Genomic DNA, 135,984 nt, shown 5'->3' on the forward strand with positions numbered 1-135,984 from the left:
TAGGTTTCTAGAAAATCACAGGAACAACATGCCAATCCACAAATCTGGATTTGGTGCCTAGGTTCCCTATACAATGAATGGGGAGAGACAGGCGCCTAAGAATGTGATTCTCAAAGTCAGCACACCAGGTGGGGAGCTGCCTGAGCTAGCTCATGATAGATGTTAATCGAAGGGATATATGCTAAGCCCTGCCCCACTCTCAGAGACAGGTACCTAAGTCTGGGCTGCCTAAGCGCTACTCCCATTCCCCCACAACTCAACACCCCCTTACAGGGTGTACCTAACCCACAACACAGTGAATGGGGATGGAGCTTGAAGTACCCTTTCATTGCTTCTGGTGCTTCAATACTAAGGAGATAGGCATGTTGTAAATACCTTAACAGCTGCTCAGTCCCTCTCTGCAGTATATGGTTAAGCTAAAGACAAGGGAGGTTGATCTGCCACTACCCATATTATACCTGCTGTGGGGGTAGAGAGGACCTCAGTCCTTAGATCTGACAAACTAGTACTTTTTATGAGAGCTACATTCGCTTAATGAAATAAAAAATCAATGGATTGTGCATGGCTGTGTGTGGCTCCAGTGTGACCTTGCTCATTACTTCCAATATTAGTTATTTCTACTGAAACAGTTGATGCTTTTTATGGTCACTCTTTCACTGTCTTGAACTTCTTTGGTCTCAGATAATGATACACAAGCCAGGTGGTTGGTGTCGTGGATCATCTAGTCCATGTACAGTGTGATTTCCCCGCCCCCAACTATATTGCTTAAAACTTTTGTTTCCAAGCACCAACACTAATAGGTACCTTTTAACTGCAGCAGATGTAGTCAGATTCCTAGTTTGGTATAAATATCTGCAACAGGGCTTGGATTCAGCCAACATGCAGTGGAATGGTGTACGGGACTCTTTCATGCTGCTTTCTTGTTGCCCAGAATCTCAGCTTGCATTCTTTTAACAAAAAATAAGTCTTTAGCTGTTATGATTGCTGAGATACACTTGGGCCACATCTGTGAGGTTAACTGTATTTACAGAATCTGAAACAATAGTCCTGAGAAGTGAAAACTGTTCCATTCATCTCCATAGATGCTAACTCCGAGGCCAATGACTACATTTTAAATGTCAACATTAACTTCTTGCTCCACAAAGAATATAAGAGAGGCTGGATCATATTATGAAGATCTACACAGTTTAATGTGCATGACAACTCATGTTGGAATTTCCAGAGAGTGGGCTTGGGGGAGTACTTCCATCTTCCCCCCCGCCCCACCTTTCCCTAGTCAAGAAGGAGCTTTGCCTAAGATGCCTAGCAGAGCTCAGTGGGACAGCTGAGTCCCCTTTATGATGTGCCAAGCTTAAGGCTAGGTCCACACTTAAAACACATCCTAGCAACATAGACATACTGACAAATACCCCAGTGTAGATGCAGCTAGGCTGATGGAAGAGTGCTGCTGTCGGCATAGCTAATGTTGCTCAGGCAAATGGTGTTCCTACACCACCAGAAAAACTCCTACTGGTGTATGTTGTGCCTACACGAGAGGGCTACATGGGGCATATGAGCCTCACAGAGGGGATGCCAGTACCACTATCTTTCCCCGCCCCAGACCTCTGCCCCCAGTCTGTAGTACAAACATGCTCAAGACTTGGGGTACTCTCTTTTAAATAAACACTATCTTTGATCAGCCATATCCTAACCATTTCAACATTTGCCAACAATTATTTCAGATTAGACATTTTGGGTTAAATCCTTGCCCCACTGAGGTCAACGGCAAAACGCTCACTGATTTTGAGGGAACTAGGATTTCACCCATTTTCCAATAGGAAAATAAATGTTGTATTATGATTATCACAGAGCTCCTAAAATTCCAGCATAGCTTAACAATTTTGGAATACCTGAATATTACTTCAGCTGAACAGGAATTTAGTCACTGCTATGTGTTCTGGAGCATGGATCACTGAGAAAAGATCAGGAGTGGCCAACCTGTGGCTACTTCAGAAGCTAATATGCGGCTCCTAGTATAAGCATCGACTCCAGGGCTGGAGCTACAGGGGCCAACTTTCCAAAGGGCCAGGGGATGTTCACAGCTCAACCCCTGGCCAGGCTGTCCCTAGGTATTCTGGGGGCCTGCCTTGGGGGGCTGCTACTGGAGGCAGGAAGTGCAGCAAAATGAGTACAGTGAAGTGAGTACAGGCCCAGCCTTGCTGCAGTCCTAGTAGGAGTGGGGGCGGGGCTGGGTGGAGCAGGGTGGGGGCTTTGGGAAAGGGGTGGAGTGGGGGCAGGGGTCATGGGGAAGAGGCGGGGCAGGGGCTGGAGCAGCATGCAGCTGCGCAGGGTGACCCAAATTTCCTCGTGCCCTATGCAGCTGCGAACTTTGCATATGGGTAGGGATGGCCCTGCTCCTGGCTCGGCCACAGGCCCTGCCCCCCCTCTACCCCTTCCCACCCCTTCCTCTGAGCCTGCCATGCCCTCACTCTTCCCCCTCTCTCCAGAGCCTCCTGCATACCCCGAAACAGCTGATCAGGAGGTGTGGGGAGGGTGGGGGAGGTGCTGATCGGCGGGGCTTCTGTCGTATTACTGGTTTCAGAGTAACAGCCGTGTTAGTCTGTATTCGCAAAAAGAAAAGGAGTACTTGTGGCACCTTAGAGACTAACCAATTTATATGAGCATGAGCTTTCGTGAGCTACAGCTCACTTCATCAGATGCATACCGTGGAAACTGCAGCAGACTTTATATATACACAGAGAATATGAAACAATACCTTCTCTGTGTATATATAAAGTCTGCTGCAGTTTCCACGGTATGCATCTGATGAAGTGAGCTGTAGCTCACAAAAGCTCATGCTCAAATAAATTGGTTAGTCTCTAAGGTGCCACAAGTACTCCTTTTCTTTTGACGTATTACTGTGGCTCTTTGGCAATGTATATTGGTAAATTCTGACTCCTTCTCAGGCTCAGGTTGGCTACCCCTGCTCCAGATATTTAAAGTATATTGTTTCAGCATGTTCTCCAGGGTCCTGGGTCAATGACTGTAAGAGTGACATGGCATGTATAATGAAATTACTAGCAATCTTCTACCAGCTGGATGAAGAAACATCTAAATGTAGAACTCTGATCTGACTGTTCTCCTAGGGGTATCTTCCAGACAGTATACATATTGTGACTGGTCACAATACACATCTCTGTTACTCTTAATTTTGGGATGTGTCTATATTTAAAAGCTCTTTATAGTGGCTTTTATGCTGCTGGAGAATGGACTTATCTATATAGCCCCATAAATTTCAGCCAGTGCTTGATCTGTCACTTGGTATAATATTTATCTTTTCAGTATGAAAAAGCAAATGTAAACAGTTTTCTTTTTCAGTGAAAGGACTCATACGAGTGTTCAGATGAAGTAATTTGAAAAAGGGATAATAGAGTCACTGAAGGGTGGTTTGGTGAGATCCTGCCCTATTGTGGAGAGAGCTAGTAGCAATCTCTATACATAGTAAAAAGAAAAGGAGTACTTGTGGCACCTTAGAGACTAACAAATTTATTTGAGCTTAAGCTTTCGTGAGCTACAGCTCATTTCATCGGATGCACTATACATAGTGTTTCCATTGTAAGATCCTGGTTTCAGATGCTGATAATTTTGTCAAACTTGGATATGGTGGTGTTGGTGTTTGTACTTTTTGGCATGCCTCCAGTTTTAAGCTTCTGAATAAAACCAGCATGCATGTGCTAAATTTTCTGAAAATTCCATTTGTACTGGGCATGCTCCAGTGAAGGGCTCCAGGGGTTAAATGGAACTTTTTCTGCAATTTCTCCTCCTAGCAGCCAAACAGCCTGGGCTGTATGGTGCCAAGAACAGAAACTGAGAGCAGGGAAACTCTGTCCTGTGTTCCTACTGCTCCAACTGCAGTTAATTGGAAGAATGAGAAAGATAAATGACTGGAATGCAGAGGGGTGGTGGGGTGGGCAGAGGCAAGCTGTGGCAGTGGGAGGACATGCTGCAGAGACAGACTGTGTGGATACACAGGGCAAAGGGAGTAGAGTCAGGCTGGCAGGATACATGATAGGGGAAGAGAGGACCTGTGGAGGGATAGTGAAAGAAGTGTCTGACACCATTACCAAACGCTGGAATAGAACCCAGGATTCCTGAGTCTCAGTATTCCTCTCCTCACAAATAGCGGTGAAACAGTAACAAAGTGTCCCTTTCCCTCTTGTGGCTGGTCTACCCAGTGGATAATAGCCTGCTACTGCTAGCAATCACTCCATTAGTCTCAACGATAGTGGTTTGTGTCATTAATGGAAAGGTTCCAACCCTGTTGATGCCCCTGTCTTGAACATATAGTGTGGTAAAAATGCTAAGTACTCTGAAACTTGGACTTTAGGTACCTCAAATTGGATTCCTGAAATTGATACACAATGATAATTTTGGCTGTAATCTCTTTGTTCCTCAATTCCCCACCTGTAATATAGACATAAGGAAGCATCACTGTATAAGAGGTTTGTGTGAAGATAAATTCATTCATGTTTGCGAGGCACTCAGCTAGCACAGTGCCCAGTGCTACCAAAAAGCCCACAAGGGAATTAACTCTGTATTCAGCACTTGCAGAACGCCATGCAGTAAACATGGCAGTGGGGGCCACACATGGAACCAGGTGAATAAAATTAAACACTGCAGAGTCAGCAAGTACCTGCTAAGCTGGCTAGTGAAGGCGGCAGGAGCCATAGGTGCTGGAACTAGGGATGCTGCCGCACCCCCTGGCTTGAAGTGGTTTGCATTATATACAGGGGTTACAGTTTGGTTCAATGGCTCTCAGCACCCCCACTATATAAATTGTTCCAGTGCCCCTAGCAAGACCCCTGTGGGGAAAAGTCAACGGGATCATGTAAGTGAAGACTAGCATAATTTAGTAGCACCCAGAGGCTGAACTAGGGTGCCACACACAGGCCATCTGAGTGCCTGACTTCGCCCCCTCCCCGGGTTGGCCGGGAACGCAGCTCGCCGGGTGCAACAAGTATCCTGCCTGCAGCCGCGGGGCTGGGCGGCCTGCGTCTTTGCGGCCCTAGGCAGGCAGCTCGCAGTGAGGACGCCTGTTGCTTTCCGGGACTGGGAGAGGACGGGGTTGCTATCGCAGCCCCCACCCCCGGGCGGACCTTGCACCTGGAGCTGGCGCGGCGCCAAGCCCGCCCGGTGCCACCCCCCACGCCTCGGCACTGTCTTGCCCCCCCCTCGTGAATATTCGTTGCAATTAGCATAAGGAGGAGGACGGCCCCGCCCCCCGACGGCCATTTGTGTAGCCGCGCGAGGGCCGCTCCTACTCTCACTTGGCCCGTGGCCGCCGCGGTGAGCAGGCGGCTGGGTTGGGGCCAGCAGCGCGGATCTGCTCCGGCTCCGCGGAGCTCCGGGCGCCGCTACCACCCCACCCCACCCCGCGGAGCAGGAGCGCGGCCTGTGGCTTTCAGTCCGGCCGGAGGCAGCGGCGCAGGGAGGGACCCGGCGGCGCGGCGCGGCTCGGCTCGGCTCGGCTCGGCTCCCCGATGGCTGCGGGCTGCAGGGACGGGCCGGGGCAGGAGAAGTATCGGCTGGTGGTGGTGGGCGGCGGCGGCGTGGGCAAGTCGGCGCTCACCATCCAGTTCATCCAGGTGAGGCGCGCCGCGCGGAGCCTGCGGTCCCGGCTCCGGGCTGGAGCAGCCCCAGCGCCCGCCCGGCCGTCCCCGGCAGCCGGGGGGTGGAGGAGAGGCCGGGCTCTGCCTTGTCCCCCGGGGCGCCGGGGCCTGGACACTGTCCTGCCTGCGGTGCCGGGGGCGGGCCCGGCCCTGCCCAGCTCCCCCGGCACTGGGCGGTGGGGATCTGGCCTTGCCCTGCTCCCCGGGCACTGGCGGGGGCGCGGGGGGGGGTGTCTGGCCTTGCCCTGCTCCCCGGGCACTGGCGGGGGGGGGGGTGTCTGGCCTTGCCCTGCTCCCCGGGCACTGGCGGGGGCGCGGGGGAGGGGGGGGTGTCTGGCCTTGCCCTGCTCCCCGGGCACTGGCGGGGGCGCGGGGGAGGGGGGGGTGTCTGGCCTTGCCCTGCTCCCCGGGCACTGGCGGGGGAGGGGGGGGGTGTCTGGCCTTGCCCTGCTCCCCGGGCACTGGCGGGGGCGCGGGGGAGGGGGGGGTGTCTGGCCTTGCCCTGCTCCCCGGGCACTGGCGGGGGCGCGGGGGAGGGGGGGGTGTCTGGCCTTGCCCTGCTCCCCGGGCACTGGCGGGGGCGCGGGGGAGGGGGGGGGTGTCTGGCCTTGCCCTGCTCCCCGGGCACTGGCGGGGGCGCGGGGGAGGGGGGGGTGTCTGGCCTTGCCCTGCTCCCCGGGCACTGGCGGGGGCGCGGGGGAGGGGGGGGTGTCTGGCCTTGCCCTGCTCCCCGGGCACTGGCGGGAGGGGGGGGTGTCTGGCCTTGCCCTGCTCCCCGGGCACTGGCGGGGGGGGGGGGGTGTCTGGCCTTGCCCTGCTCCCCGGGCACTGGCGGGGGGGGGGGGGTGTCTGGCCTTGCCCTGCTCCCCGGGCACTGGCGGGGGGGGGGGGGTGTCTGGCCTTGCCCTGCTCCCCGGGCACTGGCGGGGGGGGGGGGGTGTCTGGCCTTGCCCTGCTCCCCGGGCACTGGCGGGGGGGGGGGGGTGTCTGGCCTTGCCCTGCTCCCCGGGCACTGGCGGGGGGGGGGGGGTGTCTGGCCTTGCCCTGCTCCCCGGGCACTGGCGGGGGGAGGGGGTGTCTGGCCTTGCCCTGCTCCCCGGGCACTGGCGGGGGGGGGGGGTGTCTGGCCTTGCCCTGCTCCCCGGGCACTGGCGGGGGGGGGGGTGTCTGGCCTTGCCCTGCTCCCCGGGCACTGGCGGGGGGGGGGGGGGTGTCTGGCCTTGCCCTGCTCCCCGGGCACTGGCGGGGGGGGGGGGGTGTCTGGCCTTGCCCTGCTCCCCGGGCACTGGCGGGGGGGGGGGGGTGTCTGGCCTTGCCCTGCTCCCCGGGCACTGGCGGGGGGGGGGGGTGTCTGGCCTTGCCCTGCTCCCCGGGCACTGGCGGGGGCGCGGGGGAGGGGGGGGTGTCTGGCCTTGCCCTGCTCCCCGGGCACTGGCGGGGGCGCGGGGGAGGGGGGGGTGTCTGGCCTTGCCCTGCTCCCCGGGCACTGGCGGGGGCGCGGGGGAGGGGGGGGGTGTCTGGCCTTGCCCTGCTCCCCGGGCACTGGCGGGGGCGCGGGGGAGGGGGGGGTGTCTGGCCTTGCCCTGCTCCCCGGGCACTGGCGGGGGCGCGGGGGAGGGGGGGGTGTCTGGCCTTGCCCTGCTCCCCGGGCACTGGCGGGGGCGCGGGGGGGGGGGTGTCTGGCCTTGCCCTGCTCCCCGGGCACTGGCGGGGGCGCGGGGGGGGGGGGTGTCTGGCCTTGCCCTGCTCCCCGGGCACTGGCGGGGGGCGCGGGGGGGGGGGTGTCTGGCCTTGCCCTGCTCCCCGGGCACTGGCGGGGGCGCGGGGGGGGGGGGTCTGGCCTTGCCCTGCTCCCCGGGCACTGGCGGGGGCGCGGGGGGGGGGGTCTGGTCTTGCCCTGCTCCCCGGGCACTGGCGGGGGCGCGAGGGGGGGGGGGGGGTCTGGTCTTGCCCTGCTCCCCGGGCACTGGCGGGGGCGCGAGGGGGGGGTTGTCTGGCCTTGCCCTGCTCCCCGGGCGGGGGCGGGGGGTCTGGCCTCGCCTCAGGGCGGGACCTACCCTATTTTGTGGACACTGGTGCAGGGTGGTGGCTTTGACCGGGATGGGGGCAACTGCCATGTTCCCATGCTCTGAGGTGGGAGGGGCTGGCAGAGCTCAAGGGTGGGGGTGCTGATGTGTGGAACTGGCTGAGGCTGCGAGAACTAGTGCATTGGGGTTTGCAGAAGAACCAGGTTATAGACCAGCGACTTTCAGTATGACCTTGAGCAAGTGCCTTGGCCTCTTGTTGCCTCAGTTGTCCTCATCTGTGCAACAGTGTGAAAGTTGCTTTTCTAAGATACTTTGTAGATGCGTTGTCAACTTTAGATCTAGGTGGAAAGCAAACACCAGGGAAGCTTCTGGAGTGAGTGTGTTGCCCCATGCCATTCCACCTAGTTGGATGTTTTCATAGAGCTCGGTTTGAAACTAGCGTTTCTTTTCCAAGCCCACTGGTTGGACATGCATCGTATTTTGTTATATCTGATGTCCCTTTTTTGGGGGGCAGAAGTGTTCCCATTGATGTTTGCATAGTACCTGAGGGTAGGCTCCCTTCCTACCAATTGCAATATTTTTAATGCTTTCCCATTAGAATTTGCTGCTTGCAGCATTGTCTGTTGTTTCACTGGCTATCTAATGGCTTTCCCCAACTAAAAAGGCTACAATAGCGAACGAATGCTCTCTATACAACTGGGGAGAAATATCAAAGGGTGTCACTTATATGTCAGAAGCTGTTACCTGCTGGACTGTAGTTACTAAAGATAACTGGTTGTGGAAAATGAAGAGACCTGTTAGAACTTGTTAACAGGAAGTTATATACTTGGAAATGAGCAATAAGATGACTGGATTTATGAGGGCAATGTAGATTTAAGGAGAGAGGGGTGTGTGTGTGGTGGCTGGGGGGGCACGCATAGCAAAATGAAGGAGAATGTTGGTATTCTTGCCTCTGTCCAGCTTAATCTTTTTATTAAGATTAGGGACTTATCTAATGATGATGACATAATAAATTGTTCAGCTGCAGTGTTGCCACATTCAGAATGGGGTGGGTTTATGCCTCTCAGTTGTTGCTTCTGTCTATAGATGCCCTAAGCATATCAGGATCAAATTTGGAAGGCTTTTTTTTGTGTGTAACAATATAGGTTAAAAAGAGAGCATTCTGCAAGAACTGATGGACTTGTTGGAGAAGTACTGACCTGCTGTACAGCTGTTGACTGGCTCAAGTCAACCCTGTTTGAGGCTATGTCTTAGCTAGAAATGCTGCAGCTGGGCTGCTATAACCCTTCACTGTCACACGCACTATAGGCATGGGAGAACTCCTCCCATCACTGAAGTCTATCTACCTCTCTGAGAGGCGGTAACTAAGAATGCTTCAGTCAGCCTAGTGCTGTCTACACCAGGGCATAGGTTGTCAGGACTACTCTGCTCAGGCATGCGTATTTTTCACACCCCTGAGGGATGTAACTGGGTTGAGCTAATTTTTTAGTGTAGACTTGGCCTGAAGCACATCTAAATTGGTTGGTTTTGCTTTGCTGTTGCACCTCAGAGAGATGTGCTGAAACTCCTGATCATTAGAGCCACTATTCTGTTACTTTCTTGCTTCAGGAAAAGCAACAGAACAGGTAATAGGGTTATGTATCTCAGTCCTATTAAAAATATCCCCTTTTCTGTTTTGCCTTTTTCTTGACCCATATCTCATTTCATTTTTCTCATTCCTCTTCTCTGTTTCATTGCTTTTGACATTTGTAGTACTGATTTGAAGGCATTTAAAAAAACAACTCTGTAGCTGTTCACATCATATCTGGGTCCTTTTAATTTTATTCTTTGTGCTGGTGTGGATGACAGCAGAACATCATCTTGTGGGAGGGGAAGGAGTATGGGATGGATTTTCAGTACACTTTTTTCCTCTCCTAGATAGGAGTATGACAGCAGTATAGAAAGTGCTACCTTGGAATCCTAATGTGCACATGTATCACCTTTGCACATGCTCATTTAGCCATATTAAATAACGCTCTAATGGGGTAGTAGAATCTGCAGCGTGAGCCAAATGGAGTTTTCTGTACAAGTATTTTCCAAAGCTGGGAAGATGCATTGGGTATATGATTGCCTAGAAAAGGTAGTGTTCTGCAAGGTGTTATAATTGGTCTTTTAAAAGCTACTTATAGTCTTAATAACGATTGATATCCTTGTTGGACAGTTGAATTGTACATTGAGGGCTATTTGGATGAAGCATTTTAAGCTGAATGGAGAAACTGGGAAATAGAAACTGAAAGCAGTCATTAAGTGAGCCGTAAGTATCTATTATATGATGTAGCTACCTTTATTTTATGGACATACCATTTTTGGCTAGCTGCCAAATTTAATTTTTGGCTATTAGTTTGGAGTGCTGCAAATTTTTGTGTGCAAGTGTTGCAGGAGACTAATCCACTCAGAGGTGGTAAGGTTAGAATAATTGTAAACCGTTGGCTAAATCCTTCCTTGCTTGTAGATGCAGATAATTAGTTTATCCCTGGATGAGTGAAGCTAATGTTAACAGATTACCAGTCAGATTCAAATTTGGTGCTGTTGCCTGAGATGGTATTGCGTGTGCAGCTTTGCCTGCGCGCGTGCACACACCATGAAGCGGGCAGCGTGTGTCAGCCATGGGTACAGCGGCACTAGTGCTAAACAAGGCTTAACTGCAAGTGTGGCTCTCAGGATATCAGTGTGTGACCCAATGGCCTGGTTTTTGTTCATGCTTTCTTGGACTTGATCCCTGTGCAGTGCCCTTAGTACTACAGGGTACTGCAGGTGCTGCTTGTGACCTGTAGAGGATGAGAGGGGGCTGTCATCTTTATAAGGTTCCTTACAGGAGAGTTTCTCTTAAGGTGTATCTACACTTGGAGCTGGGGGTGTGATTCCAAGCTCCAGGAGACATACTTCCACTAGCTTTCATTAAGCTAGTATGCTTAAAAAGGTAGCCTCTATGGGATGAGTTCGCTACCCCAAGTATGTGTCTGGGGTCTCTGATGGCCGGCAAGTACCTTGGGGCGGCTAGCCCAGTGTTTCTCAAATGCAGCCACCAGAGGCTTTTCTTGTGGCTCTTGTCTCCTGGGTGGTGAATGGGGGAGGGGGCAGTGGGATGCAAAGCAGCAGCCCTTTTTCCCCAGGGCAGCCAGCAGGGGTTGGGCCTTTCACCCTCTGGGGAGACACATATTGGAGGAGCAGGCAGCCAGTGAGTCGTGGAGTCAGGCTTCCACCCTGGGGTGGTGAGTGGCAAGCTCCAGCTGCGTGGCTTCAGGCTCTATCTCTGTCCCCTGGGTTTTGGGCTCTGTCCCGCAGCCATGCAGAGGTGGGCTCCAGCCCTGGGTTCCCTCCCCCACATTGCCCCAGGCCCTGCTGCCTCCCTACCACATCCCCATCTAGGGCTTAATTTGTCCCCCAGCTTGCTGGGGCAGGGTAAGTCTCTTGTGGAAAGTGATATTTGTATGTTAATACAGATTTTCACAGCAGACTTAGTAGCTAGTTGGGAGGCTGTGGAAAGTGATATTAACATATAAGCAAGCATTGCTTTTCACAGCTTACTAGCCAGCAACTTGTTTTATTTAAAAAAAAATAAAGAGAAGCAATAACAAAAGAAAAACCTTATTTGTGTTTCTCTTCCTTTTAGGTCCAGTAAAGAATAGAGACAACTGTACATTATTTTTATTATTCAGTCTGCAAAAAAAAAAAAAATCCCATCATAAATAAATTAGACTGATTTGGACATGCAGCAGAGAGTCCTGTGGCACCTTATAGACTAACAGACGTATTGGAGCATAAGCTCCTGTGGGTGAATACCCACTTCGTCGGATGCTTGGACATGTATATGTAGATATTTATTTGTTTTTTCCTAAAATTAATTTTAGGCAAAATTGACAGTGGCCACCAGTAAGAATTGGAGGCCACCAAAAAAATTGTTGAGAACCCCTAGCCCTTCCCCCTGCTTGCATTGCAGCAGCTACCTTCTACTTTTAGTATGCTAGCTGGATGAGAGCCAGCAAGAGTATATTTCCTTGAGCTGGAAATGACACCTACTGCTCCAAGTGTAGACATACCCATAGAATTTAAAGCATTTTTAAAGTTGATTCTTCAGTACTTGCTGTATGGTTCTAGAGACAGCAAAAGATGCTGTTTAATAGGTCCCTCCTGTCACATGACTAGAGATTAGAGGCTAGGAAGGCCTTATGTCTACAGTGTTACAAAGGCAGTTGTCTTGTAGCATAAGGATTCATTCTTTTGCTGCTTTTCTGTAACAAATCAAGTATTTTTTTTAAATGGTTGCTAAATAAATCTCTCCTTTAAGAACTGTATAAAAACTACAGTCATACTGTTTTTTGGGTTTTTTTAAAAACAACTTGCACAGTTCACTTCAGAACTTCATAGGATTGAGTAAACTCAGTTGAGCATTGCATTACCGAATACCAAATAAAAAGGTTCTGTCCCCACTACACGTGTTAACTGGGCTATAACCAGCATTATGTTGCTGGATCTAAACATGGCTTTTGTTTGCACTGCATGGGATTAAACTCTTAGTAACATGGGCAGTATTTCACCCCTGTCAGAGGGCTAATTTGGCACTGTTCCTTTAACCAGTTTTGCAGGCTGTTTTTGCAGTCCAGACAGGACCGCCTAACTATGTTTGTGTAACTGGTCAAGTTGGTGGAGTTTCCTGCCAGCAATATGTGGTAGAATGTCCAAAGTGTGTTGCCTCACATGATTCTCTGTGTGTATTGTTCGGACACTGTCCCTGCTGAGGCACTGCGGGCCAGCTGCCCAGACTTTCCCAGAATGCACTAATATATACTTAGGGTGGTAGGTACAAATGGACAAACACTGTTGTGATGACAGGCTACCATGTGGAGACAAACTGCTGTAAACAAGGTGGGATTTTTATCGGTTACGAAATTGTGGTTGAAAGTTGTAATATGGACAAAGCATTAATGTTATCACTTAACTGTGCCATAGCTTGTAAACCGACTGAAGACTTATTGTCCAGTAAAAAGGCTTTTGGAAGTTGTTGTATTCTAAAATGCATGCAAAGTACACCTTTTAGTTGAGTACTAAATCGATGTCCCTCCTTAAAGACCTGAGTATGCTGTTACCATTACCAAGTAAACTAATCCCAGTCTTTTTTCTCTTGGAGTAAGAATTATGGGGTGGGAGGTCAATGGTAGAGGAAGGAAGCTGAGCTATTGCTTTATCTCTAGCAAGAAAGAGCACAATCAGTTTCTATTATGAAGCTAGTGTTCAAAATATGATATTCTGTTGGACAAGATGTGGTCTCACCTACTAATTAACAGTGCAGTGATCTGCAGTATAAATGTAATTAATTGGTCCCAAATGTCAGAAGGCCTAGTTCACTTCAGCATTCCAAAGCTGCTTTGACTTCTGACAAAAGATCCCAGACGCTGATTTTCCTTTGGCCCACCTGTTCTTACTAGTTTTTTGTATTGTGGTAGTGCCGAAATGTCCCCATCAGGGTTTGGGGCTGCGTTATCCTAGGCACTGTACGTACAGAACAAAAAGACTGTCCTTGCCAAAAAGACTCTTCCTGCCCCAAAGACCTTACAATCTCATCTCTACCAAAGATCTGTGATAGGTCACTCTCCCCTAAAAGAAATGACAGCTGTTCAGTTAGTTGGAGTGCAGTCATAAGGATCTCATGTCTCTATCAAGTTTAAAAACTAATTATATTTTCATGGTAGCAAAAAATTAAGGAAAAGCATCAAATTATAGTCTAAGCAAGAACAGGTGTCAGAGTAGCAGCCGTGTGCATGCATCCGATGAAGTGAGCTGTAGCTCATGAAAGCTTATGCTCAAATTTGTTAGTCTCTAAGGTGCCACAAGTTCTCCTTTTCTTTAAGCTAGAAGTTTCCCTTTATTTTAACTTCTAAAATAGTTGATTGTCATAAATTACACAGAATCTGTTTACAGTCTGATTGAATAGGTCTAATAGTGTTATAGGCCTAATAGGAATCTTTTGAGCAGTCAGATGACCAGTGTGCCATCCCTAGAAATTCTTGGGGTGAAATCCTGGTTCCATGGAATTCCATGGGAGCTTTGCTGTTGATGACAAAATGGTGCCAGGATTTTATTTATTACTATTGTTGTAGTGCGTAGAAGCCCTAATCGGTTTCATCCTGGAAGTAATAGCCACTTCATCTATTTCTAGAATTCAGTTGTTTTTTTTTAACACTGCTCAGCAACATAACAGTTTAGGGCAGGAAGTGAGGAAGAGTAGTGTATCCAAATAAAATTATAGAAAGAATGTAGTCAAGTTGGAATTTGTCCAAAACATCATAACTTTAATGTGAATACTTGCAGATCCTGAAATATCGTAGTAAACCATGCTATTAAATGAAATGAAGAGCTTAATTTTTTTATGCTAGTAACTTAGTTTATATTAAAGCCCTATTACCCCCAATCTCATACTTTTCATAAAATTATAAATTTCCTCAGGCAAATGCTTTTAAGTATTTTTTTTTTAATTCTCTAGCTCAGGGGTTCTCAACCTTTTCCTTTCTGAGTCTATAAAACTCCAGCCCAAGCAGGGTGGGCTTGGGGCTCTGGTCTTCAGCTGCCAGGTGGGGTGGGGGCCCTCAGACATAGGCGTAGACTGACTTCTAATTTCAGGGGACAGGGCCTGGTGGGGCTTGGGCCAGCTCTGCATGGCGGGGCCCGGGGAGGGAGCACCACCTCCACCCCCCAACTCACCTCAGTAGGCCACCTAGCCTCTCTGGGTTGTGGGGGAGGGGAGCAACCAAAAATTATAACTCAAAGGGGGGTGGGGGCAGCTCAGTTCAAAAAGTTTAAAAACCAAAGGGGGGTGGGGAGAGGCATAGCTAGAGGTTGTGTATCATGAGGGGTGTAACTTAGGGTGCAGGGAGAAGGGTAGCAAGGGGCTGTGTGCTGGGAGAGCCCCCTCTGTTTCCTGCTTCCTGAGGGCTCTGCTGGCTCCAGCCCTGGAGCGGGGTCCACTCGCCCAGGCAGTTTTTACCGGCTGCATGAGCAGTCAAAGGGGATGGGGAGCTGAAGAGCAGCTGCAGCCCTGGGTGGCACCAGCAGCAGGAGACGACGACAGGAGAGTGCTGGGGCTGCTCACTCCATGGCACCAACCAGAGCAGCAGCTGCCTCACTGGCCAGCTCTGTCCTCCTGTCTGTGATCTGACCAGAGGGCGGGCCCTTAGTGGGGAGAGGAGGGGGTCCGGGGTGCATGGAACTGCCCCAGGGACTGCCCTGCTCTGTGTAAATCTCTGCAGTTTGGGAGGGCAATGCTCCCCAGAGACACCCTCGAACTCTGTCCTTGGGCTCGGGGCTTCTGCCCCGTGGTGTGCTGGGACTCATGGAACCTCTGAAACATGGACCTCCAGGGGCCTGCGGACAGCGGTTGAGAAGCACTTCCCTAGCTTTTAAGTAATGGTGGTGCACTAAAGTGAAGTTGGAGTACTTGTGGCACCTTAGACTAACCAATTTATTTGAGCATAAGCTTTCGTGAGCTACAGCTCACTTCATCGGATGCATTCGATGAAGTGAGCTGTAGCTCACGAAAGCTTACGCTCAAATAAATTGGTTAGTCTCTAAGGTGCCACAAGTACTCCTTTTCTTTTTGCGAATACAGACTAACACAGCTGCTACTCTGAAACCTGTAAATTGAAGTTGTATGATTGTTCTGACTTTTTTCCTCTCAGAAATACAGTAAATGGCTGATCACATTCAGATCCAAAAGTCAGCAGGCAGATTACATTTAAAATAAAGAGGGCAGTTTAACAGGTTGCGGTTTAGTGGACTAAAAATAGCTGGAAATTAGTGACTTTATTTTGTGGGGATAGGGGGGTGCTGTGCAGCACACACAGCTGTTGCCACAATAGCTTTTCTTCAGCTGTCATGCACTGGCCTGTCACAAAATACCCCACATTCCCTTCTTACTCAACCTTCTGTAACATTCCATGTTTCCTTGCTCAAAGAAATGGATCCTAGTGAATACTTAACTATTCTTTCTACTTTTTTTATTTTACAATCTTGTAGTTTTTAATGCCTAAATTGAGCAATCTGTATTATAAACAATGTACTGATGTTGTGTTGGTGCCACTAAGGCTTTACTAGGAACACTTCAAGATACTCTACAAAACAATGGGGGTATTTAATCTTAAATATTACAAGTTTAGACAACACGTCTACAATACTAGCAATTGTAACAGAATCCTGAAAGTCATCCACACAATTGTTTCTCTCACAGAATTTCTTCTGTCACAAAAGTAACATAATCTGGCATGTTGAGTATACTGCAGTGATTTACAAGAATTTACTCATTTGTAAATGTCACTTAAACCTTGATATGGCATTGATTGGATGTAACTCAGTACAGGTCAGCTGAGTTTTTAGTTCAACACTATTCAGTTTTAAAACATGTTAATGCAACAATATGCTAAAGGAGGCTGAATGTGTAAGAATACTTCAGAATGAATTTAATTTAGTAAAATCAGTGAGGACAAATGAATGTAAAAATGACTTTGCATCCTGTGTAATTTCATTGTCGTCTTTACCAATTTGGCTCAATTTACAAGTGAGAGATTATTGTAACCACCAGAGCTACAAATCAAGCTGTGTTCTTTCCGTTGCTTACATAATCACCAGTAATAGAGATTCTGAAATTGGAACTGAGTTCGCCATTTTGTTGATGCATTATGTCAGTAGAATGAATTGGATGTAGTCATCCACAGCTTTATTGGCTCTGCAGTACTAAAAGTAGTAAACATTTGTCAGTGAAGGAAGAATATGACTTGCATACACGTGGTGAACAGGTGTTAAGGGGTCACTTTTATGCTGCCATTTTTCTGAGAATAAGTGTACCTGAATTTTAATTCTCATTGATTGGAACCAAACTAAGACTTTTTAAAGTAAGTTATCTAAGAGCTGATTGGATCTCAGAGTTGACTGTTGTACCAAAAAAATAACAAAAACAAAAACTGAATCTGTGGTGAGGTTCTATGCTGAAGCTGAGAAGTGGGGGAGGCAGTTGTTAGTTTTCAATCTGAAAATTCTAGTCGACTTTAGAGTACTTACTAAATGTTTTGACAGTCCCCGATGGCTAATGCTTTGTGCAACTTCAGCATGGTATATTCAGTAGTTTTGTAGAGGCTTTTTTGGCCTCTTAGTAAGCTTTGCTACCCACCCAGGAACACATCCTTCAGATAAGTCATCAAAATCCAGATGGATGAGATGCCATAGATTCTTAGGCTATGACTGTGTGTGCAGTATGCCAGCTCTGGTATATTCCTTACTTTGATACACAGAATGAAAAATTTTATTCTGTATAATAGCACAGTCCAAAGGGCTTTCACATCTAATACAAAAGGGGAGACAAGAAGAAAGGACAAAGATTATTAGGGCCTGCCAAATTCATGGCCATGAAAAATATGTCACAGACCGTGAAATCTGGTCTTTTGTGCTCTTTCACCCTATACTGTACAGATTTCACAGGGGAGACCAACATTTCTCAAATTGAGGGGCATGACCCAAAAGGGAGTTTCAGGGGGAGGGGATCACAAAGTTATTTTAGGGGGGAGGTCACAGTATTCCCACCCGTCTGCGCTGCCTTCAGATCTGGGCAGCTGGAGAGCAGTGGCAGTTAATCAGGCACCCTGCAAGTTGCAGCACAGAAGTAAGGGTGGCAATACCATACCATGCCATCCTCACTTCTGCATCCTCAGACGTCTAAACTGCTGACATACACAAACACAAGCAGCGTCTACAGTTCACTCTCAATATTCTCAACAAAAAACTTTAGGAACCTTTCAGAAGCATTCCTAGACAAAGCAACATGTTCTTACTGTATAATCTTGAGGGCCCTATCAAATTCGCGGTCCATTTTGATCAATTTCAGGGTGGTAAGATTGAAATTGTAAATGTCATGGTGTTGTAATTTTAGGGGTCCTATCCAAAAAGGAATTGAAGGGGGGTTGCAAGGTTACTGTAAGGGGGGGAGGGGGGACTTGCAGTACTGCTACCTTTATTTCTGCACTTCTGCTGGTGACGCGCTGCCTTCAGAATTGGGCTCCTGGCCAGCAGCCGCAGCTGCCCAGCTCTGAAGACAGCGCCACTGCTGGCAGCTCAGAAGTAAAGGTAGCAGTACTGCAACCTCCCTCCCCCCCTTACAGTAACCTTGCAGCCCCCCCACAACTCCTCTTTGGATCATGATCCCTAAAATTACAACACCGTGACATTTACAATTTCAATCTTACCACCCTGAAATTGATCAAAATGGACCGCGAATTTGATAGATTAGAATACACCCTCAAGATTATATAGTAAGAACATGTGGTTGCTTTGTCTAGGAATGCTTCTGAAAGGTTCCTAAAGCTTTTTGTTGAGAATATTGAGAGTGAGCTGTAGAGGCTGCTTGTGTTTATGTATGTCAGCAGTTCAAAAGTCTGAGGATGTGAAACTAATTGACCTTGAAAGCTGAAGTCATACCTGTTCTGCTTGTGGGCTACTTTTTATTTCTATTAAATGTAGCAATGTGCCCTGGTGTCCTTCAACAAAATCTCTTTGCCCCAACCACCCTGGTGTAATCTCAGTAGTCTGCCCATATTCTTCCTGCCACCTCTGTGGTTGCAGTTTAGTGTTGGTGCAGGAATAGTTGTAAAATGCTGTGAGATGGCAAATCTCATAAATGTGGGAGCATTTTTGTCCTTTCTATTGTTTAAGAACTCTTAGTAGAGAGCAAATATAGAGATATTTACTTAAGCTGGACTGGTTCTCTTGACTTTCTCTGCTCTCTACACTTGAAGGACATGTCATGCTTGTGTATTTAGACTAGTCACGTAATCACATGCAGAAATAAAATGTCTTTATGCACTTCAGAAAGGGTCTTTGCAAACTTGGACAGCTAAGTATGGTCTATGTTACTGTTTTTAATACCTTACTGAAAGCTTCTTCTAAAAAACATTATACTTCAGTGTTTACTTCACTAGTTCACTTTTTAATTGACTAATATAATTCATGTTTAATGCTTCAGGCTACACAGACTGCCTAGAAGAACTACATTCAGACTCTAAACATGTTTAAACATTTTGTATAATGTAAATATTGGAAATCTTCAGAGGAGGAGCCAAGTGGTAGTGTAGCAGCACGTTGTGCTATCTATCCCTCAGGAAGTAGCTGTGATGAGTATTTAGCCTATGGCGTACTCAGCCTGGGGTCATAGCCTCCTCTTGCTTCAGTGGAAGAGCCAAAATGGAAATGCCCTTGTACCACTCTCAAGGCAGCTCAGTGAGGCATGGGAGCAGAGTGGAGATGAGTAAAAGAGGTGAGGTGAAGAAGAAATAGATTTTAATGCCCTTCATCTTCCTTCCCTAGCCATGTGCAAGGAGAACAAACTGTAGACCTCAGCATTGATGAAAAGGATTAATATATCACAGAAAGTCACCACATATACTAGTTTTGTGTTACTGTAGTGCCCAGGAACTGTAGTTTTGGACCAGGACACCACTGTTCTATATGTACTGTACAGACAGAAATAGATTGTAAGCTCTTTAGAGCAGGAATCATAAGTATAAGATGAGACAACAGTTTCGCACAGACTGGAGTACAAGAAAACAGACAAAGTTGATTAGCATGATAGGCCACTGGTGTGCCAAGACCGTTGCCTTACCATAGTTGTGGAAAGAAGAAAAAAATTTTTTGTAGGCATCACAGCAAAGGAGAGCTCCTTCAGAGAGGTTTTAAAGAAGGATAATGCTGTAGCTTTGCAGGTGTTTATAGAGAGCTCCTTCCAAGCATGAAGGGCATCCTGGGAGAAAGCATGGGAGGTGCTTGTTTGAGAACTTAAGAGGTAAATAATGGAGGCTGGTATTATGGGCCAATCAGAGGCAAAAGTTGACATCTCAATAATGGATGAGTGATGATGGGTGGGGATAGGCTATGAAAGGCCTTGAAAGTGAAAACAAATAGTTTGTTTCCTGTGATAGAGAAGAGGGAGACAGTTGAGGGTTGCAGAGTAACAGCCGTTTTAGTCTGTATTCGCAAAAAGAAAAGGAGTACTTGTGGCACCTTAGAGACTAACCAATTTATTTGAGCATAAGCTTTCGTGAGCTACAGCATCTGATGAAGTGAGCTGTAGCTCACGAAAGCTTATGCTCAGATAAATTGGTTAATCTCTAAGGTGCCACAAGTACTCCTTTTCTAGTTGAGGGTTGGAAAGGTGTGCGGTGATATGCTCAAAGCCATGCACTGGGACAGTGATCTTCGTAGCAGCCTTCTGAATGGATATGAGTAGGGCAAGTTTGCATTTAAGATCCAAAAATAATATTGCAGTAATTGAGATATGAGTCTGGAAAAGATTTTCAGCTTTATAGATGGATAGGAAAAGCTGTGTATTAGAAATGTCACATAGAAAGACTTTACAATCTCTTTATAAAAGTCTCAGTCATGTAATAAGTACTAAAGGCTAACTGGATGCCGGAGGCAGACCAGTGGCATCCTCCTCTTTTGACATAGCAATTGGGAAGGACTCTACTGTAAGCTGAATGTATGAACACTGTAGTTTTGTGAAAAGCCATATGCAGGAGACAGCTGTGAGATCGTTTCAGTTATTGAGAATCAAAGCTCAGGTATTAATGACTCTATTTAATATGGTCACATGATCTCTGGGGTTCACATTTGTTACTGAAAGCACTATAATCACAGCTGGTAAAATGATACTTCATTCAGGAGCTTCCTTTAGATGTGTAAGGAAATCCTTGCATTATTGCATGGTGTATTATGGAAAACTTCTGTTATCTTGCAATTGCAATACAGTAACTCAAAATACTGAGATCTAAGGTTAACTTCAGGTTTTTCTAGTAAACTTCTCTCTCTTTGGTATGAACTGAGCATTACATATTTTGTAGATAATCAAAATTAAACCTGGCGGCTGTATTTGCTTTATTTCATCTATCAGAATAAAAGGTGAAAAAGTAGACCCGTGGTAACTATAGGAAATCCTACATATGCAGATCAAGGCAGTAGTGGTTATTAAATATCTTTTGGTAAAATTGTTTTCACAATATAAGGAAAATAAATGGATTGCAACAAGATCTATGGTTGGAAGTGGTTATTCATGTTACACTTTTTTTTTTTTTTTTTAGGAGAGCCCCTTCACTTGTTTTGTGAACATGAAATGCCTTTTATGGTAGGCTTATGTATGTGCTACCACCTAAAGTGCTGCAGATGATAGAATCTTTGTTGGGATTAGTCAATTAAGATGTAGAAGGGCTTTCATTCAGTAGTTCACACCTGCACTTGTTTGGGCCCCATAAGGAGACAGCAAGAACTGATCTATACTTTTTTTGGTATAAAGTGACATATGACTTAAAGGTGAACTGGTGAATGCAGGATAATACTAGCAGCACAGTTGTTTACTGGAACACTGGCAATAGGAGTGCATTTGCTCTTAAACTCTTTAGTACAGAGGTCTAGACCAGTTGTTCTCAGCTGGGGGTCCGTGGACCCCTAGGGTCCACGAGCCCTTTCAGGGGGTCCGTGGGCCCCAGCACTGAAACCCATTGGCCACCTCATCTTGCCCCTGTGGGGCTGAAACCTTGAGCCCATGGGCAGTGTTGAAGAGGCACAAGGGTGTTGCCCTCCCAAACTGAAATGCTTTACTGAGTGTGGGGCATTCCTGAGGACAGCTTCATCTCCCACCTCCTCCTTTCCTTCAGCCCCCCCTTAGGTGCTGCCCTCTGGCCAGGTCCTAGGTGGGAAGTGGGAGCCAGGTAGTATGGGGCAGCTGCTCCTTTGGCTGGTAGTGCCATGGAGTGGGCAGCCGTGGCGTTCCCTGTCTATTGCTGGTGCCTGGGGTTGCAGCTGCTCCTCAACTCTCAGCCTCCTTTTACTGCTTTACTGTAGAGTCCCTGGGGAGCAGGCACCAGCATACAGCCCCAGACAGGTGGGTGGCTTGCTGAGGTGAGTCAGGGGGTAGAGGTGCCCCCCCCGACCCTGCTGTGCAGAGTTGGCCTGAGCCATGCTGGCTCTTGCCTCCCCCCCCTCAAATAGAAGTCCAAACTACACCTATACCCAAGGATCCCACCCCTGTCCCAGAGCCACAAGTCTCCTCCCTTCTCCCCCGCCAAAACCCCCAAACCACGCTGGGCCCTGGAGTTTTTTTTTTTCTAGCATGTTGAGGGGGACCTCAGAAAGAAAAAGGCTGACAAACCCTGGTCTAGACTAGTTTCTTACATAGAGTAGCCTTCTGAATGGCCAGGTCTTCCCTTGATTCCACCATGGATGGAAATCCTTACTGGTTTCTTATATTGATCACGCACTTTCCAGCTATTATTAGAAATGACTAGTGGTGACCCCTATTTAATGTGTGCCTCCCTCAAAGCATGCTGTTATAGGTCAGTTTAGCCAATGGATTAACACTGGGTATTTTGTCCCAGTGATGCAGCCATCCTATGGAAACCTTAATCTGTAAATAGGATCCTTGAAAGGTCAATTCTGTGCTATTTGTCAGGTACACACAATGTCCAAATAACTGAAGTGTTGAACGGTCTCAGTTTTGTTTCCTTAGACACTAACTAATTAGGCCTATGTGTGAGCAAAAGATCTATTCCAGTATTGGTTGTTACCACGCATTCCTCTACTATTGTTTAGTAGGATTATCACTTGAGCACAATGACCAGGCTTATGCAGTTTGTCAGTGATGATAGCAGCTGTTGGGTTAGTCAGAAAACACTAGGTTTTTGCAAAGTAGCTACTATAATTGTAGTTATTACATATTTAATTTTTGTATTTATAGAGTAGATACCTAATCGCTTTTTTAAATCTGAAGAAATAAGCTAAAATGCATAGTACAAAATAAAAAATAACTGCATATAACACCTTTTTAGCTTTCCCTGAAATTTAGCAGTCTGAGCTGTGGATTGCTCAGCTTCACACATGGAAAGCAATATGTGGATTGTCCAGGGAGAAAACAAAGCCAGACACCTGAAGAATGAGGTGAGAGACACTCTTCTAGTCTTGGAACATTGGGGTCTGTCAATCAAGGCAACGTATATCCAAGGCAAAAACAACAAACAGCGTGTTTAGTGGAGGCAAGGGAGTGAGAATTAAATCAAATGATCTTAAAATTTAAGTTAAGAGAGTTATAACTCTCTTCCTCCTCCCCCTCCTTTCAGGGTAGACCTCTCCTCTGTTTGCATGTTGGATCAGGTCCTGAAGAGATGGAACTTATTTTATTGGTCACCTAGGCAGGGAGAGTAGATGCACTATTTTAGGTTTTTTGGCTTACTTTTTCTCTTACTAGATTAGCCTACAAGATAAATTGGGGCCCAGTAACCATATTTATTATCCCATAGGGGTCCAGATGCCTGTGGTTCCATAGGGTTCTTCAAATGATTGTTCATCACCTTGGACCCTCTCTGTCTCTCAAGATCTACTTTTCCCCTCTTGTGAATTTTTTTTTAAAATCTCAAACTTAATATTGCACTGACAGTACTTAATACAGGCTAACAGTGGCACATATTCCAAGGCCTGTTTTCTTAGAGTTCTCATTTTTTATATACTAACCATCCACATCATTATTTCAGGTTGTGTGACATACATACACTATTAAACTGCCAAAGGCTTTGGTCACAGTGAAGTTATGGATGTGTCAGCCTGTGTCTGTGTCAATGGTGAGCTTTAAATAAAGCTGTTCTGTGGCTGCATCAGTGCAGTTGACCATTGCATTCTTCTGCAATTAAACATAACTAGAAAGGATTTCAAAATTTCACATGCTTAAAAAGCTATCGAGTTTGTCTTACTGTTCGATGTATTTCTCAGCTGCCCTCTCTAGATCAGTGCAATACCACATCTCTTCCCAATATTCTTGATAAACCTTTTAACTATATTACATGTTTGAAGGAGAGTAGTATCTCATCTGGAGAGCCCACTGTAGCAGAAGATGACATCAATATGGAGCAGTTTAAAAGCAGCCTCACCATTATCTGACCTATTTGAGGCCCATGGCAGCTTTAGTACAAGTGCTGATGAGTTTTCTAAACAGTCTAATTTTGATGCTCAGGGAATTTACTACAAAACTCCCCTTCAGTTTTCATTAGCATTAAATACATAAATGCCTCCCTTTCTATTCTCTTCTACCTGCCATCTTTTGTTGTGACAAGATAATCTAAGCTTTGCCTGTTGGGTATGAATAACAGGACTGTCTGAGACAGAACTTGTATGATCTTAATCAGGGCCTGTAAAACTTACTCAACTTCTTCTAGCCTCTGGACTAAGTCTAGGAGTCATACTACAAAAATACTTCTAATTTTAAATAGATAAAACAGCTGTGTATTACTTACTGTGTGCTGTATCTAATTAAGTTGGTTGATACATTTCCCCCCCAAAATGTGCCTTGCCATGTTACTTGCCTTTGTTTATAATTGTTCTCTTACTGGCTTCACTGTTTTCTGCAGTTCATCTTTCCTTTCTTACACTGTTGTAGCGCTCCTCCCTTATATCTTTTTTGTCTCTTGGCTTTCCCCACTGCTCCTCCACACACTCCTCTGAATTACCACATCAATCTCTCTCCTCATACACTGGTCTTAGAAATATAGCTAGAAACTGAACATAACTACCCTAGTATTGATACAGAAAGTGGAGGGAATCCATATGTGAGAAGCTGGAATTCCTCCAAGAGAACGGACCCTGGACCTTGCACAGGGGAAGGGTTTCCATCTTTTGTATTGACTCTGGCAATTAGGTGTCTGATAAATTTTAAACCCACTACTCCAACCTTCTTTGGCTTCAGGAAAGAAAGAAGTATTCTTTTCCATGACACAGACTTCACAGTGCTGTAGGCCTTGTGTAACCAGTTTCATGGTCATGGAACCATTTTTGAGCAAAATATGACAGCTAAGGGTATGCACAATTCTCTGGATCCTAATGTTCCATAGACTCAGGGTAGTGGTAGCTTCAGCTTTTCTGTGACTTTGGGGAGCTCTCACTTTCTATCCTGACAGCTGACATAATACAGAACACAGAAGTGGGCTGCTTTATCTGCCACCTTCCCAACAGGTTGCATTCCATACATTTCCTAACAGCTGCCCCATATCCCCTGCTGCTTTGACTTGTGGTGGGGGAGTGTTTGAAGACTGATATTTTGACGTTGAATAGTTATCGGTTTCCCTTCCTGATAAATAAATGTGATAGCAAATGTTCGTTTGTCTTTGTATGACTGTATAATAAATACCCTTCTTGTGTGCAAGTTATTGGCAGTAGCTGGGGAGGTAAATATGGTAGGGAGGTGAACATGTTGAGCAATCTAAACCTGCAAGAGTAGGGCAGGGTATTAATTTAATCTAAACTTGATCTGAAAAACACCCGTAATGAAAGCAATGAATCTCAGTAGTGTTTCCGGACTTCATAAAAGCTTTCTCTTTTTTTTTTAAAAAAGATTTAGCTGAAGAGCATTTGTACGCCAACAACTAGTCTTACGGTTAATGTTTTCCTAACCGGGAGAGGGTAAGTAAGGGTTAGTATGGGGTCTGCCTAGTTAAGTCGAGGCCCCACTGTTTGATCTCTAGCTGATAGAGGGTTTGTATGTATTATGATGGATTTTTTATTTTTTTTGTCTGAGCCTTAACAGGGTTGTGAGGCTTTTATTAAGATTTCCTTTTCTACTAGATGAAAAATTCCTAACATTTTGTCCTACTTAATTCTAAAGTTCTCTACCATGTATAATGTTGAGATGGACAAGCCTCCTATCATTCAAAAGAAATTATAGTTTTCTACCAACAGAGATCCTGGCTCCCCATACCTGCTGGGAGACTTAAAGACTTCAGAAAAATAGCCCTATAACATGCTACCCTATCTCCCATGCCATTGGGTGTGTTTGAGTATGGGGAGGAGGCAGCTGCCTATAAATTAGAAGGGGAAATGCAATTGCTTGCCTTCTCGCACCTCTCCAGCCCCTTTGCCACCTGGGTTTCTGTTTGTCTCCTTGTCCTCTTTTTGGAAGAGAAGGGGCTGCAGCTGCTTCAAGGCCTGAAAGGTGGTGGTAGGTTGAGTGAGGCTGCTTTCTCGTCTCATCTGTCTGCTCTGGCAGAGGTGAGAAGCTGTCACACTCAGCAGGAGGGGCAGTGAAAACTAGAGCCAGAAAACTGCCACAAATCTTGTTTTTGCTTTTCTCCCCCCTCCAAATTGTTCGTGTCAGGCGTATCGAATTGTCCAGGTCCAGCACTGGCACACAACAGAAAATTTGGGACTATCCCAAGCAAATGGGGACTGTTCAGAGTGGTAGGACTGTCTCATTAAGCCAGTGTCAGAAAATATGTACCTGCAGTTTTGAAACCTCAGTTACTAAGTCTGTGGCACTGGAGAAAACAATAAATGGGCGCTTGCCATATAATATATATATATATATATATATATAGATGAATATTAGCCTTGTTAGCAGTAGCTATGCAGATGTTACAAATGGAAAGAAGGGATGATATTGACGCTTCGAGGGTCACTCGTCACATGAATTTATTTCCTGCAGCCAGAAGAGTTTAAGAAACTGTAGTCCAATATAAACGTCTTTGCAGGATGGACAAATAGGGTATAAAGGACTCATAAAATGAGTTTACTTTTGTTGACTTGAATGTCCTTCTCATGTATGATCTTGTATCTCAAATGAATACCTGCCACCTGTTGCCAGCCTGTGTAAGGAGTAGACTCAGCTGATGGAGGATACAAATGTATTCGTTGTTCTCATTGCAGTTGTGCTTGTCAGTGGAGGCACATGGTAAGTACATAAATTGATCTGCTGCAAAGGAGAGAACACAACTGTAGGAAAAAACATCTTTGGTCATGGCAGAATAGACACTTATTGTAAGAAAGTATTGGGCTTGTCCACGTAAAAGGGTTAAATCTTTTTCTACACATGTAGGGACTTACTGTTTGTTCTGAGCTCTGTGTGTGTGTGTGTGTAATAGATGGGGCTGGTACCCCAGCTTTAAGGTTGTCTGACAGCATACGTTAGGCTCAGTTTTCAGTTGCATCTAACTTTGAAAATTTCAGCCCAAACGGTTAAAGCTTAGTAATGTTGAGGGTGTGCCTCAGGCTGCTGCTGCTTTTCTTTTTTGTGGGAAGCTTCAGCCAAAACGGTTCAGCCATTTTCCAGAGCAAGGTTAGGGGAAAACGTTGATCTTGCAATTTAAAAGAACAAAAACACCCAGAACCTCTTGGCATCTTTCCCATTGGAAAAAATCTAGTTCCTCTGTGCTTTGGAGTTATGATCTGGGATGTGCCTTTTGTTGCTCCTGTAAAATTCTGCTCAAATTTGGAAAAGATATGAGCCTTTGGGGGGAAAAAATCTGTTTGCAAATGCTCATTAGAGACTTAGTTTGGCAACTAAAATATTCAAAGATTGAATCCTCATTTGAGCATGTTCCATCCCCCAGAGCAGCTGAGCATGCTCAATACTAACTTTTCCTGTAGTTGCGGCTTTTGGTTGCTGGGTTGGGTACTGAGCAGGGAGACTCTTGTGCTCTGTTACCATGCTGCTGGTGCCCAGGCAGTGTGGAGAAGGAAACCACCTGAACTGAATATGAGAGTAAAAGCTGGACTGGGGAGGGGAGGGAAGCTAGAGTGGGACAAGGAGCCTGGTGAGATTGGACTTTGAGGTGGTGGTGGGGAGGGGAAGAGAGACTGACTGGACATTGGGAATAATGGGGAAATGGACTGAGGTTGGTTGGGGAAGAAGAATGGGACTGAGAGCTAGGGGAAGGGGAGGCTGAGACTGGCTGTGCAACAAGACCTCAAACCTGTGAGGGTTGTGTAGTGAAGGAGGGTAGTGTTTCTAGGAGTCCTGCCTCATTTTTTTTTTTTGGCACAGGTTTTAAAATGCATAGTGAATGAGGCAGAAGGTTGCAGGAAGAGAAGGGATGGTCTCATGATTAAAGCAGTTGAATGCTATCTTGAAGAATTGGATTCTGTCCCTCAGACTGTAGTAGTTATGAATTTCCTAGTTTACAATCTCTAGTAATCACTGTGAATGTTACGAGTCATTTGGGGTTGTTCTTTTATACACTAGTATTTTATCACAAGATACTTTAGATGTCAACATGGAAATAATAATACATATCTTTCCGGTCATCTTAGTTGTTTTGCATTTATGGTTATCATTTTGTTAATGAGTTATGCATCTAGTTTGAGGTAAGTTGGTCATATGAACCACTACTGGTAACTTACTACTTAAACGCTTGTATTCAATTTCATTAAATATCTTTTAATAAAACTAACTTACTATTCTGTTGGTATAGTTTCCGTGTGCTTACACAGCAAAGGTACAAGTTACGCTTTTTTAATAACTGCTGAGTTTACTCCGTGTCTAGATTGTGTTGCTCTCAGTATGGATCTTTAAGGCAGTATGTACTGATGACAGCCTGAATATTTTGAATAATAGAATAGCCTGTCTAATGTGTAGAATAGCACTGAGTATTAGAGAAGGAAATGTGGTGTCCATAAAAAGCATAAGCAGTATAATCCTTAAGAACTTTCGTATGTTCTAACAGGGTTATTAAACCTTAGCATTACTGTCCAAGCAAAATTTAACTTCTAATTTGGTGTTCAATTTGCTAGGTATATGCAATATGTAACTGCAGAGTTTTTTAAAAAAAAACAAAACAAAACAACTTTACCTGACGCTTATTAGTTTGAGGATTAAGCCTACCAGTCAGGGTTAAAATACCTAAGGTGCAATTTAAAGGAATAAAACATTTTAATTTTTAAAGCAACTTTATACTATGCTGGTCAAACAGCAAAAAATATCTGTTGAACATAATTGCATGATTTCACCAGCATTAAACCACACAAACATAGCTGAAATAGTATTTGGTCAGCTAAAGAGTTAGCTGAGCACCTCAGTGTGTCAATTTTATTTTACTAATGCAGTGAAAATTATTTAATACAATTGCTGAATACCTGTCAGTCAGTGATATTTACTACATCATCTCTTGCTTTTGTTGTACCTTGTTTCCTTTCTTGTCTTCACATCACTTTTTCCTGTCTACACATCACCATGGCATATCCTTTTTACTACTACTCGACCCACCACTTGCGGCCCGCCGCTTCCCATAGCTCCCATTGGCCAGGAATGGTAAACCGTAGCCACTGGGAGCTGCAGGGGACCATGCCTGCTGATGGTCAACATCAGCAAAATGTTTCACGGCCTGCAATCAGATTATCTTGATGGGTCACATGCGAGCTGCAGGTTGCCCACCACTGAGTTAGAGCCATCTGTCTGAAGAGGTAGGAAACTACTACAGGGTTTCATTTTTGGAGGATGTTTTATTCAATAAGGACTAGAAATAAGGACTAGAAATTCATTTTTCTTTTACATGTAAATTTATATTCTGCACAAATTACTGAAGAATGTTCCTTGTCCTAGAGAATAAAATTTTTCAAGCCCTGTGTAACTGTATTTAACATGACAAAATCCAGACTTTCAAAAGTGCTCCCCATCTCAGAGCTCCTGTTTTCAATTAGAGCTGCTTGGTGCAAAGCACTTTTGAAAATGTGACCATATAATTTGAGTGAATAAACACATTTTATTTGGAGTCCATGGGATAGATTTTCAAAAGTACAAGTGGCAGTTAAGGGCCTAAAACATTGAAAATCTACCCCCATAGCATAAATAAGCTTCTGTCCTTAACAGTCAGCTGGGTCATCAGTCAGTTCTGGTCATCTTTTTGAGAAATTTTGCGCAATGACAACACCACATATGCTGCAGTTCTGTAGTGGTAGCACTGGGGTGTGTGGGGCTGTCACGGGGCAGACATTTATACCACTCTCTTCCAGACCCACTCTGGAAGTACTTGACCTGTGCTTGCTGGTAATCAGCATAATACTGAATAGATGGCCATTCTAGGCATGCTGTAGTTGAACGTGTTGCTAATCTCTAAAAATATGAGAATTTAACTTGCTCTACTGTGGTTTTAAGCACCCAAGTCTGGTTGCTCGTATATTCCACACTCTGTCTTCTGTTCACTGAACGCCTTCACCACAGATCACTACTTCACAGGCATATGTGAACGGAAATAGCAATAGGCAGAAAACCTCAAATGTATATTTAAACAGCTCATTCTACAGAAGGTAAACAAACTGAAGAAAAGTTTTGTACTTTGCACACTTATAAATTTCACACATTTAGGGGGCAAGTTCACATGCTGGATGTATTTTGCTTCTTGCTCATGCCTTTGAATAGAATATGTATGGTTTTATCCTCTGCTGGAGGAACTGGTTAAATAATACTTACTATATTTAAACAAAGTATTAGTTTACTTCATAATGGGTTAGTTACACATGTTGGGGAACACTATACATAACATACTCTTTTAGAAATGGAATTTGGGTAGCTCCTTTCAGTTCTTAATAACTTAACATTAATGGAAACTGAAATGCAAACCTCTCCCGTCCTCCCCCTATCCACATTAAGCTATTCCTTTCTATTTTGCTTCTTTTTAAAATTCTCTTCACCCTACTTCCTCCACACACCTTGTTTCTATGTATCTGTTCCCTCCCTTGTTACTGCATTTCTCCCTTCAATCTTTTTCAGTGTCGTCTTTTCCATGTTTTCCCTTCCTTTTTCTCTTCTGCCCCTCTTTAATTACTTCATGTCATGGAAATCATTCCTTGGGATGAGCAAAACCCCATGCTGCACATTGGAGCCAATAAATGCTTCTGCGCCATCAGTTCCTTGAGGGTTCCTTCTACTTGCTGGGTGGGGATTGCATACTCTAGTATTCTGCTTCCATTTCTTTCCAAGACTGATCACCGTATGCAATAGCATCTGGTCATGCCTGTAATCTTGCCTGCATTTGATACCCAGTGTCACCATTAAGTGAGAGCATTACTTAGTAGACTGACCTATTCTTGTTGTATCACTGTGCTTCAGTCTGGTACTACTTGGGTAATAGGTGGTCCAGGGTAAACATGAGATTACTGCTATCCCATGTAGAACTTAAAAATTCAAGAAGATTGTTTTTTAAGGCTAACTGGGTTTTCATATGGAAAGAAATCTGAGAAATACAGCAATCTGGGTACTGTCTTACTGATGGACAAATGCTAATTTCCCTCTCCTTGTCCTGACTGCTGTCTGGTTTGGGTTAGAGACTAATCAGTACAAGATAGAAAAGTAGCTCTGAGAGATCTTGAAATATAACTTTTCATAAATGTCTTATGAGCAGAAAACCAACTAAATTCCTACTCTTACAGTAGTTGTCCACAAAATCTAATTTTATAAATGAGGTAGATTTTTAATTACTGTCTGGTTAACAAAGCTAATGTGAAGCTTCAAGAAACTGAGAAAGTAATCTGTAACTCAGGGGCAGGCAACCTGCGGCAAGCACCCCAAAGGCGGCACGCGAGCTGATTTTCAGTGGCACTCGTACTGCTCAGGTTCTGGCCACCAGTCCGGGAGCTCTGCATTTTAATTTAATTTTAAATGAAGCTTCTTAAACATTTTAAAAACTTTATTTACTTTACATACAACAGTAGTTTAGTTATATACTATAGACTTATAGAAAGAGACCTTCTAAAAATGTTAAAATGTATTACTGGCATGCAAAACCTTAAATTACAGTGAATAAATGAAGACTCAGCACACCACTTCTGAAAGGTTGTTGACTCCTGCTGTAACCCCTTGTGGCCAGTCAGGGCATGACTTATCATGGCTGGTTCCTGATGGTCAGGTGGTGTTGGCTGTCTTAGCCCTTCGGCTAAAAAGCTCTGGAGTCCTACCCCTTCCAGGGTTTTAAACGCCAAAACAAAAAGAGAAACAGTGAATGTAAATCAGGGTAGCTTGAGGATTTGTTGGCAGGACCCTGCCTATCTGTTCTGGGCTTGTTTCCATATGGCTAGTCCTTTCTTGTCCGTCTTTGTGGGCTTAATTATTCCATGCACAAATGGCAAGTAGCAAGTTGCCTTAGGCTCTTGTCAAGGAAGTAGTAGTTTTGCTCTCCTTTCTTGATGGCCTTCAGCTGGGCTAGATCTGTTCAGTTTAACTCCCCTCCCTACACCTACCATTGGCCACAGGTATAGCAGAGCAGAGTCAACTGTGTCCATAGGCTCTCCTTAGATCCTATGCTGGCAATGTGACAAGATTATCAGTCACAGGAACAATAGAAGTCTTACAACTCCAGATCTACTGATGGCTACAAAGTTTTCTTGATCATGCTAGCCATGCACTTTTCACATTAAATTTAAAAAAACAAAAACAAAAAAAGGTTTCAGAGTAACAGCCGTGTTAGTCTGTATTTGCAAAAAGAAAAGGAGCACTTGTGGCACCTTAGAGACTGACCAATTTATTTGAGCATAAGCTTTCATGAGCTACAGCATCCGATGAAGTGAGCTGTAGCTCACGAAAGCTTATGCTCGAATAAATTGGTTAGTCTCTAAGGTGCCACAAGTACTCCTTTTCTTAAAACAAAAAAAAAAACCCTGCATATTTTTCAATAAAATACTTAAACTCTTGTCCATCTTCACTCTATCATGAATGCTTGGTACATTTTTATGGCATAGCTAATTTGTATATTGAGGTTTAGTAAGTGGGTAGTTTAAGTATTTCAGAATTGCTTATCACACAGTATGCTTGGCCCAGTGTGTTTCCCAGATGTTTATGCTTCTCCCTTCAATTGACTTTCTGCTAAAAGGAATTTTACAAGAAGAGGTCCTAATCTCATGGCCTCAAATGCACATTCAGTAAGAGTTTCTGTTGTAAGCCAGTGCTATGCAGGCTGATCACTGCTTGCAAGTTTAGAAAACAGGTTTATTTCAGAATTTACTCTATGTAAATTATGATATGAAATGAGAACAGATTAGGAACAGAAATGAACAAGGGGGAAAGCACCTTACTGGAAACCCCCTGCATTAGTTGTCTGAAGATACTTGTAGCACTACTGTACTGAAAAGTGTGATTTTAGAGTTTTTAGCTAGATTCCAGAGTTTTATAGCTTGCACAGAGCCTGGAATGGGTTTTAAACAAATGTTTGGAAGGAGAAAAACTATTCAGCTGACTTCTAGTCTAGTAGCACAAAATGTTTCCTGGATTTTTAATTGCTTGGTGGGTTGGGTTTTTTAACTTCTAGCTGTGTTTTTTTTATCTTTGCGAATGTTTGAAAGCAGTTGGTTTGCCATGTGGACAATGCACACCTGGAATCTTTTACTGAAGTCTGAAAATGCTTTTACTGCAGTTAGTGCAGATAATTTCTCCTAACTAACAGAAGATAAGACTATCAGTGGTAAGCTTATCTTGAGGATCTGTCAGTGCTTCAAAGCACCAGGTCCAGATATGAGTCGTTATACTGTGCTTAGGCATGCCTCCAGAGTTCCTCTGTTTTGTTAGTGTTTATCTCCATTGAAGACTGAGGTAAACAGCATATAAATCATGAGTAACTTGTGGACATAATTTGGGATTAGAGGGATTTGCCAAGAGCAGAAATACATAGGGGTCCAGGGAGGTTAGTTGTCATGAGCAGGACTTAACAAAGGGCTTGTCTACACTGACAATTAACAGCGCTGCAACTTTCTCACTCGGGGTGTGGAAAATCACATCCCTGAGCGCAGCAAGTTACACTGGCGCTTTACAGCGCTGCAAATAGTGTCCCAGAACTGGGAACTATGCCCCTCATTGAGGTGCAACCACACAAGGCACGTTAAAGCGCTGCCAGTGTAGACTAGCTCAAAGTAATATTCAGCTGATTAGTGTGCCTTTATCCAAGGGGGGTGTGTGTGTGTGTGTGTTGAAACAGCAATACAAAAAAGGCAGGGTAGGTGAGAGGAGACGCTTAGAAAGTACTAATGCTGAAAGACTGAGCTGATATTCTCTGTATCTCTCATGATATCTGTACCATGCTTTGAAGATTTAACTCCACTAGTGAGAGAGGATCCCCAAGTTAGAGGTGTACAAATCAGGGGGTAGGTTAGGTGAGTATAACTGGATGTAAAGAAAGAAGTATGGATAATCTTTCCTAATTCTTAAGACAAATTTTGCTGCTGAGGTGTACTGGATTATAGAATGCCTCTTAATGGAACTGGTGGGGGCATCGTCACTGAGATTTAAAATTAGACTTAATGATGCTCTAGAAAATATACTGGAGAGAACAATCCTTCGTTGGCAGGAGGATGAATTAGACATAAAAACAAGTTAAAGATGGAGAAACCTCTTTGAAATATCTGCAGAGGTCAATGGCACAGACAGCTGCCTGGGAATGCCTTTTTAAAAGGCTCTTTATCGTTAAAGTAGTAGTTTAAAAAAATTCTCATCAAGCTCACGTAACAAGAAAGAAGAAATGTAAAAGTTGAGGCTAAAACTATAGACATAGTCTTATTTGTGTATCCCAAGGACCTCCTAACAGTGGGTTCTATACAACCAATTATACTGCAACACTTTAACCAACTAGGGGAATTGAGGAGATGGCTTTTTGCCAACACTAACATTTTTTTCAGGTGTATTTTAGAACTTGAGACTATGTGATCAGAAAGTATTGTAATTCTAGCTCAGAATGAATGTTGCCGTATGAGGGAATTTGGGTGTGGTATTTTAAGGCAAATTTGTTTTTTCAGTTACTTGAAATTAGCTGCTCTTGTTTAAAAGAAATATTGCTAAAACTAAAACTGTAGCAATTTTACTTCTGACATCTTTACTTCTACCATAAATGGCAATACTGTAAAAGCATTGGTTAAGAGCTTCTGGTGTGTGACTATATAGAGCCTTAGCTGGATGTTTACTTGCAGTTTCTTCATGTGGTTCACTATAGATGTGGCTTTCTGTAGTAGAAAAGTAGGCATTTTCACATAAAGCAACAGTGTAATTTTTGGTGTAGTATGGTGTGAAGAGGATATTAAACACCAAGAATACAGGTGCTATCTGACTCTGTGTAACATAATAGCATAGGTTTTTCTCGTCAATCGGATGCAAGGGGTAGGGCCTTTGATAGAATACAAACTGTCTCAAATTCATACCCTTCAAGTTATTTTTCTGGCTCAATGGTGGTAGTATCAGGACATCCAGATAATTACAGTAAACTGATGCATGAGATCAGAATTAGGTTTGTTGGTTAGGGGAAAGGAGTCGAACAGCTGAAGGTGACAAGACAGCATTGCTAGTTAACTGCTTAGGTCCACTAATGGAAAAGAATTTAGAGGCAACACTGATTTTAAAATGGGCAGATTTTGTTAACTGTTGCTACAATAACTGACTTAATGGCATTAATATTGATACCCCTGACAGACAACCCCAAATAACCCCAGACAAAACCCCCTCAAAACTCTCAACCCTTGCTTTAATAACTAAACAGAAAACGAAAACCTTTCTTTTGTGCTTCCCATATGTATGCATTCTCCCCCATCCCCCTTTTTTCCCCTTTTTTCTTCTTCACCCAGTTTCCCATAGAATATCAGGGTTGTAAAGGACGTCAGGAGATCATCTAGTCCAACCCCCTGCTCAAAGCAGGACCAATCAGTCCTTCCTTGTAGTCTGCAGTGATGGTGACTAAGAGCAGTGCTAAGCTACCTGCAGGTGCAGAAATGAAGGGGAAGAAGTATTGTGGGTTGATTTTAGTATAAACAAATATTTGCTGTTAAGTCTGCCTTTTTTTCCAAAGGTGGAAAGTGGAGCTTATTTAAGTGTATAGATCAGTTGAAACCCAAGACCACAATTAGTTTATTACTCAGGGGCGGACACCATTTAGAAAGTGGCCAAAAGGTTTCAGCTTTATTGAACTGAATTCCTAAACAAAACTTCTGTGGCGAAGGGTTACGGGTGGTAGTTGCAAGGGAGATGAGAGGTCACAGTAGCCAGACACCTTAGCCATCTTTGTTTCTCCTTCCTATTTGTAGAACCATTTGCAAGCTGCCTGAGCAGATCCATAGTTTAAGCATGCTTCTATGCTGGGAAATCCTGTTCATGCACTGAGCTTGGGAGGCATTGGTAGTACAATCCCAGTTTAGTTTGGGGTATGGCAGATATCTCCAAACTCTCCAGTTAGAGATTTGCAATATCATAGCCCCTCTTTTGCTATTTTTAAAATTTTTTTTAGAAAAGATCACCTCTAATCAGGAGGCTAATCTAACTCCTGCTACTCCTGATATTGCAGGAAGAGCCTGAAGAGGCCATCTGCTTTTTATGAGCAGTGCCATGCTGCCCATCAAAAAACCCTGCTATGAATGGTACTGGTATTGATCATTTGCATTGATTACTACAAGGTGCATATGCAGTTGGCTCCTGGAGCCATAGTTTTGAGTAGGGAGAGTTGTTCTCCTTCCCCTTTCCAGCAACCTGAGGTAGGGTGTTCTGGCCAGTGACATGTCAGTCGTTAGCATGAGATTCCACCTACATTTTAAAAGTAGTTCATGGACAGAGGGCTCTGTTCAATTTGACAGTTTCCCAGTTAGATAAATGTAGGGAGGTGAAAAGGAGAATGCATTGGTTAAAAGGGGTATTTAGGTACTTCATAATGGTTTGAAATACTGATTGTAACCTCCTGCTTTGCATTATTTTTTATTTTGAAAAAGTTTTCACGTCTATGCAATACTAGCTTATCTAAAAGGTCACAAAAATACTATGTGGTTAAAATTCATTCCAGGCAGAGGTCCCACAAACAACTTTGTGCTGCTTTAAACACTGGGGCTTAAGTATATGCCCTCTGGTGTGAATAAGTGTTTTTTTTTTTTTTTTAACCCTGGGGTTTTCCTAAAATCTCCTACCAGTGTTGCCACTGATGATGGCAATGGAGAGCTCCCTAGTACAAGGTTGGTTGTGGCTTTTGGTAGCTGAAGTCTCCGGGACTAGTGTAGGGGATTTCTAGCGAAGGCCCCTTATCTTTGCAATGTGCTCCTCTGGCTGCCAGAGCCTAAGACCAGATGTCCCATTTTTAAAGGGACAGTCGTGTTTTTAAGCCCTCCTACAGGTGTCCTGACATTTTCTTTAAAACAGGCAAATTGTCCCATATTCTGTGTCCGTACCCCCCCCCTCCGTACTGGTGGGTTCTACTGCTGGCCAGATCCCTGCTCGCTAGCTGCCTGCCCACCAGCAGGGAATGGGCAGGTCCAGTGGCTGATGATGGGGGTGGGTGTGCAAGGCTGGTGGCAGAACAAAGCTGCAGCTCAGGGAGCTAGCCACTCCCCTGCCTGTCCACAGTCCTTGCTGTGTGCTGGCTCTCAGCCAGCAGGACCCCATCCTGTTTCTGGCCAGTACTGGCTGCATGCTGTGAGCTGCAGTGACTAATGAGTATGGGCAGGCGCCAGGTGGCGGCCGGTTACATGTCACCTCAGCTGCTCATCGGTCCCTTTATGTGCTCCTTCTCTTGCTGTCCTCTCCCTGCTTTGCCCCTTCTCTCTCTCTCCCCCACTCCTCTCCTCCTTCTCCCCCGCCCCGAGCAGAGCATGTTCTGCTCCCAGCGCTGTATGGAGAACCAGCCCCTGGTCGGGGTGCTCAGCTCAGCAACAGCCTGGCGGGCAGGCTCCTTCCTTCCCCCACTGCCTCTGGCTGGGCCGGCGCTCTGGGTAAGCGCTGCCTCTGGCTGGGCCGGTGTTAGCCGACGGCCAAGGATGTTTGGTGAGGTGCCAGCTATGCCCGTTTATACCATCCATGACTTTTTAACCGCTAGGACGCACTGTCCCTTCGCGGCGGGCAGCCCGGGCTAGGCTGACGGATGCCCCAAGGTCCTAACCACCCGTGACTTTAACTGCTAGAGCTCAGAGCTCCTTCGCAGCGGGCAGTCAATACTGACTGACAGGTGCCCCAATGGCAGCACTGAGCCTCTCCACACCCGTGACTTTAACTGCTAGAGCTCAGAGCTCCTTCGCAGCGGGCAGCCAGGATTGACTGACAGGTGCCCCAAGAGTTTGCCCCGTGGAGGCGGCACAACTCAACGCTAGGCTCTTAGTACTCTCACCTAATGGCCAGGCTTTAGAGCCAAAACGGCTGAGGTTCTTTAATTGTGTTGGCTGCTTTACAGTAAACCAGAGAAACAAGTCAGGCTTATGCATAAATGGTTACCAAAATTTATTAAGCTAGATTCTAATCATATGGTTACAAAATTGCTAGTGCCTACTTATTTAAATGTAGAGATGTTACACACACAAACAAGTTACAAAACTGAAGCCACAATCCCAAAGGAAGAAAACAAAGTATAGAGCTCTATTTCAAAATATGTGTACACTAAAGATAGGAGATCAGGTGTGGGTGCTTCTTACCCTCCTTGCATCTCTCGATTCCAGCGGTGCCAAGCCAGGATCGGTCACTCAATTCCGCGGAAAGACGAATAAGGGACAAGGCGTAGGGACCCTCTTAGCTGCAGAAGCCTTGGGAGGCTGTCACTTATCTGACCAGCAGATAGATAGTGAAAAGCACTCAAAAATCATGGTGCTGTAGGTCCCCTACTTATACCTCTGTACTCCTTTATTCTCATTCTCTTCTTTCTTATGCCAAATTGAGGCTGGTCTGTCTGGGTGACGCCAGCTTTCGCAAGAGTAGTTTACACTTGCAAGGGAGAGAAACAATAAGTGTTGACTACTGGACATTTCTTTTATCAGGGTAAATATTTTCCCAACTAGGATGTTGGTGTGTGTGCATCACGCTAGTTAGTAGGGGCTAAGAGCCATGTCTGTCACAGGGCCTCTGCCTGCTGTGAGCTTAATCGTTGTATCTGCTCCCAGAGGCACATTGTAGCAGCACACCTGTGCTTCTCACAGCTTCAAAGGCTGTGCTGGAATATATGTTAAGTGCCCTGTTCCGGCTTCCTCCTGTGTTTCCAGCAATGCTGGTCTGAGGGGTGGGGGGCTGGCTGTCTGGCTACAGCCGGCGCTCTGGGTAAGCGCTGCCTCTGGCTGGGCCGGCGCTCTGGGGTGCTGGCCAGGCGATGCCGAGCCCTGCGCAGCACCGGCACAAGGAAGCCTCTCCATCCATCAGCTAAGCTCTGGAGTGGCAGTGGAGGGGGGAATGATTTCCAGCATGTTCACACCCTGAACCTTCAGGCTCTGTAGCAGCCCCATGGGTAGGGGCTTAGCACTCACTTCCCTCCTCTTCCTCCCTCTCCAACCCCCCCAACTCCTGGGTCCTGCTACCAGGGAGCACAGGGCTGCTCCGTCCCCTAGGCACCCTCCCTTGCCACGGGCGGAGAGTTCTATGGGTCTGTGGTGCCTGGGCACCAGGAATATTCTTGTCCCAGGGGCCCAGCTCCAGCAAAGTTCCCCCCCTCCCAGCCCCCCTGCTTCCCCCAGCCCCACCTGCTGCCCCTTGGAGATTTAAAACAGCCCAGGGGCTCCTGTTCCCAGCAGGTCCTTGCAGCCTGTATGAGGGGGTTGTGCTGCTGTGTGCTGCCCCTGCCCCAAACACCCCTGTGGCCAATGGGAAGCTGCAGGGGCGGTGCCTGGAGACAGCAATGTGAGGAGACCCCCGGCCTGCCCCGCCTAGGAGCTGCTGCCAGAGGGGGTGCCCCAGGTAAACATCAAACCCCCATCCGCTTCCAGAGCCTGCACCCACCCCCGAACTCCCTCTTGCACTCCCACCCCTCCCCTGCACCTACCTTTTTTGTCCTCAAACTCCCTCCCAGAGCCTGCACTCCAGATCCCCTCCCCCACCCAAATTCCCTCCCAGAGCCTGACCTCTCACCCCTTCTGCACCCACATTCCCTTCCAAAGCCTGCACCCCTCCTGCACTCCAATCCCCTGCCCCAGCCCAGATTCTGCAGCCCAGACCCTGACCCTCAAACCCCCTGCACCCAAATTCCCAGAGCCTGACCTCTCACCCCTTCTTCACCCAAACTCCCTCTCAGAACCTGCATCCCCACCCCAATCGCCTGAACCCCAGACCCCCCACTCCCTCCAAGAGCCTTAGGAAGAGGTGTGTGTGGAGTTTGTGTGTGTGTGTTCTGGGGGCCACCAAAATTTCTACAAACCTGTCGCCCCTGTCCCTTGCTGAGCATCTCTCTGGCCTGGTTTTTTTGAAGCCCCTGCAGCCAGGTTCCCTGGGCCCTGGTGCACAATGCATCCTTAGGGCTTAACCCCTTCCTGCCCATACTGTAGCTGGGAGACAGGAGCTGGCTGGGTTATGTCGGTCAGCAGTCTGGAGGTGTTAGCTGCCTTTCAATACTGTGCGGGCAGGAAGGGACAAGCTGCTTCCAGCCATGGCGGGGCGGGGTGTTTGAACTACAGTTTCAGAAGCATAGGTAGTGGGGTTTTTTTTTAAACATCTATATTGGCTTTTACGAATATGTTCCTTGGTTATGTTTTGTATGTCTACAGTGCTAGAGTAATGGGACCAGTTATGTTTTTCTTTTTTAAAATTTATTTTAAAATGTAAACATTTATCCTGAGTGTCCTATTCCCCCCCTACTGTAAGAAAGATATGTTTAGAGATCTGGTACCTTTCAATTTTAGGGGTTACTTGCTTGACAGACTGCAAAGGTATAGAAGGTATTATTGTAACTGGTAGCTTTCTGTGTGGTTTTTTTTAGAAGAGACTCCTAGATTTCACAAACAGGCTTAATTCCTTTCCTAAAGATGCTGCCTAGAATATATCACTTGATGCACACTTCAGCCCAAACCCAAATTAAAGGTCCGGGGATGTTACCCGCACAAAATTCTCTATTACTTACATGCTCTAGGGGTTCCCACCCTTACTTGTTCCTAGGGCTCAAGGTGCAACAGTCTTAATTTAGGCACCCAACCATATCCCCATTCCTAAGGCTCAGATGTAACCTTCTGCTCTAGGCACCCCCATTACCCTGTTCCTAGGGCTCAGCATAACCCTATTAATTTAGAGACTAACAAATTTATTTGAGCATAAGCTTTCGTGAGCTACAACTGAGCTGTAGCTCACGAAAGCTTATGCTCAAATAAATTTGTTAGTCTCTAAGGTGCCACAAGTACTCCTTTTCTTTTTGCGAATACAAACTAACATGGCTGCTACTCTGAAACCTATTAATTTAGGTACCCACCCTTATTCTTGGGCCTCAGACATAACCTTACACTCTAAAGCACCCTGTTCCTAAGGCTCAGGAGTAACCCTGTTAATTTAGGCACCCACCCTCACCATTATGTGGGCTCAGTGTGTAATCGTACACTCTGCGGGTTTGGGGGGTTTTTGCTAGTGAAAGAGCCTTACACGGTAATATCCTACTTAACCTCTATTTATTAACAATTACCCAAACAGAATGCACACACTACACATACAATGTTCACCACTCCCAATAAGGCAGATGAACTTTCCCTGCTGGCCAGTCAGGATCAGGTCATCTGGGGGACTCCAGCTTCTGCACGGTGTGATTGGCAGGGTGTTGAGGTCTGGCAGCTCTGATCTTGGGGCTGTGTCCCAAGAACTTCCTTTTGGACCCCAGTTTATATAGTGAAACTTGAGTTGTGCTCAGTTATACCATAACCCATCATTTTACTAAAATGTTACTAACTAATCCAAACATTGTAACAAAATTCTCTAAACAATCATATCCCACCACCTTAATTTACACCTAGCAAAATTAATTATGTAACAGACAGAACCAATCGAAGAATCAGACAGAGATCGTACAGGCAAACAATAGAGAAGTGGGGATCATAAAGACAAGCTTCTATAAACATCCTCTGTACTTAACTGGACACTAAAAGTTGCTTTTAAAATAGTACACTAAGAACAGGACCTAAACCATTAGTATAGTTGGTGGATTTGATAAATAGGGAGAAACTTTATTGTCTAGTAGCTAAATTACTATGCATATTAACTCTTAATGCTACTAAAATTGATGCTTTTTTTATACATTGCATGTAGAATCAATAACTTTGGCTTTTATTAAAAACAAGCGAAACCCCATATTTGTCTGATGTGTAGTCCCACTTGAGATGTTACAGTAACAGGTGGGTTGGGAATTTCCACCGCTAGTGCCAACACAAAATGTATTAACAATATTGCTCTTAAAAAAAATAAATAAAAAAAAATCCAGTGCTCAAGCATAGCAAGGACCATAATTTTATAACCGTATAGGGAAACTGACACAAATTTGATCATTAGTAGTGCTTCTCATAACTTTCTCCAGTGTAGATGACTCTGACATGCTGCTCTAAAACTAAAAAAACCTGGCTTATTGTTTGTGTAACATTCTTGTGACGGGTTGGGTCACAGAGACCCCCTAGGGACTGTCACCTGATGTGCTGAGACTACCTCTGAGCCCATTTTCTCTACCAGTTTGGGCCTCCAGAACCCTGCCTTGTTGAGCCAGAAACACCAGTCTGCTCCACCACAGACCCAGGGTCTGAACCACATACACCAAAGCTGCAGACTTAATTGAAAACAGCTTAAGAAGTGTTCCTATCTCTAGCACCCAGACACCCAGCTCCCAATGGGATCCAAACCCCAAATAAATCCGTTTTACTCTGTATAAAGCTTATACAGGGTAAACTCATAAACTGTCCGCTCTCTATAACAGTGATAGAGATATGCACAGCTGTTTGCTCCCTCAGGTGTTGGTGACTAACTCTGAGTTCAATAATAAGCAAATGTGATTTTATTAAATATAAAAAGTAGGGTTTAAGTGGTTCCAAGTAATAACAGACAGAACAAAGTAAGTTACTAAGCAAAATAAAACACACACACACAAGTCTAAGCCTAATACATTAAGAAACTGATTACAGGTAAATCTCACCCTCAGAGATGTTCCAATAAGATTTTCAGACTAGTCTCCTTTCTAGTCTGGGCCCAGTCCTTTCCCTGATACAGTCCTTGTTCCAGTTCAGGTGGTAGCTAGGGGATTTCTCATGACTGCAGTCCCCTTCGTTCTGTTCCACCCCATTTATATAGTTTTGGCACAAGGCGGGAATCTTTAGTCTCTCTGGGTCCCTGGCCCTCTTTCTAAATGGAAAAGCACCAGGTTTAAGATGAAAAGGAGTCCTTGTGGCACCTTAGAGACTAACCAATTTATTTGAGCATGAGCTTTCGTGAGCTACAGCTCACTTCATCAGATGCATACCGTGGAAACTGCAGCAGACTTTATATATACACAGAGAATATGAAACAATACCTCCTCCCACCCCACTGTCCTGCTGGTAATAGCTTATCTAAACTGATCATCAGGTTAGGCCATTTCCAGCACAAATCCAGGTTTTCTCACCCTCCACCCCTCCACACAAATTCACTCTCCTGCTGGTGATAGCCCATCCAAAGTGACAACTCTTTACACAATGTGCATGATAATCAAGTTAGGCCATAGGTTTAAGATGGATTCCAGTACCAGGTGACATGGTCACATGTCCTGTGAGACCCCCCCAAGCCTTTTTTCTTCTTGGTCTGACTCACAAGAAGGCTTGCAAGTAAACAGAGCCATTTACAACCAATTGCCATAGCTGATGGGAGCCATCAAGATTCCAAACCACCATTAATGGCCCACACTTCGCATAATTACAATAGGACCTCAGTTATATTTCATATTTCTAGTTTCAGATACAAGAATGATGTTTATACAAATAGTAGATTATAAACTTTGTAGTGATACCTTACAAGAGACCTTTTGCATGAAGCATGTTCCAGTTACATTATATTCAGTCATATGGAGTGCAATGTCACAATTATAGTCAGTCATTTGGGGGGTAATGTCACAATTCTTTCTTTGAAAAATTATACTGGTGAGAAGTGCTGAAATGACCACCTTGAAAACTGAAGTCCCATATCTCTCTCCAGAGCAGATAATTACGACTGCCATTTGTGTTCCAAAGTTTTAGTCCACTTCTGCAATTTCTTTAATAGTAAATATTCCTTCAACCCTATTTACTCCTTGGCACCTCTGCAGAGGCAGCCAATGAGTGCTGAAAGAAGTGGTTTTGTAAGTGGACACTTGCTCACTAAGAACTGGACTGTGACTGCCAAGTAGCTTCCAAAAGCTATCGCTATCTGATGGCTATCAACTTAAACCAGACTGGAACTGAAGGACTAGGGTGATAGGCTTTGTCCTGTTGTTAGTCATTTAGTTCAATAACTAGGTATTCATCAACTGAATTTAACATGGAATTAGCACCTTTGTTTAAGATGAAAATTTAAAATTGTTAGCTGGTGCTGTATCTCCTGCATGAGAGCATCCAGAGTCTCGTGTCACAGTGAAACAAAAAGTAGAACAGATGACTTACTTTTTAAAGTCCAGTGTGTCTGGTTCTCATTTCCCTCTCTCTACGCTCATTTAACTTTTTCTTACTTAGAGTGAATTTTCTTGGGTTTTCTTAATGCCATTTCTATCCTATGCAGTTGTCTTTTTTCTCAGATGAAAAGTGATTATTTTGCTGGTTGAAGTTTTAATAGCCATCTTCATCTAACCAATAAGATTCAAATAGCTGCCACTTCAGTTGTGAAAGGAAAATAGCATCTCAAGTGTTTGACCATCTCATGTGGTAAACAGAATACATGATCCTGATACAATAACGCTCTGGTAATTTACCATTCACATGCACTTGATCTTCGTTCAGGAAATATCTCTGAATAATTGTGCTGAACCTACTATGTCAAACGTGAAGAAGTCATTATCTTGATCTGTAAATCTGTTGCCATAGCAATAAAAATAAAATACACTAAGCCTAAGAAGGCATTTTGTGAGGGAGGGAAGGGTTTCATGTCATTGCAACCATTGTACGCTGAAGAACAAGGCATTTCTTTTTGTTATGGCAACTGAGCTGAAATTTGATGGGTGTCCCCCTCCCTCCCCCTCTCAGGGAATTGCCAAAGGGTTCAGTTAATATTTATGGGCCTTTATTATGCATTTCTGTGCTGTTTGAGTTTCTGGGTTCCTTTAATTCTGAATTTCTTGTATTTCTAATGTTTGTGTTTTGATGAATACCGTACTACCTAAATTCTACTATTGTATACAACTGGGGCTTTAGCTTGAAATGCTGATTGTGACATCGGGTGTCCTCCTTAGGTGGCACTCTGAAATTCAGTTCTCTACTAATCCTCTACCAGTTTCATACCTTTTGTCACTGTTACAGAGCTAGCTGTATTTCTGATCCCCTTCTGGCCTCTCTGTATGCTGCCCCTCAGATCTTGTGTTTACACTTACCCTGGGGTGGAATTCTCCAGTTCTCCCAAAGCTATCCTATCCTGTATTTTAGCTGCTCTTACTCATTAGGTCCAACTGAAATCAGGCACCTGCAGTGATTTGCTTCAGGAGTCTGTGACCAGTGGTATACAATGATCAGACAGCCTTCTTAAAACAAAAGTAGTATTTGTTTTAGCAGTGGGAACAAAGCTTTTAGAGGTAAAAGGGTTAAACTGATCTGCACATGTCTTACCTAAAGGATTACTGTCCTATCGAACACCCCAGTGGAGTGTTCTCTCATTTTCATGTCTCCCAAACTGTGACCTTTTCCTCTCTTCAGTGTTCCTTTTTAAACCTGCCAGAGTTGTTTTCATCCCCTGTATTAACTGACCTTTTCCCTCTCCTGGTTCAAAGTAGTTTTGTAGGTTAGCTATCGAGAGGAGGCACAACTGTCAAAGCTAATGATCCTGGCATTGTCCTTAATTCTCAAGTGCTTGTGTAGAGATCGTTTATCTAGAGCCATTCTTTGTCAGGAAGGAAAACAGTCTCCTCCTGTATTAAACCAATAATAGTCCTACAGAAAACACTCTGATAACCAGGCCCAGATACAGCGTTTATAAATTATTACAGAGCAGCTCCACATCAGTCACATCTTTATTCCCAGTCTCCTCCCACCTTTACCTTTTTGTGAACCTTCTAACATTCCCAGGGCCTGTTGCAGTCTCTAGGATGTCAAGAAAAAACATGGGCCTATTGTTGACACTGCCAAGGTCTATAATAACTTTCTTTGTTCTGTTAAAGTCAAAGGCAAACTGGAAGTTGGGAGTAGAAATTAGGTCTAGAACCTGGGAAAGTGTAAGGGATAGAGGACTTGGGGCACCTAGATTGGAAGCCAAGAGCATTTTAGAATCTGATGAGGGGTGGGGGGGAGGACCAGGGGAAGTCAGTGGAAGGAACATGCACATGCGTTCACTGCCAAAAAAGTGGGGGGGTTTCAATGTAAAATCCTAGTGGAGACAAGGTGCCTGTAGTTTTTGACCTCTAGATAGCTAGTCAAGATGAACCCTGGGTTGAGGATACGCTGTTGATCTCAAATAGCTGCACTGAGGCAAAAACTTACTGCCATGTTTCCACTACAGCTGTACATTGAGATAGCTATCTTGATGTAAAAAAGCCACACTTCTTTTGTTTTGTTGACACTGTGAAGGCATCATGTTAGTAGCATAACAGGGCTGCAGGAGATAATTGGTGTAAGGCATATTGGAATCCATCTGGCTGCATTGGGCTCATGGCTTTGCCCCTCATTATTCACTCCCTGCACGTGGGAGCATGCTAAATGCCCTGATCTTACCTTTTTGTAATTGTTCTCACAGACACAACCGATTATACAACACCGTTTTTAATGAGCTTTGTAAACTTCAGTCTTTTACATTTTGCTTGGTCAGGTCAGAGAGAGATGCTATTACCATGGGCCAGATGCAGTCAAATGTCTGTTCTGTGGCTATGTGCTGATTCTCCCACCATCTTTCCCCTGAACATGTGGGAACATACAAAGATTCCAGTGCCATTAGTTTGCACCATGCAGGATACTGAAGATGGTACACTACATGCCTTTTGTTTTGTAGGTGGTTTTTTTAAGTTACTGCTATTTCAGTGGCAGAATCTGTGCCCTGCTGCCTATGAAGGGACTTACACTGAGATAAAACTTCTGCTAAGATAATAAGGCCTTGTACTGCAAGGCCCAACGGACATGGAGGTGGGGAATACTTTTCCTCTCTGCTCCGTTTCCAGTGGTGGTGAGTCATTTCCTGAAGCTGTCTTAGCACTAGCAATCCTTCAGGAAACATCCTGTCTTCTCTCTCCACACCCTCCATTTTTATCACTCCCCTTAGTGCTGCAGACAACTCAGCTTCCAAGAGAGAAGGGTACTGACAAATTTCCCTGGTTGTATTGTTTGCATAGTTGGTATCAGGCAACAGAACACCTGATGATGGTGTCTGGAAATGATTATAAGAAATCTCTCTAGCATCATTATTCTGTCAACTACCTTTGCAAGGGAAAAGGGCAAGAATGAGTTCTAAAAAAGAGTTTGCATCGCCAATGCTTATTTGGCACTCTTCTGAAGTCAGCGGACTAGTCTGATGAATGACTGAATAACAGTGACTGATGTCCCAAGTAAGCCTTCTTAATTCTTATAGTTGGTCCTGTGGACTAGACTTGTAAAATCTTTCAGTTAAGTATCACTTGACATTTTCTAAGGCAGATTTTTTTTTTGTTTTTGAGACCAGATATAGCAAATGATTCAGAACTTTCAAAACCTGTAACTTTTGAAATCTGTCTTTCCAAAACAGCTAGTATAAACCCTCAGATTTGAGAGAAAATTCATTACCTAGCCCCAAACCTCTGGCATGTTTGTGGAAATGACTTTCTGTGGATTTGGGGATTAGGGAGACAAAAATAGGTTTAGTACAGAAAGCATGTTTTGGCTTACACTGGGGAATGGTTACAACCTCTCAATCTATTTTAGTATAAATATACAAAATGAACTTAGTGCTGGGGAAAGATCTGGAATGACTGCTTTAGCAATTGAAGTAATGTGTCCAGAGAACAAGTGTAGCATGAGACTCTCATACACTTTTAATTATAGATGAACTATAAATTTAATGCAGACTAGCTGGTTCATGAAACTTACATGCTGTGGTGATGCTTAATTAGCCATATCAGATTTTTTCCCCTCAGAAGTGAAGGAAATCTTGGAAATTAAAAGCAATATTGTATTAGCAAAAGACTTTAAGGTGGCATAGTTACATTGCTGCGGTGCAGCCTTAACTCTTGCTTTTAACTCAGCACATAGGTGCAACACAACTCAGCTGTTTGTTGTTTTTTCTTAACTGTGTAATTTGCAATTGCAATAAGTATACTACTTGTTATAGACACTTGTACCATTACAAGATGTGCAGTGGTGCTCATAGAATCTGAACTCCTGCATTTCCTGAATTTGCTTTTGTCTTTGCAGTTCGAGCCCTTTTATGTGTTTAACTGTATAAAACAGACTTCTGTAAGTGTTTTGATGTAATCAGGAATGCTACTCAGTTGTTTGCTACTCAGTTTTTATGGCAGCCTGCCCTTTTAAAGACCTTTGCTACTTCAGGTAAGCAACTACAGCAGTTGCATCCTCTTCCCCTTCAAAACAAATAGAAAATGTCACATTGCATTGAAGTTAAATCAGCTGATTTATCTGGAAGGCTAATGGGCAAAAATGTTGTTTAACCCATTGTGTCTTGAAGACTGTTTCCTCGGCTACAGAACTCCCATATGCTAGATGGATTTCTCAGGGACGCGTACTTCTGTACTCTCCAGTCAATTTACCTTTGCTGAAAATTCAGACAATATTATGCCTTGCTCAGATTCTTTATCCCAGTTAGTGTCTTGCCTGTACCTTTAAAAACTAAGGTGTCAGGATAAAGGTCTGGGTTACATGTCAAGAGTTCGCCATGTTCACAGCCACTTGAGGTCAGTTCAGATGCTGGAGCACAAAGGTGGCCAGAAGCTATGAACTTCCAGCCCTAGCCACCAGAGGGCACATTAGTCATATGCATACTGATATATTGCAACAAGGTATGCAGTTTAATTTTATTCTCTGGAACAAACTATGGTATGCATCAAAGTTTAAAATTTGAATTACTTAGCCAGATACATTCCTCCAGCACCTCAAACCCACTTCCAGGCCTCCTCTGCTTGTCATAAGGAGACCTGAAACAGCTTGGGAGAGGATGTCTGAGACAAGCATGAAACCTGAAACCAGCCTTGAAAATTTGCCTGTGCTATTCCCCCATGCCCACCACATTTTATTGAGCAGCAGGCATGGAGCAAGGACTGGCTTGCTCTGGGTTGACCCTGAGGTTCCAGCACAGTCAACATATGTAGTTGAGGTCCAAGTCTCACTGGCAGGTGCTGACATCATGGAACCCTCAATTCAATGCCCAGAATCCCAAGTCTCTCCAGGTTGATAGAATTTGGTATGATCCCAATGTACTGGAGGTTGACCTTGTTCGTTGCTGAGTTTTTAATACTGATAGCATTTTGTGGAAGCCTAGTGGATTTTTGTCAAAGCTGGAGGTTTTTAACCAAATATTCAGGACCATGAATTCTGCCAGGCTGCGTGGGTTGTGATTCAGTTTCCACCCTCACAGCCTTGGGAGCAACAGTCCCCATTCACCTTGCAATACCATAATTTTGGAAAGGATTGCTCCATGTGCCAGTAGCGTTACTTCAGGCAACCACTTTGCTGGATTTCTTCATGGAATCTGGATTTGATTATGTTGCAGGTCCAGAGAGTTGACATACTCATTCATCTGCCCAGAGGTATTTCATAGAGTGCATATATCATTTAAATTTTTTTTTTTTAAAATTTGGTTTGGAGTCTTTTTCCCAAGGCTCTTGACCTCTTGGAGTCCGCTTGTGGTGATCACCTGTACCATACACCTGAGAAGAGGACATTTCCCATAGCAGTAACTACAGCCCATGGAGTTGGTGAGCTACAGATCAGATGTCCAGTCCTCTCTAAACTATAGTTCATATGGGAAATGTGATTGGGTCAGTCATTGCCCTCAGATACTCATTTTCAGTTTCAAGTAATCTGTTTCCATTTCCTGTTTCCATTTCAAAGAGCCCTGTAACCTGCTTGTATTTTCCCCAGTCTCTTGTATACCCTTCAGATTTGCCAGATGTTCATTCGCCTGGATATTAAAAGTATTCAGCTAATTTGAAGACTATATCCATTGGTGGCTATTTATCTTTTTCATGGAACCTGCAAAGTTGTTGCTTGAAGCTTTATATGTATTTTGCAATGAGATGTGGGAGGATATTATGGTTGCTTCCAATATACTCTTGACCTGCAGTCTATAGTCGATACTTGTTTTGGGTGGTTTTGCAGTCCTTGTTCACTAGAAGACATACCATTTTCCTGTGGTATGCTAATCTTTTACAAGTGTGAATATGCAGAGGCCACTCAGAAGCTTTACCAATAGCTATTGTTCTTAGCAAGTTAAATCTACATAGTCACACTCCCTGCCTACTTTCTCCTTTGCAGTCTTGGGTAAAGAATTCCAAAAGTAGGAGTGGCCCCCCTCAGGTCCACCCCCTTTTCTATAACTCCCAAATCCACTGTGGGCAGGGAAAGTGGCCCCATGGGACACTCCTCACTAGAAAAATTCCACTACTTGATGCCGGGGTCTTATGTTCCACAAGTGTGAATATTCAGAGGCAATGCTATAGAGGAACTAACATGTTAAGCAACCTCTTTTCTCCCTCAGCAACCTCTTTTCTTCCTCTGAATAGGGAACAGCCAGGTTCACAGGATCATGAGGCAGCATTGATTGTCTTTTATATACAGTAACTCCTCGCTTAATGTTGCAGTTACATACCTGAAAAATGTGACTTTAAGCGAAAAGATGTTAAGCAAATCCAGTTTCCCCATAAGAATTAATGTAAATAGTGGGGTTAGGTTCCAGGGAAATTTTTTTCACCAGACAAAAGACTTTATACATACCTATCTTTATAATCATGTGTACAGACACACACAGTATAAGTTTTAAACAAACAATTTAATACTGGTACACAGCGATGATGATTGTGAAGCCTGGTTGAGGTGGTGAAGTCAGAGGGTGGGATATTTCCCAGGGAATGCCTTACTGCTAAATGATGAACTAGCAATCAGCTGAGCCCTCAAGGGTTAACCCATTGTTGTTAATACAGCCTCACACTCTACAAAGCAGTAGGCAGGGCTATCCCTCCCCATACGCAAAGTACGCAGCTGTGCAGGGCTCCAGGAAATTTGGCGCACCACATTTCCTGGTACCCTGCCCAGTTGCCTACTTTGCGTATGGGGAAGGACAGCCCTGCATCTTCCCTATGGCCCCTGCCCCTGTTGTGCCCCAGCCCCGTCCCCACTCTACCCCTTCCCAAAAGCCCCCTACCCTGCTCTGCCCCACTCCCCTGAGGACTGCAGCAGGGCCGGGCCTGCACTCACTGGTGGCAGGAAGTGCAGAAACCTGGTCCCAGCAGTGCTACTGGTGAGTGCTGGGGGGTGGTTACCTGCCCGCCCGCAGAGGCCTAGCTAGCTCCAACAGGTTGCTCTCCAGCAAACAGTGGACAAAGGAGGTAGCTGCCAAATGACACAAGGGAGCATTGCGCAACTTTAAACGAGCATGTTCCCTAATCGATCAGCAACATAACCAAACGACGTTAACTGGGACAACTTTAAGTGAGGAGTTACTGTAGTGAAATCATTCTTTCTGGTTCATGAAAACTTTGCATTACTAGTGTGTGTTACTCAGTTTGGAAAAAATTTTGTTTCAGAAGAACTGTTTTGTGGGAACCTTCCCGGACCTTGGCTTCCCCCTCTGTTTTATAAAAAAACACTTCCATAGCTGCCCTGTCAGCAGTCCTGGCACCCACAGCACTTTAAGAAGTCCCGAGATTTTCATGGTAGTCCTTGAAGGCTGAGAGAGTAGCCCAAATATCTGAGATTTCAGGCCAAAAGGCTGAAGGTAAGCAGGTGTGCTCCCCATCCCAAAAGAAAGCAATAGGAATAGTAGCTAGGATTCAACCTTTTCTCTGACATGATTGTTAGTCACATTGCTATGTAAGATTTTTTTTAGAAGTACTGTTTCACAGCTTTCAAACATTTAGTTTCTAAGGTTCAGTCATTAAATTTTGGCAAATGGCAGAAAGTATAAAAATATATTCTAGAGTATGCAGAGGAAACCTACTTAATCCAACGCTTTCACATTGGGTTGCGTCCAAACTGGTGTTTAAAAATTCCACAGGGATTAACTACTATACTCCCAATAAAAATTACTGGACTAGAGCTAGTATATTGTGACTTATGACTACAAGGCCATGAGATCATTATGTAGATAAGGTGTCTTGCTGACTGTAATTGGGTAGTCTTAGCTTTTAATTCCATAGCTGTGAGCAGTCCTGTCACTGAAATGGGATTGGATTTTTTGTACTTAATTTTAAACAAATGGATAGGTATAGAAAGCAATTGAAAAATCTTATGCCATTTGGTTCACCTTTTGTGTAGCTTAGAGAGAGCGTACAAAATCTAAATACATGCTGTTCTTTAAAAAGCCTCTTGACAACCAGGGTGAAATCCTGGCCACCATTGAAGTCAGTTGGAGTTTTGCTGTTGAGTTCAATAGGGTCAGAACTTCACCCTTGATGTATTATGCTGGAAAAAAATTCTTACATTTTTGACTTAATTGGTGTCTGCAAAAGATAGATTGAGTCCTAAAATGTTCAAGCAGACTGTATTTTAGATAGCTTGTCTCTTTGGGTGCCTGAGTCTGCCCTTGTAGGGTGATAAATAGTTGAAAATCTTGATTTGACTTGTTTGCAACCAGTTGCTAATTACTTAAAATGGCTGGTGACCACTCAAAATAATACTGTAAAGGGGAACTTATGATCTGCTATACTATCTGTAGGTTTCCAAGATCAGGGTTCTTTCTATCATCCAGCACTTGACTTGCACCTTTCTGAAGCGTGGTGAGATTAACCATTCTCTCAGCCACTGACCTCCCTCAAGTTGAGGTGCAGCACTTCTGAGTAGTGCAGCTGGAAAGAGCCATTCTGGCCAATGCCTGTTCACATGGGGTGCAGTGGTGGTGGGAGGGAAGATCTAAGGGCTTGTCCATGCTGTTTTGTACCAATTAATGATGTGTGTTCAGAAACCAACATCTGTTAAATCTTTGCAGCCCCTAGTATGACTGGTTATCCCAAACTGGTTAAGTTCTTATAGTGGTATTGCTTATTTTGGTAAGTTTACTCCTTCTTGATAGTATGCTTAGAGGGAGAGGATTTTAGTGGCTGTTGCCTTTCAGGGAAGGGGAGTGGGAGCTGGCATTGTGGTGCTTCCCGGAGATACCCAGCATTGTGAGGTGCCTTGCTACCACTTGCTCTTAGTGTGAGGACTTGTCTGTACCTGCCACGGGCCAGTTCCCTGACTCCATTGGTCATGAGCAACATAAGCACTTCTTTCTAGGCCTGGGCAGGTCCTGTGCGTTTGCTGTCGTTAGCAGTGGGCAGAGTCCAACCACCCAGAATCTCCCTGGGGTATCTAGCCCCTATTCCACCGGACATTTGCAGTATTCACAGATTCGCTGCTTCCAAAGAAGCAGTATACCACAGCTGACCAGTTTCATCTCAGACCACTTTTGACACACCGCACTTAGCTATGTTTATAGTGAAAACAAGAGAAAGTTTAACAGAGATTCAAGTGACTGCATGTAAAAGTATTGCAAACAAATGGTCAGTGATAAAATAAAATCGTAAGATACATTCTAGAACCAAGATTTGTCACTAGATACTTTCTTGTCTACAGAGCAGTGCTTACCCAAAGTCCTTCTGTCGTTTTACAGTCAGGCTTGACTGTGACCCCTCTGTTCATGACCAGTCACGATGTCAGCTTGCCTCTTCAGTAAATGATCCCGGGTGTCTGTTTTCACCCCCAGATATATCAGAACAATTCTTTTTCTTTATTCATGAACAAAATGTCCCCTGCTGGTGGTTTTTTCCTGTATATTCCTTTTTGTAGATTTCACAATCTCTTTAATCAGTATCTGGCTCAGTATACAAATAGACATACATTGTGTGAGACAGACAAGCATCTGTTATCTCCTGCCTGAAACAAACCTGTCCAAGACATGTCATCACCTCGTTATCTGCCTAAAGAACATAATTTTCAGTACAGATACAACTCCTTAATATTATCTGAACATGCATTTTGCAGTGATTATGACGACTCGTGGACTACTGACTCTCGGTAGATACTTCACGTCTCCCTTCAGTGAAGTATTATGCATATTCGGATCCACTGGATCCCTATAAAACCCGGTACACCTCCCATGCCCACTGCCAGTAGGCACAAGGGCACCCTGGGTCACAGGCTCTTGTGCTCTTCTCCATCAACCTTTTTCGCAAATAAAAGGCACTTCATAAAGTGTTTGTTCGTTAGGGGTCATCTTGATACCATTAAACCAGAGGATGCTGTTCAAATCCTTTCCCCAAAACATCTTGTGAGAATGAGTTTGTGGCAGTTCCTAGATGCTGAAAAGGCACTCAAGGTCTCTCTAAATAGGAGGATAAAGACTTTTTTTTGTTAGAGAAAGCAAAAAGAGCAGAAGCAAGCAAACTTAGATCTGGTTGGTGACTTTTTGTTCTGTGTTGCATCCCTGAAATGAATGAGCTCACAATTCTTTAGAGTTTCCTCCAGTATGGTTCACAGATATATCTTGAGTAAAGAGCTGAGGGAATATTGTCCCCTTACATGGGGCCTTGGAGCTGTCTACTATTACCTTTTACTTTTTGTATCTGTAATTGCCAGATACTCAGTTCTTAGTTTCTAAGACCAGAGGGGACCACTGTGATCTAGTTTTGTGCATAACACAGGCCATAAAACTTCCCTGAAATAATTCCAGTTTCAACTAAAATTCGGTAGTCCCTTAATGCCACCTTTTTATTTGTTAAGAGAACTTACGACTTGTGAGATTCCTTATAGGTTGTGGGGCCTCAGGGTGCAGAAAAAACCTATTGTGTAGTATCCCTGCTTCTCTGGTTCATAAATTCAGAATCTCTCATACATTTTTGTTCTTATTCCCACATGTTGGAGAGGGTTTTAAATAATGTCAACTGTATTTATGGAGGCGAAATTTGTGGTTCCTTCAGTGGCTTGTATTCCTTCATATTTCTTTACAAGCTTCAAGTGAACAATGGAGGGATAGGTGGTGTTCGTGAGCTGTAAAACTGTTTCTGTTGCATCAATAAAAGCTTGAATAGCACACTGGTAGTCCTGAATTAATTTTAGTTGTGGAAATAGTTAAGAACAGAAGAGCTATTAGGTAATTACTAATTTTCTGTAATTATTGTAAACCATACTCTTGGCCTTTAGTTATATTTTGAACTTACCTAGAGTTCTTGATTTTAATTTCTAATGGTTAACTAGAATGAAGCTATCTATTTATGGCTGCCTCCTTTTCTTCCTGATTGAAATCTAAAATTGCCTTTTGTGAAGGTAGCGGTGGGTATGCTTTTTTAGCAACTGAATTGCAGTATAGGCTGTCATGATTTTGTGCAAAACAGTCACAGATTCAACTGCTTTGTCTGTAACACTAATACATCAGTGTCAGTTCCTTTCACTTTTCTAACACTAAAATATATGAGCGTTTACTGTATAGTCCATTATAGGCATCTGTACCGAAGAATCTTAAAGAAAAATCGATTTAGAGAATCTCCTACTGAGACTTGAAACAGTGTTTCCACAAAAAACAATTTGTTCTTACCTCTAGCTTTGTCGAATATAGTATTAATAAGAGCTTTCTTCTAAACTCACCTTTCTCATTCTGCTTGATTTTTACAATGAAGTTATCCAATAGCTTGTTGCCTTGGAACATATTTATCATAAATACATCACTGTACTTAACTGTAAGATAAAGAGATGAGGGGTTGCAATGAAAGAAACTCTTAACCTGAATGATGACAGGTTTCAGAGTAGCAGCTCTCCTTACAGTGTGTGTGATAACACCCATTTTTTCATGTTCTATGTGTATATAAATCCCCTCACTGTATTTTCCACTGAATGCATCCAGTGAAGTGAGCTGTAGCTCACGAAAGCTTATGCTCAAATATATGTTGATAGCGCTGTGATGCATCTTTTCAGGGAATTAGCAGCTCCTATTTTAAATTTTACTGCTAAAAAGAGTGCCTCTTAAGGGAAAGCAAGGCCTTGCCTACATTAGGGAAATGTACACTATTAAACTACTGTATATTGATATAGCTATACATGTGCAAACTTCCATAATCTAGACAAAATATAGTTTGGAGACATCCCAATTTACAGGTAAGCTAACCTAGTATTTGCATGTGCTTTTACTTCTTTGAGCTCAGTACTGAACAATATGGTATTTAAGATGCTGACTTGAATTGCAAACTCTTGTGAGCTTCTATTCAAATGTCAAGCTTCTGTTTCAGAATTTGACAGGCATCTAATGGTATAATAACTACAAACTCTGATCTTTTTTTGAGCTGTGTATGGGGAGGGGGGAGACTTGCCTCCTGAAAGAGGGAAGAAAATACTTATTTAGAGGATTTGGTATTATCTTTTCTGTCTTTAGAAACTCTGTTGGAAGCTCTTTTCAGATTTGACTCTGATTTGAATAGTTTTTTTCTATTTAACTCTTTAGAATATTTCTTTTGCCCTGCTTTATGGATATAAATTGTAATACTTGCTTTAAATTACACTATGATATGTTGGAGGTGTTCATTTTTATATTGTATTTGACTAAATGATAAGCCAGTAATTTGATTTATTTACATAGTAAAGTTGCATCTAAAAATGTGTATTTAAAAAAAATAAAAATCTTTCCCTTTTTCTTTTCTCTTAAAATTTATTTCCCAGTATGTAGTCCAGCTAGACTTTTCTCACTGTCATAGTCCTAAAATTGAATATCCACTTCTTTAAACTTGCCTGGCTTTTGCAAAGTACAAAGCTGAGACAGCTTTGGTACTATCTTATTTTTGTGGCCTTACATGAATTTGTGGTATGGAAACTATAGATGTGGCAGACTTGATTATATAGGTGATGTTTCTGTTGAATGCTCTAAATATCTTGACATCCATGACAGTGCTCAAAACCAGGAACATTTTAACGTATGCAAAGTAAAAATACCAAATCCTTCAATTCTTGCAGATTTCTGATATAATTATGTTGTGACTTTATTTTGAAACGACCCACGAATCTGTTACTTTGTTTGAAATGTGTTTATTTCATTTGTTCAGGAAGGATATAACATACTTTTTGCTTAATTTGACAGCTTAGATATGAGAGATTGCATAGTTTTTTTTGCAAGAGCTCTGGTTGTTTTTGTGTGTTTAGTGTTGTATTAATGACCACTAATATTCATGACTTTACGAAGTAGTTTAGCAGGTGCAGAATGTATTTAACTTTATAATGATCCATTAGTTTCAAAGGAATTCGAAGTGCATATAATCAGACACACATCAAATAACACTAAACAAGTGGCTTGCTACAAACATATTGCACAGGATGCTTTTGCCAGGCTGCTGGTTTTAAAGGAAACTAGTACTTGTTCAGCATATGATCCAACATTTATCTCAACTGAGTCAGTTGACTTTGGGGGTAGAAACTACTCCAAATATACAAGAGAGATTGTATAGTGGTGAATACAGTTGGTGACATGCTACAATGCTGTAATTATAGGTGGAACTGAAGGTGGTGCCTACAGTTAAGGTTGACTAATGGCCATGTTATAAGACCCAGTTTTCAATTGGCTCGTAGTTATGTCAAACTTTAACAATTATGGCTGAAATTTTCCTTGCTGGGCGTCTGCCTGAGACTTGACTTATTTTAAAATTTCAGTCAAAACTGAGGTTATGGGGAAATGAGTATCAGTTTGCTTGTGTTAAAAATTCTTACCACCATTTTGCCGACAAGCTCTAATAACTCCAGGATTCTGGTCAGGGGCTCAAAATTTGGGAAGGGGCTGCGTTTATGTCAGATGTACCTTTTGCTGTCTCCTTAGAAGTACCAAAATTTGACAGTTATGGCTCTCCAAAAGTTTTGTTAGCATGTGCTGACAGCCTGTTTCAAAGTTTATAAACCTCTGAAAATGACCCACTCAAATGAAAAAGCTTGGGCAACCACAACTATAAGTGGAGCATATAGGAACGCTGATAAATACTTCTGCTAAGTACTGTATTATAAAACGGAGTTAGTGGTAGCTGGTAAATATGTTAACGGTCTTTTTTATGGGTGTATGTAAATCTTGCATCGGTCACTCATGGTTACCGCTGGAGCGAAGTCCAAAATGGACATACCATTACACAAAGTGATGTAGTTGTAGCTTCTGAGGGACATAGTCAAGTACAGGGTAACAATCTGATCTGAAGTCTTTTGGCAGATCAACAAGGAAACTAGCACAGTAAACTCTTCATGCATTTTGAATCTGGCAGTCTGTTTCCATATCTCTTTGCATGCATGTGCACCCGCCCCTCTCTAGTTAACCTCCTTAAATGAATATCCTTTTTGTACACTGTTAATAACTCATAAGATATTGAATATTTGGATATGCCAGTCTGATTTTTCTGTATGCTCATGAGGCACTAGTAGTGACATGGCTTGATACTTTGTCCCCGGGGGTGGGAGAAGAGGGGGAAATTGCTAATATTCAGTACAGAGGGATGAGAGGAGATGGAGCTAGGAACTTGTGAGTGGTTGTGGGAGATGTGTATTGTAATGTTTTGGAAATGTATGTACGTTGCTCAACCGACAACTTAAACATAATTTGTAATTCCAAGTTTAGTAAATTGTTTTCCCTGCCCTGAAGAGATTGCATTATTTTATGTTGTGAAATCTAGACACAGCCCAATAATTTGGAATGGAAGGGTAATGAGATTTGTTGGAGGAGGAAGAAAGAAGGGATGATTTATTGTTGGATGAATGGAAAATTTTATTCCAAACCCCAAGTGCCTTAAGTTCCATTGACTTTCGATAGGCATGGTTTCCTAAGTGATGTAAGTGCTTTTGACTATTTCTCCATAAGGAAGAGAGAACAAAGGTGCTTATTGGAGATGGCTTGAATTGTATAGAGCAGCATGACAAAAGGAACAAGGTGAAAATGGGAGAGAAACTAAAGTAGTAATGTGAAAGGATTGGGAAGAAATGAGAAGATGATGGGGAGGCAAAACTACATGAGACCTTAAAGCAGAGCAGAATGAATTTGATAACTTCCTTAAATTTAAGGGATTAAAAAAGGGATATATGCATGTGGAAGGGATTTCAATAGTTTTATTGTACTCGTTAGGAGGCAATTCCACTTGGAATTACTTTATTGCCCTTGTTCAGAATGTGGAGGGAACAGAACTGTGGTGGATACATTTCAATGGATAGTTGATATCTACAGCAAAAAGTGATTAAATTACAATGCATACACTGATCTCTGGGCAGTTAAAACCATTTTCTTGTATGTTTCTGATTTCCTTACTTTTACGATAAAGCATCAGACAATTGTAGCAGGGGTTGCAAATTAAATATATCTGACTTTCTCTAGGGTCCATGATAAGATTGCTTTTATACATTAGAACAGCAGGAAGTACTGTAAACTGAGGAAGTGGCTGTGATTGCATAGCAACACTGAGTCTGCCTTGAATTAGAGCTTCAGAAGAATGGAAAGAATGGCTTTACTGTTACTACTGCAAAGGAAAATTATATTCTTTAGGGATTTATGTGAATGTGGGATGACAATTGGACTACAGTATACAACACTCAAAACAAGAAATTCTGGTTTCTAACTGCAATTTAAATGTTATAATTGGCTGGTAAGATGCCAAGTCAAAACAATTTTAATGGCTTTCTTTCAGTAGCTGTCCTTCCATGGTACAATCCTTTGTTTTTGCAGATTCTGTGATCTTTGTTAGCGACTGATACTTGTAATTCTAGTGCTTAAGATATCTTTTCTTCTCATCTCCTCCTTTTCGTATTCCCTATAACCACATGGGATGTCTGGGCTTACTTCTCTCGGCAACACCCACAGCACTTACTTCAAACCCTTCCCTCTAAGCAGGTTTCTGAGCCTAGGTTCAAGCCTGAGTGGGAACATTTACACTGCTTTGGTTTAGCCCCATAGAGCTAATTGACACAGGCTTGCACTGCCTTTTTTTTTTTTTTTTTGCAATATAGATGTACATACCCATAATGAAATTAGACAAGAAATGTGTTTCAGAATTTTGGTGTGTGCAGATTCTGTGATGTGGAGAGTCTGATTTGGATGACATACTTCTGAGTTTTTTTCGTTTGTTGAGTGCAGAAAACAGTTTGATAGACTGCAAAATATTTAACTGATTGCATTAAACATTGTATTGTATGTATGTGTCTTGTGCACATGCATAAATTCTGTTTTTCTATAGTCCTACTTTGTCACGGATTATGATCCGACAATTGAGGACTCCTACACCAAACAGTGTGTGATAGATGAGAAAGCAGCACGGTTGGACAGTAAGTTTGTTTTGTTTTTAAAAAGCATAATTAAATATTGATGGTCTGTAACTGTTATTTATTTGAACTTGAATTTTAAGAGGGTGGTACTGGATCAAATTGTATTGTGCTAAGTATTTTGATGATGCTTTCATGATTACCTGATTAAAAACTTCTACTCTAGTCTTAATTGCATATTCATTGACTATCAAAGAGCTAATCAAACTTAAAGCTTTCTTTAAATTCACACTAAGCCTAAATGCCTAATGTTAATGTGTCTGCAACTAAATAAATAGCTTCTCCGTTTTTGAGCACCTGCAGCTTCTATTCTCTAAAGATATCCTCTGCATTAGGAGCCTTATTCTTGGGCCTTACTTTCTTAGTACAAGGCTACCAGAACTTCCTTAACTCTTATGAGCAGTGGTTCTGGGATACAATGTACTGGCTGCCATGTTTGCCACCCATGCAGAGTATAAATGCTGCCCTCCAAATATTCGAGTGAGATCCCTCTTGTTAACATTGATTTAAGACTCCCATCTAGGTATGCTCAACAGCTATTTTTACCTGGCGAACTGGTCAAAGGGAGACGAGTGTTTTTGTTTCTTGAGGTCTGGTTCATGCCAGACTTAATGCTTATGACTGGGCCACTGCCCTGAAGAGTCAAAAAACCTTGAGTTAGGAATCCCACCAGCATCTTGCTAAGTTCCAGGAGTAAGATTCTTGCAATATATCTTCACTGGAAGAAAAACTACAGAAGTAATTTTCCATGTGCCGGGGAAGGTCATAGTTTATAAAATAACATCCCTTTTAAAAATGAAGCTGTTGTGCTCCAACTGTTTCAGGAGGAAAAGTTTCACAAACTAGGAGCATAAAGTATAGTAATTAGTTTTTCCTACTTCTGTTCAGTTCTGGATACAGCAGGACAAGAAGAATTTGGAGCTATGCGAGAACAGTATATGAGGACTGGGGAGGGCTTTCTTCTGGTCTTCTCAGTCACTGATAGAGGAAGGTAAGCCTGAAATCAACTATGAAAGCATGTGCTAGTACTCCATCTGATAAATTTCTGTTTGCTGTGTCAGTTTCTACTAGAATAACCACCTGTGGTACTTGTTGCAAGCACAAACTTTTGCCATTGCTTCTTGGGTTTAAGTGGCTAATTAATATTCTCTCAAATTGTAGTAAAGAGGGAGTGGGGGTAATATGGCTAGACAAAATTAAACTGTTAATTGTCTACATCAGTGGTTCTCAACCTTTCCAGACTACTGTTTCCCTTTCAGGAGGCTGATTTGTCTTGTGTACCCGAAACTTCACCTAACTTAAAAATTACTTGTTTATGAAAACAGACATAAAAATACAAAAGTGTCACAGCTGATGCTGTTACTGAAAAATTGCTTGCTTTCTCAGTTTTACCATATGATTTTAAAATAAATCACGACCCCTAAGTTGAGAAACATTGACATAGAGCAGTATAAACAAGTCACTGTAAGACATTTAAGTTTTTGTACTGACTTTTAGTGCTTTTCATGTAGCCTCTAGTAAAGTTAGGCAAATATGTAGATGATTTGGTGTGCCCCCCTGGAAGACCTCTGTGTACCCTCAGAGGTACACGTACCCTTGGTTAAGAACCACTGATCTACACTGTATTTCAGTTTCATTAAAGCACCTACCCTATGCTATAAGTGACTTTAAACTATAAATAGGAAAACAAGAGCGGGGGTTGGGGGGAAGGGAACCAAATGCTGCATCAAGACCAAAATACCTCCCCCAAATATTAACTGAAACTTCTAAAGCTGGCTTAGCATGTCATGCCAGGCTTATTGAGCAGTTCTTGGTAAGGGCATGTGATATCCATGCTTGGTGTCCTTCATTGATTGCAGTGGTAGCTTTTTGTTTTGGTCCGCTCTTTCTCCTTTCCTTTTCCCTGAAGCAGCTCTGTTCTCTTTGCTTCGCTCCTCAGCCCCTCTGGGCACACTTCACCCTGCCAGCTCAGAGTTGCTGTGCCTGGTGTTACGATGCTTGCTGCTCTTTCCTAGCAGACAGCAAACCCAACAATTAATTGACTTGGATAGCACTTCCACTTTTCTTCTATTTCTGGGCAACAGGATTATCCCCAATTTGATGGGTTTTTATAATTTAAATGCAAAGGTTTAAAATGTTAAAAATAGCTGTAGAGGCTTTGTTGGGAAGATCAGTTGGCTTTCTTGGATGCTATCTGAAATTTTGGCCTCAATAGTCATGTATGGAATGGATACAGTGTATTTTTGGCTAGCAATTTCAAACTTCGGTGCCTAGAATTAAGAGCCTAAATCGTATTTGAAATTTATTTAAAAAATATTGTCCTATATGCTTTGAGTGTGAGAATAAAATCTGTATCTTTCCTAGCTATCTGGAAACTAGCAAAAGGTTCTTGCTGCCTAAACACAACCTTCTTCTGTCTTAAGTGGGAGTGCCTTTTTCAATTTATGTATACGCATAGCTGATATTAATATTGAGTTGCTGTTCAGTGAAGAAAATAGACACCTGTAAAGTTGCATCAACCCTACCCTTAGGTTAAGCAGGGCATGCTCCATTACAACTCTCTAAAAGATCAGAATAGGTCCTATAGATTACACAGTCCTGACCTGTGTTACGAATCCTTGTAATTGTATGAACTAGCTCAGTGGTTCCCTAATCATAGAGCCATGGTGACCCAGGATGAAACAGTATTTTATTTTAGGACAATTTTGCATGACACCATAGATGAAGAACCCATGAACTAGTACATGCAAATCTTCCTTACTTTTCTTTTTCAGTTTTGAAGAAATCTACAAATTTCAAAGGCAGATACTTAGAGTGAAAGACCGTGATGAGTTTCCTATGATTCTAGTTGGTAACAAAGCAGATCTGGATCATCAAAGACAGGTAAAATCTTGGCACTATTGTATATCAAGAATCCTAATTCTTTGTTTATGGTTTTTATAGAAATTGTTGTCCAGAAGGTTAACTTCAAATTAATAATTGGAGCAAATGACTTTTTCACGAAATATTTGTAATTAATCATAATGGAAGAGAAATACAGGAAATTCGACATTAGCTATAGTTGAGGTTTTTAATGTTTCTCTTTACGGAGAACTGTTTCTGGATCAAAATAAACTTTTTTTTGATACAGCAGCTTCTCTTATTGACTCTTGGAAGTGAGGCTGAGGCTAAATTTATTGAGAGATCTTAGGCATAAGTATGTCTAATTCTCCTGCTCTTAAAATTTTCCATAATATTATTCATCAAATTGGCTTGTGCCAAGCAGAAAATTCTGTCACTAAAAGGTATGGTGGTTACTCTAAAAGTTTTACTCGGAGTGCATTCCTTATTGTCAAAGCAACAGTCATTTTGTGTATAACTGAATTATATACATATGAAGCAGATTATGCAGCCAATGGTATGTTTTAAAGTCTGGAGGTACGCAACAGAATTAGTGTAGCCCATATTAAATGGATTGAAAACTGTCTAACTGCTAAATTGTGAAAAAGTAATTGGGAGCAGTTATCAGATATTTTCTAGTGGGGTCATGGAGGTATCTATTCTTGGCCCAGTGCTATTCAATATCTTACTATTGGTGTGGAAGAATATATAAAATCATTGCTGGTAAAATTTGCAGATGACTCTAAAAATTAATGGAAGGGTAAATAACAGGGACAGGTTAACTGTATGCAGACCAAACTGGATCACTTGCTAAGAGGTTTATGCATTGGGACAGCATGCGTTTTAATACAGCCAAATGCAAGGTCATACATTTAGGACCTTAGAATGAACATAATACAACATGGGGGACAATATCTTGGAATGTAGTGACACTGAAAAGGACTTAAGGTAATGGTAGATAATCAGTTGAACATGCACTCGCTATGCAATTCTTTAAGTGAGAGAGTGAATGCAATCCTTGGATATATAAGCAGAGAAATATCAAGTAGGAGTCAGGGGAGGAGGTGGTATTTTTCTGTATATGTTGGCGAGACCATTACTAGAATACTATGTCCAGTTCTGGTGTTGATGTTTTAAAAAAGATGTAGAAAAATCTGGGAAGGGCTCAAGAATGTCTTTGGGTTTGGAAAACATGCCTTAAAATGAGACTAAAGAAGCTCAATCTACTTAGTTTATCAAAGAGAAGTTTAGGAGGTGACTTGATCAGTGTCTATGAGCACCTATGTGGGGAAGGGATTTCTGATAGACCGCTCTTCAATCGAGCAGAAAAATGTACCAGAAATTTTCCACGGTTTGGACTGAAGCAAGACAAATTCAGGCTAGAAGTGAGGTGCAACTTATAGCAAAAAATTAAAGCTAGACCATAGTCCCTTCTAGCTGCAAAAATCTATGAAACTATAAACTTTTCTATCACTTTGAGTGCTTTAGAGGTTTGAAAGTACTTCTATAAACCTTCAAAATGTCACTTCTAACTTGGTTTTGGTGGCAGAGAATTCCTAATCTCTCATGTCTGTAAGCACTTTATGCTATTTTATATTTGGTGCTTTAGCTACAGCTGAACACTTTGTGGTTCACATAAAATGTATAACAATGTTGATATTTAAGAGTAACACCATTGGTATCTGAGGTAGTATCTATTCAGGTGAAAGGGCACTTCATGCATCACAGACATACTATTTTGTGTTCTCTGCGCTCAGGCAGACATCAGCGCCTCAGCTGTTCTGTTTACATTTCCAAAGTAGTCTTTGCCATCATAACTTTCTGGTTCACATAAAATAGTTTGATTATGTTAATTGATTGTAGATAGTAGTGTGGACCCTTGCCACTTCCAGCATTGTGTATTTGATAATATCCTTATTCATTTTAGCCTCAGTATCTTTGGCTTTTGGCTTACACAATCAGGCTTTCCTGTTCTACTCAGCTTTGCTTTGGTACTATCAATACTTCAAGGTCTTAAAATAAACTCATTAGCTTTGATTGTGCTTATTTTTCCTGCATCTTCATACAGTGGGTACTATTGAAATACTATGCAGAGACAGAGTTTTGAGAATCTAATGACAGTTCTGTAAGAGAACACAAAATTTAACTTTTTAGCTGCTGTTCCATAATCTGTTGGTGAAATCAAGACCACAGTGTGTGTGTGTGTTTTTAATTGATGGAGAGGGTATGAGGGTACGTTACCAAGCCCTGTAACATATTGACTTCCTGGGCAGTGCAATGGAGTTAAACACTGTGGGCACTTGCCACAGGTCTGTAGTGTAGTGTGATTTACAAATATAATGTCCACATTGGCTGCATGTTGAAGGAAAAAAATACTATGAGTTACAAAGGGATATACAAACATAAACCACAAAATGCCCCGTGAGGTAAGTAATGAGATTTCAGCAGTATTACTGGATCCTTCAATAGTTTTGGGAGTTCCAAGGCAGCCTTATATATGCTTAATTATATTCCTGGCCCTTTTGTCATTATTTCTAGGCATTTGGATTTAAGAGGATGTTTTGCAGCCTATACTAAACACCAAGTCCTCAGACTGCTACTACAGCCAGTCACAGTGTGGTAAAAAGGACCTTCAGTTTGGCACACAACACTTGGTGAACACTGTATCCTCAGCCGCTTGCTTTTTATAAAGGCATGCTGTATAGTAGTTTCTCATAAAGCATTGTTGCAGTGTAACTTAAATAACATTGATTCCCTTTAAAAAGGAGGAGAGCTGAACAAGGCACTTGATGTTTCAGCAGCTTTTTCCAGTAACATGATAAAGGCAGCCTTATCAGCTAATCACAAACTAAATGGGGTCAGGCCTTCATTGGCCCCTGGATGGAAGGCTTTCAAGGAAGATCTGAGGTGCTGCAGGGAAGTGGTTTGTGGTTTAGTAGGTGATAGTTTTCCTCTGAGTCAGTACTTAACTAATGCACTAGCACAGCACTGTTGCCAGAAGTGTTATCTTTGGAGTGAGACTTAAAACCGAGGTCCTTGTGATTCAATTTAGGTAACACAATTCTGCCTGTCTAAATTCCCACTCCAGTTTAACAATGGTATTGGTTACTTTCTCTTGTAAACTTTTTTGTGTACTACTCTCGTTTGTTAAACAGCGTGCATCCGATGAAGTGAGCTGTAGCTCATGGAAGCTTATGCTCAAATTTGTTAGTCTCTCTAAGGTGTCACAAGTACTCCTTTTCTTATTCCACCAAAAGGTATCTGTAGTTTATTAGGGGACAAAGTGATTGCAATTATGGAAGAACATGCACTTATGTGTGAGTTTTGACTTCTGTGGATTAAGTAGCTTGCAATACAATCCTTTTAGATTTGTTTTTAGCTGACTTTGGAAAATGGACCTCCAGTCAATAGCAGAACTCCATTCTTTTCATATAAATTTTTTAAAAGTTTATGTAGCATTAGATATATTGGGAATTCTGTATGAACTCTAGTCCTGATGCTTCCTTGTAAGGAAGGGAAGATTATTCCGGTTATGTTTTTTGTATTTTTAAGATGAAGAAACTTAAGCAGATCACATGACTTGTCCAAGAGCACACAGTCAATGGAGGACTAAAATTTGGGTTGTGTACAAAGCTGAGAAGCAGATACTCCCATCAGGCCATATAGTAATGTTTGAATACTGTAGGACCAAACTAGGTTTGAGTGCTTACCTCAGCACAGCATAACAAGCATTTGTCATCTTCTGTTTGAGTATTGAGCTCTGAAAGAGAACATATGCCAGATAGAATAATTTATTATTGTAAGATTTTTTCGTGTAATGGGCTAATCCAGAGCTAATGGTGTACATACAGTCCCCAGGGATCGTGACGTCTGAAAGATTGGCTAAAGCTCCAGGGCAAGGTCTGCAGATGACGGCTCTGCTCCTCAGGCATGCTGGAGCTGGCCACAGCAAGGGTAAAACTCTTTTGCGCTGTAGATTGAGCTTTCTTGTTGCTGGTCTAAGACCGTGAATGAATTCCCACAGGAGTTCAGTGCCCCAGACCACCTCATCTGCTGCTCCAAATAAGATGAACTACTCTGGCCTTGCTTTTGTTAAATACTTACTACAGTGTATGTGGAACTTACTAAACTATTTGAACTAAACTACCAAAAAGAGCCATCCCCAAAGTAAGTTGTGTTGAGGACAAGAGAGAAAAATCTACAAGTGGCAGACTAGACAATCCGAATGGCTCCTGCTGCCCCTCTGAAAATACTGGCACTTAATGCATGACTTAGATGATCAAATATTCTTCTTTGAGTGATTGCTCATGTGTATTCCACAATAGGTGTGCGTGCTCGCCATGTGCACCAGTGCTGGAAGTTTTCCCCCTAGCAGTACCTGTAGGGGGGAGCGCCCCCACCCCCGCACGGTATAAGGAGGGCTGCGCTCCCCCCACCCTCAGTTCCTTCTTGCTGCCAGTGAAGGTGCATTGGAACTGCTCAGCTCCAGCTTTGCTGCAGCTCGCCTCCAGAACTCTTCGTTTGTTCAGTAGTACCTGTAGTTAATTAGCTAATTCAGTTTAGTTAGTCATTGAGCCCGGGCCGGGGCATGCCCCGTGCCCCAGGCTTTACGTGGAGCCACTCTTGTAGGCACTCTGTGCCAAGGAGCAACCCGCATGCGGATTGTCTGCACTGCTTGGGAGAAACCCATATCAGCAAAAGGTGCAAGATCTGCAAGTCTTTCAAGCCCTAAACTAAAAAAGAAAGGGACATTAGGCTCCCGACCATCCTGATGGAGTCAGCGCTGGCCCCGACCGTGGCATGCTGCTCCAAATTGGTACCCGGCACCGCGGTGTTCGTACATGGAGCCCCGCCAGTAACATCATGCAGTCGGCACCATTCCCCGTCCATGGGGCATGCCAAAAGGACCGGAAAGACTCCCTCTTCGCAGTGGTATCGAGGGAAGTCTGGGACAGAGGCTATGCCCATGTTGGGTAGTCCTCGATCCCCATCGGGCCCTAGGCCTCCGACTTACGTTGAGTGGAGTAGCCCAGCCCCTTTGGAGCAGGTCTCTCCAGATGTCTGGATGCCATCTACGCCCGAAGCCCTCCAGGCAGCCAGGGGTGTCATGTCCATGCTGGTGCCTGGAGCTCCGCCGATGTCCGCTCCATGCTCCAGAGGCCAGTCGCCACTGGCCCAGTACCGGTCCCAGTCGAGGGAACGTTTCCGACCTGCTTACTGCCTAGCGACCGTTCAGGGCTCAGTCCAGGTGGATCACCCTCAACACTAGCCGGACTGTCTGGATGGGTGCCATTCGACTGGGGCTGCTGGCACTGCTTGTCTTCATCTCCATGTCTAGTTGGCAGCCAGTATCAAGCGGAGTGCCCCAAGGGTTGGTCCTGGGGCTGGTTTTGTTCAATATCTTCATTAATGATCCGGAGGATGGTGTGGATTGCACCCTCAGCAAGTTTGCAGATGACACTAAACTGGGAAGAGTGGTAGATACGCTGGAGGGCAGGGATAGGATACAGAGGGACCTAGACAAACTGGAGGATTGGGCCAAAAGAAATCTGATGAGGTTCAACAAGGACAAGCGCAGAGTCCTGCACTTAGGACGGAAGAATCCAATGCACCACTACAGACTCAGGACCGAATGGCTAGGCAGCAGTTCTGCAGAAGAGGACCTAGGGGTTACAGTGGACGAGAAGCTGTATATGAGTCAACAGTGTGCCGTTGTTGCCAAGACATGGCATTTTGGGATGTATAAGTAGGGGCATTGCTAGCAGATCAAGGGACATGATCGTTCCCCTCTATTCGACATTGGTGAGGCCTCATCTGGAGTAGTGTGTCCAGTTTTGGGCCCCACGCTACAAGAAGGATGTGGAAAAATTGGAGAGAGTCCAGCGGAGGGCAACAAAAATGATTAGGGGACTGGAACACATGACTTATGAGAAGAGGCTGAGGGAACTGGGATTGTTTAGTCTGCGGAAGAGAAGAATGAGGGGGGATTTGATAGCTGCTTTCAACTACCTGAAAGGTGGTTCCAAAGAGGATGGATCTAGACTATTCTCAGTGGTAATGGATGACAGAACAAGGAGTAATGGTCTCAAGTTGCAGTGGGGGAGATTTAGGTTGGATATTAGGAAAAACTTTTTCACTAGGAGGCTGGTGAAACACTAGAATGTGTTACCTAGGGAGGTGGTAGGATCTCCTTCCTTAAAAGTTTTTAAGGTCAGGCTTGACAAAGCGCTGGCTGGGATGATTTAATTGGGGATCGGTCCTGCTTTGAGCAGGGGGTTGGACTAGATGACCACCTGAGGTCCCTTCCAATCCTGATATTCTATGATTCTAGGACCATGGCAGACGTCGCCAATGGTCCTCATCTCACAGATACCGCAGTCGGTCACGGCACGATCGTAGACGCCGTTCCCACTCAAGACTCCTGTTCCAGGTCTCTGCCAAGGTACCATAGCCCCAGGCATCGATCGCCGGTGTCTCACTGACACGGGTCCGCCCGTTGGCCATTCACGGATCAGCTACTACTGTCAGTGCCGCTCCTCCGCATCGAGATCGTGGTCCTGTGGCCGACATAGGTCCCAGCACCGCTGATACTCCCGGTCCAGAGGCAACAGCGGATCATATTCCAGCCCGGCCTCCCCTCACAGATGCTCGTCTACAGGCCAAGCTAACTAGCCTGAATAGCTGGCTCCACCGGTGCCATAGCAAGAGCAGTGGCACCAAGCGTCACGGCTGGCCCAGTGGTACCAGTGGGCACTGTGGCCTCCAGCACAGCCCCCGGTGGGGGCTCACTCGGTGGCTGGAGCCTTGGAAGCACCGTCGGTATCCATCTGTAGACGGCCAGAAAAAAGGTCGGTGGGACCCGTGTCCTCTGTACCGTGCCCGGAGTCCGACCAGGTGGCGGATCCTCCGGTGCCAGATGACACGCAAAGCACCGCACCAGATTCGCCCCATCCAGAGGAGCTGATTTGCTGGGCCCCCCCCGTCCCGGAGGAAGACTACCGGGCTCCCCAAGACCTCCTAAAAAGGGTGGCAGTGAGCCTCCACCTCCAGGCTGAGGAGAGGGAAGGGCCCTCAAACTCCCTGTTTACTATGCTGTTCCCTTCAGCACAGGGCAGGGTGGCCTTGCTGCTCCATGAAGGGGTGGCAAGAATTTCAAATGCCCTGTGGCAAACACCAGCCTCGTTGGCTCCCATCTCTATAAAAAGGCAGAGCGCAAGTACTTTGTACCCATGAAGGGACACGAGTCTCTGTATACCCACCCGGCACCCAACTCGGTGGTGGTCGAGTCGGTCAACCACAGGGAACAGCAGGGGCAACCAGCCTCGACCCCCAAGAACAAAGACGCCCAGAGGCTGGATACTTTCGGGAGGAAAGTTTATTAGTCATCAAGCTTTCAGTAAACCATCAAACCCTCTTGGGTCGCTATGAGTTTAACCTCTGGCAATCCCTCCTCAAGTTTGAGGACTCCCTCTGGGAGCGCAATAAGGAGGAGTTTAAGGTGTTCGTGGAGGAAGGGACGGTGGCTGCAAGGGCATCCCTGCAGGCTGTTTCAGATGCAGCGGACACGGCTGCATGGTCCATGGCCTCAGCAGTGTACATGAGATGGGCATCATGGCTTCCACTCTCTGGGCTCTCCAGTGAAGCGCAGTCATCAATGCAGGATCTCCCTTTCGACGGGAAGGCTGTTTGCTGAGGAAACAGACACAAGGCTGCCTGGCATGAAAGACTCCCGCACGACCCTCCAGACTTTGGGCCTCTATGTCCCTCCTCCAGCAAAACCCAAGTCCAAGCTGCGGCAGGCTCCTGCCCAGGCTGCCCTCCTGAAGTACGAGGCTGCCTACAAAAAGCAGTGGGACTATAAAAAGCGCCCACAACTGCAATCCCGGCTTGCCCCTAGCCTAGGTCTTCTAAGGGCAAGCAGGCAGGCAAAAGGCATTTTTGAAGGGACGCTCAGAGGTACCCTGCCAGTTCTCAGCAGGGACCTACCCCCAATAAAGCTCCTTTTCTCCAATCGGTTGTGTGCTTTCCTCCCGGAATAGTACAACTCACCTTGGACCGATGGGTCCACAACACCATCTCCCGAGGTTACACCCTTCAGTTTACCTCCTCCCCATCCAACCGCCCTCCGCTCCCTTCCCTTCTGGGGAACCCCTCTCATGAGGCCCTGCTCGAGCAGGAGGTGGGGCGGCTCCTGGACCTAGGAGTTAGAGAGACGGTGCCCAAGGAGTTCCTGGGCAGGGGGTATTACTCCCAGTATTTCCTTATCCTGAAGGCCAAAGGGGGCTCAGGCTCATCATGGACCTGTGAGGTCTGAACCACTACATGGTGAAACTCAAGTTCCACATGGTTTCCCTGGCCTCCATCATCCCCTCCCTGGATCCTGGGGACTGGTATGCTGCCCTCGATCTACAGGATGCATACTTCCACATCCACACCCACCCATTGGAGGGGCACAGATGCTTCCTCCATTTCGTGGTGGGACAGAGTCACTATCAATTCAAGGTCCTACCGTTTGGTCTGTCCACTGCCTCCAGGGTCTTTACAAAGTGTATGGCAGTGGAAGCGGCCTACCTCAGACGCCAGGGGTCCAAATATTCCCATATCTGGACGACTGGCTAGTCAAAGGCACCTCCCGGTCGCAGGTGAGGGATCATGTGGTGCTCCTCCTGTCCACATGTACTGCCCTTGGCCTGCTGATAAACAACGCCAAGTCCACGTTAGTCCCAGTCCAACACATAGAGCTTATCAGGGCGCTATTGGACGCAACGTAGGCCACCAGACAGGTTCAAGACCCTGAAAGGGCTCATTGACTCGATCACAAGTTTCCCAGTGACGACAAACAGGGTTTGACTGCAACTGCTGGGTCACGTGTCTGCGTGCACATATGTGGTCCATCACGCCAGACTCAGAATGAGGCCCCTCCAGCTCTGGCTGGCCTCGCAGTTCTCCCAGGCCACGGACAGAATGGACAAAGTCCTCACCATGCCGAACTCGGTGATCACTTCCCTGCGGTGGTGGTCTGTCCCAAACATGCTTTAAGGGGTCCTGTTCAGGGACAGGGCCCCGTCATTGGAGTTGGTGTCCGACACATCGGACCTGGGTTGGGGGGGCCCATGTGGGGAACTTTCAGACCCAAGGCCTGTGGTCTCTACAAGACCTACCCATTCATATTAAGGTCAAGGAACTCAGGGCGGTGCAACTGGCATGTATGGCCTTCCGCTCGGACCTGGAGGGTAAGGTAGTCAGGGTCCTCACGGACAACGCGGCCTTGATGTTCTAAATCAACAGGCAAGGCGGGGCCCGATCCTCTGCCACAAAGCCCTCAGTCTGTGGGACTTCTGTACAGCCCATGACATCTACCTGAAAGCCTTCCACCTGCCAGGCGCCTGGAATGTGAGGGCGGATTGCCTGAGCAGGGATTTTTCCTCTCAGCACACCCAGAAGTGGCTCACCAGCTCTTCCAAAGGTGGGGTACTCCCCAGGTGGACCTATTTGCGACCCGGCAGAACCGACGATGCTCCGGTTCTGCTCCGGGGGAGGGGTCTCAGGAGGGGTGCTATCTCCGATGCCTTACCCTGTCCTGGTCAGGCCAGCTCCTCTACGCCTTTCCCCGGTTCCCTCTGATAGCAGGGCCCTGGAGAAAATAAAGATGGACAAGGCCAGGGTTCTCCTCTTTGCCCTGGCATGCCCAAGGCAGCACTGGTATGGGAACCTCTTGGGGCTCGCGGCAGCTCCGCCATGGCAGTTGCCATTCCGCCCGGACCTGCTCTCTCAGGACCAGGGCCACCTCCTCCATCCCAACCTAGCAACGCTTCACCTCATGGTGTGGCTACTCAGTGGCTAGGTGGCGAGGAAAGGACATGCTTGGAACAGGTTCAGCACATCCTCCTTGAAAGTAGACGGCCCTCCACTCAACACTCCTGTGTGGCGAAATAGTCTGTTTTCGAGGTGGGCAGCAGGCCAGGGTGTTTCCCTGGAGGCTGCCATGATCCAGCTTAGCCTTGATTACTTCCTCCACCTGAGGGCCCAGGGACTGGTGCCCTCATCAGTCAGGGTACACTTGGCGGCCTGTATTAGTATTTTCCTTTCTGGAGGTTATATTGGATTTTATCTGAAAGAAATTAACTCTCATACTGTTCAGCAGTATGTAACAATGGCATCTAAATATTGAACAAGGAATTTCTTTAGAAAAAAGAAAACAGTAGCGTCCCAGATGTTACTCATTTTTGTGCACTCTCTAAAACTTTAGTAAAAGGAGGCGAGAAACAGATCTCTCATCCTTCTTGTATACAGCTGCAGCTTCTGTTAGAAGAAATTTAACACTTCTGGCAAACCTGTAAATGTTTGTGGTTGAGAGTAGATTTTCCTGTAAACAAAGGTCTTAAGTTACCTAGAGTCTGCTGAAATGTTTTGAAAAACATCAGTTTTGTCTGTTGCAAGTACAAAAATAATTAACTATTTAAAGAAAAAAAATCTAATTCACCTTTCACTACTGACATCCTGCTGACGTGTCGGACACCAGCTCCAACGACGGGGCACTGTCCCTGAACGGGACCCCTTGGAGCATGTTGTTTGGGATGGACCACCACCGCAGAGAGGTGATCACCGAGTTCGGCACAGTGAGGACTTTGTATTTTACTCAATTTGGACAAAGAAAATAAATTGGTCAGTTTCATATTTCTGGTGGTCCTACACTAGCACATTTTTTTCAGCATTTATAAACTCTGCAGGGAAGGTATAAACCCAAAGAAGTTTGACTTTATTTCTTGTGAATTTTTAATATTGAAGCGACTTGACAGTGCTCTTTTTTTAAAATTGGTCTAGAAGCAAAGCACTACAAGGACTATTTGGGGATTAAGCAATTACTGTACATTCATCTGCTGTTGCAAAATATATTAAGTACAATAAATACTCTAGTATTGCTTTATCAGACTTAAACATGCAATTTTTATAGGTTTAAAAAAGTAAAAGCAGGTTATTGTGGAAGCATAATTTTAGATCTATACTTTTTTTGGTGATGCGTTCACACTACTGATTGTGTGTCTTATCCTTGTACGATCTCACTGAGGTACAAGATGTTTGAGTGTTTTGTGCAAATTTTAGCCTTTTAATTAAAGTTAAATATGCAGGATATTTTTAATGTCATCTTATTATATCCCCTAGAGCAAACTTAGTCACCATCTTCTTGGTATACTTTTTCCTTTTTCCTTAAGACTTTACATTTCTTAATTTTCTACAGGCTTTTCTGTCCTGTCTTTCATAATTATTTCAGGTACTTTCACCCCATCAATTCACTCGTTGTATTGCAGATTTAAATTTTAACATCTTCCCAGGATCGTTAGCAATTTGAGTTACAATGGAGGAAAATAGAGTATTGTAGGTATATCTGCAAAAGCTCAGGATGAGAGCCTCACCCTGTTTCATCCTTTTTATATCCAAGGGGAATAGAGGGCAGAGGAGTGTTTATAAAAGGTACTTAAAAGCCCAGATTCAAGCCTGTGGGAGGATTCCACTGGTACAGGCATTTTAGAAGATTCCATAAGGCTGCCTCCAAAGGATGACCCCTTCACAAGCCATAGGTTAGGGGGGCATGTTGGTTGGGGCTATATGAATGCTGAGGTAGGGCTGCAGCACACAGCGCTGTGAAGATTTTAGTCAGTGCTGCAGCCCATAGGATAGAAAACTAAAACTGCCATAATTTAGGCAGGCCCCTAGGGCTATGTAAGTTACATTAGGACACAGGAACAGCCCAGGATCTGCATGGTGCACAGGTGGCTTAAAGCCACCTTAGCCTCTTCTTTCTCCAGTGCTGAGAGTTCTGTGCCACAGCACAGAATCTCATTTGAAATGTTTGAACAGTTTAGTCCTATTTATTTTTTAAAGCACCGTTGCACGATAACTGAAGCATTATCACTTTATTCCTTTTTCCTGTTACTTCTGCAGTCCAGATGTTCAGGAGCAGATATATGTATTGTGTACCCAAATCACAAGGATGCAAACTCCCCAAATCAGAACAAACATCTTCATAACATTCCCTTCAGGTAAAAATCTGAGTAAATAGCGAAGTCTTGAAAGTTGTTGATGCTTAAGTCTGTCGGAGCTGCAGTGACAGAGAACTGAAAGATTCTCTGTGCAACAGACTGACAATATTCTGTAGTGCCCTGAACAGACTTTATGGAATGAAGATAAACTTTATTGAATTGAGGTAAGCCTTATTGATTTAGAGTTAATACCTCTGGGGTACATTGCATTAAAAAGGCAATTGTGTATGTGTTGTGGCATTGTTTGTACCCTCTCTAGTAGAGAGGGGGATGCTAATTGAACACTCCACTCCACCCCACCCCCCCATTTGAAAAGCATGTTGCAGCCACTTGCATGCTGGGATAGCTGCCCATAATGCACCGCTCCCAATGCCACTTGAAGCTGTCAGTGTGGACAGACTGCAGCGCTTTCTCTACAGTGCTCTACGAAGACTGATTTAACTCAAAGCGCTCTACATCTGCAAGTGTAGCCATGCCCTTAGGCTTTGTCTACACCGGCACTTTCGTTGTTAAAACTTTTGTCACTCGGGTGTGAAACGCTCCCTCGGATAAAAGTTTCAACAACAAAAAGCCTCAGCGTGAATAACACTTCATTGGCAGGAGCCACTCTCCCATTGACTAATTTACTGCTTCTCGTTGGGGGTGGTTTTATTTTAGTCGCCGGGAGAGAAGAATGGTTACACTGCTTACCTTACAATGGTGCGGCTGCCTGCCCCATTGTAAGGTGCACATGTAGACATAACCTCAGATGAAAGCCTTTGTTTTATACTGACTCAGGGCCTTCTTCCTGATCCAGCAAATGGCTAGGAGCCCGGTCTATGGAAGGACTGGACCTACTGAAGCCTCATAAGACTGCGCTTGTTCTGAGCTGAAGCTTTGATCTTGTAACCGCAACAAACAACAAAAACCCCTCCTAGGGTGGGGTGATGCATAGTGGGCTTAGTGTGCTTGTAGGTTTTTGTTTTTAATGTCTTCACTGTAATGCTTTTTACCTTAAGTTACCACACAGTTCTTTCTTAGCACACCTACTTTATATCTGCAACAATCACTCTGTTACCAGTCTCTGAAAAGAAAGCCAGCAGATCTGTTTAGGGCGGCAAACTCTTTGCTGGGAAATGCACAGTGAAGGCAGGGAACTGTGCAGCCTGGACATTGCCCTGGTCTGAAGGGAGTGAGATGCAGGTCTCCACCCAAAAGGCAACAGCTTGGGAACTGGAAGCCTGAGAGTGTGGGGGCCCTTGCTGGACCAAAGGGGGAAAATGTAGACGCAGTTGGCGTGAGCTGTGGCACCCTGTCTTTCTATTCTAGCATGCCCTATCGTTTAGTGTACAGATCTGGGAACTGCCCACAAGAGCGTACCAGTTAATCTCTGCTGTGCAGCTGCTACAGATCACTTGGACCAGTATTGTAAGCACCTTGAGTTACACCAACTAAGCAGGAAACCAGTAAATTCTTCAGAGTCGCCTGAGGCACACATTGGAAGTGGTTTTTGCTATTAAATATATTTTTATGAATTGTTTGGAAGAAAATATAAAGTCACTGCTGATTAAAAAAGAAAAAATGTGAAGAAGACCGAAACTGGTAGAATGGTAAGACTGCTCAGAGTGGTCAAGATTGCTTGGTAAACTGCGCTGCTTTAAACATTTTTTTTTTTTTAAACCATGCCTTGGCTGTATTTATATTTAGTAACAAAGAATGTAGGTCACATTTACAGGATGGAGTGACTCTGGAAAGGACTTGGAGGTCATGGTGTATAACCCACTAAACATGCGCTCCCAATGTGATGAAGTGACAAAGAGAACTAACATGAGCCTTGGATGTAGAAATGGGCCGGTTGATTAAAGTAGGGAGGTTGTGCCATAAACAGAGGTAATAGCAAGACTTGCTGAGATAGCGTTCAGTCCTATTGTCAATACTGCGAAAAAGGATATGGAAAAACTGGAAATGAGCTACAAGAATAGTTGATGACACAGAAAAACTGTCTTACAGAGGGTATGTCTACACTACGAAATTAGGTCGAATTTATAGAAATCGGTTTTATATATTCAAGTGTGTGTGTCCCCACAGAAAATGCTCTAAGTGCATTAACTTGGCGGAGTGCTTCCACAGTACTGAGGCTAGAGTCGACTTCCGGACCCGTTGCGGTGGGGGTTGCTATCCCACAGTTCCCGCAGTCTCCGCTGCCCATTGGAATTCTGGGTTGAGATCCCAATGCCTGATGGGGCTAAAACATTGTCGCAGGTGGTTCTGGGTACATATCGTCAGGCCCCCGTTCCCTCCCTCCCTCTGTGAAAGCAAGGGCAGACAATCGTTTCGCGCCTCTTTTCCTGAGTTACCTGTGCAGATGCCATACCACGGCAAACATGGAGCCCGCTCAGCTCACTGTTACTGTATGTCTCCTGGGTGCTGGCAGATGCGGTACTGCACTGCTACACAGCAGCAGTAACCCATTGCCTTGTGGCAGCAGACGGTGCAATAGGACTGGTAGCCGTCATCGTCATGTCTGAGGATCTAGCCATGTATCAATCAGAGGCTAGACCAACCTGCTTGTTCCAATAAGAACAATTACTTAGGTGCACCATTTCTTATTGGAACCCTCCGTGAAGTCCTGCCTGAAATACTCATTGATGTAAAGCCATCCCCTTTGTTGATTTTAATTCCCTGTAAGCCAGCCCTGTAAGCCATGTTGTCAGTTGCCATTCCCTCCGTCAGAGCAATGGCAGACCATCATTCCGCGCCTTTTTTCTGTGTGGACGCCATACCAAGGCAAGCATGGAAGCCACTCAGCTCACTTTGGCAATTAGGAGCATATTAAACACCACACGCATTATCCAGCAGTAAATGCAGCACCAGAACCTGGCAAAGCGATACCGGGCAAGTAGGCGACGTCAGCGCGGTCACGTGAGTGATCAGGACATGGACACAGATTTCTCTGAAAGCATGGGCCCTGCCAATGCATGTATCATGGTGCTAATGGGGCAGATTCGTGCTGTGGAACGCCAATTCTGGGCTCGGGAAACAAGCACAGACTGGTGGGACCGCATAGTGTTGCAGGTCTGGGACAATTCCCAGTGGCTGCGAAACTTTTGCATGCGTAAGGGCACTTTCATGGAACTTTGTGACTTGCTTTCCCCTGCCCTGAAGTGCATGAATACCAAGATGAGAGCAGCCCTCACAGTTGAGAAGCGAGTGGCGATAGCCCTGTGGAAGCTTGCAACGCCAGACAGCTACCGGTCAGTTGGGAATCAATTTGGAGTGGGCAAATCTACTGTGGGGGCTGCTGTGATGCAAGTAGCCCACGCAATCAAAGATCTGCTGATATCAAGGGTAGTGACCCTCGGAAATGTGCAGGTCATAGTGGATGGCTTTGCTGCAATGGGATTCCCTAACTGTGGTGGGGCCATAGACGGAACCCATATCCCTATCTTGGCACCGGAGCACCAAGCCAGCGAGTACATAAACCGCAAGGGGTACTTTTCAATAGTGCTGCAAGCTCTGGTGGATCACAAGGGACGTTTCACCAACATCAACGTGGGATGACCGGGAAAGGTACATGACGCTTGCATCTTCAGGAACTCTGGTCTGTTTCAAAAGCTGGAGGAAGGGACTTTATTCCCAGACCAGAAAATAACTGTTGGGGGTGTTGAAATGCCGATAGTTATCCTTGGGGACCCAGCCTACCCCTTAATGCCATGGCTCCATGAAGCCGTACACAGGCAGCCTGGACAGTAGTCAGGAGCTGTTCAACTACATGCTGAGCAAGTGCAGAATGGTGGTAGAATGTGCATTTGGATGTTTAAAGGCGCGCTGGTGCAGTTTACTGACTCGCTTAGACCTCAGCGAAACCAATATTCCCACTGTTATTACTGCTTGCTGTGTGCTCCACAATATCTGTGAGTAAGGGGGAGACGTTTATGGCGGGGTGGGAGGTTGAGGCAAATCGCCTGGCCGCTGGTTACGCGCAGCCAGACACCAGGGCGGTTAGAAGAGCACAGGAGTGCGCGGTACGTATCAGAGAAGCTTTGAAAACCAGTTTCATGACTGGCCAGGCTATGGTGTGAAAGTTCTTTGTTTCTCCTTGATGAAACCCACCGCCCCTTGGTTCACTCTACTTCCCTGTAAGCTAACCACCCTCCCCTTCTCCCTTCGATCACCGCTTGCAGAGGCAATAGTCATCGTTGCTTCACAATCATGCATTCTTTATTCATTCATCACCCAAATAGGGGGATGACTATCAAGGTAGCCCAGGAGGGGTGGTGGAGGAGGGAAGGAAAATGCCACACAGCACTTTAAAAGTTTACGACTTTAAAATTTATTGAATGCCTTCTTTTTTTTGGGCAATCCTCTGTGGTGGAGTGGCTGGTTGGCCGGTGGCTCCCCCACCGCGTTCTTGGGCGTCTGGGTGTGGAGGCTCTGGAACTTGGGGAGGAGGGCGGTTGGTTACACAGGGGCTGTAGTGGCAGTTTGTGCTCCAGCTGCCTTTGCTGCAGCTCAACCATACACTGGAGCATACTGGTTTGGTCCTCCAGCAGCCTCAGCATTGAATCCTGCCTCCTCTCATCACGCTGCCACCACATTTGAACTTCAGCCCTGTCTTCAGCCCGCCACTTACTCTCTCCAGCCCGCCACCTCTCCTCCCAGTCATTCTGTGCTTTCCTGCACTCTGACATTATTTGCCTCCACGCATTCGTTTGTGCTCTGTCAGTGTGGGAGGACAGCATGAGCTCAGAGAACATTTCATCACGAGTGCGTTTTTTTTTCTTCGCTAGCCTCTGGGAAGAAGATCCTGTGATCATAGAAACACATACAGCTGGTGGAGGAAAAAAAGGGACAGCGGTATTTAAAGACACATTTTATAAAACAGTGGCTACAGTCTTTCAGGGTAAACCTTGCTGTTAACATTACATACATAGCACATGTGCTTTCGTTACAAGGTCGCATTTTGCCTCCCCCCACCGCGTGGCTACCCCCTCAACCCTCCCCTGTCCCCGTGGCTAACAGTGGGGAACATTTCTGTTCAGCCACAGGCAAACAGCCCAGCAGGAACGGGCTCCTCTGAGTGTCCCCTGAAGAAAAGCACCCTATTTCAACCAGGTGACCATGAATGATATCTCACTTTCCTGAGGATAACACAGAGAGAGAAAGAACGGATGTTGTTTGAATGCCAGCAAACATACACTGCAATGCTTTGTTGTACAATGATTCCCGAGTACGTGTTACTGGCCTGGAGTGGTAAAGTGTCCTACCATGGAGGACGCAATAAGGCTGCCCTCCCCAGAAACCTTTTGCAAAGGCTGTGGGAGTACATCCAGGAGAGCCGCAAATGCCAGGGCAAATTAATCCTTTCACATGCTTGCTTTTAAACCATGTATAGTATTTTAAAAGGTACATTCACCTGAGGTCCCTTCTCCGCCTGCCAGGTCCAGGAGGCAGCCTTGGGTGGGTTCGGGGGGTACTGGCTCCAGGTCCAGGGTGAGAAACAGTTCCTGGCTGTCGGGAAAACCGGTTTCTCCGCTTGCTTGTTGTGAGCTATCTACAACCTCATCATCATCTTCTTCGTCCCCAAAACCTGTTTCCGTGTTGTCTCCATCTCCATTGAAGGAGTCAAACAACACGGCTGGGGTTGTGGTGGCTGAACCCCCTAAAATGGCATGCAGCTCATCATAGAAGCGGCATGTTTGGGGATCTGACACGGAGCGGCCGTTAGCTTCTCTGGTTTTCTGGTAGGCTTGCCTCAGCTCCTTAAGTTTCACGCGGCACTGCTTCGTGTCCCTGTTATGGCCTCTGTCCTTCATGCCCTGGGAGATTTTGACAAAGGTTTTGGCATTTCGAAAACTGGAACAGAGTTCTGATAGCACGGATTCCTCTCCCCGTACAGCGATCAGATCCTATACTTCCCGTCCGGTCCATGCTGGAGCTCTTTTGCGTTTCTGGGACTCCATCATGGTCACCTCTGCTGATGAGCTCTGCATGGTCACCTGCAGCTTGCCACGCTGGCCAAACAGTAAATGAGATTCAAAAGTTCGCAGTTCTTTTCCTGTCTACCTGGCCAGTGCATCTGAGTTGAGAGTGCTGTCCAGAGCGATCACAATGGAGCACTCTGGGATAGCTCCCGGAGGCCAATACTGTCGAATTGTGTCTACAGTACCCCAAATTCGACTCGGCAAGGCCGATTTAAGCGCTAATCCACTTGTCAGGGGTGGAGTAAGGAAATCGATTTTAAGAGCCCTTTAAGTCGAAATAAAGGGCTTCATCGTGTGGACGGGTGCAGGTTTACATCGATTTAACGCTGCTAAATTCGACCTAAAGTCCTAGTGTAGACCAGGGCAGAGAGAGACTTGAGAATTGCAATCTATTTAACGTATCCAAATGAAGGATAAGGGTTGACTTGGTTGTCTATAAATGCCTACATAAGGAAAAGGATCTGCTAATAAGGATCTGTTTACTTTAGCAGACAAAGGTATAACAAGATCCAATGGCTGGAAGCTGAAGCTAGACATATTAACTCTAGAAATAAGGTGCCCATTTTTAACACTGATGGTAATTAACCAGGGGATGTGGTAGATTCTCCATCACTTGAAATCTATAAATCCAGATTAGGTCTTTCTAAAAGATACACTGAGCTACAGTGTATCTTTTAGAATCTATCTTTTAGAGCTACAATCAGAAGTATAGGTTCAATGCAGGAATTACTGGTAGGAACTCTGCCTATTATACAGCAGGTCAGAAAGGCCTTAAAATCTATAAAAAGCATCTCCCCTTTCCTATTCCAGCCTCTGAACTCCTTGGGTACCTCTCTTCACATTAACTGATATAACTTACGTAAGAAGTATTTTTATTCTTAATTTGTGTCATACTATCTGCTGACCACCCACAAGTCTACCTCTTTATCCCTGCCCTTCCCCTCCTCTGTCTAGTGTCTTATCTCTGTTTGCCTCTTTGAGATTGCAGCTGGACATCCAATAAAATCTCTCCTAAACTACACTTATCTTTTCGCTCGACCTCTGTCCTCCTGCACCTCTCTTGTCATTGACATCGGTTATTCTTCCAGTCAGACCAAGGTGTAATCTTTGACTCTTCCTTTGTAGCCAGTGTTTTGCCAAGATCTGTTTCTTCTTTGTCTTTACCACTAAAAATCTGCTCTTTTCTCCCTATGTGGCCATCCAGCATCTTGGCAGATGAAAGGAGATGCGACAAAGTCAGTCCATCAAAGGGGCTTAGCAATGGTATGGGAAAAGAGCCTGATGCAAGTGGCAAACCTTCCCACAGTGGCCACAAGTCCCCTCACCAGATAGAATTTGAAGCATACTCTACTTCCTGACTTGCCTGCTGAGCTCTCTGATGGCTCTTTTTAACCCAGCTTCTCCAAACTGAATGATTTTGGGCAGGATTTTCCTAGTTGTCAGTGGAAATGCTGAATATCTTGAGGCCTTGGTTCATTCACCTTGTTGCTGTATTAGACCTTTGGCCTTCCTTTGTGTTGTGGGCAGTTCTTACGTTGGCCATAAACCACAGCCTGCAGCACATTACCTTGAGGCATGCGTTCCTCGTGTCCCAAGCAGCGAAGCCCGCAAATATCCAGCGTAGTCTGCATGGAGTGTAGGCTGGTTCTCTCAATGATATCATTATTGGTGATCCGTTGGTCCAAGTAACTCCAAGGATTTTTCTAAGACAGCAGAGGTGGAAACTGTTCAATCTCCACTCCTGCTTGGGTTATGTAACCCAGCTTTCACAACTGTATAGGAGGGTACTAAGGACACAAGCCTGAATAAACAGACACCTTTGGCAAACTTACCTCACATATTTGCTAACCCTGAACACAAAGGTAACAGAAGCTTTGCTGATTCTAGCATCAAGTTCCCTATCAAGATTAAGTGAGCTAGTAAGAATTGAGCTGAGATAGAAGTGATCTGTGTTGTCCAGAGCCTTTGACAGTTAGCAGGAATGGCATCTGTAAGATCCTGTTAAAAACTGACTGTCCACAAAAAGTGCTCTTCCTATTCAAGGAGTTCCATGAGGGAATGAAGGCAGCCATCCAGTATTGAAATGAGGTCATCTGAGTTTTAGTATTGATACTGGTATGAAGGAAGGCTGCGTCTTGGCACCCACTGGCTTTGTCATCTTCTCTGTTATGTATTCCTTTAAAAATTATCAATATGGTGTATTAATTGAATCAGTGATGGATGGCAGCTTGTTTAGCATCAAATGATTCCAGCGCAGAAGGCATGTCAGCCAGCTTACTATTCAGGGTCTGCTTGTCACAGATGAGCACTTCAGGCTGCGTTGTGTATTGCTGTTAAAATATTTTTTCACTGGAACTTGTACCATCGTATCGGGGCAAAGCTACTCAGTGGTCTTATAGGTATTTCTGTAGCACTGTGTACCCACCTCTCATTGTCTCCTAGAGTTCAAGCTATATTTCTAAGCAGCCGTGCCTTAATATCTTGCACACTTGGTTCTTATCTAGCAGCAGCTATTTGACTTTTGAGTCTTCGTAGTTTTGGTTCGTAGCAAACTTCATTATTTATTTTGCTTTACTACCGCAAAACCTAAGTGATGCTAATGTACTGTTCAGGTTTGGCTGGGCTGGGGAAAAGAATGGGTTTTACCAGAATTGACAGCATGGTGGATACTACTGGGTTATCCAGAAGATTGTAATTGTTCGTCTGAGCAGGGATCATTGTACTCAGGCTTTCCTATTTAAGGAGGAAAACCTGGTCATATGAGCAGTTACACAGAATTTGAAAAGTATTTAATATAATGGGAAATGGTTTGAAGACGGCATATGGACAGAGCTTTCTGACTCTTTTGAATGCTCTTCTCTACATTTAAAAAAAATGTTAACTTGCATTTTAAATTCTTACAATTTTGTATTTTTGGTGGGTAGCTTTATTTTTTTAAATACCATGCTAGAGAAGTTATACTCAACACATGTTGATTGACTTTATCCCTGAGGGATTCAGTAGTTGAATATATCTAGCAGTTAAGGTGATTCATATGCAATATTTAGGGAAACAGCTATGTATTTTTTCATAGACACAGTGCTCACTGTGTAGTGTGTACACAAATCAGGCTATGTCCAGTGGAATGCTTGGAGCTTATTCTTAATGATTGCTTTTGATTTCAGGTAACACAAGAGGAAGGCCAGCAATTAGCACGACAGCTTAAAGTAACGTATATGGAAGCCTCAGCAAAAATACGATTGAATGTAGACCAAGCCTTTCATGAACTTGTCAGAGTCATAAGGTAGGTCAACAGTGTTCTGAGGAAACTTAAAGAACTCGTGAGCTTTAACAGATAACAAACTGCTGTCTTGGAGAGAAAATACAATAAAGGGATAATCGGGGCAAATTCTGCTTGCACAACTGCATTGCAAATGTTAACTGACTCTCTGCTGACCATGTGGGAAATCTGCATGTTAGGAAAGCAGAATATTTGAATGGGTATCAGCCACGTGGGTTTGAGAGGAGAACTTTTTCCCTTAATCCCTCAAGATTTCTGGTGCTAGGTATTGAACATACAGTCAATGAAATCTGCTCATGCTTAAATAGTGTAGCCGGTATTCAGCAACTAAATATTGGCTTTGTGTAAAAAGCATACAACAAAACAAACCAACAGACTAAGGATTATGTAGGTATTTCTCCTTCACCTAGAGAACTGCCTTGTAAAACTCCCTTATTTGCTGCTCCTGTCTGGCAGGTGAATCCTATAGTGTTAGCACCTCTTTAACACAGCAAGAAGTCCAAAAAGAAAGTGCATACCTAGAAACTGGGTATGTACTTATCCAACAAGTTCTAATCTCATGTATAAAAAATAGCTTAATCAATGGTAAAACTAAATGCCTCTTGGAAGTTGTTGAATTTCCTTGGTAAAATATCTCCCTTTTTCTCCCATTCAAAAGACTGAGTGGATAGTGAAATTACATATGCCTTGAACAGAGCCTGTTAGACCAATATGAGGGGTTTTACTGAACACTTTTCCTTCCACTTTGTAGGTTTTTCAGATATAGAGACTGATGGCAAAAACGATCTTGCTGGCTTCTGTTAGTGTCACCACGGTGGTGGTGGGGGGGGGCGAGTTGGATGTACCAGGAGGGAGAATTTTCTGTGTATGGAGAAAGGCAAATTGGGGAAGAGGCAGGGTAGTTGGAAAAGACTGGCCCTAAGCAAACTTCAGAGCGAGTATGCACATGCTTTTCATAAATGTTTCTTCATTACCGCACACATGCAGCCTCCTTTCCTTCCCCTGTTGACCACATGAGAGCTTTTGCTTTGAGTCAGATATTCACTTTCTACCTTTCCTCCCGGTCTCATCAGGCTTTCTCTCTCTCCTGTCATCCCCTTCACTCTCCCTACTGTAGCCTCCAACCTTTAACTCCCGGTGATTGCTGGTGCCCTTCAGCATAGCAGTGAGGAATACATTACAGGGGAGGAGGAGGAATCACTGCTGATTCCAGTACCACAGGAGATAGCTAACACCAATAGGACTTCGGAAGAGGAGACTGAGAGTGGCTTGGTCTAAAGAAAGAATTGAGGAAGAAGCAGCTGCAGGGTGTCATGTTTTAGGGAAAGGAGGGGAAGCTGTGCACTTTAAACTCCATTAGGGCAGGCAAAGTTGCATGTGTTTGTGGGGCAGGAGCATTCTCTTTTTCCTTCCCTGCGGTTGTGCCTATGGGCCTAAATAAAAAACAGTACCTGGAATAACAACCAGAAGTGACTAGGAAGGCAGTGAAACCCTGGACCACATACCTATGTTTCCTATGGCTAAAGCTGGTAAGCAAGCAAAAAGTCCCCACCTTAGCTTTCTGAAGCTTTAGAGTATCAAAGAAAGTTCCATGTAGAGTGCAATGCAGTGATTCCAATAGGACTTCACAAAAGCATGGATAACTATGGTGAGCGTTATGTAATGTCCTCCTATAAGTACATGGAAAAAGATGGCTCAGGTTCGTAGTGTCTTCTGTCAGCATAGAGAGGAGAAAAGGGTTTAAAATTTCAATTGAACGAAATTGCTTCCTTTGATGGCATCCTGCCCTCCAGAATCTGTCAATAACTGACCCAATTCTTCCCTAGTAGATTTTTTTAGTAGCTATCACTGACATGGGTCTCAGTTGTAAATTGAAGCTCCCATTGCACTTGCACTTACCCTCTGGGTGAAACTGGAAAAATAAATGTTATATTCATGATAGAAATACTGCTTTGGCACTTCAGGAAGTGCCTACCTGTTCTATCTAAAATCCCATAGCCTAGCCAAAGGGTGCTAACTTTTTTCCCAGCGGACATACTCTTCTTGTCTTATTAGTCATGAGGGTGATACAGTTTTGGTTTTGAGGCAAAGCCCCATCAGAGTAGGATCTTGCTGTAGTTATTCAGGTAGCATAAACACCATTTTTAAAAATCTGGTTTATAGGGTGGTCATAGGCCAGAGACAAGTTATATATTTTCAAGAGCTATCACAGATTATCCTTTCCTTTTTGGCAGAAAAGAGTAAAATTATAGAGCCTTCATTCATCCTCTACCATCAGGATTTTCCTCTTTATTCCTTAAATTATTATTCAAATTTGATTTCAATTTTAAATAGACATCTTTGTTTTCAAGTACCATTTCACTGCTCCAAAGAGGGTGAGTTATGTCATCACTTGGATGTTGAATAACTTCAGAACTAAACTTGTTGCTATATCAGTCAAGCTGGCTGTAAGTAACCCATTTTGAACCATTTAAATTGCATCACAGCAACTTACTCTGTTTCATGGAATTTCCCTTTTGGTGAAAGGAAAGCCCAGGTTATTAGAAGCATTGTAAGAAGAGCTAACTAAGAAGTTTGATTTTTAATACTTGTTGATGTAGCTTCTAGAACCAGGCATGAATTATGATTATGTTGATCAGCCATTATGAATAATATTATTGCTTATGCCCCTGGAAAGAACAGGATTTGGGGGAATGTTTGTAAGATATGGTTTGCAGAGTGACAACATTTTAAAGCTTTATCCACAATAAATGGTTATTTAAGCTGTTAACACTGAGGTACAAATATAGGCCCATTGTAGTTGGTTACGGGCACAACACCCATTTTTACCTCTGAGCATGCCCAGAAGGGTAGCAGTATAACCTTACCTGAAAACCTTGCTGGGTCTGACATGAACTGATATAGTAAGTATGCCTAATAGTATTTACCAGCAGTATTTGTAATATCTCTGGACAGGGATTCTTATTTTATGTTTGTACAGTACTTAGCACACAGTCTCTAGGTGCTGCGGCAGTACAAATAATAATCTGAAAATCCTGGAACTTGTCTAGTCAACATAGGTAATGGTGGTTAAGACTAATTTTGCCAGAGGAAGAGCATCATAAATAAACGTGCTAAAATATAGCGGATTTGAGTTAGAAATATATGAACTGAACTTTCATTTTTTTTAGAAAATTTCAAGAACAAGAGTGCCCTCCTTCACCAGAACCAACACGGAAAGAGAAAGACAAGAAAGGCTGTCATTGTGTCATTTTCTAAGAATCCCATGAATCAAGCTATCAACTGCCAGATTAATTTTTCTTTCCACCATTTTGCATCACTTTGGGTATGTCTAGCCTTTTGTGCCATGTCCTATAAATGGCCACCAAAATAGCCTTAGTCCTAGAGGCTGGCTGAATACAGTCCTAGAAGACGACTCAGTCATCTCAGGGCAGACTTCAAAGCAAAACACTAAGGCTGCTTCTTTAAGATCAGTTTCTATTTTTTCTCCCTTTAAGAGCGTGCACCTTGTGGTGATGAAACAAAACCTTAGAGGACAAGGTGTTCAAGTGAAGCATAAAAGTTGTCTTATGTTAATTAATTTATTTTTCACTTCTGACATTTCATTAGCTACTATTAAGGAGACCTGCAATCAAAGTGTAAAGTGTATTTAATAAAAACGTGTATTGGCTTTTTGCCCTTCAGTTAAATTAGAGTTCAGCTAGCCTTAAGAAATCAACACTGAATTTCTTTGTCAGCAAAAATGTTTCAGCTCTTGTTTATGCTTCAGCTTTTTTTTCCAGTGGCCAAAAAGTCTACTTACTGTATTTATTTCACGGATCCAGAGTAGCTACGGGATTATTACTACTATTATAATGTGGCCAAATACCTGGGCTCATTCTGGACTAGCCATTTCAGTTTATTAGAAAAATTTCACATCATTGTTGGGGGGAAAAAATTCATGTCTTCCTTTGATGTATTTCTGGGTAAGGGATTCAAGAAAACTAAAATTGTAGCTGTTTTTGTTTCATGTAATATAAAAAGATGAATTTGATCTTTCCAATGTCAGATGATTAAATGTTTTTGCTATATACTTTTATACATTATTTTCTTATCAAACTAGTTAACAAGTATTTTTATATGTTTGTAAGCAAATATGCTTTCACAGCATAACTTGTGTATATGTAAAGATGAATATTTAATTCTCACGGTTCACGTTTAACTGTCAAAATAATGCGAGATATGCTGAACTGTGGTAGAACTTCTCCTTACTGTTCTGTTTGTACCCAGCAATGGCCAATCATGTGCCTGCCCGACTTTCCTATAAAAAGTAAAGTTTGGCATGCTTTCAAGTAATGTTTAGTATCCCTTATAAAAGACTGACCATTATGTGAACTATATTAAACTGTAAGACTTTTAAATGACTGTTTAGTTTAACTGTGGATGGTTTTTGAATTTTGAGTTCTGTGGATTGTGTTTAAACAATTCAAGAGTATATTCCCTGATTCTGAAATACTGAGTGGTATTGCACAGTTGTCACCTTATTGAATGTGTCCAACAGTTCTATGAAGTTTGGTTATTAAGCATACCTTTGTATAACTTGAGGTGCTAGAATTAAAGATGATCTAACCATTATCAAGAGGTAAGCACATTGCACCTTTGTTTCTTTTAAAAACTGAATCTCTCCTTCGGTTGAAGGGTTAACAATAGCTGGAAGGGTGATAGGACAATACAGGCAAACTTTTAAATATTTTCAGCCTGAAATTTGGCCTATAACGTGAATGGACTTCAAGGATCTAAGTAGAAATGGCTTCCTGATTCAACTGACGCTGTGACCAGAGGCTGACACCAGAGGACTACAGAATGATAGTTCTCAAAATAGATCACTCAAAATAAACTTCTTGTACTTGGCTATGTTTTGGCATATGCTAATTGTTGATTGCTCTGCCAATAAAAAAAATTTCTATAATTCTGCTCTGGTAATAGAATCTTGAAGACAACTAGGTTTTGTGTAACAAGCCAGGTTAATACTAGGAGTGACGCTAGGAAACGTTTATAGTAGAGGAAATTAAGTTGCAGTAGGAAGCTTAAGTTGGCTCACTGACTCTGCATGCACACCATGGTTATTTTTCTGAGAAATGACTTAACATATTTTACATGATGTCTGTAAAACATTATCAGTGGGCACTCAGTCATTATTTGAGTAACATTTAGAAAATTTGAAATAAAAACTCTGTGGAATGTTTGGCAGATGTATTACATTCTCCAAGTCTAAGAAATGATGGCCTTTAGCAAAGACTGTGGGTTTTTATTTCTCAGATGTGTAAAGCACTTGGGATTAGGGGAAGGCATTAAATGTAAGGTATTGCATTATGTTCATAAGCAGGCCTGCTGACAAATTCATAAGCAGGGCCAGGGCTGCCCGTAGTGGGGGCAGGGCCCAGGGCGGAAGTGAAAAATTAGTCACAGGACCGCGGGGGGCCCCCCAAAGCATGGGGCCCAGAGTGGTCTTGTGCACCTAGTTGCCCTGCGGCCCGCCTGGGCAATTTAAAAGAGACTGGGGCTCCCTGGCCACTGCTGCTACCATGGCCGTGGTGGCAGCCAGGGTCCCCTGGGCCCTTTTAAATCACCTGGGCCCCTGGGCAATTGTGCCCCCCTCCCCGACGGCAGTCCTGTTTATAAGATTCAAATTAAGTTCTCTGGAAACTTTCAACTTAGTGTGACTAAGTAGCCAGACTTGTGCACAATTTTTAAAAAGTTAAAGCTGCATGATTCTTCTTTTTTAATCACTTTTTTGAGATGTGAGGTCTTCACTATTTGATAAATTAACCTCTAAAGTAAAGAGAAGATGCTCTTTCAGATCGGGCTGTTTTTAGCATGCCTGTCAGAGAGAGAGAGCATAAGAACTCTATTTCTTCCACACACACAGAGCCGCCTTTTTTTGCCACCGTTGAATGGAGCCTGGTAACCTGTTGAGTCTGTTACAGCATAGTAGTTATGTTTCAACCCAGCTGTAATAAGGTGAACACTGCTGGGGCTCCCAGAATCTTCTATGGCGGCACACTCTGTACCACAGTACCTAGACCAACATTCAAGCTTCAGAATGTAAGCCATCCACTACCTACAGGGAGGAGGATGGGGAAGTGAAATCTTCCTATATGCATGTTACTGCATAATTTAGTATTGAGAAGGGTTCACATATTCCACTGAAGGAGCCAGGATGTAGGACTTCTGTACTTCATCTAACAGTTTAATTCATAATGGCAGTTTCTGTCCTCTTGTTCGCAAGCACAGTGCCCAACGAGCCTTTATCTGTTCATACAAGTAATGCGGTGGCAGAGAAATGGAGCAGCTTTTGTGCTGCTGCTCAGCAAGAAAAGCAAGTTGGTTACCTGGGGCCAAAGAGGTGTGGAATCCCTGCTCGTGTTGTGTAGACTTACCATAGGGCAGAAGGGACTCTGCCTTAAATACACCAGTGACTGGTTCATCATCTTGCACTATCTATTTCATAATCCCCGGTGTGATACCAAGAGTTCAAATGTAAATGATTTTCAAATAGAAAGTAATTGTCTTATAAAGTGATGCATAAAGTATATAAAAAAGTCGACTGCCAGTGACCAAATTATCCAGGGATAAGTGGCCACCTCCTGGGCTTCTCTCTAGAATTCAATGTAGTTGATGATGGAATAATGCTACACTTCCCAACCTAGGGGATGGTGGGCTCAAGGAAAGGCTTTCTAAAATGGTTTGAACCCTTCCTTGTGGTTGACTTCACGAATTCAAATGTCATTAATATACAGGTATGTCGTTCACAGCTGATAACCACTGTTGCCCACTTTTTCTAGCATTTGGCTGAGATCAGGACATAAATGAGGTAGAGCGTCCTGAAATTAAACTCCAGCAAGGCAGAAGTGGACAGAGGGAAACACTTCAAAAAGTTTGCTTTTTCTATCTCTGTCCCCTCTATTCCAGGAGACGTACTCACAGATTATCAAGCCAGTCCACGATTTGGGAGTTTTGCTGGGCATCTGAATAATTTTATTCTTTCTCCATCCTTGTTAAACTCAAGGTCTGCTTTCTTCTTTTCAAAGCACTGAATGGCCTGTCCTTAGGATACTGCCTCTCCCTTTGGGAGCTCAACCTCTGTGAAGTCATTGCTTTTCTAGAACACTGGAATGCTGGAGCAATGGGAAGCATTGTGGAATTTTTACCACAAGGGCAAAGCTTGTCTGCATAGGGAGTGGTGCTTTCTCTGAGGCGTGCCTGAAACTGTGGAGTGTTGCTCTCCCACAGGAACTCATACATACCCCAAACCTCAGTATGCTGTGGTCCGAATGTGAAATGCACTTTTTACCTTGCCTTGCTTAAGAACTACAGACACCAGTTTTTGTGCTAATAATAATCTACAGGTGTGGTGTTTTTTTTCTCAGGGGTAGGGGGCGCATGGTGAAGAAACCCTGTCTGAGAAATGTTGGCCACCTTCTTTAACTCGATTCTGCAAGGTGCTCATATTATAGTATGGGGCATGATATGAAAATTTAAGTAGAACCAACTGTTATGGATTTCTGTGAACTTGCCCACACAGGAGGGAGTTGCTGTGGTGGTTTGTATTTTTTAGATCTTCCTTAAGGACTATATCCCCCACAGTGTGTTGGCAGCTGGCTGTGCTCTGGATCCTAGCTCTGCAGCAAGCTAACCTTTCTGCTCTAAAAATAACACACTGTGATGAGGCGTTGCAGAGCTGTGCAAAGGAATGGAATGGATGTTCTTTCCTCTGCCTTTTCAATCTATCACTCTTGCCCCCTAAGAACAGAGCTGTACTAAGACCCTGCATGGAGCCTTGGTGGACTAGCTGTAGCCTAGATTAAGGTGTCAATTTAAAGGATAGGCCAAAAATAAATCTGTGAGTGAGGAATTTTGTCAGGCTACTCCTTTCCTTGATTGCCATTTTAACTGGGGTGGTTCCTTTTGGACTAATGGTTCTTGCTTCTGCCTTCCTATGTTTCAGAATACTGGTTCTGCTATTCAAGGAGATTCAGTCCTTGCAGCTTGACCTTTGCTTAAGTTTCCCCTGGTTTCATTGCCAGTCTCCCAAGACAATGAGAGGGGCACCCTACGCAACTACATAAGTGCACCCCTCCGACTATCCTCTTGAGATTAGTTGCCATAAAATGCCTGTCAGCAGCATTAAATGGCGGATATGCTGCAGGAGGGAGTATGCACCCATGAACTGCTGCATAGCTTCCCTGGGTTAGATGGACTGGTTTAGTCTGGATTGGATCTAAAACATACCCACTTTAATGAATAGTCTTCTGCCATCATTTTTCCACGTGGCTGCATTCGAAGATTTATAAAGCTTTAGTCACAATTCACTATAACAAGATTCCTTCTCCCTTATGTGGAGCAACTAAAGCTTTTTAGAAATCCTGGTTTGTTTCCATGTTGAAATAAGCACATGAGGTAAACTACTGTCTGTAAAAGAGCTTTACTGCAGCCGTTGTCTGCATTTCTTACTGCTCTTTAGCAGGAATGTTGGTTGAAAAGATTCAGAAACCTGCCTTATATTCAACCTAGCCTTTACCTTAACAGGGGGAAGGTTGTCGTCCGCCCCCCCCCCCCCACCCCCCGTGCCACGTTTATTTCTATTCACTGTTGGTTAAGGGACACGGAAAAGCTACAATGTCTCACAGGGATGTCCGCTGCCAGGCACTCCCTTCCAGCTGATCAAACCAGAGGCTGCCTGGTGCAAGAGGCAGCCTTTCCTCCTCTTTTCTCCCCAGCCCAAGTGACCGCCTTATTGCAGCACTGCAGAGGAAGATGGGTGGGAGGGAGGGAGAGACATGCTGTGGACTCTGATTGGTCTACCAGGCACATGGGCACAGCCAGCCAGACCCACCCACAAGGCTACCCTGAGTTTTTCCCACTTAAGAGAGAGGGAGGGCAGGCAAGAGGTGGAGACTAATAAAACCCTGTTTCTGGAAAAAGGCGCTCTGCCGATCAGAATCCAGCAGGGTGACAGCAGTTAGCAAGACGAACAGTTATGGTGAATGGGGGGAGAGGAGTCATGGGTGAGGGGGCAAGGGGTGAGCTTTCTTATAGTTTCTTTATTTCTCCTTCTTTCACCTCCATGATGGTTTTTCCTTTTGGGCTGAACCCCTATGGATCAGTTCAGTGTTTTGCGTTGATGTCCAGGAATTCAGGCTTGAGGGAGGCGCTGCCAATGAGGAAGCAGTCTGTTATGCTGGGAGGCCAGTTCCTTGCAGGTGCCACCAGTGACTGAACCTCCATAGATGAACCGAGTGACGGTTTCAGACACATGACTTTGTAGCCATCCCCTCAGCTTCTCATGACCCTCTGGAGCCTGCTGGGGAGTTGCAGTTTTACCAGTTCCAATAGCCCAAACTGGCTCATAGGCAAGAACCACCTTGCTCCAGTCCTTCATGTTATCAGCAATCACTTTGGTCTGTTCAAAAATCACCTTCTCTGTGATGCCAGCTTCTCTCTCATCCAGTTTCTCTCCAATGCAGGTGATGACACCAAGATCTTCAGCCAGGGCATGGGCCACCTTCTGCCCAATCAGCTCATCAGACTCCCCAAAAACATGTCTTCGCTCTGAGTGGCCCAGGATCGCCCAGGTGGCTCCTATGTCCTTTATCATTGCTGGGCTGATCTCTCCTGTGAAAGCTCCCTTTGGCACCTTATAACAGTTTTGTGCTGCAACCGCAATCTTTGCATCAAGCTTCTGAAGGGTCTAAGAGGCAATTTGATCAGTCTAAGTACCTAGATGGAGAAAATTTCTCATAGTAAAAGGCTCTTTACTTTAGCAGACAAAAACATAACCAGATCCAATAGCTGGAAGCTGAAGTTAGAGAAATTCAGACTAGAAACTGGGTTCTACCTTAACCAGAAGGTATGGGCTTAATGTGGGGATTTCTGGTTAGTTCTATGATTTGTGCTAGGTCAGAACAGGGATCATAATTGTCCCTTCTGGTGTTTAAAATCATGAGCAAGCTTTAGTATGACCTTTCATTAGGGCTCTTGCAGTGAGAATAACTAGCCAGTCGATCCTCCTGCCCCTGCCTCCTAATATTTTCAGATCAGCCAATTTTTGAAATGTGATAGACTCCAAGCAGGAACATGCTTGGGGAGCGGGTAGGTGTGAAGTGAATTCAGAAAAGGGAAGAGTTCGCAGTAAGTGGGGGAAAAACTGGAAGAGATAATAAAGGGAAAAAAGGTGAGAGGAAGGAGCAGCAGGATGGAGGGAAATCAGGACCCATTCCTATTCCCAATATGAGTGACAGTGAGGCCCAGTCAGATTGGGGAAACGGAGGAGGGCGTGGCTGTTTTAGACGGAGAAGAGGGAGAACCTAAACTAAAACTGAACGGGCAGCCATGGAATAGGAGCCGTGGAGTAAATTAAGGAAAGAGGAAGAACATAAAGTTTGGGAGGAACAGTAAGCAAACACAACATTTCTATTGCATTGAAAGTCTGGTGCCAGAACGTTATGATAAAATACTTTAGTGTTTGATTCAGATCTCATGGATGCAGTTGTTTGCTACTCCACAGACAGGCCTGCCCAATATGTGCAGAAGTCTTGAGGTCTTGCATATAGAGGAGAGGATGCAGCTATTCCCTTCAACAATATTCCATGTCAGAGAGTTCACTGCAGAACTAAATGAATCTCTCCCTTTGTTAGGTGAAGGGAGCATGTTACCAGCCAGATACCTCAAAGGTGAGGGGCTAATTCCAAGCCTTAGATCATCTGGGAAGTAGGTATCTAGTAATTTTATAACCATTGATAATTGTACTAAGTACTTTCCCTCAAAGCACTTTACAAACAACTTACCTAATTCTCAAAACACCTCCGGAGAAGATGATAATTTCAGATGAAGAAATTTAAAGCAGAGATCTTAATTTACCCAACACTTCAAAGTAAGTCAGTGGCAGAGCCACGATAGAATGGGAATTTGTCTCCTAATCTTTTTGCATAGCTCTCTATGGGAACAAGAGAAGAAGCTTTTATCTTGCTAAAATGCAGTTACTGTCTATAAATAGAAAAATGGTCTGGTACAAAAACACTAACTTTGAATACATACACTACACGAAAGTGCTCAAAATAGATTTACTTGTTTCAATGCTGTTAAATTTTCTTGTAATACTTTTAGCAGGACGATTCCTTTATCAGACCGACTTAGTCTTGTGATTTTCACTTAGACAATGCATGAGAACTGATTTAATTCATGTCCTAATAGTAGGTATTGTATTGCAATATCCTGAAATACTGAATATGCTTGTGACTGTTATATTGACAACCACTGGATGTCACTATTGCTAGGCATACAAAGATGTTTAAAGCATCTCTGAAGTCATTTGTGTTTACTTTCTTTACCCTTTATCTTGAGACCCTTTTACAAAACTAAATATTTTCCTTTGGCTTCTTCCCCTTGTTTAGGCAAATATATGCAAAATTCACAAAGCAATCTAGCTGCTAATTATAGCCCTCGTCAAAGGGCAACTGTGTCAATAGCATTCTAAGCCATTTTGGGCTGTGATCCTGTCAGATGTCATAAACTAAGTAATAAGGCCCGGATGGGAAACCACCAGGGAAAATCCAACGTCTGTAAGAAGTCATGGTGGTAGTTTCAGCACGTGATATGCCTCTCTGCTTCTTAGAGTGTGATATTTGAGGGCATTTTGTTGCTAGACAAACTGAGAACTTAAAGGATTTTACTATTTGGGGGGGCGGAAGGGTCAGATTATCCATTTCACTTTTTTTTCCAAAAGAGCAGATGAGTTAACTTCGGTGTCCTGAACAAATTTGACCTGGGATACTAGGTTTCAGCCCACCTAAGTGTACCCTGTAGTTTTAACTGGGCGAGTATTCTTCACTTCCGGTCTGAAACTGCCGTATGGAGGGTTTGGGTGTGCGTGCGCTGTTAAACAGCTGCAGTGCTGTGCCACGGGTGGGTGAAGTGATTTCTGTCTGTAGGGGCTGACCAATGGCCTTTTGTCAACTTCCATGGAAGTCTGTGGGGCTACTTTTGAGTTAAGTTTCAGAGTAACAGCCGTGTTAGTCTGTATTCCCAAAAAGAAAAGGAGGACTTGTGGCACCTTAGAGACTAACCAATTTATCTGAGCATGAGCTTTCGTGAGCTACAGCTCACTTCAGTGAGTGCATCCGATGAAGTGAGCTGTAGCTCACGAAAGCTTATGCTCAAATTTGTTAGTCTCTAAGGTGGCACTAGTCCTCCTTTTTTCTTTTTTTGAGTTAAGGTTTCTCATTTGGACACGAAGGCCCCATTCCTCCAAACCCTTAGGCACTGGTGTAACTTCAACCATTTAGGTTGTCCTGTTGACTTGAACAGAACTACTCAAATGCTTAAAGTTACACACCTGCTTTAATGTTTTCAAGATCAAGTTAGTTTCTAAATCTAATTCAGTGATTTTTTTTTTGGATCCTGCATAAAAGGTGCTACGTAAATGTAAGTTTTATCACTGATGTAAGAACAGCTGGAAATAGTGTTTGATAAACTGCTGCAGAAGCAGAACAACCTTTTGTATAAACAAGAACAGTTATATGGGAATTGGAAAGTACTGAACGTTGGAAAACAAAAGCAAAAAGGATTACCCCAGGGCTTAAAAATGATGTGCCTTAAAACAATAGGTCATGGAGAGAACAATTTAACCCTCATATTGATGACTTCTGAATTCAGATGTGATCTTGAAGTTCCAAGTAAAGATTTATAATTCCAATTAGCACCTTATGGATATGAGATGTTTGAAATAAGTGCATTAGGAAAGAAGCTCCCAGGTTTGGATAGCTCTTTCACTAGCAAATTTGAATAACACTAACATTTGGAGTGATTAGCAAATGAAATAGTGACAGTATAATGCTGAGAAATTGAGACACTATAGCCAAATCTTTCAAAGGTTGCTGGTGAGAGATGTCTCAAGTTATGGGTGTTCAGCTTGGGGCTCCAAGAGCCTAATTTTTAGAGGTGCTAAGCTTGTATGACTCCAGTTAGTCTTGGGAATTGTGCATGCTCCACTCATATGAAAATCAGCAGCTTGATGTTTTAAGTTGGTCAAAAAATAAGGCACCCAATTGTTTCTGAAAAAACATCTGAACTGTATTTCCAACAAGGGTTGTCACAAATGCCTCTGTCTAGCTATTTCAATGCAAACGTAAATCAGAGATTAACTGCATTATTTAACTGAAAACTAACTAGTTTTCAGTTAAATAATGTCTTTACAAGCTTATATGTTTCTTCCTTGAATAGCTAGGCTGATCAATAGGTGCTGTGATTTTAAGATTGCTCGACAAATTCTGAAGTTAGTCTTGGTGTGTATCTGTATTATCGGAGAAATCATTGAGATGGCAACATGGCATCCTTTTGTTCTCAAATGGTTCCATTTTCGCTTAAAGAATATAGCCTCTAACAATGACTTCTTCTGCCAAATGATTTATCTGACAGACTAATAGGTCTATTAAAAAAAAATCCATGTGAACAGCAGTCATCTATGTACCCCAGGATGCTCGATGGAAGCTTACAATCTACAATAAAAACTGCAAATTAAGATATGTTCTAAAAAGGTAAGTGCTTTTATTTCTTTTTTTTTTTTAAAGTGAAATACTTTCCCAGTTTCTTTTCAGGTTGCTAAATGTTTGGGAGGTTTCCCTACAGTTTGCCAGAAGGCTTGTGGCATCCAAAGTGAATACTTTTGTGGTGGTACATAAGAACTACTAGTAGTTTTATAAACACTAAAGACAGTCCCTATCCCAATGAATGTATAACCTAGCTCCGGTGCAATAGAAATGCCGATACAGTAGATGCCCATATAAATCATCATTGAGAGATTAGCTAAGTTTTATTGAGGGGATTTGCATTCTTTTCGCTTGATGTGATCATATTTGCCTCTGGGTCACAGAGATAATATTGTCCTGGGGTGGGGGGGGGGATCTGTTTTGTATTTACCACTGTTTGATGAAAGGATCCTATTTATTTTGAACAAGGAATAAAATTCAGTTCTCAACCAGTTTCTTAGAGTTTCTGCTCCTTAATGTAACTCTTGCTGCACTTGCTGCTACGTTTAAAACAAAAGTGAATGGCATGTGCTGCTAGTATTTGTCATAAGATCTTTTCAATGTTTTAAATTTTAAATTTAAAGAATTGCTCCTTTTTAAAATGCCAAACATGGTGTATCCTTAGCGCTTTTCTCCATTCCGATCTGCTTGCTTGCTCACTCGCTCACTCAGAACTGTACTATTCCCTTGCTCCTGAGGTTCACTTTTGCTACCTTTATTTACAAAGCTTTCAAATATCGTGGATTTGACAGCTCATCCCACTCTGAGAGAATGACCTACCAAAAGGAAATAATAGTGAAATAAAACCTTTCCAACCCTCAAACTACTCCATCCCCAAATCCAAGGGCAGGAGGAACTGCGGAGGGGAAATGAGTTTTGCAACACAGAGAATCTGAAGGACCAAGTCGGGAGTGACTTCCAAAGCTGGGGACTCCATGAGAACGATGTGCCAGTAGCTTTCTTGCCTTTTAAATGAAGGGGAGCTCCAGTGTGAGCACCTCCGATAATCTCATCTGCTCCAGTGTTGCCTACGGATGGAGTAGGTCACTTCAAGTACCCAGTCTCAAACCGTTTAGAGCTTCATAGGTTAAAACCAGCACCTTGAATTCTGCATGTCCTGGCTGCCAATGTGAATACCAGAGTGATGGTATAATGTGATCCTGGTGTGAAACTGCTTAATAGATGAGCATCTGTATGCTGCGTTTAGTTTCTAAATGATTGCAATGAGGGTATCCCCATGTCAAGTGCATTCCTGTAATCAAATGTTGAGGTGACGAGACAGGCATGAAGAATTGTGGCACTCAAAGTAACACTTCTTCCCAGATTTTTTTTTCCAATTCTCCTAGTCATCCAGAAGGAACCCAGGAACTGATGCACCTCAGTTGTGCACTTGTTTCACAAATAAGTCATGTTCATTCCATTGGAGTGCCGGAATAACTTTTACCAACTCTTTTGACTGTTTTCCTTCAGTCGATCAACCTTGTCTGTTTTATCTAGGTTAAGTCACAGCCAGGTTGAATATCATCCAAGCCCACAACTCATATAGACCATGTGACATTTGGGTTAATTTTCCTCTCTGCAGAATGAAAATGCACTGCTGTTAATATTCCAGCTGCTATAATGAGAAACCAACCAATGGCAAAGCCAGGTCACTGGGTTGTTACAACTGTGGACATGTTTCATTAACTGTCACCTTCATCTTGCTGCTGTGATCATGTTACTGACACATATTACGGCCTCAGACAACTTGTCTGCTTTCAAGAACTCAGCAAAAGGAAAGGATGTGAGAGTTTTGACTCTCCTTACCTCCCCGGAGGAATTACTGAAGTATAGGGGGGAGGACGGTGGCTTGCCTACCTGGAACTCTTAGATTTTAATAGTCTGATGCCCTTGTCGGGAGCTGAAAAACTCTCTTCTCTAGTGGGGCTGCCATTAAATTCTCTGAAGTTTTTCTTAATCTTTTTGTTTGCAAACCTTAACATTATCTCTCCCTAAGTTGTGCAAGTCTTTGCTCTGGTCGGTTCCTTGGATGATGACAGTGATGCCCTGGTAAAGCATAAGAATACTGAGCTGATCAGAGCACGCAGTGGAAATGTCTCACTGTACCATCGTATTAAAAATCCAAGAATAACATCTAGACTGTTGTGAGAATAGTCTCTGATCAAGCAATAGACTGTGTTATGGTACAGTTCCCTATAGTACACTTGTATTCAGATTTTAATACTGCAGTCCCAGAAAGACTTGAGTAGATGGGGACTCATAGGCATAAACTGGATTCTTGGACAGGGTCAGGGGGATGGAATATTCAGTTTCTGAAGGTTTTGGAAGAAGAAAATACTCCAGAAATAAAATACCATCCCCGGCTTTCTCTTCTCCAATAATTTAAGCACTTAGAGATCTATGCTGTAATCAGTGTTAACTAGTCACATGCCCTCCATTATCGTAAACACAAGTTTTATTTGGTTGCGGTGGGAGCAGACATGATGTGGGGATTCCTCTTTTGCCCTGAATAGACTCCCTTTGCCTCTTAAAGTACAATAAAATGATGGATGATGTCACAGGGCAGGGCTTCTTCCAAGCATACAGTGCCAGGCCCAGTCTCCTTTGGGAAGGTTTATTATCCAAACAGCAGTGAATAAAACACACAGTGCCTTAGCTCACCCTTTGTCCTAGGGTTTCACAGCCTCCCCTCCTAGGGGTGTCTGGTGATCCTGCTTCTTGCAGCTTCTCCATTTCAGTCAGCACTGCTCCCTTTCTGGAACACCAGCCCCAGGACTGCTTTCCTAGGTACCTTGCTCCAGGCACCCACCCCAGGAATTATCTCCACTCCCCAGGCAAGGCCTGTCCTAGTAGCTCCTCCTTCTTGCCTTATGACAGACCTTTATAGCCCCATGTGCAACCCTGCCTCTTTTAATTAGCACCACTGGACCCGCCTGCTCTGACAGAAGGGAACTGGGTCTGGTCTACCCACAGGGACTAGCTATCCTGTGACAGATATGATTTTAGGATCACTGGTGTTGCAGACAAAAGTCTAACATTAGATCACTGAGTTATTCCCTTGCCCTGCCATGATGGTATTCAGATGAAGGCTACATCATATCAGTGTGGTGGTATCTGTGATCTTAACCAAAGGGCAAGGAGCGAAGTTTACAAATATCTGTATAATGCAAACTTCCTCTCCATTCTTTTTCTGTCCTGTTTGCCCCCTTGTTTCATTGTCTGTCTTTCTTTCCCACATTACGTGCTCTTCTCCCTTGTTTACCTTTGGACTTCGTTGCTTCTTCCTTGAGCGTCCTACTTCTTTCTTTGGCTTTTTCTCACTTTGCCTCCTCTCCGTCCACTTCTCCAATATGGCTGCTGCTGAGGACATTGAGATATCCCTTCTGCATCTATATACCAGCACTTTCAACCTGAGGGCAAGCCTACACTACAAAATTAAGTCAACCTAAGTTACATCGACGTTCAGACACTGCAGAAATTAAATCACTTTTACATGGCTACACTACGCTCCTTGTGTTGGAGCACTTGCACTGATTTAACTATCAGTGTGGGGCATTGTGGGATGGCTTCTGAAAGGCAGCAACAGTCAATGGAAGCAATGCAGTGTCCACATTGACACTGCGTCACCCTAACTACATTGACTTAAGTGCTATGCCTCTCATGGAGGTGGAGTTAATAGATTGGTGTAGCAGGAGACTTACATCAGTGGGAGCAACATTGTAGTGTAGATGCTTACAGAGTTAGGTTGACGTAAGATGCCTTACATTGACCTAACTGTAGTGTAGACCAGGCCTGAGTAGGCTGCTCTATGGAGTGTTTCCTCTCACTTGGTGCCCATAGGCTACATTGGCAGCTCCGAGGATTCGTCTGTTCAACTTCAGGCAGCTGGTGGTTGTGAGGAGAACCTGAAATGACAGGAGCACAACTGCTAAAGAATTTGATTGCCACTCCAAGGATGGGGCCAGGGGTCTATTCCTGAATCACCTCAGGAACTCACCAGGACAGACGTCCAACCATAGTGATTATTTCCACAGTGAAAAGGACTGGGAACTTCTTAAAAATGAAAAGCTAATATTGCAGGGGTCCCAGATATCAGGAAGTATGTAACTATGCTACTGACCTTGTGGACCTCAAAGGCTGGTGCTGCTACTTGCTTACTACTCATGTCACAGACTTCAATGAGAATGGGGCTAGCATACGAGAACATTGCATGTGCACTGGAAATGGCGCCCACATCCTAAAGCCTAGACATTCATGGAAAATTTGTTCTGTAAGCCTCTTACTTAGTTTTACTAAGTCTTTGAGCTGACTGCCAGCATCCCTGGTGAAAGAACTGAGTGTACAAGTGGCTTAATGAACTTCATTAAAACCACACTGTGAAACAGATGGATTATCCAAAATTTGTCATATCTCAGGATTATTTCTAAGTATTGAGCCAGACAGCAATCTGTTCACCTTTTGATGTAAATCAGTTGTGAAAAGAACCAGGAAAACAAACCAGATGAATGTTGATGCAAGGTTAAAAAGCAGTGCTGGTAACATTTGCCTGCCCATTGTGGGGCAAATTGGGTCAGATAAGCTTTTTCTTTTTGGAAGAGGGAAACTGCTGCCATTTCCTGCACCCCTGCTAAAACCACTGTCTGGCTTCCTTTCCTGACAAACCAATCTGTGTGGGGAACTGGATCCAGTGCTAGGGTCTGAGGTTTGAGACCCACAGCATCGGTCAGGAGCAGCCATGTTTTTAAAGAGGCCCAAGGCCCATGTGCAAACGTGCATATGCTTTTGTACTCTTATTTTTGCATGCAAATAGATAGTTAAGTATCTACTTTCATATGCAAATGGCGGTGCACAGGCGTTATGCATTCTGGAATATTAATCACAGCTCTCCCTTTAAACATGCAACATTAACATCTCCTCCTCCATCCTCATCCACCATTCCACTGAAAACTATGCCTTCCTCACGAGGTACAACTCATGCAGATCCACCTGCAGGAATGCCCATACTCCCTTCCCTGCATCAATCTTGCAATATCTTGGCATACTCAGTGTGATCCTTTCAAAGGGGGGCAACTCTTCAAACCAGCTGAGATCTACAATATTAAGTTGGCAGAGACCTCTTCCTCCTGCCAGAGCTGCAGCTGCAGTGAAGCTTAAAACTCCTGCTGGTCTATGCATCTCAAATCATACCTGAATCTGCTCCATGGGCCCAATCCATCTTCAGTGGGGTTGGCTCTAGCTTCATGTTGGGCCACAGCATGCCCACCAGTCTGTTCCCTAGTGGCTGTTCCCTAAATATGTGGCTGCTAACTTTCTTAAACTAAACATTATCAAGATTGAAACATTAACTTCGTGACTCTGCTTTGCATTAACCTGTCTTCTATCCTCTTACACTCATCTGAAATGAAAGCGAAGCTTTATAAATGCAGAGATGTTTGTCCTTAGGTAACACCTTTCCAAACATGAATTAAGTCTTAACACTCATGTGTAATTATCCACTTTGTAGATGGGGAAACTGAGGTGCACAGGTGAAGTGACTGTTCAGAGTCTCAAAGTAAGCCGGTACCAGCACTGAATGTATGATTAAGGAGTCCCAGTTCATTGCTTCCACTCTAATCACTTTTGCACACTCCTGCTATGTGACTGAACAAAGTTATTCAGCAAAAATGCCATATAAAACGAAACAGTCCTATTTAGACATCAGCCTACTATTATGTTTCCTTAACTACTGTATTTCTTAAAATAATTTGATAGTAACCAATTTAAGAAGTTTGGCATGTCATTTAGTTTAATGTAAGGTGTTTTTAGGCTGCTGATTCTTTGACCCTTTTAATTTTGATATTTTTTTAGGGGGTTTCAACAATCTGCTTTAGATACAAAACATCTAGCAATATGCAGCTATGCTTGGCTTGCAGACAGCAATCTTGGTTTGCTAGAGCCCATCTCTGATTTTGAGCCACAATACTGCTAAATTATAAATGTTTCAGGAATTAATGTACGTTAGTCTAAACTGAGACAGAGCCACAGTATGTATGATAGTATTTAATAGCTTTTGAACTCAGTGGATAAAAATCAGTGTTTTGAAGCAGGCATGCCTTTAGTGAGTGCACAGTAGCTTCTTGGACTTGGGAGCAAAGGAAGGGAAAAACCCCACAAGAATGATTTCATTACCCAAGAGGCACGACAGTGAAAATAATAAAGGTATGTGTCAGGTACCATGAATGTACACACCCAAACATTGGCTCTTCTGCAATTCAAAGTATTTAGCTGTGCTCTTGAGCACCACTGTAGTTAAGTCAGTTATGTTCAGAGGCTTAGATTGTGTGCCTTTTAGGTTAAATTGGTCTGCAGGCTGGGAAGAGGGGCTTTTGAATTAGAGTATAGTAATTGTTAACCTACCACAGGCTCTGTTTTTAAAAATCCTCACTGATCTATTGGCAAATTTGAAGAATGTGGACATCTCAATAAAGCTAAGGAGTTAACGAATGGATGGTTTCACTTTCTTGACATTTGTGTGAAACAATTAGGATGCCAGGTTTGAGTAGCAGCCGTGTTAGTCTGTATCCGCAAAAAAGAACAGAAGTACTTGTGGCACCTTAGAGACAAACAACTTTTACTAGAGCATAAGCTTTTGTGAGCTACAGCTCACTTCATCGGATGCATAGAATGGAACATATAGTAAGATACACACATACAGATAATTTGGAAGTTACCATACAAACTATGAGAGGCTAATTAGTTAAGATGAGCTATTGTCAGCAGGAGAAAAACTTTTGTAGTGATAATCAAGATGGCCCATTTAGACAGTTGACAAGAAGGTGTTGAGGATACTTAGCTTAAGGAAATATATTCAATATGTGTAATGACCCAGCCACTCCCAGTCTCTGTTCAAACCCAAGTTTAGTGCTATCTAGTTTGCATATTAATTCAAGTTCAGCAGTTTCTTGTTGGGATCTGTTTTTGAAGCTTTTCTGTTGCAAAATTGCCACCCTTAAATCTTTTACTGAGTGGCCAGAGAGGTTGAAGTGTTCTCCTACCAGTTTTTCAATGTTATGATTCCTGATGTCAGATTTGTGTCCATTTATTCTTTTGCATAGAGACTGTCCAGTTTGGCCAATGTACAGGTCAGAGGGACGTTGCTGGCAACTGTCTAAATGGGCCATCTTGATTATCACTACAAAAGTTTTTTTCTCCTGCTGATAATAGCTCATCTTAACTAATTAGCCTCTCACAGTTTGTATGGTAACTTCCAACTTATCTCTCTGTGTGTGTGTGTGTATATATATATATATTACTATATGTTCCATTCTATGCATCTGATGAAGTGAGCTGTAGCTCACGAAAGCTTATGCTCTAATAAATTTGTTAGTCTCTAAGGTGCCGCAATTAGGGTTAGGTATTGTTTCATGATCTCTGTGTGCATATAATGTGTGCTGCAGTTTCCACGGTATGCATCCGATGAAGTGAGCTGTAGCTCACGAAAGCTATGCTCAAATAAATTGGTTAGTCTCTAAGGTGCCACAAGTACTCCTTTTCTTTTTACAATTAGGATGCCAGTTGATAGAGTGTAATATGACAACCAGCCAGCAGATGGACTCTGGTAATAAACTTAAGAGGACATGGCACTGGTATAAGGACCATCTGACTGACCCACTCACGTTGCTTTGCTGCCTTTCTCAAACAGGTGGAGGCGGTTCTGGCTGAGTCCTAGTTTTTAATTGTTTTGGTTCCTGCATCAGTGGTATATACCTCTTTTGTATTTCTGGCTGCTATAACTACTTATATTTTCCTGCATCCCAATTCTCCTTTCAAAATATTTTTTTAAAAAAAGGAAAATATAAACCATCCTGTTTTTTTACCAGGAGCAAACAAGAGGTCCTGAGAGCTCCCACGTGCCCTGGCATGTAACAGGCTAGCCCAGCACAGCAGCACTTACAGGCTGGGGGAGCTGCAATCTGTACATGTTCCTGGCCTGTGAGGGCATGGGGGAAAAAAAAGTGGGAATAGCTGGCAATTGCTTAAGAACATTTTACTAATGTCCAAAAATCACAATCAAGGTTTAACAAAATGGCCTGGTTTAGAGGGAAAGTGAATGCAGCTATAATATACAACACAAATGGAAGAAAGGGAAAGTTAACAGTAATAAATATAAATCAGAAGCTAGGAATGATAGAAAATTGATAAGGAAAGTGAAAGGACACAAGGAGAAATCTATGGCAAGCAGAGTTAAGGACACCAAGGAATTTTTAAAGTATATTGGGAACAAAAAAGTATCCTAACAATAGTATTGGTCCATTACAAGATGGAATAGGTAGAATTACCAATAATAATGCAGAAAAGGCAGAAGTGGTCAGTAAATTTTTTACTTGGGGGAAAAATGTTTTCATAGCCTATGATTATTAAATACTTTCTACTACAGCAGTAGCTAAAGATCATGTTAAACAGCAGCTACTAAAGTTAGACACTTATAAATTAGCAGGTTCAGATAACCTGCACCCAAGAGTTTTAAAAGAGCTGGCAGAGGAGCTTGCTGGACCATTATTAATTTTCAGTAAGTCTTGGAAGTTCCAGAAGACTGGAAGAAAGCTAGTGTGACAATGTTTAAGAAGGGCAAATGAGATGATCTGGATAATTATAGGACTGTCAGTCTGACACTGATCTTAGGAAAGATAATGGAGTGGCTGATATGGGACTTAGGAGGAATAAGATAATATAGGGTAATATAACTAATGCCAATTAACATGGGTTCATGGATCCTGTCAAACAAACTTTATTTTTTGATATTACAAGTTTGGTTGATAAATGTAACAGTGCTGATGTAATATACTTAGACTTCTGAGAGATATTTGACTTGGTACCACACAGCATTTTGATTTTAAAAAAACAAAACAAAACTAGAACAATATAAACATGACACATATTACATGGATTAAAACCTGGCTAACTGATAAGTCTCAATTTAATTGTAAGTGGGGAATCATCAAGCAGGTAGGTTTCTAGTGGAGTCTCACAGGGATCGGCTTATGGCCTTGTATTTGACATTTTTATCAATGATCTGGAAGAAAGTATAAAATCACTGATAGTTTTCAGATGACACACAACTTGGAGTGATAAATAATGAAGAGGACAGATCACTGAGAGCGCAATCTGGATTGCTTGGTAAGCGGTGCTCAAGCAAACTATATGCATTTTAATACATTAAATGTATGTATCTAGGAACAAAGAATGCAGGCCATGGTTACAGGATGAGCAATGCTACCCTGGAAAGCAGTGACTCTGAAAAAGATTTGGGGATTGTGGTGAATAATCAGTTGAACATGAGCACCTAGTGTGATGCTATGGTCAAAAGGGCTAATGCCATCCTTGGATGCATAAAAAGGGAAACCTTGAGTAGAACTAAAGAGGTTATTTTTACCACTGTTTGGCATTGGGGCAACAGCTGCTGGAGTACTGTCTAATTCTGGTGTCCACAATTCAATAAGGATGTTGATAAATTGAGAGAGGGTCCAGAGAAGAGACATGCAAATGCTTAAAGGTTTAGAAAACCTGCCATAGGGTAATACTCAAGGAGCTCAATTTATTTAATTTTAACAAAGAAAAGGTTGTGATTTTATCAGTTTATAAGCGCCTACATGGGGAGCAAATATTTGATATAGGTTCTTCAATCTAGCAGAGAAAAGGATAATTAAGGTGACCAGATGCCCTGTGTTTAAGGGGACAGTCCTGTATTTAAGCCCTCTTGCAGTCGTCCTGACTTTATTAAAAATGGGCAAATTGTCCCATATTTCCTGTGTCCGTCCCCAAACCCCCCATGCCACCTGTACTGGCAGGTCCTGCTGCTGGCCGGATCCCTGCTCACCAGCCCGCCCACCAGCAGTGAGGGTGTGCAAGGCTGGTGGCGAGGCAAAGCTGCAGCACATGGTGCACTGGGAAAGCCCACGACCCTCCGGCCCAGGGCACAGCGCTGGCCTAGGGAAGCCTCTCCGCCCCTCAGCTAAGCTCTGGAGTGGGGAGGGGGGAAGCGATTTCCAGCCTGTTCATGCCCTGACCCTGAAGGCTCCACAGGAACCCCATGGGTAGGGGCTTAGCACCCTCTTCTCCCGCACGCTCCCCCCCCCCATCCCACTCTGGGTTCTTCCCCCAAGGAGCATGGGGCTGCTCTGTCCCCTACACACCCTCCCCTGGGCCCTGGTACACAGTGCATCCATAGGGCTTAACCCCTTCCTGCCCGCGCTGTAGCCAGGGAACAGGCGACGGCTGGGTTATGTCGGTGGCCAGCCGCAACCTGGAGGGGTTAGCTGCCTTTCAACACTGTACAGGAGGGAAAGGACGGGAGCTGCTTCAAGCTACAGGAGAGCGGGGGTGCGAAAAGAGATGAACTCTATAAAGACAAAAAGAAAAGGAGGACTTGTGGCACCTTAGAGACTAACAAATTTACTTGGGCATAAGCTTCCATGAGCTACAGCTCATTTCATCAGATGCATTCAGTGGAAAATACAGTGGGGAGATTTTATATACACAGAACATGAGACAATGGGTGTTATCATACACACTGTAACGAGAGTGATCAGGTAAGATGAGCTATTACCAGCAGGAGAGAGAAAAATCCAGGATCTACAACCTATCCTGAAGGATGACCCGTCACTCTCCCAGATCTTGGGAGACAGGCCAGTCCTTGCTTACAGACAGCCCCACAACCTGAAGCAAATATTCACCAGCAACCACACAACAGAACCACTAACCCAGGAACCTATCCTTGCAACAAAGCCCGTTGCCAGCTGTGTCCCACATATTCAGGGGACACCATCATAGGGCCTAATCACATCAGCCACACCATCAGAGGCTCGTTCACCTGCACATCTACCAATCTGATATATGCCATCATGTGCCAGCAATGCCCCCTGCCATGTACATTGGCCAAACTGGACAGTCTCTACGTAAAAGAATAAATGGACACAAATCAGACGTCAAGAATTAGAACATTCAAAAACCAGTCGGAGAACACTTCAATCTCTCTGGTCACTCGATTACAGACCTAAAAGTGTCAATTCTTCAACAAAAAAACTTCAAAACCAGACTCCAATGAGAGACTGCTGAATTGGAATTAATTTGCAGACTGGACACCATTAAATTAGGCTTGAATAAAGACTGGGAGTGGATATGTCATTACACAAAGTAAAACTATTTCCCATGTTTATTTTCCCCTACCCCCACCACTGTTCCTCACATGTACTTGTCTCCTTCTGGAAATGGCTCACCTTACCTGATCACTCTTGTTACAGTATGTATGGTAACACCCATTGTTTCATGTTCTCTGTGTATATAAAATCTCCCCACTGTATTTTCCACTGCATGCATCTGATGAATTGAGCTGTAGCTCATGGAACCTTATGCTCAAATTTGTTAGTCTCTCTAAGGTGCCACAAGTACTCCTTTTTCTTTTTGCGGATACAGACTAACTAACTAACTAACTATGGCTGCTACTCTGAAATCTATAAAGACACAGGCCGGGTCATCCCTTTTCTCTCCCCCGCCCCCCACCGCCCTCCCCTGCAGCTGGAAGCAACTCCTGTCCCTTCTCTCCTGCACAGTGCTGAAAGGCTGCTGCTGGCCGCATTCTGGTGTGAACCCTGGCAGAAATCTGGGGAGGGGGGACGTGTTGCTTTGGGAAGATGCAGCAGCAGTTACCAGGAGAGGCGGGTCTGTCCCAGGGCCCAGCCAGGCATAGAGGGGTCGGTCGGTCCCACACGTCCCCTCCCACTGTGTGAGAGGTTTATGGGAGTGTGTATGTCACCTCTCCCCATGTGAGCCCTAAAGCCTTAAAGATAAGAACGTAAATAAAAAGAATCCAACTACACAGAATTTCTTTTTAACAGGCTCAGTCGTCATCATCATGTTCCCATTACGCCTCTGGCATTTAGGGCAGTGACAAAGTTCCTCCACTCCTGTTGGTTTCTGGCTAGTCTTTCAGTGGTTCCCCAGCTGTGCCCCAGGTTTCTCAGCTCGGCTTCCTCAGCTCTTCGCCATGTTGTTTTCCGATGGCCTTGTTTTCGCTTGCCTTCAGGTGTCCATCTTATTGCTACCCTGGTGATGGAATCAGTTTCTATCTGAAGCACATGACTGATCCATCTCCAATGCCTCCTGGCAATGATGGTGCTCAGATCCTCTTGGCTGCACTGTGTCAATAGATCTTGGTTTGAGATTGTTTGGGGCCAAAAGATACGGACAATTTCTGAGGCAGGTTGTATGGAATGACGTCCTACTTTCTCATTCCGCAGCATTCTGCACTATAAAGTAGTGTTGAAAGTACGCAGCTCTGATTAAATCTTGTGTGGTTTTGCTGTTGTATTTTGATGATTTCCAGACTGTATTTAAGCTCCTGAAGATATTCCTGGCTTTATTGATTTTGTTCAGGATGTCCTGGCTTATTTCACTGTCCTGCCTGATGGTGCTGCCCAAGTATGTGAATGTTTCTACATTGGTGAGAACATAATCCTCTATTTGTACTGGTGATGGTGAGGCAATATTAAAGGTCATGAGATGGGTCTTATTGTGGTTGATTTTCAGTCCAATTTGCTGGCTGAATGAATTGAGTTGAGGGGCTCAGTCAACTTGATGTTAATTTGAACGTTTGTACTGCATATTTCTGATTGCCATTGAACTCACTTGAGTACAAGTAATTTTACCAGATGTCCCATATTCAACAGAGGGAAAATGGTCACCCTAAGGATAATACAATCCAATGGCTGGAAGTTGAAGCTAAACAATTGTACATTTTTAACAGTGAGAGTAATTAACCACTGAACAATTTACCAAGAGTTGTGGTGGATTCTCCATCAGTGGCAATTTTTAAATAAAGGTGGGATTTTTTTCTAAAAGATGTGCCTTAGGAATTATTGTGGGGAAGTTCTATGGCCTGTGTTGTACAGGAGGTTAGACCAGATGATCACAATGGTCCCTACTTGGCCTTGGAATCTATGAATCTATAAACAATGGCCCTGCATTCCATGCAGAGAAGTTCATTGGTAGCCCTGTCCAATTTCGAATGTAATTGTTTGCAGAAGCATTAATTAAATTGCATGTTTATTTGCTGCTTATAGCAAATCAGTACTTTGTGCAGATCACTGTAATGCACCATCAACAGAGTCTGGTATTTGAGGTACTAGATATCCTGAAAACTTAGGAAACTGGTAATCAGTACTGACATTTAGTATAGTTTGAAAGCAGTTAATCAGCTACTGAGAGATCAATGTAATAATTAGGATGTTACACATGAAAAAAAATCACTGTTTCTCTCCTGAATGTGCTCTGTGGGAAATGCACAGTCTTATAGGAAAACATATCAGATAAACATCTATATTGCTCTGAATTGTCTCTGTGGATTTGGTAATTGTAGTAACTTCTACCAATTTAAAATAAATAAATAAATTACCTGAGAGTGCTGAGCCAGTCAGATTGCCTAGCAATAACGTCTCCGTTAGCGGATCCAAACTGTATAGTTGCTAAGCAGAGGTTAAATTCGTTTGTGGGGAGAATATACTGGCAGCTAGCAAATCAAAGTAACCCACACTTGAAGTTTGCCAGCTCCTAGATCTCTGGATGGAGCCTCTAGGGGATCCTATCCTATGGACTACAATAATCATGGGCACTAGAGCCCTCTAAAACCATTTCCTGGGGTTGCGGACAGAAGGGACTAGAAAATTCCACTGAGGCAATAGGGGTGCATGGGGTGATGTGGACAAGCAATTTTCTGGGAGGGGGAACAGCCTGACTCAGAGATTAGTTTTTAGTTTCAGTTGAAGGCTTTGAATTTGGGTTGGGAGCTGAGAGAAGCAGAATAGCTCAGGGAGCCTCTGATTAACTCCTGCTCCCCACAAAGGGAATCTTTGAACTGCTACGGGATCTAGTGCATGGGTTGGACAGTTCCAGCTCTGCAGAGATCAGGGTCTGCAGTGGCAGAGATGTAACCTGGTGCTGGCTCCTGACAGCCTGTTGAGATCTCCACAGCACTCCAGCCAAGGGAGCCAGGAGAGGACCCTGCCCAACTCAGGATCAAAGATACTGTGTTTAAGTTGACCAACATTCAATAAAGCTGCAGCTCTTGCCTCTGGACTCCTCCTCAGCCTACCTTCCACTTGGGAGGGAGCTGGGGGTTGGACAGAGTTTTGAGTGTTGGGAAGTGAGGAATTGGTTTGTTAATGGTTAGTACCTATTAGGCTCTGGAGAAAGAAAGGATCAGGGTTAACTGTTTTCCTGGTCCCAGTAAAGTCCCCCTTTGCTATATTTTTGTTTTTGGAGTCATCTATATATTTTTGCTGGGGTTCATGATACCTCACCTTTTTGTGTGCATTGCGTTATATACTCATTGCCAGCAGTAGTAGCTGTCAAGGTTCCTTCCCCACTCTGAACTCTAGGGCACAGATGTGGAGACCTGCATGAAAACCCCCTAAGCTTATTTTTACCAGCTTAGGCTAAAACTTCCCCAAGGTACAAACTTTTACCTTTTGCCCTTGGACTTTATTGCTGCCACCACCAAGCGTCTAACAAATCTATAACAGGGAAAGAGCCCGCTTGGAAATGTCTTTCCCCCCAAAATCCTCCCCAAGCCCTACACCCCCTTTCCTGGGGAAGGCTTGATAAAAATCCTCACCAATTTGCATAGGTGAACACCGATCCAAACCCTTGGATCTTAAGAACAATGAAAAAGCAATCAGGTTCTTGAAAAAAGAATTTTAATTGAAGAAAAAAAGTAAGACTCACCTCTGTAAAATCAGGATGGTAAATACCTACAGGGTAATCAGATTCAAAACATAGAGAATCCCTCTAGGCAAAACCTTAAGTTACAAAAAGACACAAAAACAGAAATATACATTCCATTCAGCACAACTTATTTTATCAGCCGTTTAAACAAAACAGAATCTAACGCATATCTAGCTAGATTACTTACTAAGTTCTAAGACTCTATTCCTTTTCAGTTCCTGGCAAAAAACCTCACACAGAGAGCACCTTTGTTTCTCTCCCCCCCGCCAGCTTTGAAAGTATCTTGTCTCCTCATTGGTCAGTTTGGTCAGGTGCCAGAGAGGTTATCCTAGCTTCTTAACCCTTTACAGGTGAAAGGATTTTTTCCTCTGGCCAGGAAGGATTTCAAGGTGTTTACCCTTCCCTTTATTTTTATGACAGGAGCATTAATCGTTTTCCCAAAGGACAGCACCCCTTGTGTCCCAGGCACACTGAAGAGTCGCCCTGGGAGGTGACAGGCATCACACAAAAAAGAATCTAGAACCCACCCCATGTGAGGAGAGGGGAGAAACCACTCCAAGCAGCAGGCACCAGGGAAGAGGCTTGAGTAGGGTGGCCAGGTGTCCAGTTTTCGACCAGACCACCTGGTCGAAAAGGGATCCTGGCGGCTCCGGTCAGCAGCACTGACTGGGCCATCGACTGACCGGTTGGTGGCACAGCGCAGTGGGGCTGGCAGGCTCCCTGCTAGCCTCCACGCCATGCAGCTCCCAGGAAACAGCCGGCATGTTCCTCCTCCAGCTTGTATGTGTGCGGGCATCCAAGGGGCTCTGCACGCTGCCCCTGCCCCAAGCACCGCCCCACAGCTCCCATTGGCTGGGAACCGCTGCCAACGGGAGCTATGGGTTTGGTGCCTGCAGATGGGGCGGAGTGCAGAGCTGCCTAGCTGTGCCTCTGTGTAGGAGCTGGAGTGGGGGACATGCTGCTGCTGCCAGGAGCTGTTTGAGGTAAGCAGCGCCTGGAGCCTGCACTCCTGACCCCCTTCTGTGCCCCAGCCCAGAGCCCCCTCCTGCACCCTGAACCCCTCGATCCCAGCTGCACCCCCCAGCCAGAGCCCTCACCCCCTCTTGCATCCCAACCCCATCAGTCTGGAGCCCCCTCTCGCACTCTGAACTCATTTCTGGCCGCAACCCTAGCCCCTGAGCCAGCCCGGTGAAAATGAGCGAGTGTGTGAGGGTGGGGAGAGTGAGCGACAGAGCGATGGAGTGAGTGGGGTCAGGGCCTCAGTGAAGGGGCGGAGCATGGGCGGAGTTTAAGAGGGGGCGGGGTAGAGGGCAGGGCAAGGGTGTTCGGTTTTGTGCGAGTAGAAAGTTGGCAACCCGAGGCTTGAGCTTCACCTTGCGGGTAGGGCTACACAAAGGTTTGTGGCACTCAGTAGTAGTGTTCCAGGGGACGGGATGGCTCCTAAGGTTGTGTTATAAATCATTTCACCTCTAGGTCACAGATTTGAATCTGGCCAAGGTGCAAAAGTTACTATCTAATCAGATACTGTTCCTGGCCTATGTGGAAAGAGTAAATTTCACTTCACTTCTCAATGGACTTGTCTACATCACACAAGATAGCACATTTCGCACGAGGCTGTGTTAGACTTATTGGTACTCTTACCTGCGAGAACAAGGACTGAACAGGCATTGAGACTAACCTCTTGCCAGGTGAGAAAAGGTTCCCTTGGAGATGTTAGGAACCTTGCATTCATGCTGTCCTGTCCCTGATCTCTGGTTATCCACAGGACTTTAGTCTGCCTGACATCCAATTGGGAATCTCTTCTGAGCAGTAGAAAAAGTGTAACGTTTTTCTGGTGCACAGTATCTAACTCCCAAAGCCCAGCCTGCATTATATTTGTAGCTAACTCTCCTATTCTGTATTCTAAATCCGTACCAACTTCTGCAGGATAAGTGTCCAATATTATGTATTCCCATCATTGCACTTCTGTCTATGTAACTTAAAATACCTATTACTGTGAGAACTGAAGTTAGTGCTTTGATATTAGCATGCAGTGTAATTTACTGGGTACAAATCACTATCGGAATAAACAATACTTTATTCAACACCCTATCTGAGTCATTGTCTCTGTGGCCCAGCCATCCCCCATGCAAAGTTCAATCCAAATCTCAAACACAGTCAGAAAAAACCCCAAACATTGACTCTACCCATGAAGTTTTGGTAGGAGATCTGGCTTTTTCACAAGGATTAATTGAGCCTACATTCCAAATGTCTGGGCCTTGTAGGTAGTTTGTCAAAGATGGTGTGACGTAACCCCTGCCCAAAGACACAAATGTCCCCTTCACCGCACAAACAAAAAAGCACACAATTATCCCATTTCCCATTCCTGCAACTAGAAGGGGGTTCAAGCAAACACTGGCTGAGCTACCTGCAGCTCAGAGGCAACATTCTTAAACATGGCCGTTAACAAAGGCCCATGACCCCTGCCTCCCGTTGATACCAAGACCGATGTAGGCTAAAAGGAGGCAGTGTGGCCTAGTGCGGAAAGCATTGGACTAGGACTCCAGAGACCCAGGTCTATTCCTGGTCCACTGGATGAGTTTGGGCCAAGTTATTTCCCCTTCCTGAGCCTGAATTTCCTATTTGTATTAAGTGGCGAATGAGGCTGACCTCCTTTTTGGAATAAACCTTTAGAGCTATGGATGAAATCTATTAGTCATGGATTTTATAACAGCAGCGTACAAAATTCTCGTGAACCTCATTTGCAGGAACTTTGTAGGCACTACCACCCTTTGGAATTATTTAAACACAGAAATCAGACAAATACAGTGGTTGACAACTATTAAAACGTATACCTTATTGGCAAAAATATTGTACATAAAGTGCAAAGCTTTATGATCCACATAAGCTTCATTTTTCCAGGATCATATGTAATAGGATGCTTGCTTTTTGTAGATACTTTCTCTTTTCCCCCCATCATATTGCATTTGATTATTCAAGAATTTTTTTAAGAGGCTTGGTTTGTTCTGTTAATAGCTAGCGTGGATCCCAGGTTGCATGGAATCTGTCTTTATCTAATTTTTATGCAATGTGAGATTGCTTTTAAATATGGCTAGACACACTTCAGTAGCATGGACCTTCGTGTGCTACCCATTTTTAGCTGGATGGGTTTTAGTACATGATGTGCCCTGCAGCTTGTCTGTCTCTAATGTCTCACTTTTTGCGAGATTAAATGTGCTTAGCATCGTTTCAGTCTTCCTCAGATGCTTTTAATGTATAAAAAGCAGCCTTTGGGATGAGGAGGTTTATTATCTTTAAAAAACAAGTATCACGTGGCACATCATGGTGTAATCACGTGATTGCAATACTGCAGGAACAGTACATTATGCACAAAGGAGCTTGCTTCTGCCAGTAACACAGGCAGAGCTGGCAACTCCTAAACTTGCTGGACTTTAAATTAGAGTACTGGCAAAAGGTACTAGTAAGTCTAGGACTGCACTGATTTGCATTATGCCCCCAATACAGCAAGATGCTTAAAAGCCTGCCTACCTTTCAGCGTGTGAGTAGTCTCACTGCGTCGGTGGGACCACTCATGTTTACACTTAGATACGGGTTTAAGTACTGAATCTCAGCCTAGAGTCCTGAGTCTGCCACTGGAAACATATTAGTGCATTTGCCAGGGTGATATAAGACTGGTAATGAGGAAAAGTGCGGCTCAGGGAGAAGATTTCAGTTTGGCTTATTTATATTTTTTTACGCAACACATCAAAATGTAGTGCCTGAACAAGATTTGGTGTCATTCGATTATCGTGAATAAGGCTATGGGCCAAGAATGATTATTTCTTAGACATGGGAGTAGACACTTATTTTCCCTAGGGATACTGCTTAAATGGAGTTCTTTTGATGCAATAACCTCATGCTGTTATCTCATAAGGTTTACTTTGTGATATTATCTCAAACCATCCTGGAATGATGCAATGTGATCAGTCAAAACAGGTCAACCCTTCCATAGGGTGGTGATTACCAGGCCTGCAATACTTGCATCCGATGAAGTGAGCTGTAGCTCACGAAAGCTTATGCTCAAATAAATTTGTTAGTCTCTAAGGTGCCACAAGTACTCCTTTTCTTTTTGCGAATACAGACTAACACGGCTGTTACTCTGAAACTTGATCCTGCATGTTCCTTTTAAAGGTGCTTTTTTTATTACTGTTTTCCCTTTTTCGTCCTTAGCATGCTATTCTCTCCTTTGCATACAATACATTACTCCTATTTCATGGACTATTTTACATTTTTTCCTTTGGAACTTTTCTCTGAAACACAAAAGATCTCCCAGTGAATAAGGACTTGTCTACACGGTCTGTTAGTGTGCAGCAAGTTTGGAGCGCAAACCCACAGCGCTCTAGCCTGCAGCACCCTCACTGGCCATGTGGACCCGCTACCGCATACTAAATGTTCTACAGTGTGCTGGGACATGGGGTCCACACGGCGACTTAGTGGATGGCAGGCTAGAGTGATGTAGATTCATACCCTGACTTGTTGCATACTAATGGACTGGGTAGACATGCCCTAAGCCAAGTAATTAGCCTGTTGATAGAATTTTACACTTGTGTTTATACAATGGAAGCTATTCAAAATCTCTTTACCACTGATTCCAGGTCCAGTCCTGTGAAGCACTCAGTGCTCTCGAACATCCATTGACATCAGTGAGAGCTGAGGGTGCTCAGTGCATTCCGGGACTAGGGCCAAAGTTTTTCATGCCTGTTAGAATTGCCCATTCCCTCCTCGTTGTCCTTCCGTCCAGAATGTAAGTATTCCCCCTTTATGGGTTTGACTTTCCCCCCTGCTTTCTCATTTCCATGCCACTTTCCTGTAATTGATTACCTTTCAGTGGCAGATCAAACAATGAAGAAGCTGACAGTTTTTGTAAGAATTATGGTACCCGGTTCATTTTCTGCTGCTCACAGCCCTGCTTATATAGTCTTTGGCAGCTGTGACATTAATTTGCATTATGGCCACCCCATCTAATTTAGGTGCATAAAAAGTGAATCCAGTATCTGTAGGAACTAGGGCTGTTGCATGATTTTTTAAAAAAAGTAATTCTGTGATTAAACAATAATAGAATAGCATTTATTTAAATATTTTTGGATGTTTTCTACATTTTCAAATATATTGATTTCAATTACACCACAATACAAAGTGTACACTGCTCACTTTATATTTATTTTTGATTACAAGTATTTGCACTGTAAAAAAACACCCCCCCAAAGAAATAGTATTTTTCAATTCATCTAATACAAGTACTTCAGTACAATCTCTTCATCATGAAAGTTGACCTTACAAATGTAGAATTATGTAAAAAAAAAGAAAAAGAAAAGAAAAACTGCATTCAAAAATAAAACAATCTAAAATTTTAGAGTCTGCAAGTCTACTCAGTCTTCCTACTTGTTCAGCCAATCACCAAGACAAACAAGTTTGTTTACATTTGCAGGAGATAATGCTGCCTGCTTCTTGTTTACAGTGTCATGTGAAAGTGAGAACAGGCATTCTCATGGCATTGTTGTAGCCAGCATTGCAAGATATTTACGTGCCGGATGTGCTAAACATTCATTCTGTCCCTTCATGTTTCAACCACCATTAGGGAATATGTGCCCATGCTGATGAGTTCTGCTCGATAACAATTCAAAGTGGTGAGGACCGACATGTTCATTTTCATTATCGAAGTCAGATGCCACTAGCAGAAGGTTAATTTTCTTTTTTGGTGGTTCAGGTTCTGTAGTTTCCTCCTCAGAGTGTTGCTCTTTTAAGACTTCTGAAAGCACACTCCACACCTTGTCCATCTCAGATTTTGGAAGGCACTTCAGATTCTTAAACCTTGGGTTGAGTGCTCTAGCTATCTTTAGAAATCTCACACTGGTGCCGCCTTTGAGTTTTGTCAAGTCTGCAGTGAAAGTGTTCTTTATCTGAGACTATTATAACATGAAATATACGGCAGAAGGCAGGTAAAACAGAGCAGGGCACAAACAATTCTCCCCCAAGGAGTTCAGTCACAAATTTAATTAATGCATTATTTTTTTAACGAGCATCATCCGCATGGAAGCATGTCCTCTGGAATGGTGGCTGAAGCATGAAGGGGCGTATGAATATTTATTTAGCATATCTGGCATGTAAATATCTTGCAAGTCTGGCTACAAAAGTGCCTGGTAAATGCCTGTTCTCACTTTCTGGTGACATTGTAAATAAAAAGAGGGCAGCATTATCTCCTGTAAATGTAAACAAACTTGTTTGCCTTAGCAATTGGCTGAACAAGAGTGGACTTGTAGGCTCTGACATTTTACATTGTTTTGTTTTTGAGTGCATTTATGTAACCAAAAAATCTAGGTTTGCAAGTTACACTTTCACGACAGAGATCACACTGCAGTACTTGAATTAGGTGAATTGAAAAATACTATTTTTATCATTTTTACAGTACAAATATTTGCAATAAAAATATACACTTTGATTTCAATTACAACACAGAATACAATATATATGAAAATGCAGAAGAACATTCAAAATTTCATAAATTTCACTTGGTATTCTATTGTTTAACAGTGAGATTAAAACTGCAATGAATCACAATTATTTTTTTTCGTTAATTGCGTGAGTTTACTGCAATTAATCGACAGCCTTAGTAGGAACCCAATATTTCACTGTCTTGTACAGCTCTGTATTTTCAGTGAAGGCTCATATCTATTCCACAACAGGCAATTAGGATACAAGCAAAATACAGTGTGTTCATGCCTCTCAGAGTGAATATTCTGCTGGGATTAAAGCAGGCTTTAAAAGTATGTCAAAATACAAGTTAGCTGTGTATCGAATACTGAATGTATAATACAATTAGCTCTTAGTAGGTGTTCCAAATGGTTACTGTTGAGCATTTCTGCAGAGTATCTCATTGTTGGGGCACCCCTGGCCTGGCCTCACCTCTCTAGTCCCTGGAAATGTTACTATGTTTATCTGCCATGAATGAGGTTTTCTGACCTTTTTCTTTATTAAGCTTGTTTTGTTGATTATCTGAGAACTCATGAGCACTAATGAACTTGAGCATAGTAACTCTGATGTGACAAAAAATCCATAGTCTGTGTATCTATTCAATACCTTGATTTGGGCTCTACTACTGCATCTGATAAGCCATTACTCTGTTTTTAGAGGGAATTTTTTAAAAAGTTGATTATGCTATGTGTGGATAGTGATGGAGAGTCACAGGTTTTTAGTCCTCTCATAATATGTGCCTTAGACCTATTTCCCAGCTGCAGACCTTGAGTTACATGAGATGGACAACCTGGGCAAGGTCGAGTCTCATTGTGCCCATCAGAAGTAACGTAATGATCAATCCCACTCCCTCCTCCCCCATCCTTTTATCAGTCTGAAACCGTGAACTCCACCTCTTTTCATCTGCAACCCACCATCTTACACTATCCTTTCTGGTGCCAAAGGATTGTGGGATTTGAGGTATTTTTCTGCCATTTTTGGAGGGCAGGGATATGGCTCGATGGGGTGGGGGAACTGATGCTACTGGATGGGAACTAATGGTGGAGGTACATCCTGCATCCCTTCCCTCCTCTGTTGTCCAACCCAAGGGGCTGAGACGCTTGCTCTAGAGCCTTTTGAAGTGCCACTTCCCTTACTGTGAAGCTGATGGGAGGAATTGAGCAATGTGCGTGTGAGGACCAAAACGGCAGGTGATGGTGGAAGAGAAGGAAAAATGAGCTGCATGTTCCCTTCTCTTGTCTGGCGTCCTGGTAGGCCCTAAAAAGAAAAGGAGGACTTGTGGCACCTTAGAGGCTAACAAATTTATTTGAGCATAAGCTTTCGTGAGCTACAGCTCACTTCATCGGATGCGCTCACGAAAGCTTATGCTCAAATAAATTTGTTAGCCTCTAAGGTGCCACAAGTCCTCCTTTCCTTTTTGCGGATACAGACTAACACGGCTGCTACTCTGAAACCTGCTAGGTCCTAATGACTCATGAATTTTATTTTCTCTCTCAGCTGATAGGTTGTGACCTAATGGATGTTTCTTTTTTGCCCCATTGCCAGTGAATCAGCTTTAATCTAAAAAACTGTCACACCAAACTCATGACCATTTCCTCAATGCTTTATGGTAATAGTTCAGAAAACACTGACCACCTGTGAATATGCTGGATAAAATTACGCCCAGCTTTATTTCGATTAGAGCCTCATGAATGTATTTCTTTAATATTTAAAAGTTATAATTCAATAGGACACTCCTTAAGTGGGTGTAGGGGTGTGCGTGCATATTAAAAACTCCAGCCTGCCCCAAAACCAAGCCTGGTCTGCTTTTCAGGCACTAATATGTATTTGTAAATGAGTGATCAGAACTCAGATGGAGTAGAGCTGCCAGAGACATGAGGTTCCATGTAAGCTACTATATTATACACCCACATCATGTACTTACATAACCGTTCTTTTCCAGGAGATTTAACACATGGATATTTACTGGTACCCTGACAGCTAAAGCCATTAAACTGGAAATGTCAGGGGTAACATCAACCACTCTAAATATAATCAAGCCTATATTAGGTGACATAACATGGCCAATATGTAGCATACGTGCCCTTTTTAGTTGCATTTGTTCTGTAGAGAGGAATGGTTGGGTTTTTTTTGTTTAGAAATATCAGAAATGCTCTTCTCTGGTAATGCTGGAGGATATACATGAGGTGCTTAGCTGTATCTGGGCTTTATTTGAAGAGGTGGCGATGTGTCTCCCAAGTATTTCTATGGCATTTGAATTAAGCGTTTTTTCTAACAAAGAAACAAATGGTTTAAACAGTCTAAATAAAAATGACTGTCCCTTGCATTTGCTCAGGGTTCACTTGTGCGGTCTCTGTTACACTACCAGCTATTAAGTAATCTATAGTCTTCTTAGGGAAACATGGTAGGCAAAGCTGAAATTTCTAGTGTAAATAAAGGAGATGGGAGTAGTCGCCTGCCTCTCCTGTCTCCCCCTTCCAGGTTTTCTGTATTATATAGAGGGCACAACTTCCTTGTATCTTGTCAGTTTTAACAGATTGTACCACAGTGCCTGAGCCTATGATCCATTGTGTGTAGGTGTCATTTCTTAAACAAAAGAGAGAAGGAATGCGAGCCACCTCCATTGTGAGCCATCTCCATTCCCGACTTTCTTCTTCCTAAATTCAGGGCTGAAGTGGCAGCAGCGATGCTATCTGAATGAGGGTCAGGTGGGGTAGTAGCTGTAATGTATCCTTGTGGCAGAGGAGAGAGAAGGTGGGTTGTAGTGAACAAAGGGAACTTACTCAGGATGCTGAACCCACACATGCCCCTCGTTTCTCGTCTGCAGCCTGAGGAACACAACCTCTACCACACAATGTTACTGTAAGTACTGGCCTGGATGAAGCACCCCAGGAATGACTGTTGCCCATCCTACAGTAACTGCATGACTGTGAACATGCTGGCACATAGTCTGAGCACGGTGACCTGACACATTGAAGGGTACAAAAGCATGCAAGGGAAGTGGTGAACTTGAGAAAACAATCGATATCTGGAAAATTAAACTGGGTAAAACAGATCTTTAACTGGATAGGTGTCCACATAAAAAAAACAGCAAGCACCCTGGTTAGCCTTCTCCGTACAATAGGCATAGGGACACAACTATCCTTTCTCTAGTTTGTCCCACCAATTCAGGATTGCGCTACAGTGATGGGCAGCAGGCGTATGTTGCTGCCGACTGAGGTGCATCTAGTATGCAGATAAGTAGAAGACTTCATTCTCCGAGGCTGGCGTTCCGTTCATCTGAACGAACTTAGTGGGTGTGTGGGGGAGAGAGATTTAAACTCATGCCACTGCATGAATACATGCAACCCAAGAACTGACTTGTCTTTCCCCTTCCCCTCCTTACTGCTATCAAGCATCGAACAGATGGTTCAGGTGCATTATCCACACTCCACTGACTCTGAATCATTTTTGTATGTGTGCTGTACAGTATACACTGCTGTGGAAATGCAGAGAAATTGTTCACTGCTTCATCTTGTCTGCCAGTTTAATTATCTCCAGGACTTAGATAAGTCAAGCTAATTTTCAGGGAAGAGAGACAGACTAAATTTCAAAATGATGGATAACTCTGACCTGTTTCAGTATTCAGTACAGTGCTTGCCCCACAGCTGAAGAAGACTGGTGTAGGGCACTATACAAACTCTATAATGTAGAAAGGGAATCAGGATTTTCCAGTGCTGAAATGCAACAAGGCTTTTGACCAAAAAATGCAACCCCTCTCTGCTTCCCCAAAATTTTACCTAGCCATTTGGAGAACTCTGAGGCAGAGAATATCACTGTTTATACAATGCCTAACATCAAGGAACCCCAGTATAATTAATCAAGGTCTCCCAATAATATCAAAGCAAATAAGTTCTAAATGAATTGAGGATAATCAATGTAATTATAAGTAATTTAAGTTCTCACACCTGAAGGAAAATAAATCCAGTAGCATTTTCCCCTAGTAACGTGCAACAGTGACTAGAATTTCTGCACCAGAAAAAACTCCAGGTCTGAAATGCATGTGTTTGTCAGTTTAAACTCTCTTGATATCAGCACTTGAGAGCTATCTCACTATTTGAACAGAATGGCCCAAATTTTCAAAAATTATCTTTCAAAAGTCCACTGGAAATATGAAGGTAGCACTTGCAGGGGCTACCTGATTGGTGTCTGCAAATGTTGTATGTATGCAAATTCCTATTTCAAGATCAGCAAGATATTTAGTTTGGAAAATCTGGCTGTAGTAGCATATTTGCTGCTCCTGCTCCTTGGTTGAGCCTAAACTAAGAGCCTGATTCTGAACACACAAAATGCCAAAAAGTGCACAGAGGGAATTTTGTGTGAGTGAGTTGAGCAGGGTTTGGCCCAAAATGCATTTAAAAAATATCTTTGTTCATGCCAAGCTGTGCTGAAGATTTCTAAGCTGTGGTGGTTTGCATTGTTCTCAGTGAAAAGAGAAATGTTTTAAGTTTTTCTGCACCCAAAGTGGGATTCCCAGTATATTTTCTCTTATTACAACATGTGGTGAGGTACGTAATTGAGCTGAGGTGTGTATTATCCGTTTACTAAATGGATGGTATTTAAGGCAACTTTGGGATATAAGAAAAAGCCATGTGAAAAAGAAGAAAATATTTTTCTTCTTGTATTCCTTCAAACATGTATTTTCCTTGCTGTCTCAATAAGTTCAATTAATTCGCAATGGAAAGTCAAAAACTTGAGCCTTTCCTTCCATTTGACTTTAAGAAATTAAGATGACCTAGTTTAACCTTCTCCCCAAGGTTCGCTGCTGCTAGGGTTATCTACCTCAGGACCTAGGTCTTCTCTTCCTTGAGAGCCATTACCACCTCCCTTAAATCTGAATGGGGTAATGAGTCACATGCCCCAGTGAGTCAGAAGAATCCATTTAATTATTTTCCAGCAGGGCCAACATCTGCTAACCGTGGAATTACAGGCAAATGATGCCAGCCTATTTACAATCCCTTAAAAATATTTGTTTGCTGGATCTACACCATCTTTGCGGTCATCCTGTCAGATCTTAGAACCCAGACGCGATGGGGCCTCTTGAATATGGCTGGAATTATTAACCTTCATATGCTTGGCCCAGATCCACAGCAGGACTTTGAGCATCACTGTGCCCAGGCCGCAGCACCTGACTTTTAAACACCTACCATATCACAGGAGCATCCCTGCAATCCACAACGTCCGTGCGCGGTGCCTTTGCTCTCGGCACAACGAATGAGCAGAGACAGGCGCCATGCAATGGCTCCAGAAAAGGCAGGATACGAGGCGGCTTCTGGGCTGAGTTAGCCAATGAGAGGTGCTGACAAGAGGTGGGTGTGCTAAGGTTCCTATCTCTGCTGGCGATCCAAACGGGAGCCCACCGCCTGGAATCAAGCACCGGCGGCTTTTCTTGTGACCGTGTGTTAGGCTCCTGTCGTGCTCCACACACAATGGCTGGGGGAGAAGAAAGTGGTGGTGCTGATGGCTGCAGCCCAGGGGTTACAGCGTGCACATGGGTTGTGGGAGACTCAGGTCCAGTTGCACCCCTCTGCCTGAGGAGGAGAGAGGAGTTGAACAGAATTCTACCACTGAGCTATGGGATATTTTGTGTGGCTCCCTCAGTCTCTCCTGTTCAAGCTGTTACACTCTAGATAAATATTTAAATGCTCATAATCTCTTTTGTCCAATGACTGAGACTCCGTAGTCTGGTGGTTTGGACACCTGTTTGTCAGACCCAGGATTTAGTCCCCCTTCTCCAATCACTTGTCATTATTTATCACCGGTGGAACAGCTTCACCAGGAAAGGCTGAGGGAGCCCTGCATTGGAATATCTCAGGGGTTAGGGCATGCTTCAGAGAGGTAGGAGACCCCTGTTCAGATTCTTTCTTCCCCTCTGCCAAAAAGGGAAAATTGACCCACAAGGTCGCCACAACCCAGGTGAGTGCTATTACCATTGGGCTAAAAGTTGTAAGGTGGGCAGTGGCATCACCGCCTCTGGACAGATTTTGAATGGGACACTATCTGGTAGGCGTGCTCAAAAGCTACCTACCAGATTGACTCCCACATGTGATTTAGGCAGCCGAATGCTTATCTTCCCCTGGTTTGTGGATTGCTTTGGGATTAAGGTGGGAGATCGATGTAGGGCTATATAGAGTGAGGCAGCAGTGCTCATGCTCAGAGGCAGAAATGTAGGTGCCAAATGAGTTCTGGCACCTACAGGGTTTGGCAGGAGCTGTATGGATTGTGGTTGAGCCAAAACTGGGACTTAGATGCTTAAACCCAAGACTGAGGTGCCTAAATGTGGGGTTTAGGCACCTAACTACATTTGTGGATCTGGGCCCTGCCTCATTCTACCTCTCTGAGCTTCCACAAATTGTACCAGAAATTCTTTCCCTTAGCCACTCGATTTGTACTGTTGTTTAACAGAGGTGTGTCTTGTAACTGCAGTCAGATGGGAACATCCTTAATGTTCAGCTTTCCTCCTGGCTGAGTACAATGTGACTCAGCTCTGTGAGGTGGACCACATACCTGGTACAGTACAGACTTACTAAAGGTTTATTTTAATCTGTGGTTTATCTAATTTGTAACTTAATTTAAGAATTTTTTTTAAAGAGGAACATTTATAAAACCCATATTGCCACATTTTGCAACTTTCTTTGTTAAATCTGGAAATCTTCCAGATTACAGCCAAAATAGCGTGTGAAGAAACATGACGGTAGTAAGGGCTCTTAGAGCTAGACAAATAATGGAAAAAGTTTCTGTGAACATTTCTTTGAGTTCAAAAGTGAATTTCATTTTGATGGAGTTCACTTTCTGCACCAGTTCAAGTACTCAGGCTCCACCAGCGAGGATCCTTGGAAATTTCAAATGATATATCCAATTGTGAAACTTGGACTTCTTACTCTGTTGAGTTATGCTAGTTATCCAGTCAGGGAGCAGAAACAATGCCATACAATTTACATAACAAACCAGCATGCACTGCAAATATTCATGGAGTATTTGCCAATGATTATTCATTTAAAAACATTCAGACATTTATTTTGGATAACTAATACATGTGAGAATTTTACAATTTATCAGGGTCAATTTGTAAACTGAAACACCTCGTATAAATTATTTGTTGCAAATGGTTCACTTGTCTGTTGTGGCTAGACTGTAATGCAGTCATCCCAAGATGTAATTGTGCCTCCTGTTTCAGTTGTTGTTTTACTGATATTTAAGCAAATGGCATCTTTTTAATAAAATAAGAGATCATAAGAACGGCCATACTGGGTCAGACCAAAGGTCCATCTAACTCAGTATCCTGTCTTCCGACAGTGGCCAATGCCAGGTGCCCCAGAGAGAATGAGCAGAACAGGTGTAATCATCAAGTGATCCATCCCCTGTCGCCCATTCCCAGCAAACAGAGGCTAGGGATACCATCCCTGCCCATCCTGGGTAATAGCCATTGGTGGATTTATCCTTCATGAATTTATCTAGTTCTTTTTAGAACCCTGGTATAGTCTTGGCCTTCACAACATCCTCTGGCAAGGAGTTCCACAGGTTGACTGTGCGTTATGTGAAAAAATACTTCCTTCTGTTTGTTTTAAACCTGCTGCCTATTAATTTCATTTGGTGGCCCCTAGTTCTTGTGTTATGATGAGGAGTGAATAACACCAAGTTGAAAAGTCCCAATTTTCTTAATCCCTCCTCATATTGAAGCTGTTCCACAACCCTAATAATTTTTAGGGTTGCCCTTTTCTGTACCTTTTCCAATTCCAAAATATCTTTTTTGAGATGGAGTGACCAGATCTGCATTCAGTATTCAAGATGTGGGTGTACCATGGATTTATATAGAGACAATATGATATTTTCTGTCTTATTATCTAGCCCTTTCTTAATGATTCCCAACATTCTGTTAGCTTTTTTGACTGCCGCTGCACATTGCGTGGAACTGTTTTCAGAGAACTATCTACAATGACTCCAAGATCTTTCTTGAGTGGTAACAGCTAATTTAGACCCCCATCATTTTATATGTATAGTTGGGATTATGTTTTCCAGTGTGCATTACTTTGCATTTATTAACGTTGAATTTCATGTGCCATTTTGTTGCAGTTTTGAGAGATCCCTTTGTAACTCTTTGCAGTCTGCTTTGAATATAACTGTCTTGAGCAGTTTTGTATCATCGGCAAATTTTGCCACCTCATTGTTTACCCCTTTTTCCAGATCATTTATGAATATGTTGAATATTACTTCTATGAGGACAGATCCCTGGGGGATACCACTATTTACCTCTCTCCATTCTGAAAAATGACTATTTATTCCTACCATTTGTTTCCTATCTTTAAACCAGTTATGGATCAATGAGAGGACCTTCCCTCTTTTCCAATGACAGCTTACTTTGCTTAAGAGCCTTTGGTGAGGGACTTTGTCAAATGGTTTCTGAATATCTAAATAAACTATATCCCCTAGATCACTCTTGTCCACATGCTTGTTGACCCCCTCAAAGAATTCTAGTAGATTGGTGAGGCATGATTTCCCTTTACAAAAACCATGTTGACTATTCCCCAACAAATTATATTCATCTATGTGTCTGACAATCTGTGTCTGAACTTTGTTCTTGACTATAGTTTCAACCAGTTTGCCCGGTACTGAAGTCAGGCTTACCGGTCTGTAATTGCTGGGGTCTCCTCTGGAGCCCTTTTTATAAATTTGGCATCACATTAGCTATCCTCCAGTCATTTGGTACAGAAGCTGATTTAAATGATAGGTTCAGTCTTTGACCCTTAGTTCTTTGTTTAGACTGCTAATAAGGGTATCAGTTAATAGAGTTTATATAACAATCTCTGTAATAGGAATTGGAGCATGAGCCCCAAACTCATTTTACACAGGTCACCAAATAGCCATTATGTGATATTAATTTTATATGAATGTTCATTCACACATAGGCCATTATCACCTTGTAACATGTTCTGACCAGTGAACTAGGTGTGGAAGATTCCATAGCTCATTACTAATACTGTGAGCCATACAGCCTGTTGGTTAAATACAATGTCAACTAATTCCGTCTTAGGAATCCTAGAAGGCTGTGTTAGACATCACATTTATGAAGGAAAAAAACACCCCACCCATCACTGGCTCAAATAACTATATCCAGGATGGGTAGAACTCAAATAACTATATCCAGGATGGGTAGAAGAAGAGGGAGCTGCATAAGATGAGTGGGATTAAAAATCACCATCAAAACTCATTTTTAAGTAAATTACATTTTTAAAATTGTGTGATTTTTCTAATATTCTGAATTAAAAATCTGAGTGTATTTTTAATAGCTGGCTGAGAAACATTACTTTTAAAAACTGGCCTAACTTGATTTATGAGTTTTACATTAAAGCAGAATTCGAGTTGTATTCTGAACTGTCAGAAAAAATCCTTACATCATCCTATACGCTCCTTTATGGTTCTAAGCATACCAAGAATGTTCTGGTGAATTGGATTAGTTGACCCAACACAGCATTTCGATCTCTGATTTCTATACTAATTCACATCCATCTTTGCAACACAGCTGGAAGTTTTAAAATAGTAACTTTTCTGAAGTGCAGGAATGAGGAAATTGGACTGATCCTTATGTTATAAAAAGAAATGTGTGGCTAAATGTATGTCTTTGTCTTTATTGAAGGTGTTCTAAAATCAACATAGTAAATAAAGAAATTTGTTCATATGCTAATTGGAGTATAAATTCAAATAATCTATGAGAACAGAGAGGTAGCTAAAATAAAGCAAAACTCAGTCATTTGAAAAGTCTTTAATTTGCAGTCAGAAAAAGTAGTCATTCCATAAATCCATAATCTCTAGATCCAAAGAGTACTCTGGCATTATGATACTAGGCAAAGCCAACCTTTTCCTCAAAGTAAAATACTGCTTTCTTAATTCTCTTGCCTCTCCATGACACAGTGGTCACCGTCCCACATCAACTCCTGCCAGTGATCTACACATGCTTTGCTTCTTTAACTACATGAATTGGAGAAGGGAACGGGAGCAACGGGAAAACTGGCTGCATCTCACGGAGGTCCCTTTCAGGATCTCTTCCCTGTATAGCTGGGTATGTACTGCAGGGATTTCCCTAGATCCCCCTCCCCCTGGGGGGGGGAACCCCCTTGAATTTTCCCAAACCCCTCCCCCCCACACCCCCAGTTTCATGCAGTGTTGCCAATTTAGTTGTTGGTTGGAAATTTGAATTGAAATTCAAACATTAATACACACTTTAAAAGCATACACAGCATATGAGAAAATACTTGTACCTGAGAAAGTATAATGGGTTTGAAAAGTGTGAACAAAGACTAACTTCCTCATACAGCTGTTATTTATGACAACGTTGGCACATTTGTTTTGGCAATGTTGGCCTACTTATAATAAATTATGATTTGTAAGCAAGGTCTGAATGAGCTCTCCCCTGACAGTTAGTGATGAGCAAGAAGAGAGAGGAGAGGCTTCAGGACCAGACTGATTTTACATGAACACACCTACCCTGCCTAGGTATCCAGCAGACAGAGCTGTGCTGCCCAAGTGATCAATTTTGGCTGGTGTTGGGTTACAAATCACTGAAGTATTAAATGTGGGAGTTATGAAATGTTATCCTTATTGTATGAGGAAAGGGCAGCAGAATTGTCCTTAGCCTGAATGAGGGGGTCTCCCCCAGTGCTTAATTTGTGCTAGGGTTTGCCAGGGCTGAGCCCTGGCACCTCTAAGGCTTGGCAGTTCATAGCCCTGGGACCTCTGGGCCTGGCAGTTCAGAGCCCCGCCACCTCTGGGCTTACCACATCAGTTATGAAAGTAACAAACTTGCTTGAGCTCCAGCACCTCTTTCATTACAAATTAAGCACTGGTCACCCTCAACTGAACTGCACTCCCTAAGCAGGAGGTTTGGATGCCAGGTCCTGGTGGAGAGAGAGGGTGGGGCACAGGTGTTTTGCTTGGTGGCATGGGCTCTGCCTAAGAGTCACAGGCACTATTTGACCTGTCCCTCTTTGCTGTTTAGAGAGAGAGCTGATTAGGCTTAAGTGACCACAAAAGCTGAAATCACTGATAATCAGGACTAAGTGCTTAGATCTGTTGCAGGACAGTGTTTCTGTGGAAGAGACAGCCCAGTCTGCACCTGCTGTGAGGTTCCCCCACTGAGAGCTGAAATCCTTGAGAGCTGGGTGGAACCTTGAGAGACTGACTTGCAGAGGTGGCAGCAGAAGGTGATTGTGCAGGGACATTGGGGTGGAGCAATAGAGTGAACAGTGACAGGACAAACAACAGCGGCTAGAGCATTGGACTATGTTTTAGTGACTTCGCTCCAGAATGCTAGATTTGTGACTGGGAAACTTTATAAATATACATTTCCTAGTAGGCCAAGATTTTAAAAATCCATTATTTGCCAAGGTCATTATCTCACATAGTCGCTATCTCAAGAGGTCATTATCTTGGGGAGTTTCTGTACTAAACACTTTGATTATTATAATTTTTCATGTAAGAATGGCATATTGGGTCAGACCAATGGTCCATCTATCCCAGTATCCTGTCTTCATACAGTGACTATTCCAGGTGCTTCAGAGGGAGTGAACAGAATAGGGAATCATCGAGGGATCCATCCCCTGTCATCCACTCCCAGCTTCTGGCGAACAGAGGCTAGGGACGCTCAGAGCATGGTGTTGCATCCCTGCCCGTCCTGGCTAATAGCCATTGGTGGACCTAACCTCCATGAACTTCTCTAGTTCTTTTTTGAACCCTGTTATAATGTTGGCCTTCACAACATCCCTGGCAAAGTTCCATGGGTGACTGTGCATTATGTGAAGAAATACTTTTCCTTTTGTTTGTGTTAAACTTGCTGCCTATTAATTTCATTGGGTGACCCCTAGTTCTTGTGTTTAAGTGAAGAGGTAAATAACACTTCCTTATTTTCTCCACACCAGTCAGATTTTATAAGCTTCTATCATATCACCTCTTAATCGTCTTTTTTCAAAGCTGAAAAGACTTTTTAATCTCTCCTCGTACGGAATCTGTTCCATAGCCCTCATCATTTTTGTTGCCCTTCTCTGAACCTTTTCCAATTCCAATATATCTTTTTTGAGCTGGGGTGACCAGAACTGCATGCAGTATTCAAGATGTGGGCATATCATAGATTTATATAGTAAAAGTGGAGGAGCTTGGTTTGCCAGACTGATCAGCTAAGCCAATACTGACCACCTATATGAAAAGGCTACAAAACACCATGCATCTGGACTGCATCAACATACAGAAAGCCTTATAAGACATTCACTGTCAAAGCCAAATTTAGAAGAACTTAATGAGGCTGTTAAGAATGCTGGAGACACAACTAAATTTATGTGAACCAACATGGCTGTTGCACCATACTTGCTATTTAAGCAAGAGATACCACACACTACAAACTGGAGGCCAATGTTAAGTGCATTGTAACTTGTTAATCCTGAAGTTGGACACTGGTTTCGAACAAGACTGGCCAATGCTCGCTATCTTTCTGAAAAAACTCGGCTATCTTTCTAGAAGCATGCGGTGCACTCAGCAGTTGAAAAAGTGAAGAACTCTCACCATATTCAAATTATGTGCATACATGGCTGATGAATGCACCAATGCAAATAGGCCTCAGGTATTAAGTCATTGCATATGTTATCCTGATGTCTGTTGTAGGCCAGGAGATGCATTCTAGATCTTCAGGTTATAGAAGACACATCAGCTGCATCTGTGACATCTTAGAAGAGTTAAATGCTTGTAAATTGAACCCCAAACAAATGGCTGCTTGTGCATTTGATGGAACTACAAACTTCTCTGGAAGACATAGTGGAGTTAAAGCTTTGCTCAGAGAAAAGAGTAACACTAATCTCTCCTATACACACACTGCAGAGGCCATCTACTCCAGCTAACACGAGTACAAGCTGCAGAATCTTCAAAGACATTAAAAAGCCACAAATGTAATGGTTTTTTAATACTCTTTTTTTTTTCCCCCAGCAAGAGTCCAAAAGGACTGAACGTCTTGGAAACAAATAGAAGATACACGGGGATTGAAGTTCAAATTAGTCCAACCTGGGAAAACCTGTTGGCTTTCTCATGAGCGATTCTTGGCTGTTGTCTTTAAAATTACTGCAGATGTTATTACTGGCTTTGGAAAGTATCCACCAAGATAGGACAGATCTAAGTAGTGAGGCTGGTGGACTACTTTTGTTACTAAGTTGAGAGAAGACTATTGCCATTCTCTCTCTTGTAAGTCTACTGTTGAAACCACTTAGGTCATTAATTAATGTCATCCAGGCATCTGCTACAACATCTTTGTCCAGCAATAGAAGTTACACTTGGATCTATCTGAGATATCCATTGAAAATGTACTGGAAGAAGCAAAGGCTTCAGTCTAGAAGTTGACTAATGAAGGTCCTTAAGTGACGAGGACAAGAAGTGTTTAAGCCAGTTGAAAAAGTACACAGACTTGATTCTTACGAATCTACAATAACAATTTCTGGATTCTACTCAACCTCCATGTAGCTTTTACAGATGCCTGTCTTATAAAACACATATAAGTGAGGCACTACCAGCAATAGGGCTGTTATGTGATCAGGACAGAATATAAAATTTTGAACAGAGTGGAATAGCATATGATAAATGAATGAAGATTTAACTTCAACTTCTTTATCATCACTAGTGTTTTGACCTAATCTTTTTTCCTGGGTTGAAAGAAGTAGGAATTCATCTCTTGCTGCTCCCAGTCACAACAGCTGCAGTTGAGCGTTCTTTTTCCTCATTGAACAGAATTTTGTGTTCTGAAAGAAGTTATCTTCTTCTGCCTGATCATGAAGTACTGGAAGTACCGGACGCACAAGGAGATACCAAAGTGCAAAATTACAACAAGAAACCAAGAAGGATGTAGTTATAGTGCTTCATAGTAGGCTTAAGTAGCCAACTTTAATTTGTGTGATGATTTTAAAATATGAGTTAAATCTAATAAAATGGACATGAAACATTTTTCAGTTTTTACTCTGGTGCCATACAGCCCAGCTTCACCCTCACAGTCTCCATCCTCGTCAGCCCTCACACACCCACCCCGAATATTCCAACATCCCTTTCTTGCCCCCCAATTTCAATTCCTGGGGGAAACACTGGCTTGCACTCATCTCAGTAGAGCTAGTTGGAAATTTTCTGTCTGAATTATTATGCAAGAGAAAAGGCACTTTTTGCAAATCAAAATTTCCAAAACTTTTCTATTTTCTATTCTGATTTTTGGGTAATGTCACCAAAGTGAACTGAAACATTTCAATTTCAGGAATATCAAAACGTTTTGATTGGAAAATGTGTCAAAATAAAACCTTTAGATGTCTTTGAGTTACCTTTTGGAATTTCTGTTCCACTGAAAATTTTAAAATTTTGTCTTTTCATCCTGATGTGGGATGAGAACAAATTTTGAAAGTCAAAATTTTCCACAGAATGGTAATTGTTTTCCAGCCAGCTCTAATTCTCAGTATCCTAAGGGAAGATGAAAAGAAAAAGAGAAGCAACCCACTAGTTAAACAGGAGAAAACATTGTGGAACACTGCAACAAATGATAAATTCATAGGAGTGAAGAGAGAGAGGAACAGGAAATAATAATGCCAGCTTCAATCTCCTCAGGCCCTACTACTCAAAGGCACCAATACTCATATCAACTCTCTCAGGCCCGGAATCCATTTAGCAGTGGTTTGCATTACATGACATCTGTTATGCGAGGGACAGACCATAGGGTGACCTTAATGGTATGGATCTGCTTGCAGGACAGAATCATTTGCAGCATCAATTGAAATCAACTGAAAATGTGAGCAGGTACAAAATAGTGGACTTGATTTTCATGTACACTAAGGCCCCTTTTGTAACCTTCTGGCATGGTAAGAGGTCCTTAAAGTGGGGTAAATTATAGGGAACAGACCTACCCTGAGACCCCTTTGCAGTGCTAGAGCAATGTAAGCCTTTAGTCTTAAAAAGACTAAGACCTGGCTTATGGGCTGATGCTGTGGGGCTAAAAATAGCAGGGTAGATGTTCAGGCTCAGACTGGATCCTGGACTCTGGGATTCTCCCCACTTGATGGGTTTCAGAGCCCCAGCTCCAGCCCAAGTGGGAACCATCTATAGGGCTATCTTTACCCCTGCAGTGTGAGCCCCACCAGCCTGAGTGAGTTGGCCTGGGCTTTCAGACCTGTGTCTGGGGTACTTTTTGCAACTTTTTTAGATACTATGTGTTTGCTCCTGGAAAGATCCATGAGCTCTGATAAATTAAACAATCTACAGGCCTAGCAATGGAGGTGAGAAATGCTGTGTGTGGATATGATGCAGGGTGACTGGCTTGGATTCACTGTTGCAATCTGCAATAGTGTGATGGAACCAGTACAAAATACAGCAGTGCTCCTGACTAAAGTAGATGAGGCTGTATTATAACTTTCTATCTAGAGGAGCTCTTGGTTACCATATCTTCCTTCGCCCTGTGTTTCTTTTCACCCCTTCATGTCCTCATTGTATGTGTTCTATCCTCTACTAAATGCCATCATTTGCTATCTCATTACTCCATGTCTGAACATTCCTTGTTTACTGTAGCATAAACAATTTAAAGGGCATCATGGACCATTCACCACAAGCATGAGGATCAGTGATCCAATAGTCAATGCTATGTCTATCCCAGCAAAGTGAGCAGCTTTGCATCTCAGCACTGAAATCCATGGCATTCTTGAGGGAGAGAGGAGATGCACAGACTATTAAAGGGTTTTCAAGACTTGTAACAAGAAATTACTGTATGGTTGGCCAACAGTTCTGGGTATGGCCTATTGATAGCTTAGTTTTAAAACTCCGCAGTGAAATGTGGTGTGCAAGTTCTGTTCTTTCTCCTGAAGGAAATCCATGTCAGAAGCAAATTTGCAATTGCTATGGTTTTGTTTTTGAGGAGGTCAAAAAATATTTAGGCTGCATTTACTTTTCTTTTCTTTCCCTCCACTCATAACCAAAATAATCAAAGTGTTGCAGTCTCTAGCTCATAATAAGGACTGGACTATAAAGATTATATTACCAAATAAAAATCAATGGTAAATATTTTTAACTCCTATTAGTGCAGTAGAGCTAACACTTCACTGGAAGGGTTAATTGGCTTCTGTGCTGGCCTGGGGATCAAAAATGTTCACTAAGTTCCAACTACAGGATGGCATTGCACATGTGACTGAGAAGAATGTTTGACTTGCAGAATCTTTATTACCGGTGGTGATGGATGGTCCAGGAAGGACCCAGTTTGACTTTCAGATTCAAAGATAATCTTCAGAGTTGGCATTCAGAAAACAATTGTGCTTGTAAACTAACAGATTTGATGTGGAAGCCGTGACAAGCATTAAGCATAGGAACCCCATAGTACCGTTTTTATAGTCAGTTTTCAAAGTAGACCTGCAAAGTAATTTATTTTGCTCTTTTCTCTACCTACAGAAGAACAAAATCGCATACTCCTCTTCACCATCATGAAATCACTATGCGTAGCGCTGGCCTGAGAATTCTGGCAGAGGTTAGTCAGGTGATCCTTTGGGGACTACCAAAAGGGTGAGTTGGAGTGGAAGCAGGGGTAGGAAGAAATCTTCAGGTTCCAGCCAGCCCCATTGCAGCAGAAGCTACATACAGCTGTTTGTGCTGTGATCAGTGCATGCCTGCCCATGTTCCGTTTCTGGCAAGGATCAATTGGCCTAACAATTAGGATCTGGGAGCTGTTAGGCCTCCAGCCATTGGGCACGTGACTGCATTCTGGTGAAAAATTATTATGGACCTAGAGCGCTGCAAATCTGTGGATAGCCACTTTATATGCACAGACCATTTTTGCGTACCATGGATGCATGTGGATCCAAATTATATATCTAGAGCCCTGCGAATCTGCGGATATTCACTTTATACCTGTGGACCGTTTTTGTGGATCACAGTTTGGATCAGGATATAAATTTTGTATCTGTGCAGGGCTCTGCATAGACCCTAATATCCTAATTTTACAGATGGGGAAACAAAGGAAGAAAGGCTGGGTGATGTGACTGGGCCCTGGGAACTCCTCACTGTAAACTGGCAGGGGGTACATCATACTGTGTGTCAGGCCTGATGTGAGTTACTTATTACCCCAACACACTGTTAGCATGATATTCATTTACAAGATGACTTTTAATATAGCATCTGA

At 43.4% G+C, this 135,984-nt stretch overlaps 2 protein-coding genes across 2 annotated transcripts; one reads left to right on the forward strand and one right to left on the reverse strand.

Annotated features, from left to right (window-relative positions):
- The first annotated feature begins 5,281 nt into the window (after nt 1-5,281).
- On the forward strand, nt 5,282-88,574 carry RRAS2 (RAS related 2). Its single transcript, XM_077818381.1, has 6 exons — nt 5,282-5,624; nt 59,701-59,788; nt 60,674-60,776; nt 62,560-62,668; nt 83,834-83,952; nt 87,120-88,574. Exons 1-6 carry the CDS (start codon nt 5,520-5,522, stop codon nt 87,205-87,207), a joined length of 612 nt encoding a protein of 203 aa, XP_077674507.1. The 5' UTR covers nt 5,282-5,519; the 3' UTR covers nt 87,208-88,574.
- Nucleotides 88,575-93,124: 4,550 nt separating this feature from the next.
- On the reverse strand, nt 93,125-93,673 carry TPI1 (triosephosphate isomerase 1). Its single transcript, XM_077820074.1, has one exon. It carries the CDS (start codon nt 93,584-93,586, stop codon nt 93,125-93,127), a length of 462 nt encoding a protein of 153 aa, XP_077676200.1. The 5' UTR covers nt 93,587-93,673.
- Between the last annotated feature and the right edge of the window lie 42,311 nt (nt 93,674-135,984).

The sequence above is a fragment of the Eretmochelys imbricata genome, chromosome 6 (genome assembly GCF_965152235.1).
Source record: "Eretmochelys imbricata isolate rEreImb1 chromosome 6, rEreImb1.hap1, whole genome shotgun sequence".
NCBI classification, from domain to species: domain Eukaryota; kingdom Metazoa; phylum Chordata; order Testudines; family Cheloniidae; genus Eretmochelys; species Eretmochelys imbricata.

Coding starts and splice junctions, on each gene's coding strand:
- RRAS2 (XM_077818381.1), top strand. CDS start 5,520: ATGGCTGCGGGCTGCAGGGACGGGCCGGGGCAGGAGAAGTATCGGCTG. Junction 5,625..59,700: donor TCACCATCCAGTTCATCCAG/GTGAGGCGCGCC, acceptor GTTTTTCTATAG/TCCTACTTTGTCACGGATTA. Junction 83,953..87,119: donor GAACTTGTCAGAGTCATAAG/GTAGGTCAACAG, acceptor CATTTTTTTTAG/AAAATTTCAAGAACAAGAGT.
- TPI1 (XM_077820074.1), bottom strand. CDS start 93,586: ATGATAAAGGACATAGGAGCCACCTGGGCGATCCTGGGCCACTCAGAG.